This window comes from Rhinolophus hipposideros (assembly GCF_964194185.1).
Source record: "Rhinolophus hipposideros genome assembly, chromosome: 1".
Lineage (NCBI taxonomy): Eukaryota > Metazoa > Chordata > Mammalia > Chiroptera > Rhinolophidae > Rhinolophus > Rhinolophus hipposideros.
The window spans coordinates 10686943-10811179 of NC_138047.1; the positions used below are offsets into that span (position 1 = coordinate 10686943).

General features: G+C 36.8%; 1 protein-coding gene across 3 annotated transcripts; it reads right to left on the reverse strand.

Moving 5' to 3' along the window:
• Positions 1 to 265: 265 nt before the first annotated feature.
• On the reverse strand, positions 266 to 109508 carry LOC308508178 (ankyrin repeat domain-containing protein 26-like). Of its 3 annotated transcripts, XM_081074556.1 has the most exons (34): positions 109042 to 109508; positions 105254 to 105368; positions 104925 to 105098; positions 100479 to 100585; positions 97043 to 97113; positions 92205 to 92261; positions 89678 to 89711; positions 88151 to 88223; positions 81522 to 81582; positions 81229 to 81431; positions 75983 to 76112; positions 75635 to 75693; positions 73206 to 73299; positions 71047 to 71145; positions 70415 to 70443; positions 70248 to 70320; positions 58250 to 58332; positions 52632 to 52789; positions 41212 to 41245; positions 40780 to 40921; positions 34465 to 34678; positions 32698 to 32881; positions 32012 to 32149; positions 29650 to 30600; positions 27938 to 28090; positions 24981 to 25051; positions 24548 to 24641; positions 20717 to 20829; positions 19308 to 19437; positions 14902 to 15192; positions 14295 to 14512; positions 12420 to 12639; positions 3223 to 3268; positions 266 to 1507 (listed from the first exon to the last, which is right to left on the reverse strand). In XM_081074556.1, exons 1-34 carry the CDS (start codon positions 109290 to 109292, stop codon positions 1389 to 1391), a joined length of 4989 nt encoding a protein of 1662 aa, XP_080930682.1. In that variant the 5' UTR covers positions 109293 to 109508; the 3' UTR covers positions 266 to 1388. The 3 variants fall into 3 exon arrangements, with proteins under 3 accessions (XP_080930682.1, XP_080930683.1, XP_080930684.1); XM_081074557.1 differs by lacking the exon at positions 71047 to 71145; XM_081074558.1 differs by lacking the exons at positions 71047 to 71145; positions 92205 to 92261 and having other exon boundaries at positions 109042 to 109506.
• Between the last annotated feature and the right edge of the window lie 14729 nt (positions 109509 to 124237).

The window sequence follows — 124237 nt, forward strand, 5'->3', positions numbered from 1 at the left end:
ACAAAGCAGCCATCTGACACAAGTATCCACCTTTCCTCCCGGAGCCTGTGACCGCAGGCCCTGGGCTGGGTAAGAACTTTCACAGAAGTCACGTCGTTCAGGGAAAAGCGAAGTCCCAGGAGAGGAGGGCTTGTGAGACAGAAGCTGCACAGAGCTTTCAAGTACCGTCGTGAGAGCAAGATTTAAAAAACTGATAGAGAATATGACCGCAGAACTGCTGTGAAACTTCATAAACTTTATAATTTCCCAGTATTTGCTTATTTTTGCTACCTTCTCTTTCCTTTCCTCACAGTAACTCACAAAGCATATAAAAAAAAAAAAAAAAAGAACCCAAACAACAAAGCACACCAAAAAGAAACCAAAAACCCTTAAAATCTAACAGACTTTGCAAAGGCACCTTCTGTCCTCAGAGACACAATGAGCTTGGTCGTTAGTCGATCTCTTGGTGCCACCTGGTGGCAGATTTAGCTAACAGCTCTGAGTGGGCCGGGAAATAAATCTTTAAATGCAGAGGATACATTCATTACTCAGGGTTCCATATTTGAGTAGCTGCCTCTTGGCTAAAATGTATTTGTAATACCAAAATCAATGTTCTCGCGCTTTCCTGATGATTCTCAGACATGCACAGAAAAAAAAAAATAGGTGGAATGAGGCAATTCTGTGCCTTCTTTCAGCTCCCACTACAGACACATGTCGCTTACACCATCTATTTATTACAAGTGCTTCTCACTTATGTGATTCTTGTTGTTGATTTTTCTGCTTAAGATGGTCTTAGTAAAAAAGTTATTTAGAAATTTGTAAAAATGTTTCTATAAAATATAAAGTGATATGAAAGTGGTAGCTATCACTGGATCACGGGTACCTGGCCTGATGGTCCAGAAAATGACATGACTACATTTGAATAAATGTAGATTTTTGTACGTGAATAAATGAATAAATGCAATTGCTGTACATAAATAAATGTAGATTGTTGTATATGAAAAAATAAGACATCCCCTGAAAATAAGCCCTAATGCGTCTTTTGGAGCAAAAATTAATATAAGACCTGGTCTTGTTTTCGAGGAAAAATGGTAGTGACAAAAATTGGAAAACACAAGGAAGTTATCAATTAACATCACTGAAGTATTAATTACAACTTGGTTGTTTGGGTTTTGCTCAAACAGCTGGTATTCGAGCAGTATGAGTAGGTAAAACTCAATTCTTTTTTTTTATTCACAAATCTGCTTACAAGTTAGTTTGATGCCAAGAAATATAATTTAAAATACTACATAAATTTTCATTATACATGATACAAAAATATTTTTAATAAAGATTTTCACGTCATATGTTACATTGGAAACAAAGTGTTATATAAACAGTCCAGTAAATAAATTTGTACTATTTATGTTTCAGATCATATACTTTTTATTTAAAATCTGTACATATTCTTGTGATGCTTTCAAAACTAGATCATCAGTAGATACTGGAGGAAAAAGTCTATAGGATTCATTTTCAAATTCAGCAGCAGCTAGAAAGAAAAAGAAAGAATTATGTTGTTTATCTAAAATACAACCAAGCATAAGTGTTAAGAAGAATGAAAAAACCTACATGAGACAACAGTACACAACGGGAGATGACCATTCAATATAATTTGCCCCTGGTGCACACTGACTTAACTGCTATTGTGGCTAAGTATCAGAGCTTCTGGTTGTCTCATCCTTCATTCATTTATTAACAAGGTAATATGACAAGCACTGAAGTTACAAGATGAAGATGACATGGTCCAGCCCTGACCCATCATCTACTATAAACTGAAGGAACAATGAACAGGCAATTTCCACTCAGAGTCACATATACCACACAAATACAAAGCAGGACACGACTGGAACACACAGAAGGGACATCCCTGTTTTGTGTCAATATTGTCCACTCTTTGGAGGAGGTGATATGCCTGAAGGACAAGGACAGAGGATGCCAGATAGAGGGAAGAAGCAGATGCAAAGAGAGTGGGGGAGAACACTTGTGGAATGAGAAGTTGTCTACTTCAGCCAGATGCTAGAGCAAAGGGGCAGACTAGGGTTCATAGGAAGACAGAAGGCTGAATTATTTGGCAAGAACTAAATTGATGTGGGTGTTTTATTCCATGCAAAGGAATTTGGAGTTTCTCCTGAGGGTACACGGTAAACCAATGACAAACTCAATGACTAGAAATTTAAATGTCACCCAGCAGGTGACAGTTATATGAACTGGAATTGCCTAAGTATCACTAGATGAGTCTGGTTATTGGACCTCATATCACTGGCAAAAACATGACAAGTTGATGAAGCCCAGTTGTTTTGTTTTGTTTTTTTACTGGGAAATATTTGGGAACAGTGTCTTTCTCCAGGGCCCACCAGCTCCAAGTCGTCCTTCAATCTAGTTGTGGAGGGTGCAGCTCACTGGCCCATGTGGGAATCCAACCGGCAACTCTGCTGCTCAGAGCTCGCACTCTAACCAACTGAGCCATCCATCCGCCCCATGAAGCCCAGTTTTCAACGTGCAGGTGGACAGTTCCGTAGAGATGGCAGAGGAAAGGAAGGAGACAGCCATAAATACAGAGATACAAGGACTTTTGAGATTTTTAAAAAGCTACAGTGCATGATAAGTAATCAGGAATAAATGTATTCTTCATTACAATGTTTATGATTTCAACCTTTTTCATTTGCTATGCGTAAGAAAATTTCCCCTCCCTTCTTCACCTCTCCCCTCCCCTCTCCGGTTCAAGCCGTTGTCTCTCAGTCTAGTTGTGTAGAACACAGTTCCATGGCCCATGCTGGTATTATGAGCCTTGTGCTACCCGAGGTGTGGCAATCATTTGCTAGTCAGCTCATGGCAGCTCTTGCTGGCTGCCAGCCACTCATGCCGGCTGCTCACAGCAGCACATGGTAGCCCATGGCAGCACTCAGCAGCCAGGGGCAGATTACGCCAAACTCCAGTTGCTCTCGGCAGTCCAGCTCCAGGGAGAGCTGCTGTTCACAGTCTAAGCTGTAGAGGGCACAGCTCACTGGCCCATGTGGGAATTGAACCCACCACCTCGGAGTTAGGAGCACGGCACTCCAACCACCTAAGTCACCGGGCCAGCCCAAGAAAATACTTAATGTAGTATCTATTATCTGAACATAGAAAGGGATGCCATTTACTATTCATAGTTTATTCCAGAAATCAATGATATCTAACTTGAATTCATACATTCTGGCAACATACCTTCTTTTAGTTCTCTAGTTATATTTTTTTCCAACTCCTGCTGCATCTGAAATAAATCAAATATTATTTATAGTATTTAAGTTAATTGGAGACATTTTGTAGGAATGACATATATCTTATGAAATGTGGCCTTTAAATAATACCTTTAGAGACTAGACCTAACTTGGGGATTGTGTAAATACAAAATAAATCACATAAATAAAATAAAATAAATTTCTACTTATTTTAATTTTAGATAATAGAAAACATATATATGTGATGCTATTTAGATTAATCTGATAAAAAGTACAATTGATATCGGTCTAGTGAATACAAGTAATTTCAGAAGGGTCATGTTTGATTGGATTGGTACAAAGAAGTTTAAAAAGTCAACTTATATTTTACACTAATGCATTACTTTGCAATTCTTAGAAAAAACAGCTTTATAAAAATTTACTCAGTTTTTTGTGGGTTGTTTTTTATTTTAATGGCTTTTTCCTTAAAATGAGCTTTCCTTTCTTGTACTTTTAGAAAATTAACATCTTAAGGTATGTTCTAAGCTATTAATTTTTTCAGCACAGAACCTTCAATACATAAAATGATGAAAAAGGTACTGTCATGTCATGTGAAAATTCTACTGGCAAAAACAGTAAGCAAAAATATTTTGTTATCTGTATTATGACTGAAACATTTCTTTATTCAAATGGTACAAAGATTTTAGAAAATCTGCTTGAAGAAAGGAGAAGTGTGGCCTACAGCCAGTTTGCAAACTTAGTTTCTGATTCATGCCTTTCGAGAATTAGAAACAACAAAAACAGTATATAATTCTTTAATTTTAACTTTGTTTCCCTTCTAGAAATTAGGGCCAATTTTTGAAATATTCAAGTAATTGCAGTTATAGTCTACTTAATTATGAAATGTGTAGGAATATTTCAAACTATATTACAAGTGTCCCATCTAGAATGTTCTCATTTAAATCTTTCTTATAAAAGTTATCTACTCTCTAAATTCCTGAAACAGGGCTTAAAATACTAGGTTGATGCAAAAGTCATTGAGGCTTTTGTAATTACTTTTAATGTGTTAAATCACAATGACTTTTGCATCGACCTAATAGTATACTGAACATAATAAACACTGTGGTGACAATAGGTGCTATCCAATGCTTCTCAAATTTTAGGTGTTTGAAGACAAATTTGTTGCTGATCATGTTTTCCAATATTTTCAGAGACTGTTTTCCATAATACTTTTTAGACAACAGCATGATTGACAGAACTTATAAAATGAATAATGTGACAACAACATTACCAGACAGGCCTTATAAAATCAATAACTCAATACCAGATGAAGGGAGAGACCTTTCATGAAACAGTTTTATGTTACCATTAATCAACAATATAAAATGTAAATCACATTTTTATATGACTTGAATTAAGGAATTACCTATGTAACATTATCATCTTTCGCCCCAAACGCTCTTTCCTAAACGTTTATTTCCATGATTTTTCTGTTTATTTGTAGGTGAGAACTGTGTTCAGATGGTAGAAGTAGCTTGAAGTCCAACATTAATAAGGATAATACATCTGCAATATTATTTATACTTTTCCATTAACAAAAAAATATAGAAAGGTGTGAAGAATTAGGTGGTGGGATCCAAGATGGCAAAGTAGATAAATGCTGATTGCCTCATCCCATGAACACTTCAAAATAACAATTAAATTACAGAACAATCTACCTGGAGAACCATCTGAAGTATAGATGAACAGATGTTTTATAACTAAGGATATAAAGAAGATCGTGGTCTCCTACCACGCTGAGACTAGTAGGGGAGGTGGAGAAGTGAAATGGGCTGGCCTCAAACCTCCATGGGGAGGATGAAACTTGGGAGAGATATCTTGGCCACAGAGGAGCTAGGGAACCCAACCTCACAACTGGCTCCCCAGCCAGGAGTACTGGTACTGGGAAGAGGAGCCCCCACAACATCTGGCTGTGAAGAACAGTGGGGATTCCAAATGTCCAGGTGGGATGGAAGGCTGCAGGAAATTCAGATGTCCCCTTAAAGGGCCCAAGCACAGACTCACTCACAGGCACTCACCCTGGGCTCTAGAGGAGGAACAGTGATTCACGGGGGCCCCGGAGACATATAGGGAAAGATTGAGTTGTGTGGTGTCAGGGTGAGGACTAGAGGGACAGTTGCCATATTCCCTACGTGGGGTCCTTCTGCCATGCAGCCGGCAGGTGGGGGCCATTTTTTCTGTTGAGCACACCCTTGGCCAAATGTGAATCTGGTATGGTGAACTCTGCTTACCCCACCGTGGTGACTCACTGAGACCCCACCACACCCACTCCATACTGCACAATGCTTTATCAGTGGCTGAACCTTGTGGGAGCAGCTGGCTGCAGGCCTCGGAGTATCCTGGCTTTTTGTGGTGCTACCCCAGCCCGATACTGGTTGCTGTGGTCCACAGTTCACAGTGTGGCCTCTCCCATGTGCCTCCAGGTACAGCCCAGGCAGAGACCAACCACGGATTGCTCTGTAGCTCCTACCAGGTAGCCCCCAGCCAGTCACAGGCAGTGGCTGACCTGGGCCTGCCCCAGAGTCCCCCCGCCAAGAGCCCCCAGAACCAACATACTTGAAGGTTGGCTTCACACCACAGCAGACCACCACCCAATTAGTCCCACAAGTGGCACACAAAAAGGGATGTCTCAACATGCACCAGAGCCATTTGGGCAAATCGCACTCCATGTGGTAAGCCCTCTGTACAGCAACCCGTAAGTTATGGATATAGCCAAATCCCTCAGCCAGTCAGGCTTAGGGTCAATCCCACCCACTGACATGCCAATAGCAATCAAGGCTCAAATATAACAGGAGGGCACACACGACCCACATAAGGGACACTCCTGGAGTACCCAGCACAGGTGATCAGGGAGACTGCCAGGGCTCCACAGAGCACCTACCACATAAGGCCACCTGGCATTACTGGGACACCTAACAGTCTAGCTAATACATAGAAACAAACACAGAGAGGCAGCCAACATGAGGAAACAAAGAAATACATCCCTAATAAAGGAACAGGAGAAAACTCCACAAAAAGAACTAAACGAAATTGAAGCAAGCAATCTACCAGAGACAGAGTTCAAAACAATGGTTATAAGGATGCTCAAGGAACTTAGTGAGAACTTCAAATAGCAAGCATTAAAAAAATGGTATAGAAACCACAAAACAGAACCAGTCAGAAGGGAAGAATACAATCACTAAAAGGAAGAAAGCACTAGAAGGAGTCACCGGCAGACAGTGAAGAAGAGTCTCGAATCAGAGACTGGGAGGACAAGGCAGTAGAAAACACCCAATCAGAACAGCATATGGGAAAGTATAATTAATTTAAAATGAGGATAGTTTAAGAGACCTCTGGGACAGCATCAAGCATAACAATATTCACATCATACGGGTACCAGAAGGAGAAGAGAGACAGCAAAAGACTGAGAATGTATTTGAAGAAATAATGACTGAACACTTCCCTAACCTGGTGAAGGAAACCAACATACAAGCCCAGGAAGTGCAGAGAGTCCCAAACAAGATGAACCCAAACAGGCCCACACCAAGACACCTTATAATTAAAATGGCAAAGTTTAAAGACAAAGAGAGAATCTTAAATGCAGCAAGAGAAAAGCAGTTAGTTGCTTATAAGGGAGCCCCCATAAGACTATCAGCTGATTTCCCAACAGAAACTTTGCAGGCCAAAGGAATTGGCAAGAAATATTCAAAGTAATGAAAAGCAAGGATCTATGCGTATACCCAAGACTACTCTACTCAGCAAGACTATCAATTAAAATCGAAGGACAGATAAAGAGTTTCCTAGACAAGAAAAATCTAAAGGAATGCATCACCATGAAACCAGAATTAGAGGGACTTCTTTAAGACACACACACACACACACACACACACAAATAAAAAATATAAATAACTAAATGGCAATAACTACATATCTATCAACAATTGCTTTCAGGGTAAATGGATTAAATTCTCTGATCAAAAACATAGGGTGGCTGAATGGATAAGGAAACAAAACCCTTACATATGCTGCCTATAAAAGACTCACTTCAGATTGAAAGACACACACAGACTGAAAATAAAGGCATGGAAAAAGTTATTTCATGAAAATGGGGGTAAAAAAGCTGGGGTAGCAATATTTATACTAGACAAAAGAGACTTTAAAAGAAAGGCTGTAACAAGAGACAAAGAAGGAGCCAGTAATCCCACTTTTGGGTATTTATCTGAAGAAACTCAAAACACTACTTCGAGGGAATGTGTGTATCCATATGTTCATTGCAGCATTGTTTACAATAGCCAAAATATGGAGGCAGCCTGGGTGTCCATTGATGGATGAATCGATAAAAAGAAGGTGGTACATATATACAATGAAATATTGCTCGGCCATGGAAGGAAAAGGGTTGTCGCCATCTGCAGTGACATGAATGGAGAGTATTGTGGTGAGAGGAGTATATCAGACAAAGAAAGACAGATGCAATGTGATTTCATATATATGTAAAATCTAAAGAATGAAATAAACTAACAAACAAAACACAAACACACTCATAGATAGAGAACATTTTGATGTTTGCCAGATGGGAGGGGGATTGATTAAGAACAAATTGGTAGTTACAAAATAGTCATGGGAATATAAAGCCAAGCATAGGGAATATAGTCAATAATATGGTAATAACTATGCACAGTGCCAAGTAGGTACTAGACTAGTCAGGGGGATCACTTCTTAAATTATACAAATGTCTAACCACTCTGCTGTACACCTGAAATTAATATAAAATAATATTGAATGTTAATTGCAATTGAAAAATTCAAAAAGGAAGGAAAAGGTGAAGGGGAATAAGAGGTTCAAACTTCCAGACATAAAATAAATAAGTCATGGAGATGTAATGTACAGCATGGGGAATATAGTCAATAATATTGTGACAGCATGGTACAGTGTCAGATGGTTGTTGGACTTACAGTGATCACTTCGTTAGGTATATAAATGTTGAACAACTATGGTGTACACCTGAAACTGATATAATGTTGTGTGTTAGCTATATGTTTTAATAAAAATCTTTTTTTTTTTTTGAAAGCCTTAGAGCATAAATGAGCTTGGCATATTCATGGAAGTAACAGAATGCCAGTGTACTGGTCTAGATATCTGGTCTCCTCTAAGATGTACATCTTAAGCATTGGTGTGGGACCAAAAATAAGCAGAGACCATTACAACTGTATTTTACTGCTAACTCCGTTGGACAAATAAACAAGGAACAGACTTGAAAACTTAGATGACTTAGATGAAGACTTGAAGACTTAGATGTTTACAAAATTCTTACATATATGGTTTTTGATAAATTCGTCTCCTTCATTAGGCCGTAAGGGCAGATATCATGTTTTATTTGATTATGTATCGTAAGCACATTGCCTAGAACAAGATGTAAGGAAGGTGCTCAATAAATGTATGTAAATTCCAAGGCTCATAGAGATTATAGGTCGTCTGAGGTCACAAAAACCAATGAGCTGCGGGCAAGGAATGGGCTTTCAGGCTTCCTACTGAACCTAGAGTTCCATGCCAACTACTTCCTCACATTCAGGAAAATTACATCAACTTCTAAATATAACTCAGAGAAAATGAAATGTAAAACTGTCATGTAGCTCAATAATATTTAGCCAGAAGACACGAAATGGTAGCTTTCTAACTAAATTATCAACTTGAAAGTCATTAATAAAAATAAAGGAACAGAAATTAACATCACAACATAACTCCTATTAGTAGCAGCCAACACACTCAATACATAAGGCACAAATTTTTTTAACCACAGGACAGGAAACTTGAAGGAGAAAATCTTTAGTTAAGTGAGCAAGCTGAAATTGAGGAAATTCTTCCTTAAAAGAACTTTTCCATTCCTCCACATGAACTTGGTTGACCAATGTCACCCAGCACAAGTATTGTCCGTGTTGGGAGTGAACTGTAGGGAAATTTAAAACACAAAACAGATTTCTCTTTACCATGTAGCGCACTTGTGTCCAACCTCACATCATCACACCTATATCATAAGTCTTTCCAGGAATTCCGTAGTGATTCGGGACACTTATCTCTGGATTTTGACAGGGTGGTGCTTTTTCATCTCTTATTCAGCCTTGCATGATTGGGCAACCCAATGCCTCCCGTGGGATCAATGTCTGCCTTGGAACAAGGGCATTGAATTTCACATAAACCATTTTTCAATTTATCCAGAAATACTGAAAACCACACACCTCTTTCCTACCAAAAGTACATTAAAGAAAAACTGTCCACAAGCATATTTTCTCACATTGCTTCTGCATTTACACTCTTTCATCTTCTGATTTCTCTGGTGACAACTAATGAGAACATTTTCAGTGTGTATCACGCGTAACAATTTACAGAAGCATTGGCCATTCACTTTCTTCTTGTACCCAGTACTCCAGGTTCACCACTTTGAAGGACTTGGACTCCACTTGGCTGAAGGGCTGTCTGAAAATCCTTGGCTTTGTTCTCCTGTGATTTATTAGGAGGAAGTCAAATGAAAACACAAGGTGGAAGGCCCATTTAGCACAGGCCTACGCTATTTTCTCTGCATTAAGAAGACCATAAAATACCATCAAAAGCACAAATCACAGTGCATTGATTGAAATGGATATTTTAGGAAGTGATGTCAATATCTTGGCAAGAGAGACAACCCTTTCTATCGCCATTAATATCTACTAGTGGGGCATCTATAGCCCAACAAAGGTTCCTCTGCTCAACACTCTAGGAATTCCTTAAAAGACCAAACACAGGGAAAAGGGAAGCAGGGTGCACTGGATGTGAGAGGGAGGCAGGATGGGGGGAAGGACAGGGACAGGCCCACAGCTGCAGTTCCAGGTGGACAAGGCTGAGCCTGAAGCCCCAGCAAAGGCAGTAGTGGTAGAGGGGTCGGGGTGCAGCCCCCATATCCCAGCCCAGGGGAGCGTAAGAGGGGCAGCAATAGCATCCTCCCACCTCCCCAAGCATCCCGACCCCTCCCCAGGTGCAGCAGTGCTGGCACCACCAGGGACCAGTAGCAGCAGCAGAAACAATTCTCGGCATCCAGACCACACACAGTGCTACCAAGTAGACATAGGGAACCAGGTAGCCGCTCAGCGGGCTCAAGAACAGGCTCCCCTCAACCACTCACTTCTCTCACCTGAGTGGTGGTGGTGACCAGAGACCCTGGAGACCTGGATACAGCAGTGACACCCACCTCCCTAATCACCCAGGTCGGGACTCCCACACCACAGCTAAGCCCCGAACCATGGACCTCCCACACTCAAGGAGCACCTGTGGGAGAAACAGAGGCTACACGATTGCACCATCTACTGGAAAACAAAAGAAAGACCTCTAATGATCTACCTGCTGACTTGTACAAACCGAAATGTACCTAAATAAGAAAGTGTTCACTACTTCAAATGCGCCTGCAGAGGAACAAGCCATCCAGCAGCATGAACAAGCAAGGTGATGCGATGACACTGAGGGAAGATGACACTTCTCCAGAAACCAAGCCTAAGTCACAGAAGATTGTCATCTACATGACCAAGATGTCAATACAGCAGCCATGAAGAATCTCACTGAGATACAAGAACACTCACAAGGCAGTTCAATGAGTTCAGGAGTAAAACTAATTACCGGAAGGAGGACTTTATCAATGAGATGAAAAGTATAAAAAAGGACCAAACAGAAATCCTAGAGATGAAAAATTCAAGAATGGATATTTTAATAACAGTGTCACACACAAAAAACAACTTGCTATTTAAAGACTCCCTAGCATTGCCATCTTAGCATCAATTATTCAAGTGATGTCAAGATATATAGACATAAGTGAACCTCATTTTAAAAATTCGAATATTTGCTTATTTAACTATTTTTTTTTCTTTTTATTAGTTTCAGGTGCACAAGACAAGGTAATACGTAGACGTTCATCACTTATATCCCTCACACTGTGGACCCCCCTGTCCCCATCCCCCCATCCACTATCCCTCCGACCTCGCACCGAGCCATCACATTATATATATAAAATTATAGTTGGCATTCATTATTGTTCAGCTTCAGGTGTACAATGCAGTGATCAGGCATCTACATCAGCCCTGAGGTGGTCTCCCAAATGGGACCTGTGACCATCAGATACCCTACAAAATCTTTACAACATTATTGATTACGTTCCCCAAATTAATTTTCAAAAACCCGAGGCCATCTTGTGGTTACCGACTGTTTTAGAAAACATACAATTGCTCAGCAAGACATATTATAAAAACTGAAATAAAATTGCTGTAAGTAAAATAGCAAATAAGAATGTACTCGCAAATAAGATGACAACTTTTAACTTAAAAACAGAAATTAATCTTTTTAGTGTTACAAGTTTACTTAATTCATAAAAAGGATTTATCTCAGTTTCGTTTAAATTATCAACATCCTTATATGGTTAAGTGTTTGTATGTCATTCATTCACTTATGCTTAGGGGTAGAAAAACTGGAGTGCAGCAAAATTTTAAGTGTTATGAGCCATTTTCAAATTAAAACCAATTAGAAAATAAGCCAACCAAAAACAACAAAAGAACAAGACAAACAAATGAGAAAGAAAAACTCATAGACACAGACAATAGTTTAGTGGTTACCAGAGGGTAAAGAGGGTGGGGGATGGGAGATGAGGGTAAGGGGGATCAAATATATGGTGATGGAAGGAGAACTGACTCTGGGTGGTGAACACACAATGGGATTTACAGATGATGTAATACAGAATTGTACACCTGAAATCTATGTAAATTTACTAACAATTGTCACCCCAATAAATTTAATTTAAAAAAAAATAATAAGCCAAAACATCTCCAATATACCATTGATTATTAGGCAATAACATTTAATGTCTAGAATTGAATTTGAAGGCAGTTTTTCAAGAGATTTAAAATGTATCAGTTTAGTTACATTTATTGAATACAGTTAACATTATTGAATACAGCATCTCTTAAAATATGAGAGATCTAGGGACTTAAAAAAGATTGTAAAATTTCTGTCTCCTCTCTATATTAGCACAAATATTTACAACTTTTACTTCGTGAGCATTAGTCAATGAAACAACTCAGAATTTCACCAAATTAAAAAAGAGAATTATATCAGAAATGTGAAACCCAAGGGAAAAAAGATAATATGACTAACCTTGGTCAAGTAAGCCTCCATACTATCATTTGAAGTCTGTGAGGTACTAATCACCAAGTTTTCTCTTGGAGCAGGATTTCTACTAAGGAGTAACCTCGTATTAAAACTTCCAACACAAGGCAGCTCCAGGACTGGCCTCGTAAGAGCAGTGCTGAGTAAAGTGTTCTGCCTTTCCTTCACGAGAAGCTGGGTACTGATCTCTACCAGCCTATCATTAGTCCTGCGAAGATTGTAAGAAACAAATGCTTAGTATTTTATTTTTCCTTAATGACTTGCATTTTTTAAAGCTGCCATAATGTAAATGAAATTTCCCATTACACAACATTTTAACACTGAAATTGTGTTGAAGAAGACCTACTATATACAAGTACAGGTTTAAAATTGTTCTAAAGAAGTATATACATAGTTTCCATGGGAACTCCTAACTAACAAGTAATCCAAAGTAGGGAGGGGAGATAAAGGCCTATGAGGGATATAGATGGCTGCCTTTTGGAACGGCAGAACTAACAAGATTCTTGAAGATGCCATTAGATATATTTAGTACACCGGTTTAGAGATTAAAAGAGAAAATCCCTCAAAGATATTTTCAAGGATTTGCTTTCATCACCCTTGGACAATACACTCATTACCTTGGAGAAATTAAGCATTTGGCACTGAGGCATAATTTAGAGCAATGCCCTCTGGGAAGTACAAGGTAACCTGGTTGGTGATCAAAAACGAACTGACGGGCCAGCCCGGTGGCTCAGGCGGTTAGAGCTCCCTGCTCCTAACTCCGAAGGCTGCCGGTTTGATTCCCACATGGGCCAGTGGGCTCTCAACCACAAGGTTGCCAGTTCAATTCCTTGACTCCCAAAAGGGATGGTGGGCTCTGCCCCCTGCAACTAAGATTGAACACGGTACCTCGAGCTGAGCTGCCACTGAGCTCCCGATGGCTCAGTTGGTTGGAGCGCATCCTCTCAACCACAAGGTTGCTGGTTCGACTCCCGCAAGGGACGGTGGGCTGTGCCCCCTGCAACTAACAACGGCAACTGGACCTGGAGCTGAGCTGCGCCCTCCACAACTAAGACTGAAAGGACAACAACTTGAAGCTGAACAGCACCCTCCACAACTAAGACTGAAAGGACAACAACTTGGAAAAAAGGCCTGGAAGTACACACTGCTCCCCAATAAAGTCCTGTTCCCCTTCCCCAATAAAATCTAAAAAAAAATGAACTGAAACAGCTCCACAGGCTTTAGCTTATAACAGTGTTACCAAGGCTTTGGAGGTGGGACCTGCCCTTTCTGTCTTCCACACACTCCAAGGCAGGCCGACACCCTTATTATTTTAAGCTAACTTGTCAATTATACTGCTGTTCACCCCTATGTTAATCTTTCCCTATTTTACCTGTATGCCTTTGTGTCGAGTAGAAAACCATAAAAAAATAGTTTGTCTCAAAGCACCCCCTAGTGATAATAACTCAGATCACAATCAAGAAAATACATTTACCAAATGCTGGAATGTGCAGAGTACTCAACCGTTTGGATTTAATGTTCTCTTCCAAAAAAATAGTTAAACTCATTAAAAACTACTTTGGGGAATTCTGGCAAGAAATTTGATAATAATATCGGTCTAAATTATAAAGCTTCAAAAACACTTAGCTTCAAGTCTGGATCAGGTTAACTCTTAACAGTCATATAAAACTAAAAATGGGGGAGAAATGCAAATGTTCTAGACTAACATTTTAGAGGTTAAATTCATTTCCTAACATCATTTTCCAAACTTATACTATTTAGTTCGCTTTCACTTCCTACTAATCTCATGAACCTGGCTAGATACAAATTATATCAGAAGCAAATTAATGACTAAATTTATTTTCTGATTCTATTTTGACTTACTTGTTTAGTTTAGTTGCCAATGACTTTCTAACTTTTAATTCCTCTAGATAGAGTAGCTTATATTTTTCCAATTCTATTTTATTAGAATCTTCTTGAGTAGTTTTCATTTTAGAGAGTTCAGATTCCAGATCTTTAATTCTGAGTTCCATTTGGCTTTTCATTGAAACATAATTGTTCTCTCTTAACTGTTCTAAGTTTTCTTGAGATGCTGCTTGTGCCTAGAGCAAACAGAAAAGATACATTTTAAAAATAATTACAACTGGAATAATTATAACATAGTTCCTTCCTTTAATATTGAGTCAATGATTTCAGAGAGCAACTTTATGAAAAAAAGCTGACATTTGAAATATTTCTCAACAATGTCAACTAAATTAAATCTGAATTATGAAAATAAAGTGGAATCATTCTTCTATTAGTACTCATGTAATCTGATAATGCAAATAATAGAATCAATTAAAAAATTTAAAAATTGAACAATATAACTTACTAATTCAAGAATATGGTACATTGCCATTAAGCGAAGTGGAGGAAACACATACAATGTATATATCCAAAATGTAATTTGCAGTGAAATGAATAAAAGCACCTTAATGATCAATAAATTAACCTGTAAAAATAGATTGACTTCTTTTAATTTTTCTACTACTTCCTGTCTTGCTCGTTCTTCAATCTTCCGTTTATACAGTTCTACTTCACTGTATTCTATCATATTCATTTCTATATGACTTTTGAGGTTAAATAATTCTTGTTTCAACTCCATATTTTTATTCTCTAGTTTTTCACATTTCTTTTGTATTCCTTTCATAGATAATAACTCCTGTTGAAGAAATTGATTTTTTTCATCCAGACGTAGATGTTCTGAAGATGTAATTCCCAGTTTTGCTGTGAGATCATCAATCTGCATAAATAAGATAATATTGTTTGGTTATAAAGGAAGTTGACTGAGAATAGTTTAACCCAAAACCAGTATTAATTTGGAAATAAATTCAGTTGCCATCAACTGTAGTACAGTCTTAGAATGTCGAGTCTTCAATTACTCAGAATCAACAACAAAGATAAAACCATCAGTAGTCTCAAAAATACATTCTTTACTGCTATCATCTTTGCCACACTACATCTGCACTTGATTTTATACTATTTCTTGTATGACTGCTTCATGTCTTTCCTCCATAAAATGACAAGTAATCACCTCTTAGAAGTCTCTTAACGCTTCCCCCATCTTAGTGCTCCATCATTTTTAAAGATGTTTTGGGGATGTCATAGTGTGTTACTTAGGCATCAGTCAATAAAGGCCTTCCCAAAATAAGACTTTGGAAATAAGACTGTAATTAACTCATTTTATAAGAACAAATTATAATGCCATCAGCCTTTTACTGAACTACAAATGTTTTATGGCAATTTGAATTGCATTCCAAGAAGAAATGATTCCCCAGGGTAAAAGGAAATCACTTCTCTCAGTGTTAAAGTTTAGTGAGATGATGTCTACAATTTTTTGAATAACAACGAAAAAAATGCCTTAATTCAATAGTGCTATCTTGTAATCCCTTGTTACTTTCCACAAAATAAGAGAACATACTAAATAACAAAAACATCAATAATAACAACAACAAACTTGCTGGAATTTCAGTGATACTGAGATGGGTAGAACTACTTTAGATACAAGGCTTATTTGGTAAGACAAGGTGAATGGATGTAGTGTTTTTAAAACGTGGCTACAAATTCTTGACATTTCTCCATGAAATTCCCTCCCTTTTAATATGTGCTGGCCTTGGGAAGTAACTGGATTCTAGTGCATGGAATAGGGCGGAACTTCTGTGAGAATGCTATGTCTGAGGCAGAAAATGTGATACAGCTTCCATCTGACTTTCTCTCGGGAAGCTCGCCCTGGGAACCTAGCCACCATGTTATGCAGAATGAAGAAGCCCAGGACACACAGTGAGGCCTCCTACAGATGTTCGCACTGAGACGGCCCCAGCGGGCATCCCGGTCAAAAGCCCGCTTCAACTGCTACACGTGTGTGTAACAGCCTTCAGATGATTCTCATTCACAGCTTCATGGCAACCCAGCTGATGCCAAGCGGAAAAGAACTGAGCTGGTCTCACTGGTCTCACTGAGCTTGGCCCAACTGCATATTTGTGAACAAAATGAATGCTGTTTTGAGCCACTAGCTTCTGAGGTGGTTTTTTGAGCAGCACTAAATAGCTGGCACAGATACTGATATTCAAAATAGTGTGTGGTCACAAAGAAAAAAAACTAAAACCTGTAGGACTGCTTTTCAACCAGGAGGTAGATGGGACCTGAAAGAATGTAGAGAAGAGTGAGAAGGAAAACCAAAATGGCCTCCAAGAGACGCTTCGCGGCCCCTGAAGGGGCTGACAGCAAGGGCTTCTCAGTGAGTAAAGAAAATGACATTAAAATATGGATGAAAGGGGACTCTTGCTATGAAGTAACTGAAAGTAAAATCCACAAGAAACATAAGCTAAAGAATGAGTATGAACTACAAAGGAATGAGTATTTATTGGGTTCAAATATCTGTTTCCCATTTACAGCCTCTCCCACGTGTCCAGTTGTCAAATCACGCTAAAATGAAGAAATGGCTTCTGGGAGAAGATCAAATTCACTGTGCTCCCAGGAAGACATGATCTAAAGATGAAGACAAGGCTGTAAAATCCTTCGTCAAGACCTCGAAAGAGTTAAGGTGGGGCCTCCGATTCTGTTAAGGATCTTAAGAGTATAAGAATTTTAAAGCCATGGTCCTACAACAGCTACAGGAAGCCCACGGTGCAGAGCTTATCTCAAAACGCTTTGTGAGGGTGGCTTTTCTAAATGCATGAACTCCAGTAAATCTCACATGCAACTCAAAGTTTTTAAGAGAATCATAGTAGCAAAAATCCTGCTTAACCAAGACACTACAAAATATAAGAAAGCCCATGGGTCTTAGACATTTTGGGGGAGGACTCACGCTCTGAACAAAAAAGGGGCCACATACTAGCTAAATCTGATGAGCTCAGGAGAGGCCTGCATGGTCTAAACACAAAATCTCCTAACTAAAAGCGGGTCATGGCCGGTAGTCACATCCTTGGCCTGTAACTTCCTTGACAAAAATCAATCTTTACCTTAAGTGAGGCTGTCTATTGTCTTTTTGCATCTAAGATAACATACCCTCGGAATGTCAGAGTATTCCTTTTCTCCAGACCCCTCAGGGCACAACCCACTACTCAAGAGCACTAGACTACAGAACCCCTAATTGTTATCTTGTTCCCAATACCATCTCTATGTGCTAGGAAACGTTAATTGCTAACTATTCTGTACCCACCAATGTAAAAGAAGTATCTGTATCTCCATTTTACTTTTCATGCAATCCCAGAGATTTCCCCACTTTGCTTTCTCCCACCCCCTTTATCTATCAGCAATGGATTTCATGTAACCCTCCTTACGTCTCCTCCTTTGATTCTAATTATAAAGTAAGCTGCAAAACTGCCATTTTCCAAAACATTTTCTTAATTTGTTGAGATTTTGCTTCCTGGCAACCATCATCAGTTTGGCTCAAAAAAACTCATTAAACTTCTCTACAGGTTTGAATGTTTCTTATGTCAACAATGCTGAGAAAAAGCTGCACATACAGGTAAAAACAAAGGACAGAACAAGGACAGAACAAAGAGCTCAGAGGGAAGAGCAAAGGGCCATGGAGAAGCCTTCCTAATCAAAGAATGGGCAGCACGCATCAGGCTGTATTTCAGAATAACTGTGGACTAGCATGCCCCCCATTTTTCTGAAAGGGAAACTTGAGCAGTTTTGCAGAATGTTGGGTGTGTGGGTGGTAGATAACTTGTCTCTTTGGTCTCATGTCTTCATATTGAAGGGAACTGTTCTCAAGGGGCTTTACTCCAGAATCCACAACCCAGGCACCTCCATCTCCACCTACACCAGCCTAAGATGGTAAAACCTTGGACTCGAGCCTGAGCCTGATGCCATAATAACTGAGACTTGTGGGGGGTATTGTGTAGGGATGAGTGTATTTTCCATGTGGGAGGAATATAAAAAATTGTGGCCAGTGGGGAGGTTAAGCTGGTTTTTAAAACGTATCCATATATTTTGAAATATTCATTCCACAAGAAAGGTAGAATATGAGTCAACCTTAGTTACTCACTCCTAATAAACAGAAAGTGATGCTGTGTGAATTCCAAGGCTGGTTTGGAAAAGGCAACACAGCTTCTGCCTGGCTCTGTATCTCAGGTTGCTTAACCCTGGAGCCCAGACCCTGTGTTATGAGGAAGTTTGGTCACAGTGACAGCCTATATGTTCTAGTGTAGGTGTTCCAGCTGTCTGCCCCAACCAACAGGTAGGATCAACAGCCAGACATGTCGGTGAACAAACTTTCAAATGATTCCAGCCACCCGCCATTGAGCTGCCCCAGTGGAAGCTGAGGGGAACAGAGCCAGATGGTCCTAGCCATACTTTTCCTAAGTGTTGATTTGTGAACAAAATAAAGGTTGTTTATTATTTAAGCCACTACACTTGGGTGAGTTCATTAGGGAAAAACAGATAAACCTTCTGGATTAAACAGAGATAAGAAACATAACTCATTCGCCAGGTACAGGGATACTTTTTAGGATGACGAAAATGTTCTAAAATGGATTGTGATGTTGACTGTATAAAGCTTTGACTACACTAAAAGCCACTGAATTGTACACTTTAAATGAGTGAAGTGCATGCTATATTCCTCATATCTCAATAAAGCTGTTTCCAAAAAAAAAAAAAAATGATTCAGTGCTTTGGAGTGGTGGAATGGTGTGCTTCCTGCCATTAGCTCGCTGGCCGGAGTTCAAGACATAGGAGAGTTAACAGTACGTCCTTTTTATAGAAAAATGATATGGAACAAAGATGTCTTTTTCAGTGACATTTAGTCTGTCAAATTAACAGAAAAATCAATATTTCACTTCTCAAAGTATTGAATGATTTATATTTTCCCAAATTAAGTGATTTGGGTTCCCAAAACTGATTATAACTTACCTTCTGTTTTAACATATTAATCTGAATATCCACTTCAATTTGATTGGGTTTCAAATCTCCAGGGAAACTAAGCTCTCCATTTTCATATTCATTTAACTTCCTTCTTGCAATTTTTAAGAGTTTCTTAAATCTGTAGAAATGTAGAATGATAAGTCAAACGCTTAAAGAGTAAATATTTAATAATCATTTAAAGAGATATTATGTTCTATCATACAAAATAATCAAATCTATAAATTACAATCCTCTGTTATTTGTTCTAATCTAATACTTTTTGAAAGCATAATAACTAAATTATAATCTTAGGTAAATAATATGAAAAATTTTTATGACATATATGAAAGTTAATATTGTAACTATAGAGTTCTTATAAATAAGTTATTATTAATATCCATTTCCATATGTTAATATAAAACATTAATTATTAAATATCAGCTCTACACCAGACATCAGTATCCAAATTGAAGAAGAAAAGCATAATTATACATGAATGTTTTGAAAAGACAAAAAAATATCATTTGGTACCCACTGACGACAGTCTACAAGAAGAAAAGAAAGTACTAACGAGAAATCATTCAAAATAGAAAGAGAAGCAAAAAGAAAAATCTTTGAAGTCTGACTGGAGGGGAAAAGGAAACCAGCAGGACTTTAGAAAAAAGGAAATCAGAGAGATAATGTGTAATAGTTTCTTCAAGACTGTTTTAGGGAAGAGGTCTTTGCTAGCACAATGTTAACATAACGAAAGGGATACAACACAATGTGGAGAAAAATAGTTAAATGAGAGAGAAACATTGATGAGAATCAGAGAACAAATTTAAATACTCAGCAAATAAACAAAATGGAAGCCATGTGGGGAGCTTCCCAGATGTTCGGGAAAGATTCCATTATTATTTCATCTGAGTGGTAAAACATGATCACTCAGCTCATTCTTCTTTAAGCCATACACATATTTTTGAATATATGATATATTTTACAACTGAAAAAAGCAAAAGAGAACATAAGCCAAATCAAGATAATTTTTGATGCTATTAAACAATAGGTTTAATAGCATATGAACACAGATAGGTTTTTAGACATTAAACTACTAGAATGCCAAAGGAGAAGACACTAGTAAAAGAAAAGATTACCAAAAACAGCAAAGACATCTTACAGAAATAAAAATTGAAGGTAGATAATTAAGAGTGCAGTTGACAGTATATGCAAACGGCATTGTCATTATTATTTTAGGAATCACTAAAGAGTATGCTTGTACAGTTAGTTGCTGAAGTAAATCTTTAAATAAGTTAATTTGTTTATGAAAATTACAGATACAAAATACAGATACAAAAATACAGTATTTTGGTTTTTATAAAGTAAAATTATACTTAAATCTTAATTAGTGGTTGAAATGATCTGAACTATTAAAATCTTACCTGGTAATCTCTTTTTCTAATTCACCATTTTTCTTCATTTCTTCATCCAAACTATATTCCAGAGATTGTTTTAACTCAATATATTTCTTTAATTGTTCCTTTTCATTCTCAGACTTTGAAAAATATTTTGAACAAAAATTAGTTTTAAAAATCTAGAGACTCTTCTTTCTCTAAAATATTATTCCTCATCAGTTCATGAGTGACATGTGTAGACAGGTTTATAAAATACAGTTTATAAACTAATGCCAATAAGGATAGATTTCAAAAACAGTGACTTTTCTTAAAACAGCTAAATTAATTTTACACTATCATCATTTTTTTTCTAGAGTTTAAATTGCCATTGTTAAAAACAGAGGGTTTTTTACATGTAAAATAGGAAGTGTTAAAGAACTTTTTAGAAGAGTGGCTATACGAGGTGTGATCAAACAATATGGTGAATGTTTAAATAAAAAATTATTACAGTAAAAGACAACTGCCATTAATCCCCCTCAAAAAACACTCCCTCTTGCTTCTAATATACTTTTCACATCATTCTTGCCACTTTCTGAAGCAGTTCTGGAAGTCCTCTTTCGAGAGTGTCTAGTTGCGCTGTCGTGGCTGCTTGATGTTCTGAGTCAGTTTGACTTTGGGGAGGAGCCAGAAGTCTCATGGCGCCACAACATTGAATAAGGTGGATGAAAACCATAATGCTTTTACTTAAAAGAAATTGCCGTACCAGAAGTGATATGTGACACAAAGCATTGTCACGATGGAGGACATTTTACAGCACACTTTAAAACACATTTTTTCTGAGCTGTAGCTCACACCCAACTGACTGCACCGAACAAGTCGAAACTTGTCACACACTGTTACTAAGGTTCCAAGTGCCACTTCCTGTATTGAAGATCCCTGCCTTTCACTGTATCTGTACTCTGCCTTCTTCCTTCTAGTTCCTCATAGACAATATCCACAACGGAAAGGCTCCGTGTCACACATCACTTCTGGTACGGCAATTTCTGTCAAATAAAAACATTACAGTGTGTCCTCGTCCACCTTATTCACCGGATCTGGCACCGTGTGACTTCTGGCCCTTCCCCAAAGTCAAACTGACCATGAAAGGTAAACATTTTGAATTGATTCAGGACATCGAGGCAACCATGACAGCGCAACTAAAGACACTCATGAAAGGAGACTTCCAGAACTGCTTCAAAAAGTGGCAAGAATGATGGGATATGTGGGTTCGAAGCAAGAGGGATTAATGGCAATGTGTCTTTTACTGTAATGAATTTTTTTTTATTTAAACATTCACCATATTGTTTGATCACACCTCATATTTACATTTTAGTTTCTAAAGATGCCCTAGAAACATTTCATCAACAGTGCAAAATATTCCAGATTTTATTAAATCACATCTTTGAAAAGTTCCCATGCAGTCCCCATTATATTATGATGATAATCTGACTTTAGGATGAAATAAAGACTCATTTGTAAGCATTCCTCCATAGTTTCAATTTCTCCTTTTCTATTACACAGTTTTCCCTATAAATAAAGTTTAGGTTTTCTCTAGATTATATAAAAATATAACTTTTTGTTGATTCTTGTACCCTTTTCTATCAGTTTCTCCCCTTCCATTGAACTTCAACATTCGTTAATGAATAGTCTCATCCACTTATTCATATTTTCTCCACTTATTCTCTTCTTTCACATAAGAATCTGACTTTCAATCCTATAATTGCACTAAAAATTTTTTAGTGTCATCTTTGTCGTTAGTCCTTATTCTGCTTTATTTCTCAGTAACAAATGAGAAGAATGCCCACACCCTTTCTATGGTCTTCTAAGCCCGATTCATTTCTAAACAGCAACCCTGATGTTCATCCTTCACCTTTCTCTTTTTAAATTCTCTCAGAGTTCCTTAAATCTCAATGCTTCAAACCAGATTCCCTCATCTACATTTCCAGCCTTAACCCAATTACTGAGGTCCTCTGCACTTTGCCTTCTTCCTTCTAGTTCCTCATAGACAGTGTCCTCAACCACACACTCATAAACCATTACTTGCTGTGGATTAGCTCATCTTGAACATTTTATGTTGATTCTTATTAGTGTTACTTTAAGTGTAGTGCGATTTTCTGATCTTACGAACACCTTCACTGTTAGGATGTTGAACAGCATACTTTGTCTTGGTTTTCTCTTAGAATATAAAAGTTTTTCAGAAGCATTAGATTACCAATTACTTGCCTTTGGTTTTTTTGTTTTTGTTGTTTTTGAACAATTTCCTGTTCCTTAGAGACCTGACCTGACCTATGGAAGTCTTCTTCTGAAGTTGCTTTCACATACATACTCGACTACCTTATTTGAAGGCTTGAGTCAGCTAGAGTTATCCCTTCTTCCCAATCCAGATTCTTCCCCTCAACATTGTGCAGATCAAATATCTTAACCCAGGTAATATCTCACCGGAGGGGAATCATGAGATGAGAGCCTTCTAAGAGAAGTGGGGACTATTGATTGAATGGGTTGAAAGCTGTCATTATTAAATTTTTGACTCACAGGGTAGACCTTAAGGTGGCTAATAATTCTGTCAAGATCCTAACTCATTTCTATAGGAATCTACAGAGAATCCCTCATTATTTTTTTTATTTTTGTGTAAGCTTAATCAGTTTTGAGTATTCTTACAATTTTTTTTTTAATTTTTGATACCCTAATAGATTTCTGTAGGAAACTGTAAGGTGACAACTCCTGGTACTCGCGTTCACAGAAGACTCCTTATCAACTTATCAACATGTCACTTGTATGAAAAGTACACTAACACAATGTAACGAATGTATATGAAGTCTAGACAAAAATTTTTTTTCAAAGTTTCTTCAGCCACAGGCAGACCCATGAACATAATTTTCTCTTTCCCTCGATAGGCATGTCTGTCATAAGCACTTGCACAGACCCGGCCACTGTGACTGAAAGACACCAGCTGATAGGTGTGTCCACCTCAGCGTTCCACCTCAGGATTCACAGTACAATCTTCTGATTGGAAATCCTAGGCTGCCTCTCCTACAGGGCACAGGAGGATGGTAGGGGAATGTCGCTCTGCTTAGGAAACAGTGGTATGGATTTCACTGTCTGTCAGGAAATCGTCATCCTGGATGACACGTCACTCTTTCCTGAGACCAGATTGTTACATCTTTGAAAGTCTGATAACGCAAGTGAATGAAAATCTTAGTTGCTAAACTTGCAATGCTAGGAGCATTATGTTACTGTGTAAGGCCCCGCTTGAATAGCCATGTCTACTTTCTCACTGGCATCTCTTTTCTTTTTGAAAATCCAACAAAGAGAAATGTACTTTTCAGGAAACACTTGCATAATGACCTTGCATTCATTCTGGATGAAGGAAACAAATTACAACATTAAAAGGAATTCATTCTAAAAATCTCACCAAAGGGTTTAGATTACAAGAGAAATTCAGAATTCTAGATCAAATCATTACTCAAACTTCTGCACTCAAATATGTGTAGTCCAATGTTTATTGCAGCATTAACAATAGCCACAAAAAAAAAAAAGCCAAAAGCTGGAAAAACCCAAATGTTGAACAGACAAATGGATAAATAAAATGTGGTATATATCAAATATTTTTAGACAATCACCATCTTTTTTTATTAAAATCTTACTACAAAATTTAGTAATTTTATGAATTCAGACACCTTCCTCTATAAAGAGGAATTACATTTCCTATTTGCAAATACTATCAAGATGAATACACTACTTTTATCCATGAGACTCCTTATTGTCCAAAATATTCTTATATGCTACTACTATAGACATGAAAATTCCTTTAATATGACAGAAATTAGGAGACTGACTTACCGAACTTGTACATAAGAGGTTTCTCTGAAGCTGTTCAATTCTTCCCGCTTGCTTTTCAATTGTCACTTTTAACTCAGCATTTTCAGTTTCAAGCCTACAATGTATATTTTGAAATAATTTTTCTCACACAATGATTTAAAACATACCTCATAATCTCTGAACAAACATCTGAAGGTGCAATTCCATAAAATCTTACAATTTGAAAAGCACATGATATGACAAGTATGCCATTTTTCTAGTTGGGTTTTGTGGATAATGTGCAAAATTTAGAGACAATGTAAATAAATATGCATTTCAAAGTAGCTCAAAGCTGAAATTTTTATCCAGCTTAACACTGATGTATTTATTATCACAACTGATCTAATTCTCACACTACACTACACATCTGCTTTATAAATACTCAAGTTATTTTCTGTGCTGCTTTAAGTTATACTTTTGCATGTGATCTTGCGTCTTCTCAGCATATCTTACGGCCTCTGTATGTCGATCGTTTGCTTCAAGCAACTAAAATAAAGAAAAAAAAATACTTTTTAACTACTGATAATCTAGTACAAATCTACCTGTTTGTGTAACTAAAATTGGATTGGCACACAGCCACACTCCTGCATCTGCATTTTGCTTAGGCTACTTCCTGCCATAACAGCAGAGCTGAGTTATGACAACAGAGACCTTATGGCCCGTAAAGCCGAACATATTTACTATCTGGCCCTACAGAAAAGCTTACCAACCTCTCCTCTAGTACCCAAACAAAAACGTTATTAATGTTTTAAAAGTGTATTTTATCAAATAAATATACAACTTTCTAAATTGGTCAAATGGGGAAAAAAGGAAATTACATTATGATACTTACATTTTTGTATTCCAAGAACCACATTAAAGATAAAAATTAACATATGAGAATGACCATAGCTATGCCAGTGATTATGAAAGTGAACAGGCATCTCTCAGTGACGACCAGATGTTTCCTGGATTAGTTTAGGGGCAGTATGTACCTAGGAGCCACAATGCCTAGGTTTGAATCCCAAGTCTACCAGTTCTTAGCTGTGTGACCTTGAGCAAAGTACTTAAAGTTCCTGAGTCTCAGTTTCTTCATGTGTAAAATGGACAAAATGATGGCATCTACCTCACTGGGGTGCTGGGAAGCGTACTTGATGCATAGTAAGGGTTTGCAATTAGCATTATTATTGTCACTGTATCTTATGTTCTAATAAAATTTGATATTTTAGGCAGGTAGCATACCAATGGAAGTTGTCTCTTACACAAGTTACACTGAAATCATTCTTCATACCATTGACAATGGCAGGAAATGAGGAGCATGAGGCCCAGAATATAGCCCCAATGCTTCAGAAAACTTTTACTAATTCCACTAGCCAGTAGTACGTTAATAATTTATAAGTTGCTTCATCTCTGTACTACTCAGTGGGCAAAGACCATGGAGTGTAATGCACAAACCACCTCGGGACTGAGCATACAATGCACATGACCATGAGAGGCAGGGTAAGCCACTGACATGGAAAGCATGGACTCTAGTGCTAAATCCACTTCCCAGATCACTTCATTCCCAGCAAATGTTACCAAGTCCTCTGATGAGCAGATGAGGAGACGTGCTTTGGCGAATCAGAAAAGCCATCCCCAGAGTTTCACAGTTAGTAAGGGGATCAAATATATGGTGATGGAAGGAGAACTGACTCTGGGTGCACACAATGGGATTTATAGACGATGTAATACAGAATTGTACACCTGAAATCTATGTAAATTTACTAACAATTGTCACCCCAATAAATTTAATTAAAAAAAAAAAATCTCTGCACATTCCAGTGTGGCTGAGGAGTGAAGGGAGGCTGGTTTCCTTTTTTTGTCTTTTTGTTTTTTCACAGAGGGAGAAAACTGAGCATTTGATTGAACAATTCTCTATTAGATTAAATGCTTTCAATTTTATATTTAATTGTTTAAAATACTTTTAGAATAAAAGCTTAATTATATCAATGTCTCCAAGAAGAAAGTATGGAAGTGGTATAAAATATTTAATTTTATCCAAACAACTGTTCAGCAAAATATTTTCAATTTATACAAGGATAGGAGCCATCATACCAAGCACCATTTCCCCTTAAACAATTTCATACTTAGAAAGACAAAATATCGCTCTTGAAGAAAATTTTAACAATTTAAACTTCAGGGCTAGATTGCTCTGCACTGACTGGCTGACAAGTGCTGAGGAGAAGGAGCTCAGTGAGAGTTCGAGCAGCCAAAGAAAGCTTCGCAGAGAGGAGAACATGGGAGCCGGGGGTCCAGGGGCAGGGAAATAAAACACAGGCGCCCACCGTAACTTGTAAACTAATATTCACAGCAGAATTATTAATAGCCAAAAAGTGGAAACAACTCAAAGTTCCATCAACTGATGAATGGATACGTATTTTATCCACAAAGTGAAGTAATGTTGGGCAATAAGCAGAAATAACATACTGACATGGGCTTTAACAAGGTTGAGCCCTGGAAACGTGAAACGTTAAGTGAAAGAAGCAAGTCATAGAGGAACTCATATTGTGTGATTTCATTTACATGAAATATCCAGAATAGGCAAATCTATAGAGACAGAAAGTAGATTAGTGGTTGCCCAGGGCTGGGAGAGACGGGAAGCTGGGAGCGACAGCTAAGTAAAATGGGGTTCCTTTTTGGGGTGAAAGAAATGTTCTACAACTGACTGTGGTGATAGTTACACAACTCTCTGAATGTACTGAGAGATATTGAATTGTACATGTTAAACGGGAGAATTATATGATATGTGAATTACATCCCAATAAACATTATTTTTTTAAATCCAATTGTGGATCTAGATAATTTTCTTAATTCTCTATTGTGGGTGTGAATACTATAATGCTCTACATATTTCCATACTTTTACAATAATTCTAAAATGAAAAGAAAATGAAGGAAATGCCTACTTCGATTGGTTTTCATAATGACCTTTCTGTACAAGTGAGTCTGAAAACCATGAAATATGTGCAGATTCTGTATCCATTCACAAAAGTGAAGATAAGAAATAATTTTCTGGAACGTTCCATTAAACATTATCCTCTGATTTTAAATGGCTGCCTCATCGTGGTAATGGAGATATCACCACAAAATATTGTTTAGTAGAAATTCTCTAAACTTCTATGAGGGATGCTGCGTATTTCTCAACTTTCCCAAGAGTAAATATTGTAAGAAAAAATACATAATAGAAATGGCAGAATGAAAGTCAGAGTTTAAGAAATAAGTGCATTATAAAGATAATAAAATTATAATAAATTAATTTTAATGAAAATAAAGCTACCCATGAAAATTAGTATCCCCAAACACTTTATTTAACCAGTTATAGATTAACTATTGATATGTTAAATTTTATACATACTTGATTTCTGATTTCATTTAATTTCTTCTTTAAATCCTGTGTCTCATCTTCTAAATTCATACGATAATGTGATATAACCTCCAGTGAAGCCTCTGACATAGATTGTTTTTTTAGGGTATCAGCCAATTCTTGTTGAAGTTGTCTAATAACTACCTAGGTAAGATATTTTTGTTACTGATCTTATATAAATCACATTATTATTACATTATGTTAATAATCTATAACTCTAACATTAATATAATATGTAAATTTGAAAGAGATCACCACATGCATCAATTCACCATCTTTTCCTCTCACTTCTGTTTACTGGACACAATAAAGGACAAACAGGACACACTCCTGTTTACTGAATCCAGGTAAAGACACAGAAGGTCTTATCCCCAATCACCATTAGGTTACTTCAACGACGGATGCAGCCTCACTCTCCATGTTCCCCTGATGAACCTGTAGAGCTTTACAATCTACTGACGTCTCAAAGGGAAATGGGCATGTCGGTGGGACCAGTGGTAGCACAATCTACATTGTGTAACGTTTCCCTCTTTTTTATCTCAGGCTTAGATTGACCTCAGAGGTCCTCACGTATGCAGTCCTCTGCTCACAACCTTCCTAAAGATTCCTGTATCTTAGAAGAAAAGTGAACTAATTCCAACGGCCTTCAGGGCCTCAGGTAACCTGGCCTCGACCTTCCTGCCGGTTACACATGAATCCTGCCTCCCCTCACTCGTCGGAAAATGGAGATCCAATGCCAAATTAATAAACTGCAGACAGCTACAAGTCTCTTTGAACTGGACAGACCTGTGTCCAAATGACAGTGATTGGGCCTTCTAATGAGAAATATGAACAAGTTATTTGTAAAAATAGTCAAAGAAAATTGTATGTAGTGGTGGGAAGATTAAATCAAATATAATTTTGTTAAAACTCATCACATTTGTTCCAAATTATGATTTCATGAAAAGTTAGCTGTCTTTAAAGAGTTGAGAGGCCATAAGAATACATTATCTGAGACTGAAATATTTCCAATTTAAATCAAATTGGCATGAATAAAAAAAAAATTATACCAACAAAAATGTATATGAAGCTACTGAAAGAAAGGTGCTATTGAGGGACAGTATCTATACTTCGGTTCTTCTGGAAAACCTAGAATTAACTGTCTGGGTAATCCACTTAATTGAATCTTAATTTCAAAACATTCATTTTAGGTATGAGCATTTCCATTTATCTGCTTCATAATGATACCATGTTTCCCCAAAAATAAGACCTAGCCAGACCATCAGCTCTGATGTGTCTTTTGGAGCAAAAATATGAGACCAGATCTTATCTTAATACAAGACCGGTCTTATGTTAATTTTTGCTCCAAAAGACACATTAGAGCTGATGGTCAGGCTAGGTCTTATTTTTGGGAAACACAGTATTACAATGTGGTGACAGAAAGATTAAAATTATTATTTTAGCAGTATAAGACTAAATTATTATCAATCTATATCTACTAACTTAAAATTTCATAGGCAACACAACATCTTTACTCAAAGTTAAGCAGCATTCAGGTCTAATTTTTATTTGGACCCAATATCTGCTTTTAAGCTGATAAAGCAAATACATTTATAGTCTATATATTTTTAATATTCAACGAGATTCAACATTCGGCCAACATCAAATATTACTTTGAATTTTCTTTCAGGAAATTTGAAAATTATTTCTTTCTGGATATTTACCTCTCTTTCTGCTTTATCAGTTTCATATTGACTGATTTTTTCTTTTAAATGATTACATTCTTTGATTAACTCTTTATTTCTTTCTTCTAGCATACGACCTTGTTTTTCACTTTCAGCTCGAAGTATTTTTATGATATCCTGAAACTGGTCTTGGATATTAATTACTGTCTTTTCTTTATTGTCACTTTTGTTGCGAGCATCATCCAGTTGCTGTCGTAGCAACATATTTTCACTTTGTAGGTGAGAAAATCTCTCCTCTAAGGATTCCTGCTTTCCAATGTATTTATTCACTTTATCTTGTTCATTTTGATACATGTGTTCAATTTCCTTCTTTTTACTTTGTGTTTGGCTTAGGTCTCTTTGTACATGTTCTAAAACTGAAGTCCTTTCTCTGAGAGCGTCTCTCGTGTGGTGGAGCTCAATTTCTAGGCTATTGAATTTACTCTCAGCTTTAGAGAGTTGTTGAGAAAGAACCTCATTGTTATCTTTTAGGTTAGACATATCAAAATTCATTTTGTCCCGTAAACGAAACCATTCATCTCTTGCTCTCTGGAAAGCAAGTTCTAGGTCTCTTCTTGATGTCTGACTTTGCTCGTGATCGTGGATCGCAGCAGCCAGTCTAGAACGGTACGACTCAACTTCTGTTTCCAGTCTTTCTTTGTTTTGTTTTTCACTCTCCAGTTTAGAGTTTAGCATTGTATTCTCAGCTGTCAGAACGTTCAACTGTCCATTATATTGAAATATTGTTTTTGTTAGTGTTTCCTCATTTAGTTTTATCGTCTTTTGAAGGTGGTCATTCTTTTCTTTTACAATTGTAATGTCCTCAAAATATTTTTTTTCCATTTCCTGCTTCTGATTTTTCATGGTATCTATTTCCAGTTTCAACATGGCAATTTCATCCTGCAACATGCAGTTTTCATGCAACAGATCTTTTTCAGGACTCTCAGAAACCTAAGTAAAACAATAAAGACTTGTCATTAGCACTCGATGAAATGTGTATATATCATGATATCCTCTGAAATTAAAGAAGAACCTATATGTTATGTAATGAAAAGGTTGTAATGAGTGGGAATCCCACTGACAAAATATAAAGTTGGACCCAAATCTCCAACTTTATACAAGGAAAAATTCCCAAAAGTTCGAATATTTAATATAAGATGCTGAATTAATAAAAGTAAAAAAAGAAATCATAAGAGATTTTTTAAGAGTCTCAGAATTGGAAAGGCAAACCCAAAGGCATAAAATAAAAGATTAAAATAAAAGATTAATAAATCTCACTACACTTAAAATTTAGCTTATAGTCTGAATATACATACAGCTACCCCCCAGTAAGAGTATTAACTCTGCATATATTTGGTAGATTAAATTTCCTAAAATTCTTATTTCCTGAGAATATTCTATAGATATTCTACTTTTCTAATATTTTCATAGTAAGTTATAAAAATTATATCTATACTAATAACTGGCATTGTATTAAACACTTCTGTATACATCAATGAATTCATTTAGTTATTGCCGTCTGGAATGGAGAGGTTAAAAAGATAAGCAAGTTCAGAATTTTCCCCAGGTCTTCTGACTACAATTAGTGCTTCTACACCAAACCACAGTTACTTCTGCAGTAGAAATATATAAATATAAAAAAAAGACATATTTAAAAAAACTCATGGTAAGTACGGTAAAATTTATAGAGCTCTTCTTAGAAAATCATGAGATTATTTGCTGCTGCAATAACTTTTATTTCCTTTTGATAATGTTTAAAGTAGTATCAAATGTGAAATAAAGTAAAATACATTTTACTATTTAACTAAATAAAATACTTGTCAATAAATTATCATTAAGTATATATCACAGTATATCATTGTCTTCAAAAAGTCCTTGTACTGAAATAAAATACTACTTGGAGAAAATTGTTACTTTTCTCAAAAGTAGGAGAATGACATCTAAAATATGGTCTCGAATTGGCTCTGCTTTTCCTCCTTGCCATCAGTGGAAGTGAAAACTAACCTCTGTATTATGGAAAGCTCATTACTTCCTATGGAAAATATTTTTTAAAAACCCTTTGGATGAGGCCACTGTGAATGTCACTACTTCACTGTTGAAGACAAATGGATTTGAATTAAGAATATCATTTTTTGCAATGGACCAAAAATGCCACATCCTAAAAATTCATACACACACACACACACACACACACACACACACACACACACACGATATATACGTGTGTGTGTGTGTGTGTGTGTGTGTGTGTGTCTATATGGGCTTTTAAAATCTTTTATACATTCCATATCGATAGTGTTGGTTTTTAAAATATATACACAAATACATACATACACACATTTGAAAATGACTAAAAGAATACCTCAGAATTCATTTTCTTATGAGCTGTTTCTACCTCCTTTTGTTTGCAAAGGAGATTGGTCAGAATTCCATCTTGTAATATTCTGGCATTTTGTTCTCGAGAAAGTTGCCTCTGAGAGTCATTTAGCTCTTCCACAACCTAGGGATACATTTCATTAGGTTTTTGGTCTCATACTATTTAAAAAAAAAAAAAAAAAAAGTCAAAAACCTTTTAAAAAAATGTTAAAAGAACGTAGCTTTTCTGAACACAAGGATCGTTATCCTCCATGAAAAATTCAAATTTGAATTTAAATGAGAGCTAAATTTGTCACACAGCAAAAATACAGGCAGCTATAATATTGTGAAATAAAATTTCTTTACAAAACATTTGACTAGTTTCATCACAGTCTCAAGGCAATTTAGCCTGTACGTTAACATTTAAGAAAGCCAAAATTAACATTTGTGTTGATGATTAAGCTCCATTTACCTTTTACTGCTTCATTTAGAAAACATATACAGAGCATCTATTAGATGCCCAAAATTGAAATAAATTAAAATTATAGTTATAAATGTCACAGTTCATATTTTGAACAAAATAACATTTTGGTTTGTTTTAAACCTAAATAATATACATCAAATCGGAGGAATATTATAAATATGGATGAAATACTATTAGAATTATGAAATTTTTACTAAAGATGAATTTACCTGATTGAAATTATTTCTTACAGTCTTCAATTCCATATCTAGTGTTCGAAGAGTGATTTCAAGTTGTTGTTTCATGTCCACTTCTTTACTATATTGCTCTTCTTTTTTTCTTAACTGCTCCTTAATTTTTTTATATAACATATCAGTATTTCTTCTTTTCTCTTTTTCTTGTTGTAAGGTAAATCTGCAGTTAAATACACTTATCTTAAATTTCATTTGATTAGAAAATAAAAAGCTCATTTTATGATCTGGTTCTACATAGGTTGGTTTACTCTCCTAAAGAAATTTCTAAGTTCTCAAATTTTTTTCCAATCTCGGTCTCATGTTTTTTTATTTCACACTTCAATCTCTTCCAAAACATATATATACCTAAAAGGTAGCAATGAAAAATATCGTAGGAAAGGAATTTTGAAATTCTTTGGTAAAGGTAGAGCTGAGAGTTATCCTTTTATTCATAGTCATACTTACTCCTCCATTAGGACAGATAATCTAGTTACTAATTGAAAAGAGAAGTCGTTGTTTATAAACAAGTTTATAAATTCACTAAAAATAAAATTTCAGCTTTTTCATATGTAAAATATGACAGGTAACCCTGAAAATGATTTACAGTGTAAGGCAGCATCTGCAGATGTCTCATATACAACTCATATCTGCTGACTACTGTAATCCAAGACTACACTAGAGAGTCTAATATCTATTGCTCTACACTTTTTATGTTTCTTCTTTTGTAACACTTTCAGATTATCTTGTTGATTGTTATCTATTTTATTAATCACTTTAAAATCCCTTTTGGAACAAGACAGGATCCATACTAACTGAGTCAACAAGGAAGAGTAATATGTGCTTTCAGTGTGGACTTTGAATTAATTTTATTATATATAAGATGCTGAATTAATTTTATTATATATATCATATATATAAGATTTATTATATATAAGATTTTATTATATATATATAAATTAATTAGTCATCACTTTCCATAACATCACTTTTCACACTATGCATATATTAAGACTAAAAGTGTGGGGCAACAGGATAGCTGAGTTGGTTAGAACGCAGTGTTCTTAACAAGGTTGCCGGTTCGATCCCCTGATGGGCCACTATGAGCTGTGCCCTCCACAACTAGATTGAAACAACTACTTGAGTTGGAGCTGATGGGTCCTGCAAAAACCCACTTAAATATATAAAAGTTTTTTAAAAATAAGACTAAAACTGCATAAATTTTTTTGAGAAATTTTTTCTGTCTTGAGAAAAATGGCCATTTTAGACTACGTTGATGGGAAGGTAAATTAATATGAACTTTCTTGAGAACAATTTAGAAATATGAATCAAAGATTTTTTTCAAAAGTTCTTTTATGTTAACCAAATAATACCCTATTAAAGAATTTATTCAAAGTACACAATCAGAAATGTAGGAAAAGGTTTATATACGAGATATTCCTTATAGCATTAACTATAATATAGAAAAAAACAACCAAAATTCAATTTGTTAAATAAATTATGAGGTTTCCATATGGTGGATTTCTATATGGTCATTCAAATAATGATTTGAAAGACTACACATACACATTAACTTATTACTAGAAGTATGCACTGTTAAGAACTTGCTATATTATTTCCAAGAATTTTATATTCCACAATACTAAAGAAGTTTTTTTCCCTATAAAATACCAGGAGGTAAGTTAGCAATTATAAAACTTATCCTATATATCTGTAGTATGAAAGCAAATATTCCAATATTTCTTTAAAACCAAGATGTTTTAATACCTCAAATTGCAGAGTTCTTGTTCCCATTCCACTTTTTGATGCTCTAACTGTGATTTCATTTCTTTTGTTTCTGATAGCTCCTTTTGTAGTCCACTAACCTTATTTTCCATTTTTTTTATTTTTCCTGTAAGTAACTCACAGTGATTTTTTCTAAGTTCTATTAATCTTTCATATGAAATAATGGCATCTTGAATTTTCAACAAGCTAACAGAATCTACATCAGAGAGAAAGCAAAAATAGAAATAAAATATATGAGTACTTTTTGCAAATAAAGGACTGCATTTTCACACTCAGTCTTTCATACATTGAACAAATATACATTGAGTACCTACAATGTGGAAGACATTACACTAAGCTCTGCAGATGAAAGAGACAAGACTTGTTTAGCTCAAAGTCTAGTAGAGGAAAGTGACAAATAAAATAATTATAAATTCAGACAGATATTCTACAGTTCTATGATCACATAACAGAACTTGATCTAGACTGGATCCAGGGAAGATTTCCCTAAGGAAGACATGGCTATACTGAGAAATGCAGGGTGAGTGGGAAGCAGTGAGACAAAGGAGAAAGAAGAGCATTCTAAACAGTCTACAGCATGTGCCAAAGTTGTAATGCAATCGGCTTCTACCAAGAAGGAGTAAGAGGTACTGATTTACCTTCCTATATGAAACAAGCAAAAACAATACAAACAAATTACATTTAAAAATTATTTTCAAGACTGGATTTCAGAGAATGAAGGACAATGATTCCTGAAACCAATGAAGTTACCCTAATGAATGTCTCAGCTCACTGCCTCGAGAGAATTTCCAGGCAACTCCACAGGGAGGAGAAACTGAGGTAGAGTCCACCAGACTCCCTACATTAGGTGATGAAGCTGATGAGGGTCTGGTGAAACCAAGGCAGAGAGAGATCACAGGTCAGAACACTGGAGAGAAGATAGCAAAACAGAAAAAGGACCCTGGAGACCTGCAGAGGGCATTCAGTTGAGAAAGGAACCATGCATACATGTGAGGAAATCACCCAAGACCAGGGGAAAAAACAACATCTGAAAACAGTAGAGGAAACAGTGCCTAGTGCTTACGCAGCACCAGGTATACTGTCTACTCCCATTAGCCAGGCTGAAGAAACTCATAATTCACAGGACAATGACCAGGTTAGTAAGAAAGGTCTTGCCTCTGACTAGTGGGGAGTAATTGGCTTTTGGCCAAGCTCTGGATTCACCTAACAAATCATAAGAGCAACACCAGAAAGGATCAAACTATTTGCAGGCAACTTAACTGCCTCTCAAAACAAAAGCTCAAAAAGTTAAGTAGAGGCATGGAAGTTATTTTTTTACAAAGCAAATAGCACTTACTTATATCAATAGAAATTATAATGTCAGAGATGAAAAATACACTCGGTAAAAACAAACACATATTAGACATCACAAAATAAAAGATTAGGAAGTTTGACATCAGTGAATAGTGAGAAAACATCAAATGTCTATCACATAATTCCCCAAAGAAGCAGGGGGAGGGACAGAAAAACATTTGAAGAAAAAATGGCCCAAACTTTCTAAACTTAATGAAAACTATAATTCCACAGATCCAGCAATAAAAGTAAACTACTGTAATTTTTTATACTATATATGATGTGATAAAATATTATTTGAAGGTGGACTGTCATAACTTAGTCATTTGACATGAACCAACCCTAATGCAGCCACTAAAATAGCAAAAGTTATAGCAAATAAGCCAAAAAAAAGAAAGAGTACTAAATCATAAAAATTACTCAATTAATCTAAAAGAAGACAGAAAAAGAAGAAAACGGGAACAAAGAGCAAATGAGACAAACAGAAATCAAACCACATGATGACAGATTCAAATCCACTGTATCAATGATCACACTAAATGGAAATGGTCTAAAAACCTCAATAAAAACATTGTCTGGCTGGATAAAAAAGCAAGACCCAAATATAGGCCAACTCCAAGAAAAACACTTTAAATATAAAGACACAAATTTTTAAAAAGGATAGAAATAAGATAGACTACACTAACACTTAACAAAAGAAGGCTGAGCTAAAGTAGCTATAATACCAAACAAAGTAGATTTCAGAGCAAAATATATTACCAGCAATTAACCAGGTCATTTCCCAATGATAAATTAATAAGAAGCATAACAATCCTAAGTGATTATGCACCTAATAACAGCTTCAAAATACATGCCACAAAAATTGATAGAACTGCAAAGAGAAATTGATAAATTCACAATTACAGTCTGGGATTTCAATACCACTCAGTCCATAAGTAATACAACAAGTAGGCAGAAAGGCAGAAAGGCAGAAAGGACATAACACCACTGTTCTTCTCAAGTTCCCATGGAACACTTACCAAAAAGACTATATATTATGAGTCATAAAATAAACCTTAATAAAAGGAGTCAGTCAAAAGGATTTAAGTCATACAAAGTATGTTCCCTGACAATCAAACTGGAAATCAAGAACAAAAATACCTCTGGAAAATACTCAAATATTTGGAAACTAAATAACACACATCTAAATAACCCCTGGGTCAAAGAAGTAATGAAAAAAGAAAATAGAAAGTATTTTGAATTGAATGAAAATAAAAACAACACGTTAGATTTTGTGGAATGATGCTACAGTCAGTATGCAGTACTTACATGGAACTGTATAGCACTGAATGTCTATATTAGAAAAGAGAAAGGTCTCAAATCAATGACCTTGGCTTCCACCTTACAAAACTAGGAAAAGAAGAGTAAATTAAACCCACAGCAAATAGAAGAAAACAATAAACATCAAAAATAAAATCCGTGAGAGAAAATTAATTAAAAAAAAACTATAGAGAAAAACCACTGAAACCAAATGCTTTCAGGAGATCAATTAAAGTGATAAACCTCTAGCCAGGCTGATAAGAAAGAAAAGAGAGAAGGCACACATTACCAATATGAGAAATGAGTAATGTGACATTACTACAGATTCTACAGATATTAAAAAGAAAACAGAGTAATATAATAAACTATGTAAATAAATTTGACAACTCAGATGAAGTGGGTAAATTCTTTGAAAGACGGAAATTACAAAGGCTCTATCAAGAAAGAACAGATAAACTAAACAGCCCTGTATCTATAAGAGATGTTGAAGTCCTAGATAAAGACCTTCCCACAAAGAAAATTCCAGGCCCAAATGTCTATACTGGTGAATTATACCAAACATTTTAGGAGGAAGAAATAACACCAATTCTATACAAATCCTGTCTCAAAAAATGAAGAGTTTGAGAAATATTTCCCAACTCATTCTATAAGGCTAGTATTACCCTGAAACTAAAACTAGACGAAAATATTATAAGAAAGAAAACTGTGGCAAGAGCAGGGAAGTAAAAATTCTAAACAAAATATTAGCAAATCAAATACATTAAAAGGACAACTTGTCATGACAAAATGGGGTTTATCCCAGGATTGCAGGTTTCGTTTAACATTCAAAAATCAGTTAAGAGTAAAGAGAGTCAAATACATGCTTACAGAAGGAGAGTAGACGTCAGTGGTGAGCACACAATAGAGTATGCAGATGCTTATACACCTGAACTTTATATGAGGTTACTAACAAATGTTACCCCAATAAATTTAATTTTAAAAAAAATCTCTTTCCACATCAGCTCAAGTACAAATTTTTAACTAAAAGATAAAAACAAATCTTATAATCACAGGAAGCAAAATTTTTCCAGGGGGGTGAGGGAGTGCCTTTAACTGCCTCATATATTTGTAATATCACTCACATTCCATTATAAAAGATTATTAACTTTGTTCATTGTTTCAGTAAGATTACAACTAGATAGATATGTTTCTGGCTCCCAGTGTGACCAATTTACCACTGGAAAGTCAAATTTAGCTAAACACTCATTCAAAGACTACAACAAATGAAGGGTTTTTTTGTTATGTTTAAGGCAGACTCTTTCAAACTAGATCTGTAAGACTTCAGCCTTTTACCAAGTGAGGAAAAAACATACTTTTTTCTGAATGGTGTAGTCCTAAATTTATCTAAACAGGTACTTATTAGTGGATAGTTTCTTTTGGGGGTGATAAAAATGTTCTAACATTGATTGTGGTGATGGTTGTACAACTCTGTGAAAACACTAAATACTATTGAATTGCGCACTTTAAATTGATTAATTGTATGGTATGTGAATTATATCTCAATAAAGGTGTTATTTTTTTAAAAGTAAAAAAATGTATTAGTATTACTCACCATATTAACAGACTAAGAAAAACAAACCATATAACCTTATCAGTAGGGGAAAACAAAGGCACTTGACAAAATTCAACATCTATCCCTGATAAAAACTTCCAGCAAACTAGGAATACAAGGAAAATTCTTCAGTAAGATAAAGAAGATCTATGATAACTCTATAGCTAACATCATATGTAATGGTGAAAAATTGAATTCTTTCCCCAAAGGATCAGGAACAAGACAGGGATGACTGCTTTTACTCCTGCTCAACACTATACTAAGAGGTTCTAGCCTGTGCAATTAGGCAAGATAAAGAAACAAAGGGCATCCATCTGGGAAAGGACAAAGTAAAATTGTCTTTATTAGCAAACAATATGATCACATAATAGGAATCAGCAAACTCCAATCTGTGAGCCAAGTAACTTGTTTTAGTAAATAAAATTTTACTGCAGTACAGTTATGTCCATTAATCTGTGTATTGTCTATGCCTATTCTCATGGTACAATGGCAGAGCTGATTAGTTGTGACAGAGAAAGTATTGGCCACAAGACTTATATATTTACTACCTTTAGTAAAACTGTTGTTTAAGACTAACACTATCTAATTTCAAGAACTATTATAAATCTAAAGTAATTAAGAAAGCATGTAATTGGTGTAAAGATGGCCATATAGGTCAATGGGGCAGAACAGAGTCCAGGAATAAACCCACACGTATATGGCCAACTGATTTAGACAAAGGCACAATGGCATGAAATGGAAAAAAAATAGAGCCCCTTCAACAAATGGTGCTACAATAACTGGATATCCATATACAAAAGAATGAACTTAGAGACGTAAAACTATAAAACTTCTGAAAGAAAACATAGGAGAAAATCTTTGTGACCTTGTGCTAGGCAAAGATGTCTTAATATGAACACCAAAAGCAAAATCCATGAATGAACAAATGGATAAACTGGATTTCATCAAAAAGAAAAGCTTCCACTATTTGAAAGACGTTAAGAGAATAAAAAGACTAGGAAAAAAATCCTTGCAAAAAATATAGCTGATAAAGGTATTGTATCCAGGATATGTAAAGAATTCTCAAAACTCGACAAATAAGAAAACAAAGTCTAATTTTTAAAATGACAAAAGATCTAGGCAAAGTTCAGAGAAGATATACAGATGGCAAATAAGCACATGAAAAGATGCTCAACACTATTCGTTATTAGGGAAATACATATCAAAATCACAATAATGTATACATTACACATCCATCAGAATGGCTAAGATTTTAAAAACTGACAATACTAAATGTCCATGAAGATATGGAGGAACTGGAATTCTAATATGCTGCTGGTGGGAATGGAAAATGGTGCCACTACTTTACAAAACAATTTGGCAGTCTCTTAATAAGGGATAAAAGGGGCATGAAGGAGACTTTTAGGGGTGATGGATATGTTAACTCTCTGGATTGTGGTGATGGATTCATATGTGTATACGGACATCAAAACTATCAAATTATATGCTTCATACGTGTATAGTTTACCTAAACGCCACTGTTGGAAACAAAAAGCTCTATTACAACAAAAAAAATATATCAGGCAGTGGCCATGACAGAGACAGAAAGGATATGAAATTATATCAAAGAAAGCTAGAGGATTGTGGTCTTTAACCTTGTTCATAGCAATGAGAAGTAATAGCTGGGTTTTAAGCAAGGGGGTAACATGATGAGATCTTAAAAATATATAATAATTCTGGTTGCAATGTACACCAAGTTTCCAGGAGGTGGAATGGCAGGGAGAACAGTACTGAGGTTATGTCAGTATTCTATCAGGGAAATCATGGTAACCTGACCGTGGGTGATGGCATAGGAGAGAGGCAGAGTCAACAACTACACTAGGTGTTGCCATTCACACTAAGAAAAGCACAGTGGTAATTACCATAGCTCTTTGACTGAGGGTATACAAATGCTCTCATTTTATTTTAAATATAAAACAGATCTCAGATAAATAGCTCTGGAACACATCAGTACTCAACAGAGCAGTACTATACAAAGTGTGCATATATTACTACAGTATACATACAAAGGCTTTATAGTTTTACAATGATCCTACCTTTACAATTCATGCCAAGTTGTTCAATTATCAACATGGAATTCTGATAATTGGAGTAAGGCAACTCCCAATGTTCTGAAACTGTTTCAGAAGATTGAGTTAAGTCATCAAGGTCATCTACCGAATTCATTTGTTCTTTGACCTACAAATAAATGACACTGCTATTCAAAATGTCCCCACAATATTTATAAAATATACTGAGTGTACAGAGGAGATAAATTTTTACCTTTTCATAAAAGCAAAAACATAGGTATTCTTCAAAGAATTGGTTTTCATCAAAAAGTTACTTTTCTCAATAACTAGTGTTTCTAAATGACTTTTTCAAAGTAAATGTCTCTAGAACAAGGGAAGATTTTCTATTTTTTCATTATATATTTTATAACATATTTTTTACGACAGATGACATTTTTGATAATTTATTTTTCACAATACCTTGGTCTCTTCATTAGATGTTCTTTTTGCTGATCTGAAAAAAAAAATTCTTTTCAGGTAAATATCAAATATTTAAAATATAAAGAATATCTAAACCTAATTGTTTCTTATATAAAATATGTGCATTTTTAATTAATTTTCTATAAGGGGGATTAAACAATAAATAGAAAGAATAACATTATGGGACAAAGAAAATACACTACTAATAATATTAACACAAAGTATTGATTCAGATCAAGCTTACAGTCAAAACAAACACACCGAAAAACCACACAATGGTTGTTACTTGCATTATTTGATAGAAAGAAATAACATATCAGGGTTTTTATACATTTTTAATAAAAACAAACTTTTATTGGCACTAAGACCTATTTGGAAAGCATTACTTAAGTCCTTATATGAAGGAAACCCTTTTTAAATTAATCATGATATTAGTTTTGTGAGGACTTACCATGTAACTACTAAGCATTATTATAAGCACTTTACATGTCTTATGGGCATTTGAATCCTCACAAAAATTATGGGAGGTAGGCAGTATATTAGGTATTTTTAAAGGAAGAAAATGAAGCTCAGAAAGGCTAAGTAACTTGCCCAAGCCCGTACAGCTGGTCAATAGCAGACCCACAATTCAAACCTATGACATCTGGCTTGCAAACATATGTTTCACACGCTGCTGGGAAAGCAATATTTATTTTTAAGTGCTTTAAGTACTATGATAGCAAATGAATCTATATTATTATTCCATTTCTAGCTATAATTATAAATAATAATTTCTGAATATTACACTTTTTTTAAATGAAGAGACTATATATCTAGGCAATATTAGAAATATTCTTTCAGTATATTAAAGATTTGCTTTTTCTAAACAAGTTAATCAACAGGCTGCTTATTCATCCACTCCGCTGTTTATTCACGCATTCAACATATACTTACTCAGCACACAGTATGTGTCAATGACACTGTTGATACAGAAAGCATGGTTTTTATACTTTAGAACTTTATAATCCAAAAGCAGTAACCTGTGATATTGTTAATAGTTTATTTTTCTATTGTACATAAATAAAATCTTCCCCTTTTCCCCAGAATCTAAAAAACCTTTGAGTTAATATAACCTAATACTTTAGAATACCTTGCAAAATCATAGCTATTCATGACAATACTGACAAAGGCACTACAATATCTAGAATCATTAAGGAATAATTAAATTCTATTCGGTATGGTTTCCATTTTTATATACTTATTAGTTTATAATTTTTAAAAATCTGTGTATGATAGTTTAACTTTTAAGTAATCATCTGCATATTCAATATATGAGAATATTCCACTATGGAAACAATTCTAAATGAACAACCTCTTACCATGAAACTACACAGGAATAGATGTACTATGGATGATTAGTTTACCATTTTACCATTAAAAGGTAATGTAATCCCATCAACAAGCTTTCTAATACTTGGAATTACAAACAAAATTAAATTTAATAAACATGTCCTTCTCTACTGGATCATTTCCAACAATACACAAACATACTCTAAAAGCTCTCATCTTGAAAGAAAAAAAGAAAAAAAACATCTTGAACTCCACATTCTATTTCAGTCACCATCCATTTCTCAATTGCCTTTCACCGTAAAAATCCCCTAAGGAGTTGCTTACACTTATTTATTATAGTCTGGCTTCTATGGCAACTATTTATTGAAACTGCTCCTTGTCAGAATCACTTGTCCTCATCTTAACCTTTCAACAGCACTTGATATAGTTGAGAATTCTCTGCCTTGGTCTGTATACTACATTCTGGAAACAAAATAGAAATCAATGTTAATATTCTTTCACCTAGAAATAAAGAATTTCTAGATTTCACCTTCTATCATCCTGATCTATTTCACGTAAACAGCTGTTGTCATTCACTTGAAGTTGACCATCAGTTAGTGAATCAACCTTCTCAAGCATTGGTGTAATCACACATTTTTTATGTACAGTTTTCATTTTCATTTTTCTTAATTTCCTTCACATGTAAGTCAGGATGGCTTCTTTAAAAAAAATCCATGAAAAAGCCAATGTTTTCTAATAACTATGCTGACAAAGAATAACAAAACAATTTTTGTAAAATTCCAACTCTTACCATCTTAATTTATTTATTAATTCACAAAACAGCTATTAAGTACCCACCATCTTGAAGGGAATACACAGTCCTTGTTTTGAGGACAGATATAAAAGTATAATACAATGTGATATTTAAGAGTAGACATATGAAAAGCTGTAAGTGAATGCAAGGAAGGCTTTACAGAAGAGGTAAAATAAACAGAGGAAGTCGGCAGGAAAAGAAATGGGAGGAAGTCATTCTACTTAGAGAATGTGAGCACAAAGATTAGGCACATAGAATCTAGGTGTTTCCTAGGAACTTGAAACAAAAGTATACAATAATGGAAGCAAGTAGTGAGAGATAAGTCAGGAAAGAAATTTTGAAGAACCTTGAATGCCACAATAAAATTTGGACTTCACTGCCTAAAAGCAATGACTCCTAGACATGGGAGTGACAATTAGATTTCTGCTATAAATGATTTTTAAAGTAGCATCAGGCACATATAAGATGAAGAAAAATATCAGAGAAATATCTTAGGAAGAAAATCTTTACTTTTGTTGGAGGGAAGTCAGCATCATCACTGAATGAGCCGTCCCTCATCATGTCCCCACTGCTGACAACAATTCGGCATCAATCCACAGACAAAAGTACCTTTGTGGGAGCTGTGGAAGCAGCACCACACACCCAGGAATCTGGGAGGAGTCTCAGCTGTGCATCAGGTAACAGGCACACAGACCACAGTCTTGGTGGTGGACCCGACATGGCCCATGAGCCAGCTCCAGCCTCTCTCAGCGTGTCTGCAACCCCTTGAAAGCCCTGTTTTAGATAATCACCCACAGACAAGACAGCCTTTGTGGAAATCCAGTTCTCAGCAGGAAGTTATAGCACACCATTGGAGCAAAATAATATACAAGTCTGGGTGCAGAGGAGAGGGCAGTGATTAAAGACTGGAAGAGGTGACTGTTACTTCAAATGTAAAGACGGCAATGCAAAACTTTAAGGAACATTTAAAAATCAAGGAAACACAACACCAGAAAAGGATCAAAATAATCTTCCAGTAAGATTACTGAAAGACATGGAGATATGCAATTTACCTGATAAAGTATTCAAAATAGCAGTTTTAAGAAAACTCAGTGAAGTACAAGAAAACACAGGAAACAATTCAACAAAATTAGAAAAACAATACAGAAACAAATGAGAAGCTTAACAATGAGAAAGAAAATAAAAAATAACCAAACAGAAATTCTGGAATTGAGGACTACAATGAATTAAATGAATAATGCAAAAGAGAACATCAACAGCAGAATTAATCAAGCAGAAGATTCTGTGAATTAGAGGACAAGAGCTTTGAAATTATGCAATCATGGGAGAAGAAAAAGGATGAAAAAGAGTGAAGAAAGCCTATTTGAATTATGGGATGCTGTCCAAAGAAACAATTTGTGAATTCGTGCAGTTCCAGAAGAAGAAGAGAGTGAGAAAAGGTTAGAAAGCTTATTAAAGGAAGTGGTTGAGAACTTCCCAAACTTGCGGAGAGATTTGGACATCCAACTTCCTACAGCTCATAGGCCACCAAACAAACTCAAAGAGATGCTCTCCAAGACAGTTTTATTATAATAAAACTATCAAAAATCAAACACAAACAGTGAACCTTAAAAGCAGCAAAAGAAAAAAGGCGTGTAACTTATAAGGGAACCCCCATGAGACTATTGGTGAATTTCTCAGCAGAGACCTTGCAAGCCAGGAGAGAGTAGGATGATATATTCCAAGTGCTGAAAGAAGAAAACTGCCACCCAAGAATACTCAATCTAGCAAAGCTGTCCTTCAGAAATGAAGGAGAGAGAAAGACCTTCCCAGACAAACCACCGCTGAGAGAGTTCATCACCACTAGACCTGCCTTACAAGAAATGCTGAAAGGCGTTTTCAAGCTGAAATGAAAGGACACTAACTAATAACATAAAACATGAAAATATGCAACACTGTGGTAAAAGGAAGTATACAGGCATATTTAGAATACACTAATACTGCAATATGATGGTGTGTTCACCAATTAACTCTAGTATTAAGGCTAAAAGAGTATTGTAAATAATTGCAGCTGAAAAAATTTGTTAATGAATATATCATGTAAAAAGAGGGAAATTATGACATTAAAAACATAAAAGGGGAGTAAATGGGTAGACTGTATGCAATTCAAGTTGTGATCAACATAAAAGAGACTTTTAATGTTTATATGATGTTTTATGTACACCCCATGGTAACCACAAAGCAAAAACCTACAGTAGATTCCACTGTAGGAAAACATAGATGCCATAGATACCATAGATACCACTATGGAAAACAATCAATTCACAAAGGAAGGCAGCAAGGGAGAAAGAAAGGAACAATGGAACAACAAAACAGCCAGAAAAAAATAAGATAGCATTAGTAAGTCCTTACCTGTCAATAATTACTTTGTAAATGGATTAAATTATCCAATCAAAAGGCATGGAATGACTTGATGGATTCAATAGTAAGACCCAACTACATACTGCCAACAGGACACTCAATTCATTCTTTCCATGCAAGTGAAAGCCAAAAGAGAACTGAGGTAGCTAGACTTATATCAGACAAAACAGACTGTAAGCCAAAAACTGTAACACAAGACAAAGAAGGCCTTTATATAATGACAAAGGATCAATTCATAAAGAAGATATAACAATTATAAATATACTGTATGCACCCAACATTGGAGAACCTAAAATATTCAGCAAATAGTAACAGATCTAAAGGTAGAAATAGATAACAATACAATAGTAAAGGGCATCAGTACCCTACTTTCAGCAATGGATAAATCATCCAGACAGAAAAAATCAACAAGCACAATGTTAAACTTGACCATACATTAGACCAAATGGACCTAACAAACATTTATAGAACATTGCATCCACCCCTTATAAAAATGTCAAAGGGATATCTGCACTCTCAAGTTCACTGCATCATTATTCACAAGCCAAAATATGTAAACAAATTAAGTATTCATCAATAGATGTATGACTAAAGAAGATGTGGTATGTATGTATGTATGTATGTATGTACGTACGTATATAAGTGTGTACATACACACACACACACACACACATAATGGAATCTTTTTCAGCCATGAGAAAGAAGCAAATCCTGCCATTTGCAACAATGTGGATGAACATGAGCATCATGCTAAGTGAAATAAGTCACACAGAGAACAACAAATACTGTATCATCTCACTTATATGTGGAATTGAAAAAGCCAGACTCATCAACTATAATTGAAAAATTTTTAAAGGGGAAGGAAAGGTGAAGAGAAATAAGAGGTCCAAATTTCCAGTATGAAACAAATAAGCCATGGGGATGCAATATACAGCATAGGAAATATAGTGAATAATATGGTGATAGCGTGGTACGGTGTCAGATGGTTGCTGGACTTATCATGGTGATCACTTCTTTAGTTATATGAATGTTGAGTCACTACCGTATACTCTTGAAACTAAATAATATATGTTAGCAATGTTTTTAATAAAAAGCTTAAAAAATAAATAAAAATAAAAGCAACTAAACAAAAACGAAAAGAAAAAAACCAAATTCATATAATCAGAGAGTCGAGTGGTGGTAGCCAGGGACTGGGGGTGTGGGGGAAATGTGGGGATGTTATAAGATGCTAAGTTCTGGGGATGTAATGTACGGCATGGTGACTATACTTAACAATACTGTATTACTCACATATACTTGAAGGGGGCTATGAGGGTTGTGGATGAAAAAGGGGCTACACACTAAACCTGACAAGCTCAGGGGAGGCCGAGTATAGCAGGCCCTACAAACTTAGAGACTGAAATTAACCACAGAGTGGTCTGAACATAAAAATCCCTAACTAAAAGTGGGTCATGGCAGGTAGTCACATCCTTGGCCTACAGCTTCCTTGACAAAGGTCAGTCTTTACCTTAAGTGAGCTTGTCTATTGTCTTTTTGCATCGAAGACAACCTACACTTGGAATGTCAGAGTCATCCCTTTTTCCAGACCCCTCGGCAACAACCCTCCACACTGGAGCATATACAGAAGCCCTCATTGTTATCTTGTTCCCCAATACCATTTCTATGTGCTAGGAAATGTTAACTATCCTGTACTCACCAATGTAAAAGAAATGTGCCCCTCCATTTTACTTTTTATCTAATCCCAGATATTTTCCCATTTTGCTTTCTCCCACCTCCTTAATCGACCACGGATGGGCTTCATGTAACCCTCCTTACGTCTCCACCTTTGATTCTAATGTATAAAGTAAACTGTGAAACTGTCATTTTCCAAAGCATTTTCTTAATCCTGGCAATTGTCATCAGTTTGGCTCACAGAAACTCATTAAACTTCTCCACAGGTTTGGACGTTTCTTAACTTGACAGGGTAGATCTAAATGTACTCACATAAAAAAGAAATGGTAATTATGTGAGATGATGGAAGTTAACTAACACTACTGTGGTAATCATTGAACAACAGAAGTGTATCAAATGAACACACTGTATACCTTAAACATATACAATGTTACATGTCAATTATATCTCAATAAAGCTGGAAAAAAGATAAGAATTCAAAGAAATAAAATATCCATCTGTCATTATACGCAGTACAAAAATAGCAATAATCCAATTAGTTATGATTTTGTTGACAATAAAATTATTTGGTAACTTTTGTATACTTTTAGCCTAGTATCTAATCCTATTATAAAAAGCTAGATTTACCAACAGAAAATTATAATTACTTTTTTATGTAGTAAATGCATGCATAAGAATAATCATGATCATACAGCTATATAAATTCACTAAAAGACTGAAATTTCCCATGAGAAATTATTATTTTAGGAGTTGAGCATGATCCCCTATAAGTACCAAAAACAAAAGCAAGCTAACAATTATATTTTGAAAATATAGTTAGGCAGATAATTCTTCTGGTTAACACTAACCATCTAAAAGGGGGAGGGGGGTCTTACTGAGAGTAATTATTAAACAATTCCTCTTGACCCAAACTTCAAAAATAAGTCTGTAATTATACAATATGAAATAAGTTTTCATCTTGAACATAGTTGACAGAAGGCAACTTTTAAACAGAAAACATTTGGTTAAAGTCGTTCAAAACTTGGGGGGGGGGAGAAATTAACATGTAGTCATGGTAACAAGAGGCCTGCAGAACCAGTTTTCAATGTGTTTAATCAATGACCACTGGCCTCACTCACCAACCTATCAACGTCAGTCACTCCCTTCTGAAAGAAAGCCAATCAGAGACAAACTTACTCAAATAAACATGCCTCAGAATGCCAAACAATCAACAACTGTCTCACCCAAATAGCCATGCTGCTTCAGATGATGTCAAACAACTCATGCCTCTGAAAGTCCACTAATCCTTAAACCCTACTATTCTAAAAACTATATATAAAAACAGCCTGTTATTCTGGTAGAAAATATTGCACCTGACCAGCATAGCTCTCTTTCTATAGTGAGCAACAAATTCCAACTTCACCTTTTTATTTTGGATATTGAAGGCTTATAATCCTTTGGCAAGTATTTTTTATAGTCCTAGAATAATTTACCAGTACTACATTTCATTTTTCTTTATAAAATAGAAATGAAGTTTGCTATCTGTTTGATTCATTTTACCTTAATTAAAACTACTATAAATACCAGTAAAAAAAATCAATGGTGAGTAACCACAGTATTGGACTTTTCTCCCTAAATGGAAAAACATTCATGGAGAGAATGTAGCTTATTAAAAAAAGCCAAAAAGAATTTTTTAAATGCATATAATTGACAGGTAAAATTGTCAGAATGAACCTACCTCAAACTTGTTTCTTGTGTAAGTGAGAATTAGCATAATGTTTAAAACAATACACATATGTTAAGCTCCATTCATTCAGTAAATATTTGAGTAGTACTGTTTGCTAGGCCCTTTTCTAGATACTGAGGATATGGCAGTGAATAGACAAAAATCCTGGTCATGAGAGTGAAGTAAACACACAATAACTAGACAGGCAAAATATGCAGTATGTTAGGGGAGAAAAACTAAAACAGAAAATAAAACTTTGATGTGCTGTAGGGGCAGAAGTGGTCAAAATATTAGGCAAGCCAAGAAAGGTCTTGCTAAGAAAGTGCCTTTTAAGTAAAGAACTGAAGAATGGGAAGAGCATGCCATGAGGAATCTGAGGGAAAAGCATTCCAGAGAGAATCAGCAGCAAGTACGCAGGTATGCCTGGAGTGTTTAAGGAATAGTGAGAGATTCAGTGTGGTTGGAACAGAGTGAAAAGGTTAATAAATAGAAGTTCAAGTCAGAGACAGGGACAGAGAGCTGAGATGAACAGACTATATAAGGTCTATTCCTAAGGGAATATTAGGAAAAACTTTGGCATATACTCTGAGTGAAAATGGGAGGCGATTAGAAGGTTTTGAGCACAGGAATGACATAATCTGACTTATCTTTAATAGATCCACTGTGCTTAGAATTGATGGAAAGGGAGGGTGGATGGAAGGAAGAAAGGAAGAAAGGAAGGAAGGAAGGAAAAAAGGGAGAGAGAGAAGGTGGGTGGGAGGGAGGGGGGATAGTCAGATGAAAGAGAGAGAAAGAGAGAGAGAAAGAAAAAAAGGAAGGAAGGAAGGAAAGAAGGAAGGAAAAAAGGAAGGAAGGAAGGAAGGAAGAGAAAGAAAAAAGAATGAAGGAGGAATGAATGAATGGAAGAAAGAAACAAAAAAAAACAATTAGTTGACTATTACACTAATCTAGACAGCCAATGAGACAGGTTTGGGCCTGGAAGATGTGATTGGCTCTGGATGTATTCTGAAGGCAAGCTGACAAGATTTGCTGATAGATCAGATGTGAAGTGTAAGAGAAAAGAGAAAGGCAGGAGTTGAAGATGACACCAAGTTTTGGGCAGAGCAATTGGAAGAGTTGTCATTAACTCAAACAGGGAAAACTACATTAGGGGCAGGTAAGAGAAACAACATCAGTACTGTAGTTCGATTTTGGACATCTTAAGTTTGCAATACCCGATAGCTATCCAAAAAGAGATATCAAGTAGGCAGTTTGATATATAGGTTTGCAATTAAGGAGAGATCTGCGCTGGAGATATAACTTTGGGGAACATTAGCATAAACAAGGTAGTAAAAGTCATGAGAAAAAGATCAAGGACTGAATCCTGGGGCCACTTGAATGTGTAAAAGGTGGGAGATGAGGAGAAACAAGGAAAACAATCCAAAATGGACGGACTAGACAAGCAAGGGGAACCAAGTAGGTGTTTTTCCCCGGGAAAACTAAAAGTCCTGAAAGCCAAATCAAGAAAAGACTTTGGACAGAGTTTTCATTGGGTCAAATATTGCTGATAGATTTAGTAAAACTGATACGGGCCAATGAGTGCCCCCACCCCCGGAAAAACTTTTAAGTTTTCTTTCCTACAGAAATTTTAAGTTTCCTTCTCCTTAATGTTTCTTTTTTCCCAGTTTTGTAGCTCCTACCCCCTGTTTTAGATAATTACCCTAAGGCTTGTGATTTATACTTGTTGATTGTAATCATTGAAGCCAAATGTTCTTTCCAACCCATTCTGGGCCCAGCTCCTGGACAATTAACATCACCTGAATAACCAGTTAAGTAGCCACAGGCTCCATAGAGCAGATGGATTTTCCATCACATACCATGTTTCACCCAAAATAAGACCTAGCTGGACCATCAGCTCAAATGCATCTTTTGGAGTAAAAATTAATATAAGATCCAGTATTATATGATATGATATTATATTATACCCAGTATTATATTGTATTATATTATATTATATTACATTATATTATATCTGGTATTATATTATATTATACTATATTATACCTGGTATTATATTATATATTATATTATATTATACTATACTATATTATATTATATTATACCCAGTCTTATATTAAAATAAGACCAGGTCTTATATTAATTTTTGCTCCAAAAGACACATTAAAACTGATGGTCTGGCTAGGTCTTATTTTCGGGGAAACACGGTAGCATCAATAGCTTTGAGTTCTGCTCTTTAAGCCAACACTTTTAAATGTATTAATTAAAATCTATTTTTCCTCATTCAGGGGCCTTGGGGATACAGATGATACCCCAGCAAGATTACTAGTCCCAACCAGAGAAGCCAACACGGTGTTCCAGGTGGATCTCGGGTCCCTTTCCTCTCACCTAGGATCAGATATGACGAGAGTTCTGTGAATCCCCCAATAGGTAGGGACAGCTCTACACCCCTGCCCAGCAGGAAGCAGATACAGAAGAAAGGACCTCCTGTCCCTCACAGAGATTTTATGGGGATCACGTCTCTCAAGGAGAAAACAAGGCAGGCAGTTAGAGATAGGCATCAGGTCTCTGCATTCCTGCACATCCAACCCAACCCACAGAATGCGACTGCCCAAAAGACCTCCCCCTCCGCCCAACACTTCCCCTTTTCACTGTAATTATCTACCCCTATGAGGAAACAAATGGGTACAAAATACCCAACTAGATTAAACCAGTCACTCACACCTGTGCAGTAAAGGCCACAACCACCTTCATTTCACCTGGGCCTCATTATACTATCATTATAATACCATGCATATGCCCGGAAGTTCATTCATATCATTATAACAGACTGAATTCTGGGAAGGAACATGCGCAGTCTAATAAGATGAGGTAATATCCTCTTGTCAATCACAGGTGTCAATCAAGTGGTCCCATGTCTGGAAAGGAACAGCCCATTCTAGTGAAAAAAAGGGATAAAAACCCCAAGTTCTTGCCAGTCAGTGCCTTTAAGCCTTTGAGCCTTTCGAGCCCATTGTTCTGCTCAGGCCCGCTACAATCCCTTTGGAGTGTACTCTCTTCTAACAATGGCCCTTGAGCCACTGCTTTCTGCTGGGGCCACTTCTATCTCTTTGAATAAACTGCTCTTTCACTACTTTATCTCGGTATCTCATTCAGTTCTTTGCTCAAGACGCCAAGAACCTGTACACCACGCTGAGGAGGGCCCACTCTCCGGTAACAAAACGAGGTCTAAGAAATTATGTCTACCAATAGTGTATGAGAATGCCTTTTTCTTCCCATTTGCCAACCCTGGTTGTTATTTTTTTAAATAAATTATTTATCATTATGACTTCAAAAAATGGTATCTTATTGTTAGTTTTTTTTTTTTTTGTTAATTTGGTTAATTTGCATTTTCAGATTACCGGGCAAGGCTGAAAATCCCTGGTAAAAATACAAAGTTTGTTAATCATGAATATTTGCTCAAATTAGAATTTGCTGGATAGGAAAATAACAATGAACTACTGTTAAATATTGCTATGGGCTTACCTATCAGAATCTTCATTCTCCATAATAGGAAATTGCTGGTCATCAGTTTTTCTACTCTTTCTTTCTTGAATTAATCCATGGCTGTCAGCAGCAGCAGCATTATGTATGTGTTCTGTTACTTCCATTTCACTACTTTTGTGCTTCTTTTCTTCTTCAATCTTTAATGAAAGTGATAAAAGTGAACTGGCATCTTAAGATGACTAACCACAGAGCTAGGAGGTCTAAGGGCAGAGCTGGGCTCCCTGTTACTCTCTAGTCCTGACTTCCAGTTAAAACTTGATAGTTCTAACTTCCGGGAGAAGGACTCACATAGGGAGCCATTTGCGGAAGAGCTCTCCTTTTCTTTTTGCACATTTGCAGCCGGTTGGAGCTCTGGCCAGAGGTGTGAGTCCTCACATTGCTGTGGTGGTTTTGTTTCTTTTTCTTTTTCCAAATAAACTGCTCTTTTAGTGGACTACCTGGAGAATTATCTTGTCCAGTCAACAAAAGCTTGATACTAAGGATAATTTAATAATTAATTTATTCATTAAAAAGAACTTTTGTATTTTCATTGATTTTATCATTAGGCTCTGAGTTTAAATGTCATGTCTTTCACCAATAAAAATATTTTTGTGCTTACTGTATCATGATAGGTCACTGAAATTTTTGTAAATTCTGTTTCATTTCTGTTTCACAAAGGGCTTTCTTAATGTGGTGCTCTTATTCACATCCACTCTTTGCTACCTAACACCATCCCCCATCTAACTAGCAGAGACAGAGAAATAAAAAGACCAAGACACAAAATTTGTTGTCTTCTGTCTTTACCACCTGGATTTTGCACCACACAGCCAGACTTAGAGGGTGTGACATAGAGCTTAGGAATGTGGTTAATAATAGGAAGTCTTCTTTTTGCACTAAGCTATTCTTCCCCTCTTGCCTTTTACAACTCTTTTTTTCCTTTAGATCTTGGGGATATCAAAATCATAATGGTATTCATGAAATATAGGAACCAAAGTCTACACAACACAGGAGCACAGTGAAACTGACCAACTGTTAGTTAATGTAGAATTCTAGAAAATGAGTAATGCTCCCCGAACTTCACATTCAATAACCATAGAATTTTATAGCTAGAGCATATGGAAGTAATTATCTAATACGTTAGCCCCATATTTACTGAAAATTAAAATAACACCAAAGGGTAGATAATTTTTCCAAAGCTCCCAAAGATGCATTACCTAGCATTCTATGGCACCAAAAGAGATTATAGAATTCTAGAATGCTGGATCAGAAAAATTACCAGATAAATTCGTCAAACTGATCAGATCAATTAAAAGTATGACTTTAAAAAAGTGATTTAAATGCTTTAGTTTGGGGGGAGGACTCATCCACTTTTTCTTTTGAAAAAGAATATATCAATTTTGTCTATATTTAAAAGTCAATGCACCTGAAAACTGTTTTCTCCTTTAGAGTTAAATACGGAATATTTTGCAAAGGGTTTACATTACCTATATGATAAAATCATGCATGTCAAAATGTACCATACTTTATTAAACAACATAATATAAAGGTATGAATCAACAAAAACATGTGAGAGTGGTGATAAAATATATATATTTAAATATATTTAAATATGTTTGTTATTAAAAAATCTCAAAGTGGTCATGTTGGAATTCTAAGTGTCTTACTTTTTAAAGTAAAGCATATAAAAGATTGCATACACTAGAGTATAAAACACATTAGTATAGCTGGGAATATTTGTTTATATCCCTTCTCTCAGTCATTGGTTCCTTTCCATTTTATTGTTTATAGAATGCAATTTATATTTAAGCCAATACATTAAAAAACAATCCAAAGCTTATTACATTTTTTTAAGCAGTCTCCTTTATATTTTTTTCTGATGCAGAAAGTCACATGGTACATAGCTAAATTAATTTCCCAGTTCATACAGAAGACTGACAGAGACACTTAAGTTGATTAAGGAACAATTATGAAAATGTTTTCTTGAACTCCTATTATTTAGATAGCAGAAATAATCTATTTGAAAACACAATTACATATTAAGGCAACCCTATGTTATACACAACTCTTTTCAAAGTGAAAAATCAGAATGGATCAGGTAACTGATAGAGAAAAAAACAGAGTAGCAACAAGTGAACCTCTACCTCTTTTTGAATTTTCTCTTTTTCCAAAGCCAGGAACTCTACTTTTAACATGCCTATCTCATTCTTAAACCTTCACATAGCTTGCTGTAATTCTACATTTAGATATACTTTAGATGTTCTGTCACTATACAGGGGAGAAGAACTTACATTTTCTAATTCAGTTTCCATGCTTTTACAGTTATTAGCAATACAATTATCTGCATGTAATGGCTTCTAGAACAAGTCCTGATTTGGTTTTGTTTCCTTATAAGTATTTGTAACAGCAGAAAAATCGTGGCTTTTTATTTGAATCATGAATTGCATTTCATTGGAGCGGGCAAGACACAAATCAAAAAGAGTTTTTGGATCATTACACTGAGATGTATGTCCAATACCTAATTTCCAATTAGTGGTATTTGGGTTCCTATTTTTTGTCACCTGCATATTAAACTATTGGTCTTCTTTCACTTCAAATGGAACTACGGAGTTCCTTACTTTTCTATTTTCTATATCACTATAAAAACTCTCAGCATTTTTGTTAAAAACATGTTCAGAATCTGGTTTGTTATCATTTTCATGGTGTAATTTACCTTCATTTAAACAAAGCTTAGAAAGTGACTGGCAAGAATATTCCGGAAACCCAGAGTATGAATGAGATGGAAAGACATTTTCGGGAGTGGGTTCTTTTTGTTCAGGAAGTGCCTGGAATACTGCAGAGATAAAAACTCCAAATGTATCTTTTTCCTCACAATCAAGTATATTATTTGACAAATTAGAAGGTATTTCTCTTAAGTTTGATCCTTCTTTAGAGTTATCAGGTAGTGGCTCTTCCTCAGAACAAGCAGTGATTTTGTATTTTTCACAAAACTCACCAAACTTCTGCTTTAACTCGTTTATGATGAGTTTTAAATCATTTCTCCACTCTAATTTGCCTTGCTTGGTCCAAATTTTCTCATACTTTTGCACACAAGGACGTCCTGGATATACAGATATATTCTCTCTATCTTGAGACATTTTTTGCAGATGCAAAAGTGGAAGATTAATTTGTTTAGTTTGATTTTCAGATGTCTTTTCTGTCGGGGTACATGTTTGTGAAATAACTTGATGCTGAAGGAATCAAGTATGGACAAAGAAAAATTAGAATATAATTAAAATTTACCTGTCAAACTTAATCTATGTTTAGCTACTCCCAAATCTCTAGATTGTAACTAAGAAGTAAAAAATAACTTGCCTTAGACTAAATAAGGAGAAAAACACGAATCTGCACACCTAATTTTGCTTCTGTTTGAACTAAACAATTTGTTAAATGTTAAATCCACCAAAAATTAATTAGTAGATGATTTTTAATGTTACAAAGGCTTCCTCACTTAAAGTATTTCACCTCCCCATATATTAGCGAGCCCCTACAATGCATTTAAGAACATTCTTTTTATTCTATTTTATTATTTTATTTTAAATTAGTTTATTGGGGTGACAATTGTTAGTAAAGTTACATAGATTTCAGGTGTACAATTCTGTAATACATCATCTATATATTACATTGTGTGTTCACCACTCAGAGTCAGTTCTCCTTCCATCACCATATATTTGATCCCTTTTACTCTCATCTACCACCGCCCCCCTTACCCTCTGGTAACCACTAAACTATTGTCTGTGTCTACGTGTTTTTGTTTCTTCGTTTGTTTGTCTTGTTCCTTTGTTGTTTTCAGTTTTATATGCCACATATCAGTGAAGTCATATGGTTTTCTACTTTTTCTGTCTTATTTCGCTTGGCATAATAATATCAACGTATATCACTATTATAGTATATAACGTGAATTAAAGTTAGGAACTTGTTTTTCTTCGATGTTAATGATTTTGGCTCCTAACAGCTTAAAATTAAATAACTTTATTAATTTTAAAACTAATTTAAAGATTTATTAATTTAAAGATTAATAACTGGAGAAGAGGCAAACTTTAAATTATTAGGAGTCAAAATCATTAACATCAATCAAATTCCTAATTTGAATTCACATTATATACTATGGTAGTGTTGTACATTGATATAGTTACCAGTTGCATCCAATTATAATATATTCTAATATCCACTAATGAGCATGTATAAAAAAATGAATATTTATTGATTTCCTACACCAAAATGAAAGAAACTAGAAAGTTATTGTTTGTACCCTAACAACAAAAGGTCCCATCCTGCAAGGTGTGATTCCCTTAACAAGCGGTTGAGTTGATTTCATGACCCCATTCTCTCCCTGTAGACTCAGAGGTCAATTATTATACATAGAGTTCACAAGGCAGAATCCATCTGGAACCTGGCCTAAGTAACTTGCCATATGAAACTGCAAATTTTGAACCTCTGACAGTGATGGCTCCTTTCACATGAGTCCGACTCAGTGATCATCATTTTTACATTGTCCATAATTTCAACTGTTTAATCATGTGATTCAATATTTGATGTTACCTTCTTTATTATGAAAGGAAGTTATAAAAATGAAAGGAGCAAACAATATTCAGGACAGTTTTTTGTTGTTGTTGTTTTGTGCTTCAATTCCAAAGATAAGATATAGCTGTAAGTTACTACAGATTCTAACACTATTTTCAATTTTTGTAATTAGTTCAAATATTATAAAAACTAGACTCAATTATGCTCTATTAACTCTAAAAGCCTAGCTCGAAAAGTAATTTCTGGTTTTTTTCCTTTTTTAAATTTAAGTATATAAGTATAGTTGGTATACAATCTTATATTGGTTATATTAGTTGCAGGAGTACAATATAGTGATTTGATAATTTTATACCTTACAATGTGATCACCCCACTAATTCTAGTAATCATCTGTCACCATGCAAACATATCACAATATCATTGATTATATTCCCCTTCCCCTTTACACCAATCCCCCCAACCACCTCCCTTCTAGTAACTGTCCCTTTGGTCTCTGTTTCTATCAGTCTGTTTTTGTTGTTTTGCTTATTTTGTTCTTTTCAAACAATTCAAAAAAAAAAAAAAAAATTGAAGAGAAAAGAACATTTCTAAACTCATTCTAAGAGGCCAGTGTAATCCTGGTTACCAAAACCAGACAAAGACCCTACAAAGAAAAAGAATTACAAGCCAATATCCCTGATAAACATGGATGCCAAAATTTTCAACAAACTACTAGCAAACTGAATTCAACAGCACATTAAAAAGATCATACACCAAGATCAAGTGGGATTTATACCAGGGATACAAGGGTGGCTCAACATCCACAAAATAATTAATGTGATTCATCACATCAACAAAACCAAAGATAAAAATCATATGATTTAGAAAAAAATCATATCATTAGCTCAATAGATGCAGAAAAACCATTTGACAAAATTCAACATCTATTTATGATAAAAACTCTCAACAATGTGGGTATAAAAGAAAACTCATCTAGAGAAAGGTAATTTCAGTGGGACTGTGTTATGTTATTAAAGCATAGAAAATGGTATTATACTAGAAATTTAAATTTTTACATACCTGTGGGTAATTATTTTCACTTCCATCAAGGCTTTCTTGCCCTTCTTCTGATGTCATTTCTAAGTCTAGTTCTGCTGACAAATCTATATATTAAAATGAATTGTTAGATAAAACTACAGATTAGAACAGTTAGATAAAACTATATAATCTTTGTAAAAACAGAAAATAACATTGTATCAATTGAGAATTTAAATTAAGCTTAACCTTTAGCTGATATTTATTTAAGAAATACTTTCAATTATCTAAAACTTCAACAAAGCATTTGGTAAAAAATAGATGTCACAAAGTTCAAGGCATACAAACATCTCAAAATTTCATTCACAAATACATTCACCCAACATCAATGAAAAAACAATCAGAAACAAAAGAAAATTTAGAAATACAGAACAAACGTATCAAGTCCCACTATACTCTATTCCCTACCTCATAATAGTACCTTTTGAATAACACCCCAAGAATCAACTGTAACATTATTCAGTTTCCAAAACTGTTACGTTTTATGCCTTGATCAGTGTACACCCTTCCTTATAGCTGAAATTTTCCTCTACCATTCTAACAAATTTATTTTCATCTTTTAAGACCTAGCACTGGGATTTAAAGAACATAGATAAGAGGTGTCAGGAATGGTTTTCTTAGAGATATGCCCGAGCTAAGATTTAAACAGTGAGGTTATCTAGAATCAAAGGGATAGAGGGCAGGAAAGGGGGAGAGCATGCCAGGCTGTATGAAGACAGGGAGAGAAGCATACAATTGGGTACATTCTGTCTAAAACACATGGATGGTGAGAAGGGCATCACCAGCAGTTCAGTAACGGACTGTAGAAAGGGCGGATAGTAGAAAGAGCTAAAGATGAAGAGTTAGGCAGAAGTCAGATTATAAAAGCCTTATATGTAATTTTAAGATGCCTGGACATTAATCTGTTTTAAAGAGTGGTTCATGGTCATATTTTCATTTGAGGTAAATCACTCTAAATGCTGTGGTAGTGATGAATTTGAGGGGCATACTAATAAATGAAAAGAGACGAATTAGAAGGCAGTAATTCAAAATAAAGATGACACAGGCCCGAACTGAGGAAATGTTTCCAGAAATATTTAAGATATACAATAATCAGTACAGAATAAATCTTTATTCAATGAATAAATGCAAAAACTAGACTCTGCTCATTATTGTATAAAAGTTATCAACGAAGAAGTGAAATGAATTACTTGATCTGTTTTAAGTCGCTTGAATTTATTTTGTAGTTTTTCTGTTTCACATGTTCCTGTGTTGAGGGAGCTTGTGTAGGTGTTTAAAATCTCCTGCTTCTCATTTCTCTATAGAGACACGTGTACGCCAATGTTCATTGCAGCTTTGTTTACGGTGGCCAAGACATGGAAACAACCAAAATGTCCTTCGATAGATGAATGGATAAAGAAGTTGTGGTACATATACACAATGGAATACTATTCGGCGTTAAGGAAAGATGATATAGGAACATTTGTGACAACATGGATGGATCTCGAGAGAATAATGCTAAGTGAAACAAGTCAGACAGAAAAAGCAGAGAACCCTATGATTTCACTGATATGTGGTATATAAACCAAAAAGAACAAGACAAACAAATGAGAAACAAAAACTCATAGACACAGACAATAATTTAGTGGTTACCAGAGGGTAAGGGGGTGGGGGGTGGGTGATGAGGGTAAAGGGGATCAAATATATGGTGATGGAAGGAGAACTGACTCTGGGTGGTGAACACACAATGGGATTTATAGACGATGTAATACAGAATTGTACACCTGAAATCTATGTAAATTTACTAACAACTGTCACCCCAATAAAATTAATTAAAAAAAAAAAAAAATCTCCTGCTTCTTGGATCTAACAGGCTCATGAAGAAATAAGACACTTGTATAGATAGATAAACAACCTTGGATTTATAGCTTGCAATCACTACTCTAGGAGACAACTGAAAATCTTTGGTAAACACAATGTTAATTCTAGAAGTAAGGATTAAGAAAAGAAGATAAAACTATAGGAGTGAAAAAATACTGTATGTTTTATTCCTACAGCCCTGATAAAGGGCACAAAATTAATGGTACATAAAGTAGAACAGGTATCAGATGGAGTTAGTCAATAGAATGAGTATCCTAGTAGAATTAAAATTGGTTTTCCATATATTGGTTTTAAATAAAACAGCACTTCTTAAAATCAATTGCGAACTATGTATTCATTAAAAAAATTTTAGAAAGTGACAGACTATGTGGATCCCGCTGAGAAGGAAGTACCAGGTAGACAATTCTCAACAACTCCCATTACTGCTGGAAAAGTCAACTCTAAAATATATAAAGCCATAGAAAATACAAGAAATATTTTAATATTTGGTTTCAGCAGGTGCGTTTTCACTACACTAAATAGAATTATAACTAATATTTGTGAATTCAGAGCTATAAAACTAAAGCTAAGAAACCACGTTTTGTTTCAGGAGGCAATCTTTAGATCTCTACCTAGATTTCCCATCTAGTCCCAACATTTTTCCCCCCTTCTTCTGCCTTCCCTCCCCCCACCCTCACCCCCACCCCATTCCAGTTCAAGCCATTGTTTCTCAGTCTAGTTGTGCAGGACACAGCTCCCTGGCCCATGCTGGTATTTTGAGCCTTGCGTGTCCCCCCCCCGCCCCCCCCCGCCCCCCAGCTGAGGCAGGTGGTCACGGGTCGTTGGTTGGTTGGTTGGCTGCTCGGGCAGCTCACAGCAGATCGCAGCAGCCCACGGCCACTCACACTGGCTGCCAGCCACTCAGGCTGGCCACGGGCCGCTCCTGGCAGCACAGCAGCCCACGGCATATTCCCAACATTCTACCTATAATAAAAAATAATGCTGCTACCCACTTCCAAGGGAACGCTCAGTACTAGTCTAAGGGAAATTACCCTTTCTCATTTTCTTTCATGTGTGTGTGTGTGTATGTGTGTGTGTGTGTGTGTGTGTATGTGTGTGTGTGTATGCTACTTTGGTTAGAGGAAGCATGTAAATGTCTTGCTAACAGGTATTCTGTTTGGTTGTGGGTTGCATAAATGGTGTCAACATAAAGTAGATTTTGCCACAAAATGATTTGAAAAGTCAGAACTATGGTGAAACCACAAAGAGGTGGTGAAGGGTTGAACTCTGTTTTTCATTACCTTCTTTGTTCTCTATTTTCTGGTAGCTGTGATTCACACAGGTCATGAAGCCTATAATTTCCTAATAGAAATACAACTGCAATATTAGTATTTTCTTTATCTGTTAAGGTCATCTGTCCAAAGTCTGTGGATGCTGACTAATCTTTGATCATTGTTTGTGATACAAATGGACATTTATCATCAAGTTTCAAATTCCTGGATGTTTGACGAGTATAATGATTGAGGGATAAACTAGCAGAATCCCAACCAGAAGAATCCAAAACTAAAATTTTCATTTATTAGAATGTAAATAATATAAATTTGACTAACTTGTAAACATTCTTCCTTCAAAGAAGCAGTCCCAAGTCTTCTTCTCCCCTAAAACACACTACTCCTTCATAGTCCATTTTATTTTAGGTGTCCTATACCTGCCATGTACATAGATAATTTAACTACTGTCTCTCAACTCTGTACTTTTTTATTTTTTATTACTTTCATTCACTCAGCAATTTCTATTACATAATCTATTTTCCATAAAAGCTATGCTTATTAACAGTTAAAATTCTTCAGGGTATGAATGCTTTTGTCATTATCAGAATTTATGTCTATCCACTTAAGTTTAAATACGAGGTCTGACAATTAAGTTCGCGAACTTGTTGCAATGATGTTGCTAAACTTTTTTGATATCAGAGGGATTACTCATTATGAAATTGTAACCACTGAACAAACAGTTAACAAAGTTCACTATTTGGAAGTGCTGAAAAGGCTGCATGATAAAGTTAGATGACCTGACCTTTTCGCCAACAATTCATGGTTCTTGCACCATGACAATGCACCAGCTCGCACGGCACTGTCTGCGAGGGAATTTTTAGCCAGTAAACAAATAACTGTATTGGAACACCCTCCCTACTCACCTGATCTGGCCCCCAGTGACTTCTTTCTTGACCCAAAGATAAAGGAAATATTGAAAAGAAGACATTTTGATGACATTCAGAACTTAAGGGTAATATGGCGACAGCTCTGATGGCCATTCCAGAAAGAATTCCAAAATTGCTTTGAAGGGTGGACTAGGCACTGGCGTCAGTGCATAGCTTCCCAAAGGGAGTACTTCAAAGGTGACTGTAGTGATATTCAGCAATGAGGTATATAGCACTTTTTCTAGGATGAGTTTGCAATCTTGTCGGACCTCATATGCATGGTAAAACATGGGTTTTAAAAAACATTTAATGAATGGTACTTCTTCAAATAAGAAAATACTTAATTACAATGAGATTGTCTTTCTAAATGTACCAATATCTTTAGAATTCATTTTTCAAGCCTTTGATAAACAGAAATTCATATGAGAAATGACATTCTTGGGTGACCTTATTATTCTCATATAAAAATAGGATCAATGTATGTCTACGCTAGATCCAAAGAGTATAGGAAATGAATATATAACACAAATGTTTTCCTTTTTTTAAACAAAATTGTCAGATTTAAACATTAAAAAAAACAACACAACTTTTTAAGAGAAGTGAAAGAAAAAAGCAACAAATGTAGAAGTGAAGCTTTAAAGCCTATTTCATCACGAAGCTCCCTTTATCATTTTGCATCCATGAACCCTATACATATCCCTGGCATACTAAAATCCATCAGTTCAGCTGTCCATAACTATTTTCACAGTAATACTGAATGTCATTTGCCATTTTCACTCTCATTCTCTTATATGTTTACAGTGGAGCTTTCCACAGACATGATGTGTGATAACATCACAGCTCTGCAGCAGGACCCAGCTGGGCCCCCTGTAGTCGGACCCCTACCCCATCCAGCTGACTTCCCTTTTTATTTAAACAGTAAATCTGAGCAGTGTGAGCTCAGAATGCCTACGGGATACCTTGCCCCTGTTCCAGCTCTCACCCTGGAGATGCTCTCTAATCACAAACTATTGCTCAGCATTCTTCCCAGGTTACTCCCCTCACCATCCCGGATCACTGGCACCACAAGAGATACGATGACAGAGGTGGGCATCATGAAAGAACAACAGACTTTCAGAACCATCATGCAATCTCTGGGAGAGTGCCCTGATTTTCCTTTAAATACCTTAAGCAGGTCTGAGAATGTTAAGGCAGTTTTTGGAGGTGTTAACCCACTGCCTTCTCAGACCACCAGTCCTCTGATAATAAACACTTATTCTATGACCCAACTCCTGTGTCGGTCTACAGTACTGGCTGAGCAGCACAAGTCAGCATGAGTCTGACTCATTGGGCTTCCAGTTACAGTTTCTGGCAACCACAAAGGGATTGCCTCAGGATTTCTCCAGTAAGTCTTTCAGCTTGCAGAGGGTCTCGGAGGCTGCCTAGGACTGGCAGATTCCTTGGTGCAGGACCAACCTCTGGAAGTAGCTGCTGAGCGATTTTGCTGGGGATGGGGGTGTCTTGCACCAGGGTCCACTTGTCATGGACGCTTTTCTGCTCAGTTGGGATAGAATAAGCGATTGTTCTGTTTTCCTGCTTCCAGTTACTGGTTGAGAGAATGAAGTGGCCCCCAGCATGCACAGTCCAAGGATTCTGCACTCACTGCCTGGAGCTCCTCTCTGAGGGCTATCTGGGGGTCGTACTGACCCACTGGCGTCAAATAGGTGACACTGATATGGGCCAAACGAAAGGGCTCCTCACTATAGAAACTTTAAGTTTTCTTTTCCCTAGTGTTTTGGCTTCGTAGCCCATGGTTATAATCATTTTTCAAATCAGTTTCTTAATCATAAATAACAGATTGTTTTTAGCCTGAATCATAGAAATCTCCTACCCTCTGCTTTAAATAATTACCCTAAAGCTTGTGATTAATGTCTGTTGACTATGGTCATTATATCACAGCATTCTTTCCAGGCCTAGCTCCCAGGTGAACAATAAATGAATGACCAGTTAAACCAGAAGAAAGGCCAAACTCTATGAAGGTGAACAAATTTTTCATCATGTGGTGACCCTGTGTCAATGGCTTTGAGTCCTGCTTCTTGGGCCAACACTTTTAACTCTATTAACTAAAATCTATCTCTCCTCATCTGCGGCCTATTAGGATACAAGTGATGCCCCACCAAGACTTCAGTACCTCCCGACCAAAGAGGTCAACATGGTCCTCCAGGCGGATCATGAGACCCCTTCCCTCATCTAAGATCAGACAGGGTGAGAGTCCCGTGAATCCCCAATAGGCAGGGACAACGGCCACACTCAGCAGGAAGCAGATACAGAAGAGATCTCTTGTCCCTCAACTTCCCATAGAGATTTATAGGGATCACGTCTCTCAAGGGGGACATGAGGCAGGCAGTTAGAGACAGGAATTGGTCTCTGAGATGCCTGGATACGTCAGGTAACATTCCTACACGTCCAACATAGTCTATGGGAAATGACCACCCAAAAAACCTCCCCTCTCCGCCCAAACTTGCCCTTGTTTACCATAACCATTAGCCATTATCAATCACAGGTATCAATCAAGCAGCCCCACAAATAGAGAGGAGTAGCCCATTCTAGAAGAGAAGGAAATAAAAACTCCAAGTCCTTGGCAGTCAGGGCCTTTTGAGTCTTGCTTTGCTGGGGGGCCCCGCTCCAAACCCTTTGGAGTGTCCTTTTTCTTCTAATAATGAGCCCTTGAGCCCTTTGAGCCATTTGAGCCACTTCTTTGTGCTCAGCCCGCTCCTACCTCTTTGGAGTGTACTTTCACTTCTAATAAACTGCTCTTTCACCACTATATTTCTGTGTCTTGTTCAATTCTTTGCTCAAGATGCCAAGAACCTAGACATGGCACCGAGAAGGGCTTGCTCTCGGGCAATATCCAACAGGGCATAATACCCCCACTAGTAGGAGGCTTTGGTTGCAAGCTTGCTCTGGTTCTGGAAGCATGCTCGTGGTTAGCCACATTGTTCCCCAGGAAGCGAGGCCCAGCTGCCGCACTGTAAAAGCCACCACTCCTGGTCTTAATCTTTGGGCATCTGGTGGTCTTAAGGCCACATCTGGTTTCTGGTTTTCAGCCCACTGGCCAACTATCTGATGATCAACAGACCCTGTATATGGAGTAAGACGACGTGGCATCCAAAGCTGTCACCTGTCTAGGTCTGGTTTTTGTAACTTCAGATTCAAATCTGGTTTCGTTTTTGTTTGTGTGGTATCTGTCTGGGTTTTGTCTGTCTGACCCAGGGAATATTCAGGTCTGTGTGTCAAGTGTGACTGCCTTTGTTCCAGCTCAATACTGGGATCTAAGGTTTCAAGCCAGGCGGGAGCCCACTGGGCAGAATATTAGGGCCATTGGCAAGATTACAGCTATAAGCCTCTGACCACAAAGAAATCAGTATTCTATTGCAATTCTGCTTGGCTAATGTATATACTAGATTCTGGGGAATGCTGGTCACTCAGTAGTTCATTGAACTATTATACTATTTTGCAAATGGAATTGTTCTGTTACAGGTCTGGGAAACAGTTTGAAATTGCGTATATAAAAGCCTTTATGATAGATTCTGAAAGGAAGGGAACCAAACTGATAGTTCAGAGAAAAGGGGACTCCACCCATCTCCTAATCCACTTATAACCAGGAATGCCTGAGGCTGAGGTAACTGAAGGAAAAAAAGAAGAGACGCTTTTAAAACCAAGTGGCTAATTCTCAAGCCAGACCCCCCAACCCCTTTGTTCCAGAGTCTTTGAAATTGAAGGGACAATTGTAAGATCTTAGGTCCTCTCTGCAATTGTTAATACCAAGTTTCCCCAAAAATAAGACCTAGCTGGACAATCAGCTCGAATGAATCTTTTGGAGCAAAATCTAATATAAGATCCGGTATTATGTTATATTATATTATATTATATTATATTATATTATATTATATTACATTATATATTATATTATATTATATTACATTACATTACATTACATTACATTATATTATATTATATTACATATTATATATTATACCAGGTCTTATAGTAAAATAAGACTGGGTCTTATATTAATTTTTGCTCCAAAAGACACATTAGAGCTATTGTCCAGCTAGGTCTTATTTTCGGGGAAACACGGTAGTTCTGATATATGTCTATGATCTCTGGTATCTGTGTTGGCCTGTTTTATATATAATATAATGTTTTGTCTCCAGATGATATTACCAGATTATAATGTTTGATTGGCTTAAAGAAAAAAGATTAAGTGCCTATATAAATTTTAAATAATAAAAAACTAACCCAAGTACTTTTCAGGATCACATGATCTAAGAAAATATTTGATACTAAGGCTGGTTTAACTTTTGGTTGAATAGATGTATCTTTTCAGGTTATTAACATTAAATATGGTATCTTTTTACCTGGGTTTACAAAAATAAATTCATGTTATCTCTTACAAAATTTGTCAAGAAAATAATGGGTGATAATTAACTTTGAAATCTCACAGAGTTAAAAACTAACAAAATGTTAACTGAAATAAGGTTTTAGATGAAACTTTTCACTAATAATTATACAGTGTGGATATCTGGAAGTGGTTTCTCAGCATATGTTGACTAATATGAGTTACTAAGATGTTTACTTCAGGTTTACTTAGTTGTGCTACATGATAAAAATTACTGAATATCTAGGTATTTCAAAATAACAAAATGCTGAAATATTGATTTTTGGATGAGTTTCAGTTCATCTATTTCTGGCTTCTTGTCACAAGAATGTTAAAAAATAGATTAAGGTCTGTTAATAAATGTATCTTATAATTTATTACAAAAGCTTATACTTTTGAAGGTCACAAAATAGGTTCCTGGATTTGCCAATGGAAATGCTAACTGCTTGCTTTTAGTTGTCAGTAAAAATTAAGGTTATAGATTCTATAATAATTCTGAAGGTTATAGATTCTAATTAATATGAAAGAAAATGATGTGTGTTTTCAAGGAAGGTATAAGGTATGGAAATATATTTCTGAAGGAATTGAAAGAAAGTAGTTTGCCTTGAGGATGGTTATTTCTGAATGTGTGAGAGGAGACAAACTAAGAGGGACTGGGAAAGTTATAGAAGGTTTGTGAAGAAAAATCTTAAAAGAATTTTATATATGGTTCAGCAAAATGCAATTAATTAGGTATATTTAAATTTCAAAAGTAAGCTAGTACAACATTAGTTAGGTTTTCTCTCTCTGCTAAATAAGACAAAATTTGTTAGACTATTGGTCTGCTACTGACATGAAAAATGTTCTGCCTGAAAAGCAAAGATTATGTGTCATCAAAATAATTTATATTGGGGCGGCCAATTAGCTCAGTTGGTTAGAGAGCAGTGCTCTTAATAACAAGGTTGCCAGTTCGATCCCCACATGGGCCACTGTGAGCTGCGCCCTCCACAACTAGATTGAAACAACTACTTGACTTAGAGCTGATAAGTCCTGGAAAAATACACTTAAAATAAATAAAAGTTTAAAAAATAATAATAATAATTTATATTGTCTTAATCAGGTCCTTGGTTACTTAAAAAAATGAAAAAATAAATCTAAGAACTAAGTTTTGCTAATATGTAAACTTTTGTATTTTAGGACTGCTAGAGTTCGTGCCCTCCTCAGTGTCAGAATGTAGGCCAGTGTAAGGAAGCTTGGCCTGATGTTTTTCCCTAATCTAATAGGCTGTTATAATGCCACTATTACATCCCTGATAAAGAGGCTCAGACCCTAAAAGAAGGCCAGGGAATTTGTTCAAGTGTCTTAAACAACTGAGATAGGGAAAACGAGGAATAAAGAAACAGTGAGACCGGAGGACAAGGCCAGAGCCAGGTCAGATTCTTGGTTGCAGTTAATAGACAAGTCCAGGGCCACCTCAGGGTCATCCTGATGGAGAAACTGACCTAAGATGGTTCCCTGCCACGTGGAACTGACCTAAGATGGTGACCCAAGCAGAGAGAGAAGTCCCCAGCCTAAGCCCCAGCCCACTTCCGCATAACCCCCTCCAAGCCACACCCCGAGCCAATCACCAGACGACACCTACTCTTTTCCCAACTCAAGGAAGTCCCCAACCCATAAAAACCTGCTCACAACCTTGCTAGGAGCTCAGTCTTTTGGGAAGGATCCCACTGAGCCCGCTGGGGGTAATAAAGCTGTTTCTCCTAACTCTGAGTGCCACTTGGGTTCTTTCCGGTCCTGGTATCCGTAACAATCTTGGCAGCCCCAGAAGAAGTACGCCAGGTAAACAAGCCTGCTTTGGATGTGGAAGACCACTGGAGTAAGGATGAGTCTTTTGGAGCAAAAATTAATATAAGACTTAGTATTATATTATTATATTATATTATACCCAGTCTTATATAAGACCCAGTCTTATATTAAAATAAGACTGAGTGTTATATTAATTTTTGCTCCAAAAGACACATTAGAGCTGATGGTCCAGCTAGGTCTTATTTTCGGGGAAACACGGAAGTAGCAAGAGCGGTCCCCACTAGTATCCCTGGATTTAGAAATTCTCTTAAATAATATGGCTGTTTTGTTTCCTTTCTAATCTAACCTTACTGATTTTATAGCAATAAAGTGAACATGTGACGGGGGGCAATGTAAAGGTGAAATTCGGTAAATCAATAATGTAATTAGACTTAGCTAGTTTGCAGTTTGACTTACCACATAACTCACTATCTAGCCACTTGTCAGTTTGATCCACCCTGATATTCAGCTGTTTTTGTTTCTCCCCTCACTGATTGACTTAAGAACTGTTTTCTTCCCTTTTTCAAGGCTACACGTACCTCGTTAATCCATTCAATCAACAGAATCCTAACCTGAAAAGGGCAACTTCTTAATCCTCAGGCACCGAGACACTGGAATCCAATCTATAATTCCCTTGCAGTTTTTATTGATGACACATAAAGCCCCAGGTCTTAAGAGTATGGAGATAACATTATCTTAAAACAGACAAGACCCCAGAAAGTGATGTCAGCCCTAGGACCTGCCTGACCAACTCCCCCTTTCCTTTGTTCTTCTTGTGTACCTACAAAACCTTCTCCCCATTCTAGAAATGAGGAGATGGGCTTTGGACAGGAGTCTGCTATCCTCCCAGAATGCCAGCATTCTAAATAAACCTGCTTTTCTTTCCACCAACCACAGCTCTCAATTTTTAACTTTTTCAAGCGGCAGGCAGCTGGAACTCAACACGGTATCAGTTCTAATGGTCTCTGGGTCATAGCTCTAATAGCTAATATGGGTGCTTGTATTTGATATTTTTCAGTTTTAATTCCTAATATTGTAAATATCAATAGATGCTATGTACTTAAACAAAATTCTTTGGAATTCTCAATGCGTTTTAATAGTATAAAAAGATCCTAAGGCCAAAAAGTTTCAGAATTACTGTTTCAAAGACTGTCTACCAAATATTATGATTAATTACTTCTACCATTTTTAATAATCAAAGACATCACACACACACACACACACACACACACACACACACACAGTCTGCTAATCAGAACATCTGGTTGGCTTAAGATCATCGGTGTAATGACACTAAGAAGAAGTAAAATTAAAACACAAAAATTAACAGTTGACACATTAGCAACTGAGGCTTTACTCTAGATAAAGGTCAAAATTCAAAGAAGCATTTTAAAACACTGGAAAAATCTTCGTGTGTGAAAATTAACCTCTGGCATCCCAAACTGGGAAATTTAGGGTATTGAAACAAAAATAGAAACATCTTAGTTAAAGCGCACGTTTTTAAAATCTCTTTTTCTTATTCTTGCAAATGTCTTTTTTCTCAAACATGGATACCAACGACATCTGCATTATTTATGTCAAATCCTTCAATTAAATTTACAAAAAACACCAAACAAACAGGAATTAGGAATGAGAAGATTATGCACATGTCAAATATTTTCGTGCACTCCTTTCCAGAGAAAAACTGGTATTACAAAACATACCTGATGTGGGTGTTTGCACAGCCTCCATTCCTACAGCTTTGTTAGGCTCAGGATCTTTGGCTTCAACAGTAAGCTGAATGGATTTGGAAACAAGGTGAGTAATAAATAATGTACATTTCATGTAATCTATAGTTAATAAATCAAAATAAAAATATAAAAGTTAATACCTTCAAGTGAGGATATTTTTCAGGAGAATCTAAAAAGCAAAGGGACATATACTCAATCATATGTAAACATGAAAGCTAACTATATTCATGCAGAGTTAGTATGGAGCTGAATCCTCATGCGTGGCTTTGGAAATGACTACATTAGGTGTTAGTGGTTTTTCAGGGAGAGAGGGAACTGTTTGGACAGCAGCAAGATAGAAATATGAATCCACTCTAAATACCGAAGAAAAAACAGGAATATAGGTTTAACAAAACATGCAGATGAGATTTCAAAAGTATGTTTCCAATGACTATAACTAAAATACAAAAGTGTGCATAACCAATGTGAACATGCTGATTGATGGAGAAAAATGTGATCCTTCATCAGAGGGACAAACCATGATCCAGACAGGCTCAATGTGAAAGATGATGATAGAATGCAACAGCTTATCTTTAATGCAATAATACATCAGAAACATTTATACCATTATGCTACATTTATCATGTTCTGGAATTTAGGAAGTACGCAGTTGTGAGGACAGTTCAGTTGAATGCATAATTCATTTCTCAACAGAGGAAGTGTTATAAATTGATCAACTTGGACATACACTTGTAGAATAATAGTTAATAAAAATATTCTTTTTTTTCCATACCAATGTGGGCTACTGGTATGCCTACACTTCTTGTATCCTCTAGTTTAGCCATCTTACAGTTTCTTGATCCGCTCATGCAAGAAGGGATATAAAACACATCTAAGAAATAATGTAGAATGAGCTTTCAATATTGAAATATGGTTATTAAAAGGAAATAATTTAATTGCCACAGAAATATTAAATATTAAAGATCTTTTATATTTAAAATCAGTGTAATATTTACCGAAAATAACAATTTTGGCATTTAGGGAATAAACTCTATATAATTTCTTTGGTTTCCAAAATTACTTTGGTTTGGTATGTCATGCTAGTCTTTAAAGGATTTTTATGAAACAGTTGTCTTATAAAAAACTTAGCTACCTTAATAAAACAGACAATGCTTTTATATTCAAATTAATCTCATTTGAATAACAAATACCAGTGTAGCATATGTATCTTTTTGATGCCTGAGAATCCTGAGGAGGATAAGTGAGTGGGTGCAGTTTACCCCATTCTAGCACTGCCTCCTGCTTGGAGCAGCACTCCCTCCTTGGAGCAGCAATGATCTCATCTTCTGTTTCAGTGCAAATATACTGAAGCCATGAAACGTGAGGTCTCTCACATTTCCTCATCGACTCCAAAATTACCTAGCTGAAGCCTTTCTTTCCTCCCTCCTTCTCTTCACTACCCTGCTTCCTCTTCAAAAGTAATTTTTAGACCTGTGGTCTGGATACTTCCCCCTTTCCATTCTTTTTGTGGATTATCCCCACCACTTTTTCTTTCCTCTCTGTTTAGTAGTAGTATCTTACAGCTATAATCTCTGTTTCTTCATCTCTTTCCTTCCCTTTGGTTATAAATATGGTCAGAAAGAAAAACAAAATAATGCTGTTCCTGGATCTTTTTATGTCTCCAACTATCCGATGCCTCCTCTTCCAGAATTCTCCAACTATCCGATGCCTCCTCTTCCAGAAGTCAGCACCCTCTCTGCACAGAGCATGGCCTGTGGACCAGCACCTTGGTGCCCCTCATTCCTTGTGAGACAAGCAGATACAAGACCCGCTGCTATCATTTCCTCCCAAAATGCAACTGCATTCGGAGTCTTCATGGACTTTTCATGGACTTTTGATCAGGTTATTGCTTCCCTGATAATCCCATAACCAATTTTACTCTCTGCTTCATTCTAATGCTCTTATCTTGCTCTATATGATACTACCCTGTGACGTAACAGCGTTTTATATGGCATTAAAGACTATACATTTACAGCGGACCACATAGGCTTAAGTTCATCCCTGGTAGATAAAATAGAGCTCTACATGGTCAGGTACCTCAATCTGTAATGCCGTCCCAACCGTGAGGAAAAGAGGACGAGCAGGGACATTTTACTGTACTTGTCTGACAAGTTTTGGTACTACCAGTAGAAGCTCACTTTCTATTTTTCCCACATTTCAAAAACTCTGCTCTTCTTTTTTCTAAAGAATTATTTTACCACCTTTCACTTCATTTTCCTTCACTTACTCCCTACAACTTCTGCCTCTCTTGTTCTTCATTCCCTCTTTTATTCTTTTCCTCTTCTTTATTTCCTGACTCTCCTTAGGTCTTAGAGTGTCTTGAAATGGAACAAATAATTGAGCTCCTGTTCTGGCACTCCCAATTTGTTGTTGGTACCTGATAAGATATACAACTTGTCTCCTTTTCACTTCCTTTTCCTCGCTAGGCATTTAATAGGTGATTTTCTTTGGCTATTAGACTGTATCAGTATTCATGCTTTGTTTATTTATTTTTTCCCCTTTCTTCTCACTCCCCCCACTCCAGTTCAACCCCTACTCCAGTTCAAGCCATTGTTTCTCAGTCTAGTTGTGTAGGACACAGCTCCCTGGCCCTGCTGGTACTATAAGCCTTGAGCTCCCCTCGGCTGAGGCACTCAGTGATCAGTCGTCAGTTGGCCCACAGCCCCTCACGGCAACCTCCAGCTGCTCACAGCAGCCCAACTCCAGGGAGAGCTGTTGTTCACAATCTTAGCTGTAGAGGGCGCAGCTCATTGGCTCATGTGGGAATCAAACTGGTGACCTGGGCGTTAGGAGTACGGTGCTCCAACCACCTGAGTCACCGGGTCGGCTAGTGTATTGATGCTTTAAATCAACATTCTGTTAATGACTTTTTAAATGAAATACAGGTCTTACCTTCTACTTGTCCAGTAAGTATATTTTTTCCTCTTTGATCTGCAGCACCAGAGAATTGATCAACATACTTCTGTGGAAGGCTTGCAGAGAAACTCTGTTAAAATTTATGTCAATAATGAGTTGTATAAAGATTTCTAGTCCCTTGTAAGAAAATATCTGCATTTCCCACTTTTAATGCAATTAGAGTGAACAATCAGGCCAGCACATACTGAAAACTGAACCATGTAAGCAGAGAGCCACATACACGCTGTGGAGCTCAGGCCTGTCATGTGGCTCCTGCCTGACTGTCATGGAGTCTGAAGCTGAGTGAGCGCTTCAGAGAGCCCGTCCTGATGTCTGTGCACATCTCACCAGGAACTGACTCCAATCACCTCCATTGACTCTACATCTCCATCAAGGTCACTGGACACACGGAAAACTACGCATTTAAGCCAATCCTCTAAGACGTGTACTTGATATGAATTTTAAATATTTCTACTGACAATTGTTTTCTGTTCAAACAAGATAGCTGACATGATAAGAAACCTTGATGTATATAGTGTTACATCTAAACAGAACAGTTTAGAACCTACTAAATTTAGGTAAACAAGGACTTGGAGAAAGCTAACTATTATTTGATAAAAGTTTTAATAGGAAAAATCATGGAATGAAATGACAAGGTACTAAGAAAAACTTTTTAAAATTATGTTTAAATAATAGTCAAAAATTTTACATAGCTATGCAACTCTTCAGAAAAATTATAGTAAGCTCTCAGTAGGAAAAAATATAAACATTTACTTATTAACCATCTAAAATGAGCCACGCACTTATCATGCACATTTTATTTCTCTTCTACACAAAACAAGGGATATAAAGATGGTTTGATGATGGCTACCGTACAGGCTGCTTCCCAGCCTTTCTAAGACATCGGAGTAACTGATGAGCAGTGCGATCCACTGTTTTCTCTGTCTAACAGGTTTTGCTTCTAGACGTTCACATGACTGGCTACCTCTCATGCTTCACTTGGCAGCTTTTGTCACACTCAGGTTTTCTGACCACCTAAATTCTACTCCCACTCCCATTTCAACTGTAACCCCCCCTTATTCTCTAACCTAACATTCTCCATTTCCTTTATAGGAAGCATGTGTTGTTTACTTGTTTTCCTGTTCCTACGACTACAGCTTAACCCCTCAACTTCTACATTCAGTGCCAAACTGCCTGGCACACGGTTGGTATCTAATAACAGACATTTGCTTTAGGTCAAAACATTTAAGATTTCATCAAGAAGGTCTCACGTCCCAAACCACTACAGACCTTTGGGACATGGTCAATCACAGCATCCTGAATCTTAACACCCCCAAATTAGAAATCCACATGCCCCTTCTAACTTTCCCGTTCTGTTCTTGTCACCACTGCCATTCCTTGTCCTTCAGGTTACAGAAAGTGTCCTGATATTAATAAGTCACTACAAGCCACTGTGATCACTGTGTCTTATATTTCCACAGCACCCTTTACAGTTTACAAAGTGTTTCCACATTTGCTATTACATCTGTTCGTTACACATACCTAAAAGGTAGGTATGACTACCATCGTTATGAATCAGATCACTGACATGGGCAGGTTAAAAAGTTTTCCAAGATCCCATAGTTAGTAAGTGACTAATCCAGGATGCTAGCTTGTTCTTAGACTTCAAATACACTGCTTGTACCATTAGGCAGCAGATGCCTATATCAAAATCACACTCTGCCTATCTCTTTCCACAGCTGTCACTTCAGATTAGCTCATCACCACTTTGTACTTATATTACTACAAGTATGGTTGCTATAAGTTACTTAATGCATGCTATTTTAACTATCAAAAACAGTTGTTACTTATCAAAACACCACTAAGCCAAATTGTTGTTAATGTAATCCTACGTATTTATTACTATCCACCATGCTCTTCCTTCTCTGGAAAAGTTCCTTTCAGAGCTGCTTGACAATCCAAATATAATAAAACTTTGCAATCTCAGGCATTATCTTTCAAGTTCCAAGTGATAAAAAAACTACAATGCAAATTGCTACTCTCTGAATCTCATTAGTAGTTTTACACATCCATATATGCTATAGAATAATACATTTGGCCATTGGCTGATCTGGAATAATTCTTTAGTTTTTAGGTAAACTTAACTTCAGAACCCAAACTGATTCCTTACGGTTTTGAAGCCTTAGTTTTTTATACGATACGACACTGATTTCATTAAGCGAATCTTGCAAATTAGCAGAATTTACTATGCAGTATTATTATATTTAGCACAGTTATTTTATTAACTATAGCTTAAAAAACATAAGAAAATAATTTTTATGGGAAAATGCAGAGGTGAGAAAGTAAAGTCAAAGCATACTGTTTATATTTTAAGAATAGTCAATGCTAATATCTAAAATAATAACAATAATAATAAAAGACAGTACCTCAGAATCCCAAGGTGATTCTATGTCTTCTTCTTCTAATCCTAATGCTGACATTTTATCTATAAAACGTAGTCACAGATACATTAATGTAAATGTTTTATATGGATTTTAAATACATATACAAGTCTATTTCCATTCATGAGAATTGCAATAAAATAAAAGCAATAGCAGAAAAAAAATTCAGAGGAATGAAGTATTTGCAAGAAGAATAAGTTGGTAATAGTTGGGATACTTTTCAAGAAAGAAAAAAATACTTAAAAGAAAAGGGTATCATATTTGAATCGACACATTAGATTTCTTTATAAGCATTTAAGCACAGAAAAAAACCAAAGATAGTCACTAACTTACCACTTCTATTACTTTTGTGTGCTCCATCAACATAAGTCAAATTGTCATTATTGGTTTGCTCTTGTGGAGCACTTTCAATAATATCCACACCATTTTCTTTTTTTCCGATTGCCGGCTTTGTTACTTCTTCCTATAAAGACAAAACAAAACAAAAACCCAACTTCAGAAAACATCATATTTATTTACTTGCTCACTCGCTCACTTAGTCCCTCAGTCAGCAAGACAACAAACGTCTACTGTATCCATCAAATCATAGGCACTGCCCCAGGAGAAGCTAAAAATATAAATAAAAGATTTTGTCCTATATTTCAGTAGGGGTAGAGATACATGAAAACAACAAGAACTGAAAAGTATCACTCGCTAGTTCTACACCTGAAGTGAATAAAGTACAGTAAGGGCACAGAGGAGTCAACAGTCAGTACCTGGGAAACTCAGGAGATGCTGCAGAGATAAGGCTGCATCATGAAAGATATCTTAAGTGCAGAGGAAAGGTGAGAAGGGAATTCTAGAAAGGGCAGAAGGAGCAAAAACCTGAGGCAACATATTGTAAGTGAGGGCACCAAAGAAATGAGGTAAACCTGGAACACTGAGAATAGGATGGAGAGATAAAACTACAGGACCAGAACCAAGCCAAAGAAGGCAAGTGTTACGCTGGCATGTGAATTTTACCCTCACGTGATGGGGAGCCACTCAATAAGCAGAGGTGTTGAGTCATCACAAGTATGTTTTAGAACAGTCGCACTGGCAACAATGTAAACATGAACATAAGGGGAGCAAACTACAAGAGTATTTCAAAATTGGAGGTGAGAAACTGAATTATCATTCATAAAGAAATGATAAGCAGGTAGAAAATATGAAACTTGATGATTGACTGGAAGTGGTGATTTCAGGAGGGTGGGAGTCCATGATTTTTCATGCTTCAGTGTTTCAATGGTGCTATTTACTAGGATGGGGAAAACAGATGACAGAGTAAATTACAGAGAGTCAGGAAAAAAGAAAGGGTCTGGGGCAATGTCTTTAGTTTGGGACATATCAAATTTGAGGCACTACGGGGACTTAGAAGGACAATCTGGATAAATACATGTGGAGTAGAAACAGATGACTTTACTCAGGAAAAGCATATGATGTTAAGAAGATAAGTATCTATAAACTGCACTAACCTGATATAATTAAATAATGCAAACCTACACAGAATTTGTGAAATTTTGAAAATAAAAACAAGAGCAGGTGAAAAAACAACAGGATTCAATTTTTCAGTTATACAAGTATATTTCGAAATCTGTTTCAACAACATAAAATACCCTTTGATGGATATATGCAAATATTATTTCTAGAATATTATAGTAATAAGCACTTTAATGAAAAAAATTAATTGTCAAACACCAATTCACAATGTTACAAGAAGACTCCTTTTTAACAATTAATGTTAAAAGACAAGTTTTAAACTATGAAAGACAAATGCTTATGTGATTATAGAAGTACAAAGCATTTTTAAGTACTAGTATCATGTATGAAAGAAATATAAAGCCTTATTTTAAAATTCACATGGTTTCCTTATTTTCCTGTGAACAGCACACTAATAGCTCTAATATCCTAGCTATTCTACATACCCTAATAGTTAAAGATTGCAGAAAAAAACTACTATAAAAAAACTGATAAAACTGTGATTATCCAAGTTGAAGATTTAAAAGTCTTTAAATACATCTGTGATCATCAAGTAGGACTGAATGAAGAAAGGTACTAAAAAATCAAATCACCGGGATGTCCGAGTTTTAGATATGAAAGAATTTTCATGTTAAGTTTAACTATGAATGTTGAAGTTAATAAAGCTTGTTAAGTATAATAAGAAATGTACCCACTGCTGGAGATATTTTAAAAAGTAAAAAAATCATCTTTTAGCAATAATTTTGTACACTCTGTTGATAATCTTTCCTTCACTAAGCATTTTATATTAGAAAAAATCATAAATTGTGGTTTCATGCATTTGATGTGCATATGTGTCCATTAATTGAAGATATTATTGGGAAAAAATAAATCAGAATCCTTAGAGGCTAAGAGGCTAAGTGAGTTTCCCACATTCTTGAAGCTAAGAAATGGTAGAGTGGGCTCAAGCCTGTCTCCCAAGCTCGTGCTGGGACCACATTCTGCTCAGCCCTTCCTTTCCCCCGCAGCTCCCATTTCACGCCTTCTTCTGGTTTGTTTCTTCCTTTTGTCCCCCCTTCCCGAACAAGCCTTAAAGTGAAGCACTGTCCTAGGCACACAGAGAACACAGAGAGGGGGCCTGCAGAAGTCTGTGCGCCCTCGCAGACCTGCTCAGTCTGACCCTGCCCTGGAGGATGCCACAGGCTGGCACTCAGAGATGTTCTATGTATAATTGTTTATAATGGCAAAACAACTGGCTGCCTATCCACAGGGGACCGAATAAAAAATTCATGTGACTTGTGCACAATGGACATCTCTGCAGTCATTGCAAAGAAAAAAAATAGCCCCTTAGAGAGCAATATCTAAGAAATATCATTAAGTTAAAAAAGCAACAACAGAAGACATGCTTTAAATGAGTCCATTTGATTGTTCTAAAATGTATTACATGATCTTAATTTCATTGACTGATTATTGCTGTGACAGTGTTCTTTTAGTGAGGTAAAAGTTCACAAAACATAAAATTAACCATTTTAAAATGAAAAATTCAGGGGCCGGCCCAGTGGCTCAGGTGGTTGGAGCTCCATGTTCCTAATGCCGAAGGCTGCCGGTTCGATTCCCACATGGGCCAGTGGGCTCTCAACCACAAGGTTGCCGGTTCGATTCCTCGAGTCCCGGCAACCGGACCTGGAGGTGAGCTGTGCATTCCACAACTAAGAGTGAAAGGACAACAAACTGACTTGGAAAAAGCCCTGGGAATACACACTGTTCCCCAATAAACTCCTGTACCCCTTCCCCAATTAAAAAATCTTTAAAAATTTAAAATAAAAATAAAAAAAATAAAATGAAAAATTCAGTATCATTTAGTACATTCACAATGTTATACAACGATCACCCCTAATTTCAAAACATTTTCATCACCCCAAAAGGAAATCCCATTCTCATTAAAGAGTCACTCCCAATTCCCTCACCCCTCGCCCCTGTCAACCACTAATCTGCTTTCTGTCTCTATGGATTAACTTATTCTGAATATTTCATATAAAAAGAATTACACAATAAAAAAATTTTTTTTCAAAGAATCTTTACAGAAAAAAAAAATTTGTTTTTTTCTTTTAGAGTGTTATAGCTTAAGATTTATTTTCTCATTCAATGAATATAGATTAAGTACCTCATTTACATAACCAGAAAGTTTAATTTTAATTAATGAAAAAAACAAAGTGCTATTTATTTCCTTCTCTTTGTTTTCTAAAACTCTAAAACACCTACCAAGATTTTACCAAACAATAAGATCAGTTAATTAAGCAAGTTAAGAGTTTCAGACAAGATGGCAGAGCAGGTAAATGCTGTGCTTGCCTCTTCCTGTGACCAAATTAAAACTAAATTATAGAACAATCAAACTGGAGAACACTCTGAAGACTAGCTGAACAGAAGTCCTATAACTAAGGATATAACGACGAAGCCACCTTGAGACTAGTAGGAGGGGTGGAGACATAAAAAGGCTGTTCCCACACCTACATGTGGCAGTCAGGAATTGGGAGGAATATCTCAGCTGCAAAGTTCTCCCCTGAGGAGCGAGGGGTCCCAGGCCCACACCAGGCTCCCCAAAGCAGACCACAAGTGCCAGAAAGAGAAGGCCCCTCAATACCTGGCTGTGAAAAATCAGGAGGAATTGATTCTGTCCACCCAATTGAAACAGAAGGTGGCTGGAAAGCCAGGTGTGCACTTACGGGGCACCCCCCACCACCCACACAGAGCTCCACTCACTCCCAGGCCCTCACCCTGGACTCTGGTGGAGGGACTGTGGCTCAGGAGGTGCCAGAGACATGCAGGGAGGGACTGAGTCGTGCGGCTTCAGGATGAGGGCTGGAGAGAAAGCCGCCATAGTCCCTGTGCTGAGCCCTCCTCCCGTGTGGCCAGTGGGTGGATGCCATCTTTCCTGTGTTGATACCTCCTTCCACATGGCTCACCACTTTAAATAACTAAAAGTACTAGACTAGTCAGGGGGATCACTACTTAAATTATACAAAAGTCTAATTTCAGGTGCTGTACACCTGAAATCAATATAAAATACTATTGAATGTTAACTGCAATTGAAAAATTTAAAAGGCAGGGAAAGGTGAAGGGGAATAAAAGGTTCAAATTTCCAGGTATAAAACAAATAAGTCATGGGGATGTAATGTACAGCATTGGGAATATAGTCAATAATATTGTGATAGTGTGGTATAGTGTCAGATGGTTGCTGGACGTATGGCGATCACTTCTTTAGGTATTTAAATATTGAATAATTATGGTGTACACCTGAAACTAATATAACATTGTATGTTAGCTATATTTTAATAAAAACCTTTAGAAAAAAGCAAGTTAAGTATATACCAAACAGTAAGATAAATTAGAAAACACAAGAAAAAAGGGCCAAAAATTCATAATTCATAATAAATCTGATAAATCCTATAACAGACTTCACTTTACATTATCTATGAACACAGGTTTTGCTAGATTAAATACAAGATGTCACTTTATTAAGCTTAAAAGTGAGGATTACCAAAAAAAAAAAAAAAAAAAAAAACTTCAAATAAATACTTCAATGAACAAAAAATACTTGAGAACTAAATTTTCCTTCAGTTTTTCATAAAAATCAGCTATAAACTGATTTTGAACATTTTTTTCATTACCTGGCTTTCTTTTCTTAATTTGCATTTAACATAATTTCTATCATATAATATAGCAAGTGTCTGCTCTCCCTTAACCTCATTTCTACTGTTTCTTTATAATAATCTCCTAATCTTGACTCTCTTATTAAATCTTTATTTTCATCTTACCTTTCTTAAAAGAATATTTCCCCTTCACCCTCATCTTCACTTTCATCTAGCTATTCTTTCTAGTTGCCTTTTAATTCTTTCCTTCCATAAAGGCATACCTAAGAATTGTTTATTCCCACTAACCTTTATAAAACCCAGTCCTGTACATATATATCTCTTGTTACTTAACTTATTTTCTATTCTGATCTTCAGGACCTCCATTTCTTTCTAGGATCCTTTTCATTACTAGGATCAGGGGGATGGTATATGAAAAAGAATGGGGAAAAAACTTAAAACAAAACAACTTACCTTTGTAAGACCAGCGACTGTTAAAGGCATGAAAGGAGGTTTTACAGGAGGTTCAGGTGATGGAAAATCAGGATGAGAAAGGCCCTGGACTGTTTTTGACAGTTTGGGAAGGGTCTCAGCCAGATCTTCATTCTCACTATGAGATTTATTGTCCTCATAGAAGATCTTATTTTCAGGTCTCACAATGGCATATTTTGCTTCTACTACAGTAAAAACAAAGTAAAGAGTACATGAAAATATCTGTGACTTCAAATCAGTTCATAACATAAGAACAGAGTCTTCAAATAGCTTACTGTTTTTCTGGGATTGTTGAACAGCAGTCATTAGCTTTGCTAAGCTTGGTTTCACGACATTCTAGGGAAAAAATTATAGCTTTAAGTATCAAATTTGATAATAATGATAATATTCACCATTAATATGTGATCTCACACAAAGAGCACAGTCTTTGGAATCATTCAGATGTAGAGCTGTATCCCAGCTCTGCCATGTACTAACTACATATTCCTATAGGGTAAAAATTGGTAGAGAAGACAAAGTAAGCCCCAAAAAGTTACTATCATCATCCCTAAGATTATTATCCAAATACTATGATATCCATTAGATTATAAAATTTAACTCTATGTAGTTTAGAGTACTACTGCAAAAGCTAACATAAAGACATTTAAATTATTTGTTATATTTTGAAATGTGTTTGCATGATTTATAGTTACATGAATTATCTCTTGTGGGAGAAAATATGAGAGTATAGTTTTTAGCTGTAGATAGGTTGGAATTGCAAACAGTATAAAGTGGCTTCTATTCTGTTTGTCAAAAGGCTAAAAACAAATGATTGTTTCAATTCAGCTGCTTCCAAGAAAGAGAAAAAAAAAAAAAAAACAATAAACCTGAGGGGCAATAATTCATGAATAAGAGCTACATACATACTAAATAGAAAGCCATGACGAGATATGTTGACAATGGAGACAGAGAGATGGACTGAAAAAAACACACTGAAGCAATGTTTTCTGCAAGGAAAAAATTAGGCTAGGAATAAAAACAAAAAGGAGGTGGGAGAGGAGAAAGAAAGGAAATAAATGAGACATGACCAGTTAAACAAGGTACAAGCTTAAGACAAGGATAAAAAGCAAAGCATAAGTACAAGATATGTGGATAAATATATATATATAATTTCACTATATATAAATATATTTAAAAGACTTTAGTAATCATCAGTATTAGTAGGAATACACTGGAAAAAATATCTGCTTTACTTATTTATTATATATTAAAATATATAACATTTTATAAAAATATATAAATACATAAAAAATATATAAAACAGAGTATTTGGTTCATAGTACATCCTAATAATACTGATTTGCATTACTCTATAATTATTTGTTTACAAATTCTACTGTAATAAAAAGTTTAATTTGTCAGTATAGACTTAGTCATACAATTATTTGAACATGGGCATCTATGATGACACGAAAGCTATAAATAACTAGAGAGAGAAAAAAATAGAGAAAGAAATGTTCCTAACACATCTGCTTTCCACTTGGAGAGAGAATTGGTAATCAGAATTCTAAAAAGGAATGTGTGGCTTGAAAACGTATTTTAGATGATGCCTTATAGGACTGTACACTTGAAAGCCACATAATTTTATTAACCAATGTCACCCAAATAAATTTAATTAAAAAAATTTTTTTAAAGGATATATTTAATGGAACATGAGATTGGGCTAAGAAAGTTTGAAAATTTTTAATCTAAACTCCTAAGCTCACAATTGAAGGATACTAAAAAATATACTATAATCTACTTTCTTAACACATATTTCTTATTTATTTCCTTCTTACTTGTGACAGATTTCCTCAATATAAGTCAACTGAAATTATATATCCTAAACATTAAAAGGGAATATAAATTTAAGTCATATTTCTAGAAATTCAAAAAGATTTAACTTTGATATATTATGTCTAATGTATTACTTGTAACATTTCATTACACAAAACGCTATTTGTCTTTGTTCATTTATTCACATTCAAAAAAATATTGAAGAGCTTCTTACATGCAAGTCCTTATTCTAGCTGCTCCAGAATATGCACAATTATGTTTTCTAATGTCCAGTACCTTATAGGATGCAGGGGCTTTAGAATGAATGTTTAAATCATTATAATAACAAAACATCTGAAATTTGAAATTTGAGACTGTGATACAAGGACTCTGGGTAGATATTTTTAAAAGCTATTATACAAAAGTTTCTAGTTTTGGTCAAGAATGTGGAATAGGTAAATGCTATGCTTGCCTCCTCCCATGACCACATTAAAATTAAAACTAAATTATAGTACAACCACCTTTGAGAACCACCTGAAAACTAGCAGAACAGAACTCTTATAACTAAAGATATACAGAAGAAACCACATCAAGACTGGTAGAAAGGGTGGAGATTTGAAACCTGGTCCCACAGCCATATGTGAGTAGTTAAGAATCAGAAGGGATATCTTGGTTGCGGAGGTCGCCCCTGAGGAGCGAGGAGTGCCAGTCCCACACTGGACTCCCCAGCAGGAGCCCCAGCGCTGGCCAAAGGAGTCTCCACAGTACCTAGCTGTGAAAATCGGCAGAGATTCCGTCCAGGTGTGATGTAGGGCTGCCGGACTCCCAGATGTTCTTAAAAGGAGAATGGACTTACTCACTGAACGACACACTTTCTTTCAGCTCCAGCACTGGGCAGAAACTTGAAAAGCACCAGAGACATATAGGGAAGAAGTGAACTGTCTGACTTCAGTGCAAGATAGGGGCACTGAGGGGCAGCACTATCTTCCATTTTGGTCATTTGTTGAGCCCTTGCCCCACACAGCTGTCAGTTGCAGGTGGGCTCCAAATCTGACTCTCCATTAAACTCGCCTCACCTTGGTGATTCACTCAGAACTTGCCCCACCCAACTCATGCACAGGCCTGAACATCTCTCAGCAGATACTACTCACAAGCAGCTGGTCTCGGCCCACACTGTGGCCTTCCTTGAAATCTCTTAAAGGTCCACAAACCCCAAAAAAGCATGCCTGTACTTCTGACTAAGTGGACCTTAGCCCAGTACTAGTGGGAGCTGGCTTCCATTCATAGGATAGCCTCTCCCAGGTGCCTCCAAGCCCGACACAGGCAGTTACCCACAGCAGATCACTTTGTAATTCCTACTAGGTAGCCCTGGGCCAACCACAAGCAGCAGAAGACCTAGGCCTACACCAGAGCTGCTCCCAAGAAATCCAAGAACCAACAGACCCAGAGACGGGCTTGAGACCATACCACAGCATCACCCAATTAGCTCCACAAACGACACACCCAAAGGGTGGACTCAGCAGACACCAGAGGCCTGCAACAGTGAATCCCCCTCCGTGGGGTTAGCCCACGCACAACAGTTCATCTGCAGTAGTCATAGATAGTCCTCACATGCAGTCAGACTAAGGGTCAATTCCACACATTGACATGTCAACAGTAATCAAGTCTCAACAATAGGAGGGCACGTACAACCCACACACGGGAGACTCGTGGAGAATCTGGCTAATGTGACCAGGGAGAATGGGCTACTGAGTCCCACAGGACACCAACTACATAAGGCCACGTTGCCAGAAGTGGGAGACTTAGCAGATCTACCTAATACAAAGAAACAAATATGGAGAGGCAGCCAAAATGAGGAGATAAAGCAATATGTCTCAAATGAAAGAACAGGAAAAAACTCCTGAAAAAGAACTAAACAAAATGGAGGCAATCAATCAACCTAAAAAAGAGTTCAAAAAATTAGTTATAAGGATGCTCAATGAACTTCAGGAAAGAATAGATTAATTTAGTTGGAACTTTACAATAAAGAGATAGTAAACATAAAAAAGAACATAGAAACCATAAAAAAGAGCCAGTCAGAAATGAAGAATATATTAGATGGCATCAACAGCAGATTAGATAAAGCAGAGGATCAAACCTGTGATTTGGAAGACCAGGTAGTGGAAAAGACACCCATTTGGAACAGCAAAAAGAAAACAGAATTAAAGAAAATATAACTATAGTTTAAGGGACCTTTGGAACAACATTCATATGATAGGGGTACTAGGCAGAAGAGAAAGAGCAAAAGATTGAAAACCAATTTGAAGAAATAATAACTAAAAACTTACCTATCATGGCAAAGGAAATGTACATACAAGCCCAGGAAGCCCAGAGTCCCAAACAAGATGAACCCAAAGAGGCCCACACCAAGGCACATTATAATTAAAATGCTAAAGGTTAAAGACAGAGAGAATCTTAAAAACAGCAACACAAAAAGCAGTTTGTTACCTACAAGGGAGCTCCCATAAGACTGTCAGATGATTTCTCAACAGAAACTTTTCAGTCTAGAGGGGATTGGCATGAAAATTTCAAAGTGAAGAAAGGCACAAAATATTCAAAGTGAAGAAAACCAAGGACCTACAACCAAGACTACTCTACACAGCAAGGCTATCATTTAGAATCAAGGATAGATAAAGAGTTTCCCAGACAAGAGAAAGCTAAAGGAGTTCATCACCACCAAATCAGTATTACAAGGAATCTTAGAGGAATGAAGAAGAAGAAGGGGGGGAGGAGGAAAAGGAAAAGAAAGAGGAGGAGGAGAAAGAGAAGAAAAAAGAGGAGGAGGAGGAGGAGGAAAGGTAAAAAATGTGAATAATAAAATGGAAATAACTACATACCTATCAATAACCACTTTAAATGTAAATGGATTAAATGCTCCAATCAAAAGCCATAGAGTGGCTGAACGGATTAAAAAAACAACACCCATATCTATTACATCAAACTAAAAAGGTTTTGTACAGCAGAGGAAACCATCAACAAAACAAAGACAACCTAATAAATGGGGGAAGATATTCACCAATGACATATCCAAGGGGTTAATATAAAAAATTTATAAGAACTCATACAACTTAACACCAAAAAGACAATCCAATTAAAAAATGGGCAGAGGACCTGAATAGACATTTCTCCAAAAAAAAATAGAGATGGCCAATTCACATATGAAAAGATGCTCAATGTTATTAATCATCAAGAAATGCAAATTAAAACTACAATGAGATATCACCTCACACCTGGCAGAATGGCCATCATTAATAAATCATTAATAAATCACCAAACAAGTAATATTGTATGCCAACTATAATTTTATATATATATTTTATATATATATGTATTTTTATATATATATTTATATATATTATATATGTATTATATATATATATATTCACAGGATATAGAATTCAGCATAGGGAATAAAGTCAATGGCATTTTAATAGATATGTACGATGTCGGGGGGGCAATAGATTGGGGGAGGGGGACTGTCACTTTGTGGGGGGTGAAATGTCTGTCTATTGCATTGTTTTGTGCACCTGAAACTAAAAAAAAAAAAAAAAAAAAAGATCAAATAAAAACAAACAAGTGTTGGTGAGGATGTGGAGAAAAGGGAACTCTCGTGCAATCTTGGTGGGGTTGCAAATTGTTGCAGCCAGTCTGGAAAATAGTATGGAGGTTTCCTCCAAAAATTAAAACTAGAACTACCATATGACCCAGCTTCTGGGTATTTGTTCAAAGAAATCCAAAACACTAATTCAAAAAGATATGCGCACCTCTATGTTCATCACAGCATTATTTACAATAGCCAACATATGGAAGCAAACTAAGTGTTCATCAATAGACAACTAGATAAAGAAGAGGTGGTACATACGTACTATGGAATATTACTTTGCCATAATAAAAAATAAAATCTTATCATTTGTGCCAACATGGGTGGACTTAGAGGGTATTATGCTAAGTGAAGTAAGTCAAATACAGAAAGACAAATACCATATGATTTCACTTATATGTGGGATCTAAAAAGCAAAATAAATGAATAAACAAAAGACAGACTCATAGATACAGAGAACAATCTGACAGTTGCCAGGTGGGAGGGGGTTTGGGGGCTAGTTGAAAAAGGTGACAGCATTAAGAAGTACAAATTGGTAGTTACAAAAATAGTCATGGGGATGTAAAGTACAGCATAGGGAATATAGTCCAAATATTGTAATAACAGAGTATGGTGGTGGAATAATAGACTTATCGAGCATCACATTGTAAATTATATAAATGTCTAACCACTTCGCTATACACCTGAAGCTAACATAATATTGAATGTCAACTATAATTGAAATTAAAATTTTGAAAAACAACAAAATCTCTGAATTTTACCATATGGTTATTAAGAATCTCTGATTCTAGAACTGGTTATTGTTTTAGGCAAAACATGTATTCTTCAATAGATGAAGACTTTTAAATATACTCTTAGTGCAATGATTTAGAACACAGTGGAATCCCTTTGTAATATGGGTTTTGAGAAAGATAATTTAAATTTCTAAATTTCTACAGTTTCTACTATTTTAGTCTAAATGTGGAACCCAGGATAGAAACAGAAAAAATTCCCTCTGAACAACTGTATGATACCAAAATTTTTTTAAAAATTAAAAAATAAATTTTAAAATACTATATATTATTATGCTATTTAGTTTTGGAACTGAAAGGGTACCAGGAAGATATTGTGATTATTACAATAAGTAATCTGATCCATTAAAGATTTCATTTATAATCCTTACCCTTGACCAAATTTCATATCTGTTCTATTGTGGGAAACCTTTTCCCAATATAATTTTCCTATTACTATATATTTACCAGCCCATTCTTTTTTTCAGCCGCCACTTTCAGTACTTACTAAAATTTTAAAAAAAGAAAGAAAAAGGAAAAAAACCTCAACTAGTCATATTTCTATAAAAGTGTGCTCTGATGACTTTTCCATTACAAACATAAAACAATGATAGGTGGACCCCTACTAAATTTTAAGAGTAAGAACAACTCAAAACTAAGTTCAGAGCAGGAAAATTAATTTTACAAAGGAGCACTGTACCTTGGTATCAAAATCAAAGTCTTCATCATCTGATGTAGGCCATGAATCATCAACGCCAGGTTTTTTGGAAAGACTTTAGGGTAAAGACATACAACAAAAACAAGTGAGTTCATTTCTTTAAAAAAGCAAAACCAGAGTGGTAGTTCAGCGATCTGCATATTAAATGAAGTTTCTTGATATAATTAAAATTTGGCTTGTTTTTAAAAAGTTTTCAGTTATCTAGTTCTGCCTTCACCTCTCCCAACCTATGACATATTCAATGAAGATACAGTCTTTAAATTTCCATCACAAACAGTGACAACCAATATATCGGCAAAGCCTTAAATTACTTTGTTTTCACCAGAAGTCATGCAGGATGGATTGAAAATCCAATTAATGGCTGACATAACTTCTGTAATCTAAACTGGGCCAAATCTGATGACCTAAATCAAGGTAGAAAAATACACTGACCCTTCTCCATTGTCCTGCTTCAGAAACTAATCTGTGTCTGTCAAAAATGGCTGTCTTCGTTTTCAGCATGGAAACCACTAACTAAGGTGACCCCATTCTTTCCTTTTATCCTAAAATAGTACAGTGAGTTTCCTGAAATGTTTGAAATGTTTGCAAGTTACAAGCACAAGTCAAAGAACAAAGTTATATGTTGTTAGCCTTCCCACTCCCAGGTCTCTCATCCTCAGGGCTCCCTGGCAATCTCCAACCTTGAAATCTTCAGCCTACGAAGGCACAGACTCCTGACACAAGGACAGGCTCAAATGACCCGCAGTAGGAGCTCTTTATTTCCCTACTCCGGGCTTCTTAGGAAAACTCTAAATCAGCATTAACTCATAACTAAATTGGACTCTCTGAGCTCATCTGACCTGCATCTGAATCCTGACTCCAGAGCTGCCCAGGAACTTCTCAGTACAGGCTGAGGGACAAGAGAATGGCTTTGGGAAGCCAGGCAGGCTGAAGGTCAAATTACGGGTCAGCCACTATGTTCCAGTAACTATGGAACAATGGGTCAATCAATCAACCTCGCGGAACCACAATGTGTAATTAATAAAAAGTAGCCTGAACAGCACAGCTATTGTGATGACTATATAACAAATGTTAAGCACAAACTGTGTTTCCTCAAAAACAAGACAAAGCCGGACAATCAGCTATAATGAGTCTTTTGGAGCAAAAATTGATATAAAACCTGGTCTTAGTTTGCTATAAGACCCAGTCTATAATATAATAATATAATACAATACAATACAATATAATAAATATAATAGAATAGAATATAATTAATATAACATAACATAACATGACATAACATAACATAACATAATATAATATAATACTGGGTCTTATATTAATTTTTGCTCCAAAGGATGCATTACAACTGATTGTCTAGTTCTAATGACAATATAGGGTCTAGCCGATATTGGGTCTAGTCGATATTGGGTCTAATATAGGGTCTAGCCGAAAGTGGAACACTCAATAAATGTTGGTTTCTCTTCTCTGCAGTCCCTTAGTTAACACATGATTTTTTTAAAATCCTACCTGCTTACAGAGTCTTCTTCAGAACACTCATCCACTATTAAAGAAAAACATAAAATACATTTTAAATCCACAATAGAAAAATACAGAACTTTAAAAGTATCAGACTGATGCTGTATTAAAAAGTATTCCTTTGGGACAACGCCTAAAGACTATCTAGAATGAATATTAAGGATACTATTGGTAGATAACACATGAAGAACTTTTACTTCCCCTCCTTTCTATGTGTGAAACACAATAAAAAGAAAGGTATTTATCAAAATTTGATACATACAAGTTAACTGTTATTTATAATGATCATAATCCTAACCAAACCCCGTCAAACTGAAAGAAAATGGTATCTTTAGTAAAATCAGTATCATAAACTGACGATGTCAAATGTAAATCGCATGATTTTTCTGACTTCTATCATGAAGCCAAGTTATAACAGTGTACACTTATTTTGCTGTTACGCAGTACAACATGTCCAGCTCTTCCGTCAAGAGTGTTCACTTTGGGATGAAACACCCTGTCATTAGGAAGCTGGGTCGATGGGCCCTGTGCTTTGCAGCACCGCACAACACAGGAAGCAGACTCTTTCTGCCATCATTACAAGGTAAGTATGAAAGACTTTGTGATTGCAGTTTTATCAAGTATAACCCCTGAGACTGTTTCCTTCCATTGCTAGAGAGTCTATCTGGACCCACCTCATAGAGCAGGAAGATCCAAACAGTGCTGTGCAATAGCACGTGATGCCATTTTTCTCAACCCTCCCCATTATGAGGCAAATGTCTATAGAAATCATGCTTTTTCAGCTTGTAAGGCATATGTCATCAGATCCTATGCCACTGAACAACAGCAACAAACAACCAAAGAAACAAAAACTCACAAAAGACAAAGAGGTTATCTTGAACAACTACATGCAATGACCTTGGAATTTTAATTTTTTTTAACATTCAAAAAGATACCCACTGTATGATTCCAACTATATGACATTCAGGAAAACTATGGAGGTAGTAAAAAGATGGTTTCCAGCAGTCAAGGAAAAGGGAGGGCTGAGTAAACAGAGCACAGAGGATATCTAGGAGTGAATCTATTCTGTATGGTACTGGGATGGTGGAGACGTCATTAGACATTTGTCAGAACCCACAGATTGTATAACACCAAGAGTGACCCTAATGTAAACTACGGACTCTGAGTGATAACAGGAACTTAGTGCAGTTCATTGATCGGAATAAATGTACCACTCTGGTGCAGGGTGTCAACAATGAAGGAGGCTCTATGTGTACAGGGATATGTGCTTTGTGGGAACTTTCTGTACTTTCTGCTCAATTGTGCTATGAACCTAAAACTGCTCTAATAAATAATTATTAATTTTTTAAAAAAAGGTATCCACTGAACCTGCTATTACCATATATTAATATATTAATGCTATTTTCAAGACACAGTCACCTTGAAAATTAAGATAAAGATCTAAGTATCAGAATATGGGTATTATCCACCCAACTGAATGAAGTATACGAAAATCCATAAATAAAGCAAATCATTTTAGTTGCATACTTAGGCAAGAAAATAATTGATAAATATGATTGAACATCTTGCTTTATCATGACGAAAGGGATGTACTGCAAAGTGAATCAAAACTGAATCATTCCTAGACTTAAAAGGCAATTTTATTCTAATTTTAAATTAGAAATCATTATGCTGATTTTATCTAAAAATTACATGGAAAGATTAATCAGGTAAAAAGGAAACATTATAAGTACCATAGTAATTTATGTACAAATACCTGTTAAATAGTTTAAAAAGGCAAAAAAATAACCAGCACTGAAATTTACCATGGATGATACAACTGAAACCAGTACCATGGCATGTCAACATATTACTTGCTATTAAAATAAAATGTTAAGACAGTGCCAAAAATTTAAGTCAGGGCTATAACTGCTGTGCAGGAAGATTGCATACAGCAGGCCTAACTGCTATCCTTCGAAAGTCCTACTTGAATGGCTCACCCTTGGCCGGTGTCTGGAAACCTGGATTCCCACCATTCCCTAACCAAACGTGGCTCCCAGGACCTAAGGTGTTTGTACAAGATGGTTCGTGCTAAACACTTGCTTTCCTTCTGGGAATCTGGTACGTGCTGGGGGAGCTTGCCTACGTGACTGGTGTGCCATAAAAGCATTCGGCGCTGTGTCTAAGGAGACTCTGCTTCTGCTAGACAGCATTTCACATGTGGTGCCAGATTTTGACAGAGGAGGAATTGGCACATCCTGGTAACTCAACAGGGAGATGACTCTTGGAAGTTTGTGCCTGGTATCCTCCAGATTCTGGCCCATACACCTTTTCTCTTTGATGATTTTGCTTTGACCCTTTCACTGTAATAAATTACAGGCATGAGTACAATTACATGCTGAGTCGTGTAAAGTTTTCTGGTGAGTAAGCAAACCTCAATGTGGTTTTAGGAACCTCTAACAAATTGCATTATATGAAATTTTATTATTTGGGTTGATGTTTTACATGATTATAATCAAAAGGTTATTTCACAGAATACCTGTGCTTGAATTTGTTTTTCTTGATACTTGTTTTGGAGATTCCTGTAGATCTATATCTATTTAATAAAGGCATAAAAGGGAAAATTAAACAACGATGTCAGAAAATAATGTGAAATAAGTAACAATCCTATTTTAATCAGAATAAAAAATGGAAAACCTTAATGACAATATGTTCTACAGTATGAAAGTTCCTATAAAGAAAATGAAGAGATCACACTGTCAATTTTCTCCAACTAAGGAAGGTTTAATTCCTTTTTATAATAGTTATCAATCAAGTAACTGGAATAAATATAGAAAAACATATAATTATCATCCATAATACAATAATGTACTACTGATGATAGAGTTCGTATTGTTTCTAATCTTTTTCTTAATTTCTCACCTATTAAGGCAGTGGTTGACAGAACAAGCCAAAAAATTACTGTATTTTGCCATGTATGATGCGCACCCACATTTTTGGCCCAAACTTTCAGGGGAAAAAAAAATCTTCCATTTTAATTCAAATTTTTATTTGTTTACATTTAGGTACTTGTTTTTTTTTATTAGAAAGGAATTTTAGCATTTATTTTTTAACATATTATGGTACAAGAAATTTTATGCAACAAATAATTACAAAACACAAGAACACATACAAGGTACAAGAGATTTTATGTACCTGTAACAAATTTACAATATTTACGCATCATAGAAGGTCAAGAACTCTTCGACGTTGCAAGTTCGTCTTAAGTTCAACAAAACCGATTATCGTATTCCAGGGTATTATTTTGCATACAGATATTGTTATTGATTTCTGGAGTTAACACTTTTAACTCATAAGCATAACTAAAAAAATTAAAAACTTTTATATAGATACATTATTAGTACTACCCATGTACAATGTGTATCCTTATTTTTCCGTCACAAGTTTAGGAAAAGAAATACGCAATATACATAGCAAAATACAGTATAACCAAAATGTACAATGACTTATCCATGGATATTCCATCAAATTCAACATGTATAAAATAAAAGTGGTCTTCCCTGCTGCTCTTCTCCATGCATCTGATAGAGTCCTATTCACTCCTCACGTCCAATTAAATGCTGGTGCACAATATGGAAACCTATGAATCATCTCAGATTTCTCTCTCCCCACTAAAGTTTTATATTCAACCATCACTAAATCATGTTAACTGTACCTCTTTTCTGTCTCTGCTTTATTTTACCACAGCCACTGCCCTAGTCAAACATGGGCTCTTAACAGATGGCTTTCACAAGGGAAAAAACAAAAACAAAACACCACTGATTATGGTTATTTCTTAAATGAATAAGATTTTTTTCCAGCAAAACAAATGAGAAAGAGACAGTCTAGAAAAAGACCAACATTTTAAATTGAATAAATTGAGCTTCCTCACTTTTGTTTCTTTCAGCATGGATGGGTAAAAATGTCTTGGTGAACTGATAATAGTCCAAGGAAGGAAAAGCTTCCTTTGTCTGCCAGCCTCTTTATGTGGTTTCCTCCAACCTATCCTCTATATGAGGGGACAGTCAACTATGGTCCACAGGGCAACTCCACCCCGCCATCTGGTTTTGTATATAAAGTTTTACTGGAGCAGTCTTGCCTGTTCACTTACGTACAGCCATGACTGCTTTCACACCATAATGGCAGATTTGAGTAGCTGTGACAGAGACCAAATGGCCTAAAATCAGGCCCTTTACAGAAAAAGCTTGCTGGTCCCTGCTTTATACCACAACCAGAGTGTCCGAATCTACTCTTGTTCCTCTTCTGCACAAAACTCTCCCATGAGCCCCTGCAGTAACCACTGATGGCTCCCTGCCCACTAGCCATTCCTTAGTCTTCATTCTCGCTGGAGAACCACAACTCTGTGTGGATATTTATTGTCCCAATACATAAAGAAGGTGGCTTCTCCTCAGCTCCAGAAAAGGAAATATTATACTAAGCTAACCACAGTGACTAGTTTCACCACTAACTGGTATAGGAATGAGCATGTGATGTACTCCAGCCTATAAATGTCACGGGGAGTCTACTGAAAGCCTCTGTTTTCTTCCTGTTTAAAAGAAACACATAGCTCAACATCACTAATCATCAGAGAAATTCAAATCAAAACCACAATGAGATACCACCTCACACCTGTCAGATGGTTATCATCAAAATGGGAACAAATAACAAGTGCTGACAGGGATGTGGAGAAAAGGGAACCCTTGTGCACTGTTGGTGGTGTTGTAAATCGGTGCAGTCACTATGGAAAACAGCATAGAGATTCCTCATAAAATTAAAACTTGAACTACCATATGACCCAGCAATTCCACTTCTGGTTATTTGTTCAAAGAAAACAAAAATACTAATTCAAAATGATATCTGCACCCCTAGGTTCACTGTAGCATTATTTACAATAGCCACGATACAGAAGTATCATAGGTGTCCTTCGGTAGATGAACGGATAAAGGTGTGCTGAATATACCATATATACACAAGGGATATTACTCATCCATAAACTTGCCATTTGCAACAACATGGATGTTCCTAGAGGGTATTATGCTAAGTGAAGTAAGATAGAGGAAGACAAATACCGTAAGACCTTGCTTATATGTGGAATCTAAAAAAGCAAGACAAACAAAATAGAAACAAACTCATAGCTACAAAGAACAACCTGATGTTTGCCAGACGACAGAGAGTTGAGGGGATGGATGAAAAAGAAGGTGAATGAGAAATACAAACTTCCAGTTATAAAATAAGCCACAGGGATCGCGTACAGGAGAGGCAATATGTCAATAATATTGTAGTAACTTTGCATGGTGATAGTTGGTGACTAGACGTATCGTGGTGATCACCTCGTAAGGTATAAAAATGGCAAATCACTATGTTGTACTCCTGAAACTAATATTATATCTCATGCCAACTATATTTTAAAGAAAAATTTAAAAAGAGAAACATGTAAAGAAAAGCAGTCCTTTCAGCCTTTGGACATTGTGGTGAGAATATGATGCTTGGAGGCATTGCTAATTAGCTGACCAGGAAACGAGACTTAAACAAAACACTGACAGCCTCACAGCTGAAAAGGGCCACCACCGGGGTCCGGATGGCATCACTGAACCCCAACACCACCCTGGTTCCTGTAGTTTTAGTCTCTGTTAACTAGGTCACCTGTTATCTGCAGCTAAAAGCATTCTATCGGAATCATTTCCCAAGGCCTACAGGATCAGAGCGACTCCTACCTCTAGTACTAAAGACTTTCTGGAGCTTGCCTTACCTAGGTATTCACCTCCTTGGCAACCATCCCCTCAGCACACTTTTGGCACCATCAAAACTGAGCTGCTCAGACATCCTGCAGAGTTCACTTGGACATTGGAGCCTATGCCTGTGGCTCCTTCTGCAACCCTGTAACCTTGAGAGTTGTCCCTCCTGCCCAACCGGTCCTTCTGCCTCTTTACCTGGCCCCCTTCACTCGCTCTGCATGCTTCCCTTCATCCTACCCAGATTTTTACAACTCTGATTCCTCATATGGACTGAAAGTGTCTGGCACATACCACCCACCAATAAAAACAATAAATAATGATAATCATAAGCTCTCCATGGGTTCTGATGCCTAGTAAGCACCGTATAAAGTATAGTAAAGACTAAAAATGACAATATTGAGCTCTTGGAGAGCAGGGCCGGTGCTTTTAAAACACTTGTGTTCTGCAGCATCAGAGTAACACTTAGTACCTGAAAGACACTAGAGGGTCACACAGCAAACCATTACACGGACAAATGAATAAATGAATAAAAAGGTTTCCTTTTCATTAAAAACCACAGAAATAAACCAGGGACAGGTCTATATTATGAGCACCTTAAAGACCAAACTCCATGTCATCTTCATGTTTCCGATAACTTACAAAACCAACCTACGGAAGTTCTTGATAGAGGGCTACTAAGTGAAAGGGGTCCTCATGCATTCAGATTGCAAAACGCACAAGGTGCCACATCCAGTGAGTACAGCAGCATTTTTGCCATTGTGAAGCTTTTTCTACTTTTATCATAATGTTTTGAGACCCAAGGATGGCCATGTGAATATTTATTATGATTATCTTTTGACTAATGGCAACAGAATATCTTGTTCTAAAGAAATTACAATGTCATGACAATTATCCAACAAATATAAGGAAACATCTTCTAATGAAGTCAACGTGTCTCATTCTGTTGTAACTTATGAGGAACGAAGGTGATAATAGTGAAACCTTGTTAGTATATCTGTATGGAAAATAACCTATGCTTCTCAACAAGACATTGCTTTTCTGACTTGCATAGTACCAGTAGATATCTTTATAAAACAATATCATTGGGATTGCTGCACAGTGGCTAGTTTTGTAGTTCTTATTGTTTGCCATTTGTTTATAGCACCAGGAAGGTATTACGGAGTTCCTAGTTTTTGTTACATTTTTAGTGAGACCAATCACTATGTAATAACAAGTATTCATTTGCTAGATGTAATCCATTCGCTATAAATATTACACAAAAGATCCGTTTTTAATACAAGATGATTATAGAGGAAACATACAACATACTAAATTAAAAATCTTTTTTCTTATTTATGCAAAGATGTATGGCATTTTAGGGATCATGACTAAATAAACAAATTTCTTCTCACGTAATACTGTCTCAGATTTTAAATTACCTACAATTAACTTGTATAATAATTTTGAATACTAGACTAGTAAGAATGAAATTAATTAAGAAAGAAAATATATACATACAATTTACACATTGTTTTTTTCACTGCTCTTTCATTAACAAAATTTCCTTACTCTTACTTTATCCATAGTAGAACCACCAAGAGTAATTCACAATCAGAAGTCTTACCTAGATTGCTGTTCTCAGAAGATATTTTACATCTCCCTTCTTCTTTAGATTCAAAAATTAGTTTGTGATTGCTGTATATAAAAAAGGTGATAAATAGTATTATTATCTTAAAACTGATATAAAAAATTTATCAAATATATTAATTTCTTAGCGTATTTCAGATAATATCAGAGCTAATATTAAAACTTCAATTATCCCATACAGTTCAAATTTATAAGTTCAACAAACTTTTTATAAAGCATGTTCTTAAAGAAGAAAAAAAAGGAAGGTGAACCAGTCATGAATTGCGGGCAGTATAGTTCAGCCAATTAATTATAGTTAGCTTGACATAAAAGCAAGTGTCTTGAACTCAGAAGTCCTACCATGTTTCCCCAAAAATAAGATCTAGCCGGACAATCAGCTGTAATGCATCTTTTGGAGAAAAAATTAATATAAGACCCAGTCTTATTTTACTATAATATAAGACCAGGTATAAATTATAATATGATATAATATAATATAATATAATATACCGGGTCTTATGTAATATAATAATATTACATTATAATATAATACAATACAAATATGATATATTATATTAATTATAATATAATACCATTATATTAATTTTTGCTCCAAAAGACGCATTAGAGCTGATAGTCCGGCTAGGTCTTATTTTCGGGGAAACACGGTAGCTCTGTAATAGCTATTCATAGTTCTAAGACAAGTTGCTTCTCTCTGGCTCAAAGTCCTCCTCTATAAAACAAGCATCTCACTGCCTTATTTTACCAGGTTGTTAGAGGAAATGAGATAATATACCAAAACAGTGCTCAGAGAAATAATAAGGCAATGAAATGAATTGCTCTTAAACTTTATTTGTAGAAACTATTTTGGACTCCCAAATAAACCCTAATGTGTGTTTTACATAGGTTCTGACATTCAAATGTTGCAGTTTTTAGGAAATGTTATTAATTTTGGTTATTAGCTACTCTTTTTTGTGGTTTGTAATTCAGGGCATCTCAGCTATTATAAAATTTGTAACTAAATTTATTTATAAATATATTACCTCATTAAATCAGATAACATAATGGTCCCCTATTCTTGTAGCTAATCCCACTGACTGCAGAGAAGTAACAGAAGTAAAACTTGGCTTGGACTGCTACCGTCTGGTCTGTACCTCCTCAAACTCTGAACCCGCAGGCCTTATTAGAATGATGCTTAACCTCCCTGTCCATCCCCATTGACTGGGAACATATCGCCTTCCTTTTACACATACATACTGATGAGTCATGGGTGGGCTCAGATATTCTAGTGTTAAATAACCTACTTTAGATTCAGTTTCAGGGCTCTCTGTTGACTGGCTTCCCTGTGAAGCACAAGGGAAACCATTTTGAAACCTGAGGGAGATTCAAGTCACTTCAAAGAGTCGTTATTATGAAAAAGAGATCACTTGAGAGGTCAACCTTAATTATGGAACCTCAGGCATCTTGGTGCCTCCTACTCTGGGAAGGGCGATATGGGACCTTCCAGGACCTAAGGGAAGGAGCTCTAGGGGATATCAAGCAGCCGTGGGGTGCATATCTGGTAACAAAGGAGAAAGGAAAGTCTGATCTTTTCCTGCAGCATTATTTGACCCTTTCTGACAGCTCAGAATGGTGCCAACTGACATCTGCTAGCAGAACACACAAGACGCTCAAGACACAAACAAGACGCTCAAAGGATAACTCGCTCAAAGGGTACCTCATTGTGAAGGTCTGGGCTGAGCTGTGGCCCAGTGTAGGTTTCCAGTGTGTGTGGGGGGGAGATATGTGTGGCTAAAGCTGGGAGGCCCAACTCCTAGGCCAGGGTGCTGGTGCTTTGGAATAGGGGCTGAGCACACAAACACCTGTAGGTAAACTAAGGAATGTTGTAACTTTTAAGTCCAAGTGTGGAAAACCATGAACACGGAGGATTCTGGATCAGCAAGGGCAACCTGGGAGCAAAGGTCAGTCATGACTACAAGGTCAGGCAATAAAGTTCGCGAACTCATCCTACCCACCTCATTGCTGAATATCACTAGGGTTACCTTCCAAGTACTCCCCTTGGGAAGCCATGCACTAATGCGAGCACCTAGTCTACGCTTCAAAGCAGTTTCGGAACTCCTTCTGGAATGGCCATCAGCTCTGTCGTCGTATTACCCTTGATGTCCTGAATGTCATCAAAATGTCTTTCTTTGAATATTTCCTTTCTCTTTGGGTAAAGAAAGAAGTCATTGGGGGCCAGATTAGGTGAGTAGGGAGGGTGTTCCAATACAGTGATTTGTTTACTAACTAAAAACCCCCTCACAGACAGTGCTGTGTGAGCTGGTGCATTGTCGTGATGCAAGAGCCATGAATTGTTGACAAAAAGTTCAGGTCGTTTTTATCTAACTTTCTCATGCAGCCTTTTCAGCACTTCCAAATAGTACACATGGTTAACTGTTTGTACAGTTAGTACAAATTCATAATGAATGATCCCTCTGATATCAAAAAAACATTAGCAACATCGTTTTGACTCATGATTTGGACTGACTGAAATTTTTTGGTCGTAGAGAATTGTCTGACTTCCGTTGTGCACTTTGACGCTTTGTTTCAGGGTTGTATTGGTACACCTATGTTTCATCACCAGTGATAACATGGCCCAAAACATCGTCTTGCTTCTCCAAAAGGTCTTGGCAAACTTTTGACTCTCCTTTGCTTTTGTTCATTGGTGAGTTCTTTCAGGACCATTTTTGCACACACCTTTCTCATGCCAAGATTTTCAGTTAAGATTTTCCTGTTTCTCTATGTTTACTTGGTCTGCTGTGCTTCTCACAGTAAGCCAACGATTTTGACATACAATTTGACCAATTTTGAAATGTTTTCGTCAGTTCTGCTCGTAATTGGCCACCCTGACCTCTCTTCATCAGTGATGCGTTCTCACCCCTCAGAAAAACATTTAACCCATTTGTACACTGCCGTTTTCTGCATGGCCTTATCCCCATAAACTTGGACTAACATGTCCCTGATTTCATTTCCACTCTTGCCAAGTTTAACAAGAAATTTAATGTTTGTTCATTGCTCTAATTCAAGCACAGACATTCTCACAACCGCACACAAAAACACACAATAATGAACGCCACTCAGCAAGACACCGCCACATGTTGACACGAACACAGCTGTGAGACACTGATATAGCAAGGTTGTGAAACCGTACCAATGTAACCTTACTTGCTAATGTAAGCACATGATGGCAAGTTCGTGAACTTAATTGTCAGACCGCGTATACTGTTCTTCCTTTGCCCAGTCAGAACAATTGCTTTTCTACCTAAATGATAATGCGTTGATGTTTTCCAGTATATAATTGTAAGTTAATCTTCTTCTTATTCATTTATTTTCTGACTTGATTGTTACCACTTCAGAATACTAAGGTTAAACAAAAAAAGAATGAACAACTGTACCTTTTCATCTTATCAACCGCATGTACGTTTGCATTTCTTTTTACTAAAAATTCCACCATTTGTTGATTATTTTCACGTACAGCAAGTAAAAGGGGTGTGAGATCATCCTGTAAAACAGAGAAAACAATTTATAACCTATAAAATTATATATTTCTAAACTGAATTTTAAGACTCATAAAAGATCCTCTGCACTTAAACATATAATAAATAAAAAGCAGCCCCCTGTGCTGTGATCTGCTGCTCCTTCCCTTTAAAATACCCTCCTTCTACGTCTCCAGCAGATGAACTGCAAGCTCATTCTCCAGAACTCCCTTCAAACACTGGCAGTCCTGGTTTCAGGAATCTTTGGGCCTATCACAGCCTCTATCGTAGTATAACTGCAGTGATTTTATTATTCCCCGTCTGAACCGAGAGCCTTTGAGGGCAGGGGCTATGTTTCATCTCTGTAACTCCAAACTCTAAAACATAGTAGTAAGTGCGTTCAGTATTTTTATTGACTTAATCACCAAAATGATTATCTCTGAGTAGTGTTTCTAAAATTATATTCCAAAGAATATGTACTTTATTGGAAGTTAAGTACTGTGTCCCAACAGGAAGATTCCAGAAAGATCACCTGTTTTTGAGAAAACTGTGCTGTATATGCCTATTACTAAAGAAATGTTTCACTTTGCTTAATCCCCATTTGATAATGCTTTTCTGTGGCAAACATTTACATTTGAGAAGTTACAGAGTTTCAGGGATACAGTTTTGAGAGCTTTTCAACAGGGTGAAGACTTTCTCCAACTTATACAAACTTGCTTGCTTCTCTTCTATCAGGATCCCAGGATCTCAGGATCCCAGATGTCAACTTCAGGCTCTCCTGCTCCAAAAGGATCACTAAGGAAATGGACTCTACGTTATAAAGAGATAGGCTTCACATGAACTTTGATTGCTTATGAATAAATGGTCCATGGGTTTTCTCCTATTATAAGAACACCGATTTTTATCTTAGCTGTTAGAAAGCTCAATATGAAATTTTATTCTCAATTATAGTGATAATCTTGGGACCCTAATGCATATCTATTTTTTTAAAAGTCTGTTTTTATTCTAGTTCCATTTAATTGCTACTTAAAATTATTTTATAGTTTAGGCAAAATATAAATTAGAAACAAAAATATCATGGCTTATCAATAAACATTTTAATACTCATCTATATAGATTATTTTTAGCATAATGAAAGCTACTAAATCACTGACATTTTTAAGAAACAATGCTGAGGGGAAAGATATAACATTGTCTGGAATATGCATAACCTCTCCAACTATAACCATAAACCTCGTAAGACTTAGAGACATTTCAATGGAAATATGATTATAGAACATATAAAGAAGAGTTTTTAAAAAAAAACAAATTCTAACTTGAAAAATTCAATCTCATTGTAAAGAGATTAATATCAAATATAAAATACATATAATAAATCAACATAGATTTATTATATGTCTTGAAATCTTGAAATGTTTATCAAAATATACTGTAAAACAGGAATCGTAACCTCCAGTACTTACGGAGGCAAAGAAGGTGACCAAAGTAAGTGAAGAACCCAGGTGGGGACATTAGGAAACTAGAGAACACACGTCCCATGTAAGAGGCACAGCCTTGCCACAGCACACCCACTGTAGTCAGGGCTGAAGGGGACCAGGTTTGATTCTTTAGAGAAGCTTGACATCCAGATTTCTACTGAGTCTCCAAAATTGTCAGTGTTGACTCAATATATGGAGGCAAACTAAACATACCCAGGGGCCACATTTAGTCTATTGCCCACTTGGGATTTTATATATTTGCTGTTTCCAAATGGTTGTGTATAATGTGAATATTTGTATGTAAAATCTTTCTTTAGTATCACATGCTTTATCAAAAAAATGGGCCCCAACATGTAATAAAAATTGTTATTTAAACTCATTATACCCACTTCAAGAATTTTTCCAATATTTATTCAAATCACACTCTATTTATATTTATTTTTCACAGATTGTTAATCAAATGGGTAATTACATCATAGGACTGCTGAAACGAAATTATTAAAACAGTTCCCATCTTTATTGGTACTAACTTCATGGTTTTTGATAATTTGATGTTTAAAACTGTCATCCTGATTATGCCAGGACTCCACGAATTTAACAGACATACTGAGACAGTCTGTCATGCAGCTTCAACTAAAAGGAAGGTTCATGATTTTCTATTACTGAAGGAAAACCCTGCTTGCAGTAAACATTTATTCATCTACTAACCTGAGCATGAACAAAAGATGTAAAATTCTTAAAGGGTCAAATTCTACTTATTAGTAGATTACCTATCAACAAATTTCTAAAGATTCTCTGAGTGCCAGTGAATGAATGATGGCTGAAAGGAAACAGGTAGGTGTTCTTTAATCTAGTAGATACCGCCAGTGATATTCCCTTTCACTTCTCGAGCCCAGAGGTACAGATAGTTCAAAGTCAGGCTAAGACTGTTGAAAAGGAGAGAGTTGACGAAAGTATCACCTCTCAAACGCCACCTCTTCTAGAGATTTCTTCAGTTTTTGAGATGTGAATTGATACATTATACTTATCCATGCAGGAGTTCTTAATACAACCAAGAGTTGTATCAGAATCTCAAGGAAATATTTCTAAATACACACGTGCAGGCCTTATTAGATTTACTCAATCAAAATCTTCAGGAAAGAGCCTCGGCTCGTAAATTTTTTAAAGTTCCTCAGGTGATTGTGATTCGCCAGCACAATTCTAGCTGAGAACTAGTGCAGCAGACAATCACTTCAGTCTCTCTTTTCTCACCTACATGGCCAATTCCCTGTCATTTGAGGATTCGTCAAAAGTGGAAGAGATATGTCACTTATCAAAACTGCACTTATTTTCCTGGGTAGGTGTGGAAACAAGACTAATGAACTTAAAATACAACTTGATTTGTAAACTCCCTACTTCCCATCAAGACATTCTAGATTTCACACGAGAGTTTAGACTTTTATCTAAGTGGCTGTTTCTGCCAAAACAGGATAATATGTCAGTTAATTATTTGTCCTTCTCTCCTGTTTCTCACTTAATCACCACCTGTTCACTGCCAATCTGGTGGCTTCAGAGCCCTCTAAGAACTGATCTCCAGGCAAGTTTCCAACTCACTAACTCTCCCTCCCAAACTAAGGATTATTATCCCTGAAAACTGGAGAGCACCATGCCTAACCATATCAACTAAAGGAAAAGCAAAAATAAAAACCTCTTCTTATTATTTCCCCTCAGTGGCCAAATTCCCAAATAGGCCTGCATAGTTCAGATAGCTCTTTCCTTTTCCCTTTCTTTTTTCCCTCTTAAGCTTTGGCCAATGGGAGCTAAATCACTTTTATATAAATCACCTTTTTATAACACAGGAACTTGTTAACAGCAGGAAGATTTCTATGATACTGTAAAAACCTTTTGTTTTGTTTGAGTTTTAAGATCAAGCCTATTTCCAAGGAAAATTTGGTTTTCTGTGTTACTTTCCATGAATTGGGAAAAAACTTGGACGGGAAAAAAATATTTGAAAAAGAAAGTTTTGCCTTTGACTAATTGTGTTTTCACAAATATTTGCTGTAAATGTATAAAAGACAGCTGTGCCTTCTACTACTTCTTCAGAAGTATCATTATATAAAGTGCAATCTTCAACAATTAAGTTCAAAATGTTTTCATTCAGGGAACTGTCTGACTTGCAAACATGTAAAATTGACCCTACCGGTGCCACCCGAGAGCATTCCTGCCGGGGTTGCAGTGACGAGAGGATGTACATCCAGGAGCAAAAGCGTGTGAACGCGTCCCCATCACCTGCTCCCTCTGTACACCTACAACCCCCCAGGACCTGCGCGAGGCTGAGCAGGAGCCTCACTCTGAGGGGGAGACCCCGAGGGAGGCCGTGGCTGGCAGAGGGGTGCCGAGCACAGGCAGGTGTCCTTGCTGGGTGCCCAGACGTGACTGACCCTCCTGCCCAGTCTTCAGAACCCCGGGGTCCTGGGGTGCCCGGGGCCTGCGGCCTGCTGCTTCTCCTCCCCACACACACACCCCCAGCTCCCCCTGCCGGGTACCAGGTCTCCATTCCTCCTCCCACCCGTCCCCAGCAGCGCCCATGTCCTAAGGCCCTGCCTGCACAGAGCCACCCCTACCCACATGACTTCCCTCCCCCAAGACCTTCAGTGCTTGGTGGTCTCTGAGCCTGGCACCCTCTCCCACACAGAAAAGCAAGTGCTTCCTTCTGGGAGCTGGGAGGCAGAGCTGGGCCCTTTCTGTGGACACCTCATTTCCAGCCTCCCTGACTTGGCTTTGGAGTTGTTTTCGTGGTGACCGGGCCTGATGTACAATATGCAATACATATCTGCTAGAAATACAACGCTTGGGGCTACAGAGACGCGTATTGCAAATGTTGTGTAAATAATCCATTGATCTATACCTTGTTCCTTGCTTCCATATCTGCCTGGTGTTGCAGCAGCTTTGCGGCTATTGCGATGTTCCAACCCAGGGCTGCGTAGTGGAGAGCGGTGTTGCCATGGATGTCCATTATATTTGGATCAGCACCACATTCCAGCAGGAGACTCACACACTCCTCTTCTTGACACTGTACGGCCTGTGGATTATGCCCAGAAATAGATGGTAAATTCTGGGAATTCAAAGTAGGCATTCCACAACTTTCCCCAATCGGTTCTAGTTAATCGAGATACATTCATTTTTATCCTAAATAATGAAATCCATCTGGTGTTGACATAGCTGGCTACCACGTACCTTCATCAGAGCTGTCCTGTTCTCATTGTCACGGAGGTTCAGCTCACATTTCCTGTCTGTTAGCAGAGTCACCACTCCCAGGTGACCACAGGCACAGGCCAGATGCAGAGCGGTCCTACGAGGGTGACAAGGTTTTTTTAGGACATTACAGGGCACTGTCTCAAACATGCAATTCCTCACGTAACTGTGAACGTGAGATGCTATTCCTAGGCCTTCTAAACCAATGTGGAGTTTGTTTCTGGGCAAAGGACGGTATTTACTAGCTCTTGTCACTCACCACATGAATGAAAGAACAGCCTATGTGAGTAGAGAGGACATGACCTGGGGATTCAGCTCAACATGGGTTTGATCCCACTTCAACTCTGTCACTTGTTAGCTATCCCTTAGCCTTTGTGGGCCTCGATTTCCTCAGCAACAAAATGGGCATAAAAACAGTAGTTACCTCGCAGGACACAGGACTGCTTAACTGACATCTGTGCAAAGAGTTTACTACACTTCCTACCACAAAACACAGCTGAATAATTAATTGTTAGATAATATTATAGAGGTTACTATCACTACTACTTCACAAAGATAACATTAAGTAAAATGATATCACTCTACCTACTTTGCAGATATATTTTAAGGATTAGAAAGGACACTGTATTTCAATATTTCTAAGATGCTTATTTTCTCACGTTAACATCTCTGACATTGGAATTCAATTTATAATTCAAAATGTCTTATCACTATGATCGGCAGCATTTTTAAACCTTTCTCACTGGATCATAAAGTAGTGGGCACCCTGCCCTCCGTGCTGCCTTACAAGTGCGACAATGATATTTGAATCAGACCGACTGCAGGTCTAGGCACATGGTTGGCATATAAATAAATTTTACTTCTTAAAAGCATTATGGGGAAGAGGACTAATACAACAAAACAAAACAAGAAAATAATTTTTTTAAAAAAATCTTACTTTGATTTTCAAGAAACTTTAAGTGAAAGAAAATTCAGCATTCAAATGACTAGGGATGGTTCATTTTATTCATTGTTTAGATTTAGCGATTATATGAAAATCGGGTATTTCCAATGATCAGTACTGGTATTTAACTCTAATATACACTTTCAAAAGGGCAGGTAGAGGTTATCATCTACAATTTCCTACCTTCAGAAATACTTTTGTTTGAAAGAAGAAAGAAAAATCTTCAATTGACATAAGGTCCTAATACTTCAATTTTAAATTTCTCATTTGCTTATAATGGGCAACATGAAGGTTTAGGGATGAAAAGGTCCTGAGTGGACTATATTTGCTACATAATAGGTATTCAGATTATATTTGATGAATAAATGGATTGAAACAATGGATAACTATAGGTGGAGAGTTCAGTAATTTTCACGGAAAGTTTTATAAAGTAAAGCAATATTTCTGCGATAGTAACAATCACTTATATTGCTATTTTTATTTTTTCATTGTCATTAGGACACAACTGAAATGATAATCTTTTACATATTTTATGTAATAAAGCTATATATAACAAAAAACATGTGTATAACTATATACTCGTATGTACATAAACTACAGGCACAGATAAAAAGATTCCCTGTACTTCTGAGAAGGCTAAATGTTGTCAGAAGATACCAATCCTCAAAAAATGTTTTAAATAAATGAAAGTGAGAAATTATTTTTATCTGCAAGATTCATATTCCTGCTCTTCCCCAGGAATATTTCATTAATAATAAACTTTTGCTAGCATTTCTATACAACTTCATTTCTATACAAATAGAAATCAGATTTTTAAACAAGGAAAAGAAAATTTCACTTATAATAGAAATGATCAGATATCAATTTTATCCCATTTTGCACATGTTTTTGGCTAACAGAACATCATAGTCTGTTTGTGTGTACAATCAAACTGATTTTTTTCTCCCTTTTCAATCTACCAAAGTACATCTTCGCATGTCAACATACATCAATTATCCATGCCACCTTCAGTGGTCTATATTATTTATTCCATCCTATGAATGCACTGCAATTTATTTATAAAATCTATTCATTTTGCTTAATACATTGCTATTTTAAGCAGTGCTGAGAAAAACAAATTGTAATTTATCTATTATTTTGTAAAGATATTTTAGTATAAATTGAATTGATGGGTAAAGGGAATATATATATTTTAAATGTGGTCCTTATCACCAAATTGCCTATCTGAAAAGTCAGAAGCTATTTGAACTTGAAACAACAGTGTAAGTGCCGTAGCTCCTCACCTTCACACACTTTGTGGTTGGAAAAGGGAATTTCATTTCTCTTTTAACTTAAATCCCTTTTCTCACCAGGAACACTAAATAATTTTCCTATGTCTGTTGGTCACTTGTAGATCAACTGAAAGGACTTTGTCCAGTTAGAGTTGTTTTCTTGTTGATTTCAAAAACTTCTCAGTAAAAGGAAAATATACTTTTTCTCTCATATACATACATCTTGTAAATATTTTGGAAGTACATTTTCTTTTATTTTGTTAATATTATTTTCTGATATACAGAGGGTTATAGTTTTTTTATATTGCTCAGTCTCCAAAATTCTTGCTTTTGAAGTCTTCGCCAACATAAAAAAAGAAAAAACAAAAAAATGTTTTTAACATAATACAGCTATTTTTCCTCAAATCACATTAGCCAAATTTTTCAGTAATTAGCTAACTGAAAGGACATCTAACTTTTTTGTTTTTCGCTTTTTTTGCTTTTGCTCCAAATTCTTGCTTTTGAAGTCTTTGTCAACATAAAAAAATGTATAAATAGACATTTGTGTTTTCTTCGGATACTTTTCTCATTTTGTATATTTTAAATTTTTTAATCTATATTCCATCAGGAACTTAAATTTGTGATTTAAAAATCTAACTAATTTTCTCCAAATACTTAACAGGTATGCCTCCACCATTTATCAGTAATTCACCTTTTCTACTAACATAAAATGTCACCAATATCAAATTCTAAACTTTTACACATATTTGGGTCTTTGAGCATTTTCTATTCTGTTCGAATCATTTATCTTTCTTCTCAGTTATTAGTAAACAATTCGTGGAAATTTATAGCACATGTTAGTATCTAGAATGGCAAATCTTTGTCTACTACACAAAAATTCCCTTTACTTCATCACAATAAGGGACGGCATATGTAACTCAAAAATTTTTAAACCGTATTTTTGTTTGGTTTACGTAAAAATGACAAATAGAGGAAGAGCACACATTTTGAGAAAAAATGAGTCTTCCTATTTAAGACCACAGCCATCTTTCCACTTCAAGGTTCCCTTCTAAGGTACCTCAATAAAGACCATATACTTAGGTGTACACTGACATAAAAGGGATACTGGATTATATCCGAGGAATTTTTAGCCCACCAGTTGCTCTATTATGGGAACTATTTTGCTCGTTATGCACTTTTCTACAGTATATAACATTACGGTATAAAATTGTGACTATCAAAAATAAAATGCTGTATATACTTATTTTCATTTTTATTATTGATATTCAGTTAAATCGCTTTAAAATTGCCAGGAAAGTGCTCTGGCAAATTCATCAAGGGGAATGATGAACGGGTCCTTAAGTTTTCATTTCTGCTGCTCACGAAGTCGGCCTGGGCCCTGGACCCCGGCCACCAGGTAGGGTCCCCTCAACGAAGGGAAGAGCCCAGCATCCTCGGTGACAGGAGGGCCGGGCTCCACCTGGGTGCGCCCGGGCAGGTGAGCCCTTCTCCCAGCTGCCCACAGCTGCCCCCAGCCTCTTCCCAGCCCTGGCAACCAGCCTCGAAGTCCCTATTACCTGTTCATCCTGTCTCTGTCATTCAAGCCGTTTATCCGGAGCAATAGAAGCTGCTGCACTTTCGCTACGTCGCCCACGCTGGCAGCTTTGTGGACCTTACCCAGATCTTTGTCTCGGATGTGGTACCCAGGCCCCAAGGGGACTGTATTCCCAGTCTCAGCCATCATGCCGACGCCTTTGCTCCGCGGGCTAGCTAACGAGCCCAAGGGCGACTTGCCCTTCCGATTCCCGAAGCCAAAAATCTTCTTCATCGCAGAGCCCACCGGCTTCAGAGACGCCTCAGCACCCCCTCGGATTCTCACCTCCTCTTGAGCCCACCACTAGCGCTCTAGGTAAACAAACCGCCTCCCGCCACAACATCCCAACGGGGCAGCGCCAGAGTTCGGAATCTTTCAATCCAAAATAATTGTAACCAAGGAATGCCACTAAACACCAGTGCGCCTGCGTGCCTCCGAGGCTTGTGTCTCTGCGCAAGCGCACAGAGGCACGCAACTAAACTCAAGAGTACCCAGAGCGCATGTGCAGGCCCAGGAGGCTCAAATCTCAGCGGTTCCTTGCGGGCAGTGCTGAGTTCCTTTCTAAACTTGGTGGCATTTGGCCCAGTGTTTCCAGATTTTTGCGAAAGTTAGATTCGCCCAGTGGAAAAGGGGTCTTTGCCTCCGCCTTGGGCTAGAGTGGTGTGGAACTTAAGGGTGCTGAAGGACTCATTCCCCCAGAAAACTCCCCTAAAAAAAATAAATAAATCTCTGAATCTCCTTGTCCCTCAGCTTAGGCCTTTTCCACATCCCTCTGGGTCCCAGCCAATCTGGAGACGGGCTAAAGCGAATGCAACAACAGAAACATGTTTTTGTGGTTTCAGAGATCGTGGCAGTACACATGCACACTTATGAGAAACCAATAAACATTCTTCAAGTAAAGTGAAAATGCATTTCTGTATGCCTCTTAACCCTCTCCTTTGGCCCAGCCTTATGTTTACATTTTCTTTACTATTATTTTCCCCAATTAAATCCTTAATCCAAGATTTGTTTTGGAACATGGTGTAACATTTAAGAACTTCTTAAAAAATGGCTATTCACACGTCGCAAACCATTTTTTCTCACCTACTTTAAAATGCCACTTTATTGTGCATTAAATTCTCAGGTATGTTTTTTCTCCTTCTGGGTTTGTCCGTCTGTTCCATTGAATGATCTGCTTCTTGTATCAACACTCCACTATTTTAACTTCTTTATAAAATATATTTTAATATCCATTACAGTTCCAAAGTTCCCCCTCCTTACTCTTCTTTTTCAGTATTCTTTGGGCAATGTTTACCTAGAAGTTATTTAAGATGAATTTTTCATCAGTATTCCAAATTATTAAAAAAAAATCTTAGTGAGATTTTTATTTTAATTCTGTCAAAAACTAATTTTAACTGAGAATCAATCTCTTGCATCATTGTGTCCAGATACAAGGTATGTCTCTTAATTTCAGCCTATTTTATGTACCTCATTAGCTTTTGGTAGTTTTTTCCTTATGTAAATCCTGCCCACTTCTTGATATATTTATTATATATGTCGGATTTCTATTTTTATTGTGATAGTATATTTTTTCCATTATAATTTGTAAGTGATGATTATTTTGATATCTGTGTATTTGAAAACCAGAGTGAAGAATTTTTAAAGTTATAATTTTGTAACAGAAGGAGTTGACAGTTTCTGGAAGATTCTTAGGGAAGGCACAAACTGGAGGGTAAAAATTTCACCAGAAAGATGGAATATTGAAGTATGCTATGATGCAGAGGGGGAAAAAAAACAAGTAAAATGCAAGCAAGAGAGGCTGTTTTTATTGAACGGTAAGAAATTGCTTTAAAAAATTTTTTTTAACATAATACAGCTATTTTTCCTCAAATCACATTAGCCAAATTTTTCAGTAATTAGCTAACTGAAAGGACATCTAACTTTTTTGTGTCCTTTTAATATTCTCTGTTCCATTGCTTTCTCTACCCAAATCTACTCCCCACTCTTATACCTAGCGATCTTACTCATCTTGTGTAATCTTGTCATCTTCATTGTTATGAAGCCTCTTGTGCTCCACACTTGTCCCATATTCCTTAAGATCTTACAAACTTAAAATCTAAATACTCATTTCCTTCCTCTTGCTTCCATATTTCTCTATCAGCAACTCCTGTATTTCCATCTTTATTCCGTTTCTTAGGAAAACAAAATATGTTGCCTCCATACTCCATAGAAACTAGTATAAATAGCTGAGTGAATAAAAAAGTTCCTTTTAATTCTTTTTTGGTTTTTTGGGTTTTTTTTAAATTTTATTGGGGAATATTTAGGAACAGTGTGTTTCTCCAGGGCCCATCTGCTCCAAGTCATTGTCCTTCCATCTAGTTGTGGAGGGCACAGCTCAGCTCCAATTACAGTTGCCATTTTCAATCTATAGTTGCAGGGGGCGCAGCCCACCATCCCAGTGGGAATTGAACTAGCAACCGTGTTGTTGAGAGCTTGGGCTCTAACCAACTGAGCCATCCTGCTGCCCCTCTGGAAGCTCAGCGGCAGCTTGTTGTCTCCAATCTAGTTGTGGAGGGCGCAGCTCACTGGCCCATGTGGGAATCAAACTGGCAACCCTGTTGTTCAGAGCATGTGCTCTAACCAGCCATCCAACCGCCCCAGCAGCTCCTTTTAATGTAGTACTTGATCCAGTCATTCCAATTACCTGATACAATAGGTGAAGAGGAGACAGGAGCAGGAGGCGACTTACAACAACAGCTAATGCAAAACCAACCAACCCAGAACTCACCAGGTTCCTATTGCATTTGCTAATTATTTCAAGAGCTGACCAAAATAAAAAGTAACAGAAACCACCATTGCACAAGATGAACCAGCCAAATTTGAATGTTTGGCAGCCATATTTTACAGCAAGACAAATGCATAGATATGCATTTAGGTACTTATTCTTCAAAGGTCATTTAATGCCATTTTGTTTTTGTCAGTTGAATAATTTGAAAACAAATTGTTTGGAATTAGCAACTCAGAAGCCGAGTGTCTGGACCTTTAGCAGAAATTGCTGCTGGCATGTACCTACAGGGCTCTGGAGAGTGCTGGGGCTCCTGCTGAGGATTGGGCATCTTCAAAATCAAAACGACAAATTTTCTCAGGCCTATCCAGATTAGCTTGACCAGATGGTTTTAGTGGGTGTGAATAGTTTCAACTACAATCACCAAGCATTTGCCTCTCACAGTTGTCCAACTAGAAAATTATCTTTTGTGCCCTATTTGTCTCTTCAGTATTCCTCAGTGTGACCTATGAGACCAGTAAAGGCTCTCTAGTGACATCTGAAGAGAAGAATCTGACATTTCGTGATGCAGCCTGTAATGAGAATCAAAGACATTACCAGGCTATAGGGAGATAGGAAACACACACCAGGACTCTAGGCCAGTTGTAGAGATTTGGTTGACCCTAGTGTTTTTGAATGGACCAAATATACTCAAGGAGTATATAGTAGGCCAACTCTGAGCTTCTGTGTTCCTTGGTCAAATGCTATCTGAATCCCCAGAGTTTCTTAAAAGAAGTTGGAACTTACAATTTCCCATTCCCGAACTTCTATGAAAATTAATTTTGGATCCAGAGCAGATGCCCTGTAGAACTCAATGCCTATCTGAGACTCAAATAATACCCTGCTTCAGCTTTCCTCCACACTCATTTAATAGTTATGCTAATGGAATTAATAATGTGTTAGAGTAATATTTGTTTTATGATGAAAAACAACTGAAATATGGAGGCTTTAACAAATCTCTTAGGAAAAGTATTTCCAATTCCAGTTCAAAGGCTGTCAATGTTTTCTCCTTGTAAGAGTTACCAAAAAGTCATCGAACAATTTTCTACAACTGGTTCATTTATTCTATGGGATGTGTCTTCCCAGGCATTCTGCTGTATCTACTAAGGAAAACTGAAATGATTATTTCAAAATAATATAAAAACAGAGTCTCTCTTTTGTTCTTCCTGGAAATCCTCTCGCAACCAACTTCTCCAACTGCCTTTATATTTGTCTCTTTTTCCTCCATTTTTTCATATCTCTGTCTCTTTTAATCTCCTAGGAGAGTTATGCAGATGTAACTAACATCTCAGGTTTAAAAACAACTGGTCCTTAACATGCTTCAAGAATAGTGACATTTGAGGTGAGAGCCTAAAATCATTTGTGCCAAGCAAAAAGGAGGAAACATGAAAAATACACCTTTAAATGAAACATATCCACTCATAGTTAACCGGCACACAATCCTACCTTGCGTTTTTTATCTTCCAAAAAAGAAATCAGGGCTGACCCAGTGGCTCAGGCGGTTAGAGCTCCATGCTCCTAACTCTGAAGGCTGCCGGTTCGATTCCCACATGGGCCAGTGGGCTCTCAACCACAGGGTTGCCAGTTCAATTCCTCAAATCCCGCAAGGGATGGTGGGCTCCGCCCCCTGCAACTAAGATTGAACACAGCACCTTGAGCTGAGCTGCCACTGAGCTCCCAGATGGCTCAGTTTGTTGGAGCGCGTCTTCTCAACCACCAGGTTGCCAGTTCGATTCCTCGACTCCCGCAAGGGATGGTGGGATGTGCCCCCCTGCAACTAGCAATGGCAACTGGACCTGGAGCTGAGCTGCGCCCTCCACGACTAAGACTGAAAGGACAACAACTTGACTTGGAAAAAAGTCCTGGAAGTACACACAGTTCCCCAATAAAGTCCTGTTTCCCTTCCCCAATAAAAAATAAATAAAATCAGATTTTCCTCTACAAGAAAACATCCCAGTCATTTAAAATATCTCCTTTACTGTTATACTCACTGGGATACTTTCAGAGATGAAAGTCACTTAATACTCATATTCTCTGTAGCATTGTTTAACCCTCTATGTAGAGTCTGATTCATCTATTCCATGCTCTGCCTGTTGGTGAGGGAATTAGGATAATCAATCTACTAATACCTACTATTCTTTCATTCACTGAAAATGTATTAGCTGACTACCTATAAAGCACTCCATTTAGCCTAGAGACACAAAAGTGTTAAGATTGCTTCCTAGAACTCACCATCAGGAGGGAGAACAATAAATTAGAAAACAGTTTATTACAGAAGTACAAATCAAATGCTACAGAGAAACAGAGAAAGCAGGTGGGTATACAACCTAAATAGAAAAGGGCTGGAGAGAAAAACTAAGAAGTCACCAGCATACAGATGGTAGGAAGATATGGAGAGAAGCTGAAAGGACCAATGATACAATCTTAGAGTTTACCAACATAACAGGGAGAGTGAAGAATAAAGACCCACATGATAATTACTAACTTTTATATGATCATAGAATTGTTATAACAGAATAAAGGGGGAAATAAGATGTGTAACTACCTAAAGCAGTCATTAGAAAGGGTTTCTCTTGTTTCTATTAATTTAGCAACAGTATAAATAGATAATGCTACTAGATCCCTGGATTTGCTCTTTTGGTATTAACTCTATTAATTTTGATAATTATGTAAAAATAACATGACTCCATTTCACTGTAATTTTAAGGAAAAAGAATACTAAGCCATAATATAGTATAATAAAAAATCATGGGATACCAAGACAATAGCTTTGTTTAAAAAGTTAATTTAAAAGTGAGATTCATACACATATCCCATACATGACTGTGAAAAATTACACAAATATTTCAGATTTTGAAAAATCATATGGATTTATATCACCAAAAAAAGTGTTCAAACACTTTTTTGAAAAATCTGTTAATATACGTAACCACTATTCTTGCCTCATGAGATATAATCAGAAAGCAACATCATCTCCTACTACACTTTTAAATATTCAGATTATTTTTCTCCTAAACAAGGTTGAAAAACCTTACTTACTTTCAAGTAATTAAAAAGTCCGTAGAGTTGCTTTTACTCACAAAGCACTGAAACAGAATGTCCAGCCCCCCATAACTACAAGAATGCCAAAAGTCAGAGTTAATCAGCTATGGCAGGCTACATGGCCACTTGCATAGAGTGGAAGGCGGGCAAAGTACTTTTCTTCTTTCCTAATTCCATCCCTGCTTCCTCCGCTGAACTTGCCAGGGTCCAAACTGTAGGGAGTGGTGGAGTTCTTATCTGGCTGGTACTATTATGATATGGTTTTGAGCAGTCTAGATCTGGACATTTTTTTTAATTAATTAATTTATTTATTAGTTTCAGGTGTACAAAACAAGGTAATACTTAGACGTTCATCATTTATATCCCTCACACTGTGAACCCCCCTCCCCCCATCCACTATCCCTCCGACCTCACACTGAACCATCACATTATATATATAAAATTATAGTTGGCATTCATTAATGTTTAGCTTCTGATGTACAATGCCATGATCAGGTATCCACAGTATCCCTGAGGTGGTCTCCCAAATAGGACGCATGTCCATCGGATACCCAACAAAATCTTTACAACATTATAGAATACCTTCCCCAAATTAATTTTCAAAAAAAAAACCCTGAGGCCATCTTGTGGTTACCAGCTGCTTCCAAATCCCTTCACCTTTCCCCTTATCCCCAACCCCCTCCCACACACCCATCTAACCACTCTCGGTTTTTTCTCTGCGTCCCCAAAACTGTCTCTGATTAGTTCATTCACATAGTCTTTTCTTTAGAATCCATATATAAGTGAGATCATATGGTACTTGTCTTTCTCTTTCTGACTTATTTCACTTAACATAATGTTCTCTGGACATTATTTTAAAGCTCTCTTTCTCAGGGGCACTTCTTTACTCACAGCTGTTCCCATCTGAAACCCCCTTGACCCGAGTGAATGCAATCCATTCTGTTGGCCTTTCTTTCTTCTTAGCTCTTAGGGAATCCAGAGATCCACTTTAGAGTGCCTCCTCACACTTCTAAGCAGCCCTTTGGTGCAGTGTCTAAAATGCATCCTCCAGGATATCTCACTCTTTCACGCTTGACGGACATCCGGACATCGGGTCCTTCATAAACTCTCAAGTAGTTTTTGTCAAAACAAATACTGAGAGTACAGAACAGTCTAAACCCATTGGTAATTCTTCTCCCTTCATTACCACAGCAATTTACCAGTCCCCTCAGGTTACACGATTCCTGAGTGTGAGTCAAACACCTCTTTCCAGAACTGCAGATTCACATCACGCTCTCCAAACTAGGCTTTATGAGAAATAAGCACTCTCCCCCTTTGGAAGGTTTGTATAATTTTTTTTCATGAAACACATTCTTAAATTTATACAAATTCCTAACCAATCAGCTGTTATTACATTACCATATGATGCAAGACTAAAAACAACATAGCATTTATATGTAACTATGAGTAAGTTAAGTTTCTGTTGTAAATGGAGGGAGGATCACATTCTTGCCTGAAAGAATGGGGATTCATCTGTGACAGAATTGGGGCAGGGGCGAATTTGCAGAGAAATAAAATCTTTAGATTCAAAGTATCAACCCTCCAAATTTTTATGCTCATGACTGTTACCTGGAAAGGCGGTTTTCCTCAGTTTGTGTCTTCTTGAAGGAAAGAATTCAGTCAAGAGACAGAGTCAGGCAGGCAACAGCGGCAAAAAGATTTATCAGAGAGGCAAGTACACTCCCAGACACTGAGGATGGGTAGCAGCCTCTCCTTACATTGGGTGATGGCTTTTATTCTTGTGGATAGGATATTTCACCTCCCCTTTTCCTAAGAAACCCGTCTCCTCTTTCTAGGGTGCAAGCAGGAGCCTGCCCATTTCCCACAATCCATTTGAAAGCCCAGTAAGGGGGTGCCAAACAGCAATGCAGATGTACTTGCAGGCTGGGCCTCTATGCCTGAACACATGCTCTGAGGTCTGGAAATGGGGCAGTCTCCAATGGCAGTTTCGCCTAGGGCTAGTTCCTCTTCCTCCTGCCTACTCTGTCAACTAGGTGTTATTTTTTCAATCCAAAGATCAAATCTATAGTCCTACATATTTATTATACATTACATACCTATGTTGCAGGAAAGAGGGTTCTTGACTTAATGTGGGAAAGAATTCAAGTGTGAGCCAGACAAAGTTTATTGTGAGGTGACCCCCTCTATAAGCAGAGTAGAGGCTGCCCTTAGGCAAGAGACAGCCCCGATCCTTACGGCTGTGTTTTTCATTAGTAGGCTTTTTAATATGGGAATAAGGGGGAGGAATATTCTTACTAGTTCTCAGAAAGGGTGGGATTTTCAGGAGATTTAAGATATACCCCTTTTATTGTTTTCATATGGTCCTCTCCAGAGGTGTCATGGCACTAGGGGGTGGGTCATTTAGAATGGAGATGTACTACAATGACCATATAATGTGGCTGGAAGTTACTTGGAGGTGACTCTTGTTGCCATCTTGGTTTTGGCTGGTTTGGCTAGTTTCCTTGTCTCATCTTGATTTTTTGGCCCTTTGCCTTTGACTGGTGGTTAATGGTTTTCTTGGATGCTCTGCTCCCCATCCTATCTCACTTACATTAAGAAACATGCACATAACTAGCTGGATTGAAATAACTAGTATTTAAAATGAATATGAACAAATATAAAGAATATCTAAAAATATTTTATCAATTACCAAAGAAATCAACTTAATAGATTTAAGTTCCAAGTGAAAGTTTTGCATTCTAGTCACTTTGAAAAGTTTACAATTCCTCCCTAAGTCCATTCTTATTAAACTGTTATGACTGGAGTGTGATTCAAAATAAGTCAGGGAATTATCACTTTCAGCATGATGAGGAAAGGAGGTTGAAATCATCACCATTTCAAAAAGAAACATAAATTTGCACAAAACTGTTTAAAAAACAAAACTTTTAGCACTCTAGAAATCAAGTGGGGACCTACAACAAACTAAGAAGTGTTTATTCATGAAAACCACTGAAGTTCAGATAAGAACAGTGTGAATTTATGCTGCTGTGCTCCCACATCCCATGCCAGGGCTTGTTACCACTGCCAGAGGGGACTCACTTTACTAGATGCATCCTAAGTTAAAGTGGTGATGTCAATAGTAAGCAAACAGAGTTCCCTAGCCTGAGGCTATGGCCTTGTTTGAAGCAAGTAACAGAAGAGTAACTAGATATTTCACTGCAAGTTCTGGGAGATAAGACAGCCCAGTGGATTTCCTAGGTGCTCCATATATTCCAGATTTTCCAGAGGCATGAAAAACAGAAACTGAAGCAGGTCCAAGCTCCCCACACACCCATGGTTACCAAAGCCTGTAAAAATGCATAAAGGAGAAGCAAAAAACCCTGTGAGAAAGCAAAAACCAGGGCAGACTTAAAATAAGCTGAACATTGAATGTACAGCCCATAAACAAATCCATTAGCAGAGTAGAGGACCTGATTGATGGGGTTTGAACACAACCTCTGTTCAATCTTTGGCTAAACGTTAAGCTGTGTAGACATAGCAACAACCCTTAGGAAGCAAGACTTAAAATTTTTAAAAATGAACAGAGATATCCGTGGCGGGACACTGTAGTAGAGACAGACTTCATAAATTTATTGGAGGCAAGTTATTAACAAGAACATTCTTTTGGGGAGAAAATCAGACTCTGTAATTGCTACATTATATAAAATTCAACAAGGTTACAAAAGCAAAGAAACAAAAAAGTGTGACACTTACTGAGGAAGAAAAGCATTACTAAATAGAAACGGTGTATCTCCAAATGTTGGCTTTATCATAGACTTAAAAGCAGCTATTATGAACATGCTCAAAGAACCAATGGAAGTCATGTTTAAAGAATTAATAAAGACTATGACAAAAATGATCCAATGCATGAAGAGAAACAAAGACAAAGTATATGAAAGAACCACATAAAAAACTTGGAGCTGAAAAACACAATGATCTGAAATGAAAAATTCAGTTTATGTGAGATGGCAGAAAAAAGAAATCAGTGACTTTGAAGAATCAACAGAAATTATCCAATCTGAAGAGGTGAAGGAGAGAAGACAATGAAGTCCTAGAGACCAGACCAACATAAAGTGTGTTAACACGTGTGTAAGGACAATCCCAGAAGGAGATGAAAGAGAGAAAAGGACAGAAAAAAATATTTGAAGAAATAATTACCAAACCCCTCAAATTTGATGAAAAACATTTATCTGCAGATGCAATCTCAAAAAACCCCAAGTAGAAAAAACACAAGGAGATCCACAACTAAATACATTACAGTCAAATGGTTAAAAGACAAGGATAACAAAAATATCTTGAAAACAAGAAATAAACAACAGATTGCTAAAGGAGACCAACTTTTTGATTAAAAGCTGACTTCTCACCAAAAATAATGGGAATTCAGGGGTTGTGGGATAACATTCAAAGTGATTAAAGAAAAAACTCTCAACCATGTATTTTATACCTAGCAAACCTATTTTTCAAAAAACAAAGTCAAAGACATTCCCACACAGACTCAGGACATAAGATTAATACAAAGTAGTAGTTTTGTCACTGTACTGCTAGATTGTAACGTGTACAGATAAAACAAATGACAATATTAGCACAAGGAAGTGAAGAAAATAAGATACACTGGAACAAAGTTCCCACATTTTACCAGAATTAAATTTGTCTTATTTTGAAGTAGACTGTGGCAAATTAAGACGTATATTGTCATCCCTAAAGCAACCACTAAGATATAACTAAAAAAAAAAAAAAAACAAAAAACAGAGGGATCTCTTTAGACACGAGAAAAACAAAACAAATAGCAAAATGGCATATGTTAAAAACACTATATCGGGACCAGCCCGGTGGCTCAGGTGGTTGGAGCTCCAACTCCGAAGGCTGCCAGTTTGATTCCCACATGGGCCAGTGGGCTCTCAACCAACCACAAGTTTGCTGGTTCGACTCCTCGACTCCTGCAAGGGATGGTGGGTTGTGCCCCTGCAACTAACATCGGCAACTGGAGCTGGAGCTGAGCTGTGCCCTCCACAACTAAGATTGAAAGAACAACTTGACTTGGAAAAAATCCTGGAAGTACACACTGTTCCCCAATAAAGTCCTGTTCCCCTTCCCCAGTAAAATCTTTAAAAACAAAAACTATATCAATATTAAACATGAATGAACACCCAACTCTAATAACAGAGATTGCCAGACCAGATTTAAAAAAATAAAAAGCAAAATCCAGCTAATAAAGGACTTGTATTCAGAATATATGATTTCTCACCACATAAGACAAACAACCCAAAGGGGAGAAGGTAATATATTTGAAAAAATATTTCTCCAACGGTATACAAATGGCAAATAGCATAGGAGAGGGTGCTTAATATCACTTGTACTAGGGAAATACAAATTAAATCCACAATGAGGTACTACTTCATATCCACGGAATGGCCTTATCAAAAAGACAGACTATAAGAAGAACTGTAGAAGGTGTGGAGACACTGGAACCCTCAAAACATTGGTGGTTGGAACATAATATTGTTTAGTTACTTTGAAAGCAGTTCCACAGATTCTTAAAAAGGCAAACAGAAAAGTACTACATGACCCAATAAATTTCATTCTTTGAAGTCTACCCAAGAGAAATGAAATTTCTCATAAGAATTCATACAAAGACACGTACACACAGATTTCCAGTCAAGATGGTAGAGTAGGTAAATGTCGTGTTCACCTCCTCTCAGGACCACATCAATTACATCTAAATCACAGAACCACTATTGAGAATCACCTTAAGTCTAGCTGAATCGAAGCCCTCCATCTAGGGACATACAAAAGAAGCCACCTAGAGATTGGTAGGAGGGGCAGAAATGTGAGACCTGTGTGTGACCATTAAAAACTGGAGGGGATATCTCAGCTACAAAGGTTCCCCTCTAGAGGAGCGAGTGGTCCCCACCCCTCCCCAGCCCAGGGTTTCAGTTCTGGGGAGAGGTCTCCATAACTTCACCAGTGGAGAGTGTGGCTAAGTGAGCCAAAGACGGGCTGCACTCCCAGGTGCTCCTCTTAAACGGACTGCACATGAACTTATTGATGGACTCACCTGCTCTGAGCTCCAGCGCTGGGGCAGTAGCTCCAAAGGTGCCAGGAACATATGAAAGGAACTGAATTGTCTAACTTCAGGGTAAGGACTGGAGAGGCAGCTTTCTCCCAGAGGAGCTGGCAGAAGCCATTGTTTGTTGAGCCCTACCCGTGTGTGTGTGCAGGTGCAGGCAGATGTCTTATCTGTCTCCATCAATCTGGCTAACACTGTTCATTTGCCCCACCCTAGTGATTCCTTGAGACCATACCCTACCCAAAGTTTGGGCACACCCAAGCTATTGGGTGTGGCTTTTCCATATAAACAGCCTGCCTTAGCTCATACTGGGACTTTCCTAAAATCTCTCAAAGGATCACAAGACCCCAACAAGCAGCATCTGGATTTGGCATGTCTCATACCTCTGGTACCTCTGACTGAGCAGCCCTAAGCCCAGCACTAGCAACAGCAGACCTTGATTTGTGGCCTGGCCCCTCAAAGCACCTCCAAGCACAACATGGGCAACAGCCACTTCTGGATTGCTTTGTGGTTCATTCCATCCCAGACAGGGCAGACTGCAAATGAACTTGGCCTGCAGTGGGTGCCCTGTCAGGAGGCCCTAGGGCTGGCAGTCTCAGTGGCCAGAACTGGGCTGGAACATCACCCAGCCACCTCAACGGATGATACAATCAAAGGGAAGACTGGGCAGGTACTAGAGCCCTGCTAGAAGGAGCCCTGCTCTGTAGGGTCAGCCGTTGCATACACAGCTCCTCCACTGGTGTGAGGCAGTCCTCACAACCAAACCTTAAGGTCAATCCCTCTTGTTGACGTGCATATAGCAATCAAATCTCAACTACAACAGGAGGGCACACACAACCCACACAAGGGACACACTTGGAGAACCTGGCTCTGGTGACCAGGAAGGTTGCACCACTGGGTTCCATAGGACACCTACGACATAAGGTCACTCTACTAAAACTGGGAGGCAAAGCAGTGCTACATAGAAACAAACACAGGGAAGCAGCCAAAATTGGGAAACAAAGAAACATGTCCCAATTAAGAGAACAAAGCTCCAGAAAAAAACTAAACAAATTGGAGACAAGCAATCTACCAGATGCAGAGTTCCAAATACTGGTTATAAGAATGCTCAATGATCTTAGAGAGAACTTCAACAAAGAGACAGGAAACACGAAAGTGCAGATAGAAAACATAAAAAAGAACCAGTCAGAAATAAAGAATGCAATAACTGCAATGAATACATTAGAAGAAATCAAAAGATTAGATGAAGCAGAGGATCAAATCAGTAATTTAGAAGGTAGCAAAAAACATCAAATCACAACAGCAAAAAGAAAATAGAATCCAAAAACATGAGGACAGTAAGGGGCCTCTGGGATATCAAGTGTAACAACATTCGCATCATAGGGGTACCAAAAGGAGAATAGAGAGCTCAAGGAGTTCAAAACCTATTTGAAGAAATAATGACTGAAAGCTTCCCTAACCTGGTGAAGGAAATAGACATGCAAGCCCAGGAAGAGCAGAATTCCAATCAAGATGAACCCCGAAAGGGCCACACCAAGACACATCAGAAATAAAATGCCAAAGGTTAAAGATAGACAGAATCCTAAAAGCAGCAAGAGAAAAGCAGTTAGTTACCTATAAGGGAGCTCCCATAAGATTATCAGGTGATTTTTTAACAGAAATCATGCAAGCCAGAAGGGACTGGCAGAAAATATTCAAAGTGATGAAAAGCAAGGTCCTACAAACCAAGATTACTCTACCCAGCAAGGCTATCATTTCAAACCCAAGAACAGATAAAGAGCTTCCCAGACAAGAATAAGGAAAGGAATTTGTCATCACCAAACCAGTATTACAAAAAATGTAAAAGGAGCTTCAAGACAAAAAAAGTGAATAATATAATTACAACAACTACATATCTATCCATAATTACTTTCAATTTAAATGGATTAAAATACTGATCGAAAGATAGGTGGGCTGAATGGAGAAGAAAACAAAACCCTTTATATGCTGCCTACAAGAGACTCACTTCAGATTGAAAGACACACAGAGACTGAACGTAAAGGGAAAATATTTCATGAAAATGGAAATGAAAAAAAAAAGCTGTGGTAGCAATATTTATACCTGACAAAATAAACTTTAAAACAAAATCTACAACAAGTGACAAAGAAGGACCCAGTAATCCCACTTCTGAATAATTTTCTGAAGAAACCCAAAACGCTACCTCAAGAGGACATGTGTATCAATATGCTCATTACAGCATTTGCAATGGCCAAGATGTGGAGGAAACTTGAGTGTCTGTCGATGGATGAATGGATAAAGAGGAGGTACTTATATACAATGGAATATTGCTTGGCCATGGAAGGGAATGGTTCTCGCCATTGGAGGCGGCATAAATGAACCTGGAGGTGTAGGGAAGATGTTGAGGAAAATTTGCTTTCATTGGCTGTGAGCTTTTGTCTATTAGTTTTTTTTCCTTTGTTTCCCCACATGAGAGACTGCATGTGGGGTTCCCTCACATGAGAGACTGTATGTGAGGAGCTAGTTAGCTTTTTGTTCCCCTGCATGAGACTGCATGTGGGGTTCCCTCCCATGAGAGACTGCACGTGAGGTATTAGTTAACTTAGGGTTAAGACAATGTCTCCCTGGTCTTCTTCCCAGCAGAAGACATATGGGAGGATGTTGCTTTTGTCTGTTTTGCCCACATCAGCAGATGAGATGGAAAAGCAACTAAGTTATATCAGGATGACGTGACAGGCACGTTGCCAGGCTTTGGAAGGCCTTGGGCGGATGGTTCCAGGTGAGAACAGCAGGTGCTGTTTGTCCAAATGAACTGGCCCTTCAGCCAGATAAGCAATATTCTTATCACAGTAACTGCCAGACCCTCCCTGAACTGGCCGTTCCCGGAGGGGGAGGCAGAAACAAGGAGCTTGACTCTAAGGTACATCTGAAAAAATATATGACAGACTTCAGTTGGCGGTGTAATTTTGTCATTTTGCATTGGTGATTCTTCATCATTCTAACATTTTGAAGATTCGTATACAACATGCAGCTTACACCTGGAGACGTCCTGACTTCCAGCCGCGGACCTGGTGAGGTCTGGCTGGTTCCCAACCTTCTCCAGTGTTGTTCCCCATGCTTAGCCTTCTTGAGAACTTTGTTAGCATTTTGGAAACTTGTATACAGCTTGCAGCATCAGAAGACACCCTAACTTCCAGCAGTAAGAACAATAGCAACAGCAGCAGCATTCTAGGGAACTAACAAGCAGCAGTG

Coding starts and splice junctions, on each gene's coding strand:
- LOC308508178 (XM_081074556.1), bottom strand. CDS start 109,292: ATGAAGAAGATTTTTGGCTTCGGGAATCGGAAGGGCAAGTCGCCCTTG. Junction 41,246..52,631: donor GAGAATGAAGATTCTGATAG/GTAAGCCCATAG, acceptor TTTTTTTTTCAG/ATCAGCAAAAAGAACATCTA. Junction 32,150..32,697: donor TAAGAAATAATTTCAATCAG/GTAAATTCATCT, acceptor ATGTATCCCTAG/GTTGTGGAAGAGCTAAATGA.